The sequence below is a fragment of the Neovison vison genome, chromosome X (assembly GCF_020171115.1).
Source record: "Neovison vison isolate M4711 chromosome X, ASM_NN_V1, whole genome shotgun sequence".
Classification (NCBI taxonomy): Eukaryota; Metazoa; Chordata; class Mammalia; order Carnivora; family Mustelidae; genus Neogale; species Neogale vison.
In genome coordinates, this window is record NC_058105.1 from 76,036,916 (window position 1) to 76,181,094 (window position 144,179).

The 144,179-nt window shown below is 39.3% G+C and overlaps 1 protein-coding gene across 1 annotated transcript; it reads left to right on the top strand.

Annotated features, from left to right (window-relative positions):
* The first annotated feature begins 25,329 nt into the window (after nt 1-25,329).
* VSIG4 (V-set and immunoglobulin domain containing 4) lies at nt 25,330-78,575 on the top strand. The gene is made up of 8 exons (XM_044235523.1): nt 25,330-25,533; nt 30,586-30,942; nt 31,698-31,979; nt 70,125-70,187; nt 70,720-70,797; nt 75,218-75,322; nt 77,479-77,500; nt 77,838-78,575. The coding sequence occupies exons 1-8, from the start codon at nt 25,479-25,481 to the stop codon at nt 78,073-78,075; spliced, it is 1,200 nt and encodes a 399-aa protein (XP_044091458.1). The 5' UTR covers nt 25,330-25,478; the 3' UTR covers nt 78,076-78,575.
* Nucleotides 78,576-144,179: the final 65,604 nt, after the last annotated feature.

The window sequence follows — 144,179 nt, forward strand, 5'->3', positions numbered from 1 at the left end:
TTCAACATTTCCGTAGCAATTCGGGGTCTCTTCTGATTCCATACAACTTTAGGATTATATGCTCCAGCTCTTTGAAGAATATCGGAGGAACTTTGATCGGAATGGTATTAAAAGTATAGATTGCTCTAAGCAGTATAGACATTATAACAATGTTTATTCTTCTGATCCAAGAGCATGGAATGGTCTTCCATCTATTTGTGTCTTCTTCAATTGCTTTCATGAGTGTTCTGTAGTTCCTCGAATACAGATCCTTTACCTCTTTGGTTAGGTTTATTCCCAGGTATCTTATGGTTCTTAGTGCTATAGTAAATGGAATCGATTATCTGATTTCCCTTTCTATATTTTCATTGTTAGTGTATAAGAAAGCCACTGATTTCTGTACATTGACTTTGTATCCTGCCACGTTGCTGAATTGCTGTATGAGTTCTAGTAGTTTGGGGGTGGAGTCTTTTGGGTTTTCCATATAAAGAATCATGTCATCTGCGAAGAGAGAGAGTTTGACTTCTTCATTACCAATTTGGATACCTTTTATTTCTCGTTGTTGTCTGATTGCTGTTGCTAGGACTTCTAATAATATGCTGAACAAGAGTGGTAAGAGTGGGCATCCTTGTCTTGTTCCTGATCTCAACGGGACGGCTTCAAGCTTTTTCCCATTGAGGATGATATTTGCTGTGGGTCTTTCATAGATAGATTTGATGAGTTTCAGGAATGTTCCCTCTATCCCTATACTTTGAAGCGTTTTAATCAGGAACGGATGCTGGATTTTCTCAAATGCTTTTTCTGCATCAATTGAGAGGACCATGTAGTTTTTCTCTCTTCTCATATTAATTTGTTGTATCACATTGATTGATTTGCGAATGTTGAACCATCTTTGTAGCCCAGGGATGAATCCCACCTGGACATGGTGGATAATCTTTTTCATGTTCTGTTGGATCCTGTTGGCTAGGATCTTGTTGAGAATCTTAGCATCCATATTCATCAGTGATATTGGTCTGAAATTCTCCTTTTGGTAGGGTCTTTGCCAGGTTTGGGGATCAGGGTAATGCTGGCTTCTTAGAAAGAGTCTGGAAGTTTTCCTTCTGCTTCAATTTTTTGAAACAGCTTCAGGAGAACAGGTGTTATTTCTTCTTTGAAGGTTTGGTAGAATTCCCCAGGGAATCCGTCAGGTCCTAGCCTCTTGTTTTTTGAGAGTTTTTTGATCACCACTTCAATCTCATTATTAGATATTGGTCTATTCAGGTTGTCGATTTCTTCCTGGTTCAATGTTGTTAGTTTATATTTTTCCAGGAATGCATCCATTTCATCTCGTTTGTTTAACTTATTGGCATATAAATGTTGATAATAACTTTTGATGATTGTTTCTACTTCCTTGGTGTTAGTTGTGATCTCTCCCGTTCATTCATAATTTTATGAATTTGGGTTTTTTCTCTTTTCTTTTGGATTAATGTGGCCAATGTTTTATCGATCTTATTGATTCTTTCCAAAAACAAGCTTCTAGCTTCATTGATACGTTCTACTGTATCTCTGGTTTCTACCTCATTGATCTCAGCTCTAATCCTGATGATTTCCCTTCTCATGTGTGGAGTTGGTTTGATTTGTTGTTGATCCTCCAGTTCTTTACGGTGTAGAGACAGCTGGTTTGTTCTTTATTTTTCAATTTTTTTGAGGGAGGATTGGATGGCTATGTATTTTCCCCCTAGGACCGCCTTTGCTGTATCCCATAGGTTTAGGACTGAAGTTTCTTCATTCTGATTGGTTTCCATGCATTGTTTCAGTTCTTCTTTGATCTCCTGGTTGATGCAAGCATTCTTAAACAAGGTGGTCTTTAGCTTCCTGGTGTTTGAGTTCCTTCTGAGCTTTTCCTCGTGATTGAACTCCAGTTTCAAAGCATTGTGATCTGAGAATTTGCAGGGAATCATCTCAGTCTTTTGGTAATCGTTGAGTCCTGATTTGTGACCCAGTATGTTGTCTATTCTGGAGAAGGTTCAGTTGCACTTGAGAAGAATGAGTATTCTCTTGTTTTAGGGTGGAATGTTCTGTATATATCTATGAGGTCCATCTGGTCCAGTGTGTCATTCAATGCTCTTGTTTCTTTATTGATTTTCTGCTTCGATGATCTGTCTAATTCTGAAAGAGGCGTCTTAAGATGTCCTAAGGTTATTGTATTCATATCAATATGACTCTTTATCTTGATTAACAGTTTTCTTAAGTAATTGGCTGCTCCCATATTGGGAGCATAGATATTTACAATTGTTAGATCATCTTGGTGGATAGTCCCTTTAAGGATTATGTAGTGTCCTTCTGGATCTCTGACTACAGTCTTTAGTTTGAAGTCTAATTTATCTGATATGAGAATCGCTACCCCAGCCTTCTTTTGAGGCCCGTTGGCATGAAATATGCTTCTCCATCCCTTCACTTTCAGTCTGCGTGTATCTTTAGGTTCAAAATGGGTCTCTTGTAGACAACATATGGATGGGTCCTGTCGTTTTATCCAATCTGCAACCCTGTGCCGTTTTATGGGTGCATTTAGGCCATTCACATTGAGAGTGATTATTGATAGATACGTTTTTACTGACATCAAATTACCTTTGAAGTCTTTCTTTCTGTAGACTGTCTCTATATTTCTATTCAATGCTATTCTTGGGATTTTTCCTCTTTTATAGAACCCCCCCTTAATATTTCCTGCAGTGTCCCCTTGGTGGTTGCGTAGTCTTTTAAGCCTTGCGGTCTTGGAAACTCTTTATCTCTCCATCCATTTTTTTTAAGATTTTTATGTATTTATTTGACAGAGAGAGATCACAAGTAGGCAGAGAGGCAAACAGAGAGAGAGGAGGAAGCAGACTTCCCGCTGAGCAGAGAGCCCGATGCGGGACTCGATCCAAGGACCCTGAGACCATGACCTGAGCTGATGGCAGCGGCTTAACCAACTGAGCCACCCAGGCCCCCCTCTTCATCCTTTTTGAATGTCAGTCTTGCTGGATAAAGTATTCTTGGCTGCATGTTCTTCTCATTTAGTGCCCTGAATATATCTTGCCAGCCTCTTCTGGCTTGCCATGTCTCTGTGGACAGGTCTGACGTTATTCTGATGGGCTTCCTTCTGTAAGTAAGGAGCCTCTTTGCCCTGGCAGTTTTCAAGAGATTATACCTACAATTATAATTCCTTAATTTGACTATCAGGTGTCATGATGATTTTTGGAATGTATATTCTTGGGTGGAGACCGTTCAGCCTCTAATACATGAACACTGGTTTCATTCGTGAGACTGGGAAAATTTTCATAAAGGACTTGTTCCACTATATCTTCTAGACTTCTTTCTTTCTCCTCCCCTTCAGGGATTCCAATACTTCTGACGTTGGAAGGCTTCATGGCATCATTCATTTCCCTGATTCTGTTTTCATGGTTTCTAAGCTGTTTGTTCCAGGCTTCCTCCTGATCCTTTCTCTCTATCTGTTTGTCTTCTAGATCACTAATTCTATCTTCTGTCTCAGTTACCCTAGCTTTGAGAGAGTTTAGATTAGATTGGAACTCATTGAGAGCATTGTGGACCTCCTCCCTGGTAGCTTTAAGCTCTGCCCTAACATTGTGAACATCTGTCTGGTCGCTTTCATTTTGGCCCTAATCAATTCTGTTTGGTATTCCATGGCTTTCTCCAACCTAGCTATTGCCTGGATAATTGTTAGCCTGAATTCTCTTTCCGACATATTGTCTATGTTGATAGCCATTAGCTCTGTTGCAGAAGGTCCATCCTCTGTATTTTTCTTCTGTTGGGCATTCCTTCTCCTAGTCATTTTGGTGGGAGATGAATGAACAGATGTAGCTGGATGTATCAACTGTGGTGCAGTCAAGATGCACCCTGGAACACTTCTGAGCAATCAGGATTCCCCACCCAAACGAGAGACAAAAGAAAAGAAAAAGAAAAAGAAAAAAAAAAGAAAAGAAGAAAAAAAAGAGAGAGAGAGAGGAAGAAAGGGAAGTTGAAAAAGAAGGCTCAGCCCAGATAGGCCCCAAGGTAAGATTTATGAAGTAGACAAACAAAAAGTGATAAAAAGACTGATACAAGTATATGACAAGAGAAAAAAAAAAAATATATATATATATATATGCAAATAAAGAAAGAACCTCATCAAAAAGAACCAGAAGTGTAAAATTTATATGCTATCAGGACAAACTCAAAAAACACAGAAACACTGGTGGAAGAAGATGGGAGATTTCTTGTAAATTCTCAGTGTGTGTGAGGAAGGTTGTTTTGATTCTTCCTGGATGTATCTTGATATCTTTGTTAAAGGACTCAACTTTCCTAAGATAAAGGGGATTAAAAATTGGTTTACCTATAGGGGTAGTATTGATTGGGGAAAGGGATTACTTTGAAGTTTAACTCTATATGAATATTAGAAGGTAAAAATAAAAAGGAATAAACTAGACTAAACTAAACTAAAATTTAAAAAAAGGAAATTCAAAAAATAAAAATGCAAAAGAAAAACATAGGTGTATGTATCAAAAAATTCAGGTTAGAAAGGTGTTATGGAATTTGATGTACTGTACAACTCGCTGTGATGGTAAATAGGTTAAAAAAATTACCTATGTGTAAAAAAAACAAATGAACCGGAATAGTGGGAACGAGTGAACAATACAAGTTTTCCTATGAAGTAGTGGTTGTTCTCTTGTAGTCTTTTTTTTTTTTTTTCTTTCTTGGTTTGTTTTCTGGGGGAAGGGCCTGCCACGTGGGTTGTCAGTCAATGATGTTTCCCGAGTTAAGTCCTCCCGCCTCCCTCAAGGGGGTGGGCTCTGAGGAAACTGTTTTTTTTTCAGGCTTTTGTTCTCTGGCGGTTTTTATGCTTATTCACTTTTTTTTTTCTCTCACCTTGACCGCCTTTGATGGTTTTTGTATTTTTAGAGGAAAACAAACCGCACCCTGATCTCCCTCTCAGAGAGAAGCCTCCGTCTTGGTGCAGAGCCTAAATAAGTTCCCCCTTGGCCGCTGGCAGAGCAGGTTCCAAGTTGCAGACCCTGGGGGCGCAGGATCTTTTGCTTGTACCCAAAGCCAAGGCAGTGGCAGCTGTCTGGGAGCTCCCGACCGCCACAGAGGTTCCAAGCAGCAATCGCACACTGCGATTTTGCCGCTGGCCAGGGCTGGGAGTGCCTGGCTTGCGCACACCTCTTTTCAGTGGCGGCTAGGTGTGGGGCGCGTGTCTCAGGCACTGAGAACGGGGCGCTGGTCCGTAAGCACCAGGCTGGGCTTTTGCGCACCTCTGTCACGGGAGAGTTTGGGGCGTGTGGCTTAGGCTTTGAAACAATGGCGCTGGTCAAAGAGCGATGGCTGGGCCTTTGTAACTCAGGGGAGTATGAGGGACGTGCACGCATATCTCAAGCTTTGTGGTAGGGCTTGCGCATTTTGCCGACCGACCGGCGTGGCTTTCATCCCCTCACAGGAACTAGAACCCACGCATTTTTGGGCGAGCTGGCAGCTTAGGGACCAAGAGCTGGTTTCTCCACCGCACTCTCTCTGCCTCAGCACCAGGGAGGCTGTCCTGGAACCAGGGACTTAAGCCCCTGTCCCTAGCCACCCTGATTCCTACAATTCCCCCCCCCCCCCGCGATCCTTTGCTCTTTTGGAGTGCTTTCAACCAGTCTCCAAGTTAATGCTGGTCCCCAGACGCAGGGCACTCTCGCTCGGATTGGGGTATTACTTTCCAACCGGTCGCCTCTGGTGGCTCCCTCCCCCTTTTGTTTATCTTCCGATATCAGTCCGCTGTTCCCATTCCACTTTACCTGCCCACTGGCATCTTCTGCCCTTGTAGAGATCCAGAAGTGTATAATTCTAATCTCAGGCTGATTTCATGGGTAATCGGAGTTCTTTGGTAGGTAATCAGCTCACTATGGGGTACTGGCTGAAAAGGCGCCTCCTCTTTCTCCCCTGCCATCTTGTCCCCCCCTTCTGTAAATTTTTTGATATGATTATCTGTTTTGTGTGTGTTGAGTTTGAGGAGTTCTTTATAGATCCTGGATATCAACCTTTTTTCTGTACTGTCTTTTGCAACAATATTCTCCCATTCCTTGGGTTGCCTCTTTGTTTTCTTGACTCTTTCCTTGGCTGTTCAGAAGCTTTTGATTTTGATAAAGTCCCAAAAGTTTGTCTTCGCTTTTGTTTCCTTTGCCTTTGGAGACATATCTTGAAAGAATTTGCTGTGGCTGATATCGAAGAGATTACTGCCTGTGTTCTCCTCTAGGATTCTGATGGATTCCTGTCTCACACTGAGGTCTTTTATCCATTTTGAGTTTATCTTTGTGTACGGTGTCAGAAAATGGTCAAGTTTCATTCTTCCACATATAGCTGTCCAGTTTTCCCAGCACCATTTTTTGAGGAGACTGTCTTTTTTCCACTGTTTATTTTTTCATGTTTTGTCAAAGATGATTTGACCATAGAGTTGAGGGTCCATGTCTGGGCTCTCTACTCTGTTCCACTGGTCTATGTGTCTGTTTATATGCCAGTACCATGCTGTCTTGGTGATCACAGCTTTGTAATAAAGTTTGAAATCAGGTAACATGATGCCCCCAGCTTTATTTTTGTTTTTCAACATTTCCTTAGTGATTCAGGGTCTCTTCTGATTCCATACAAATTTTATGATTATTTGCTCCAGCTCTTTGAAAAATACCAGTGGAATTTTGATTGGAATGGCACTGAAAGTATAGATTGCTCTAGGCAGTATAGACATTTTAACAATGTTTATTATACCAATCCATGAGCATGGAATGGTCTTCCATCTTTTTGTATGTTCTTCAATTTCTCTCATGAGTGTTCTGTAGTTTCTTGAGTACAGATTCTTTACCTCTTTGGTTAGGTTTATTCCCAGGTATCTTATGGTTCTTGGTGCTATAGTAAATGGAATCGATTCTCTAATTTCCTTTTCTGTATTTTCATTGTTAGTGTGTAAGAAAGCCACTTATTTCTGTACATTGACTTTGTATCCTGCCACGTTACTGAATTGCTGTATGAGTTCTACTAGAACTCATACAGCAATCCAGGGATTTTTTAATTGCCTCTGTACTCCCATTTGCAAATGATATTGTTATTCCCTTGTTCCTTAGTATGCGAGATCTGTTACTGTTAGTGTGCTTTTAAACAACCCTGTCTGTCTTTTTATATATATTTGGTTTAATATTGTTATGTGTGTATCTGTATGTTTACATGATTATTTATATGCTTAATATGTGTGCGCTTTCTGATTATGCACTGCTTTGGTATATAGATTGGTGCTTCAATGCTTTTTGGGTGTCTGTGCATGGCTGTGTATATTTGGTCTGTGCTACTATTTTATGTGTTTGTGTTCTACATATCTCTGCATGTATATTTTGTGTAACTAAAGAGTACCAGAAGAAGAATTGTACACAGCTGCACTGGATGGAAAAATGACTGAGACACAATAGCAGTGAGTAGGCAACACATAGAACACTCTCCTGAAGAGCCAGGTTCTGGTGAACTAGGGACTTAGCACACAAGGATACTCCAGGATCTCTTCTTCATAAAATCACTACTTTCAAGAGAAGACATAGTTGACTTTCTTAACACAGATAAACACAGACAAGCAGAAAAAATGAGGAGAAAGAGAAATTTATTCCAAATTAAAGAGCAGGAAAAGGCTGTGGCCAAACATCTAAGTAAAACAGCTATAACTAACGTGCCTCATGGAAAATTTAGAGCAATAATCATAAAGATACTCACTGGACTTGAGAAAAAAGTGCAAAACATAAATGAGACCTTTAACACAGAGATAAGGAATAATAGAGCAGAGATAAAGTGTTAAATAAATGAAATGTACAAAGCAAGTAATGAAATGAACAGCAGTAAAGAAGACAAAGTAATGGAAATTAATTGATCTGAACAAAAGAGAGAAAAGGGAATTACTCAAAATGAAAAGAGACTTAGGGAATTCAGTGACACCATCAAACATAATAACATTCATATTATAGGAGTTCCAGAAGAAGAAAAGGGGACAGAAAATTTATTTGAACTAAAAATAGATGATAACTTCCCTATGTGGGGAAGGAAACAGATATCCAGATCGAGAAGGCCCAGAGAACCTCTATCAAAATCAACAAAAGCAGATCCACAACAAGACATACTGTAATTAAATTGTCAAATTACAGTGACCAAAAAAAAAGAAAAAAATTGAATAGTGGTTAAAAAAAAATAAGAAGACAGTAACTTACAAGGAAAAACCCATAAGGCCAGCAGGGGACTTTTCAGTAGAAGTTTGAAAACTAGAAGGGAGTGGCATGATATAGTAGAAGTGCTGAATGGGAAAAATTTGCAGCCAAGAATAGTCTATCCAACATGAATATCATTCAGTATAAGAAAGATAAAGCGTTTCCCAGACAAACAAAAACTAATGGAGTTCATTAGTAATAAACCAGCTCTGTAAGAAATAGTAAAAGAGACTTTTTGAGTGTAGGTGAGAGACCAAAAGTGACAGTATAAAGGTAAGAAACACAAAAGCAGTAAAAGTGAATTTGTCAATAAAAGATCAGCCAAGGAATTTACACAGAAAGGGTATAAAATATTATAATATATACTTAAAATGTGGGAGGAAAGGGAAAATGAATGGCTCAAACTTTAACCATAAATTTAATATAGACTGCTCTTTGCAGGAAAGGTTATATACAAACTAATGGTAATAATAGATTAAAAAACAATAATAAATACGCAAAGAATAAAGAGAAAGTAAAATACTTCACAAAAGAGGAGGCTTCTGGGAAGATGGCAGAGTAGGAGGACCCTGGACTCACCTCTTTCCACGTGGCTGCCTAGAGAACACCCACATTGGCATAGATAACCCAGAAAGCAACTGGGAAGCTAGGAGAATAGATCCTCTGCAGCCCAACACAGACAAGAGGCCACAGTGAGGCAGATCCACTCCCTCTAACTGCTCTTGGCAAGATCCCATCAAAGTGGTGCCACAAGTCTGTCAGTGTGCAAGCAGCCTAGACAAGGGCCAACACCAGTCCAAAGTAAGTCCTGCTACAGGGAAAGGAAAAGATAACCACACAACAGTATGACCATGATCGCAGCAGTGGTCTTTAGGCAGGCAGCTTGTCTGACTGCAGGTTCCAGCCACCAGAAAAGCTTCTCAGGAAAAATACAGGGAAAGTGCCTTCAGTCTGATGCTACGTCATTTCTGACAAGTGTCTGCTCTCACGTAACTCAAGCCCAAGGCAGCACCTGAATGGCTCACTAACACCACAGGAACCAGACTCTGCCCACAACAGGCTGAGAACCATCACAGACTGGACTGAAGACAAACACAGCTCTGCCACAATGGTAGAACACCCCTGTAGCAACACACAGAGGAGACACCCCAAAATGCCATTTTCTGGTGAAAAGGATACATTGCACTTTCAAGTATGGGAGACATAGCTGACTTTCCTAACACAGAGAAACAGACACAGAAATATACAGAAGAAGGAGACAGAAGAATATGTCCCAAATGAAAGAACAGAACAAAATCACAATACCTAGTCACAAAATCACAGAACAAAATCACATTTTACCTAAGTGAAATGGAGATAAGAATATATACATCTGATACTGAATTTAAAGGAATGCTCCTAAAGATCCTCATTAAACTTGAGAAGAGTGTAGGACCTACTTGAGACCCTCCACAAAGAATTAGGAAATGTAAAATATAAAAAAAAAAAATAGAGATGCAGGACTCACTAAATGGAAATAAAATTAAAAATAGACCATCTGGAATGAATAGCAAACAAAAGGAAGTAAAACAACAGATCAGCCACCTTTAGGACAGAGTAATGGAAAGCAATCACACTGAGCGGATGGGGGGGTGGATGAGAATAGACCCAGGGAACTCAGCAACACTGTAAAGCATAACATTCACATAATAGGGATCCCAGAAAAAGAAAAGCAAGAAAAGGGGGTAGAAGAATTGTCTGAAGAAATAAAAGCTGGCAACTTCCTCAATCTGGTGGAGTAAAGAGAAATTCAGATCCAGGAGGCACAGAGAGGCCAACCCAAAGAGGTCTGCATCAAGACGCAAAGTAGTAAGATGTCTCAAAGTAGTAATAAAGAGGGAATTGTAAAAGCTACAAAAGAAAGGAAAGTGGTGACATACCGAGGAAACCTCATATGGCAAAAAGTAGGTTTGCAGAAACTCTGCAGATCAGAAGAGAGTGGCATGGTAAATTCAAAATGGCCACAGTCGCCAAACTATGGAAAGAACCAAGATGCCCTTCAATGGATGAATTGATAAGGAAGATGTGGTCCATATACACTATGGAGTATTATGCCTCCATCAGAAAGGATGAATCCCCAACTTTTGTAGCAACATGGACGGGACTGGAAGAGATTATGCTGAGTGAAATAAGTCAAGCAGAGAGAGTCAATTATCATATGGTTTCACTTATTTGTGGAGCATAACAAATAGCATGGAGGACAAGGGGCGTTAGAGAGGAGTAGGGAATTTGGGTAAATTGGAAGGGGAGGTGAACCATGAGAGACTATGGACTCTGAAAAGCAATCTGAGGGGTTTGAAGTGGCGGGGGGGGTGGGAGGTTGGGGTACCAGGTGGTGGGTATTATAGAGGGCACGGCTTGCATGGAGCACTGGGTGTGGTGAAAAAATAATGAATACTGTTTTTCTGAAAATAAATAAATTGGAAAAAAATGCTAAAAGGAAAAAAAAAAAGATCTACTGCAAGACTACTCTATCCAACAAGACTTTCATTTAGAATAGAAGGAGAGACGGCTTTTCCCAGAAAAAAATAAATAAATAAAAGCAAAACCAGCCACATCCCTGTCACACATGATGCCATTGGCCTGCGGGTCCCAAATTCACAGTCCAGCCACCCCCTTGCCTGACTCAGCATGCACAGGTGGCACCTGTTTAATACCAAGTCAACACAGATTCACCTCAGATTGCCAAGGGCTCAAACTGATACTCTTTCCCTCAAATTCCAGCTTCTGTGTTCAAATTTGTGCACAAAAGTGGTCATAATTATAACAGCAGACTGAACTCAAACAGTGATACTAATTCTGTGGAATATATAATGAATAAAAGGATTGTGCTAGGCTGAGAACACCTCCAACAAGCACATCAAAAAATAATACATACAGCATTATTCTGGCTAGTAAAAGAAACAAATCCTGGAAAAATAAAACATGATAAAATAAGAGAGAGAGAGACAAACCATACGAGACTCTTAAGCATAGGAAACAAACTGAGGGTTGCTGGAGAGAGGAGGGTGTGGGGATGGGGAAACTGGGTGATGGGTATTAAGGGGGACACTTGATGGAATGAGCACTGGGTGTTCTATGCAACTGATGAATCACTTAACTCTACCTCTGAAACTAATAATAAACTATATGTTAATTAACTTAAATAAAAAAGGAACCCCCCAAAATACATCACTAAAGAAAATCAGCAAAATGCAAAAAAGAGAAAGAAAAGAAAGGACGAGAGAAAATTTCCGCAAACAATGACAAAACAATTAAGAAAATGACAATAAATACATATCCACTTAGTAATTACTTTAAATTTAAATGGACTAAATGCTCCAATCAAAAAATATAGGGTATCAATAAAAATCAATATAATCAGGTCAACAGCAAGACATAGCAAATTACATAGCAAATTATATTTGCTAAATACAGTGATAAAGAAAAAAAGTCTTAAAAGCAGCAAACCATTTTATATATGGACCACATCCTCTTTATCAATTTGTCTGTTGAAGAGCATCTTGGCTCTTTTCAGTTTGGTGATTGTGAACATTGCTGCTATGAACATTGGGGTACATATGGCCCTTCTTTTCACACAGCCATAGGAAAGGATGAATACCCAACTTTTGTATCAACATAGATGGGACTGGAGGAGATTATGCTGAGTGAAAGCAGTCAAGCAGAGAAGGTCAATTATCATATAGTTTTACTTACTTGTGGAGCATAAGGAATAACATGGAGGACATTAGGAGAGGAAAGGAAAAATGAATTGATGTAAATCAGAGGGGAATGTGAAAGATGAGAGACTGTAGACTCTAAGAAACAAACTGAGAGCTATGGAGGTGAAGGAGGTGGGTGGATGTGTGAGCCTGGTGATGGGTATTAAGGAGGGCACATATTGCATGGAGCACTGAATCTTGGAATATGAAAAGAAAATGAAATTAAGATGTTAAAACAAATTTTAAAATGGGGGAAAAAAGCAGCAAGCCAAAGTAAATATCTGACTTACAAGGGAAGACCCATAAATATAGCTGCAGATCTTTCAGCAGAAACTTGGCAAACTAGAAGAGAATGGCATAATATATTCAAACTGCTGAGTGGGATAAATCTGGAGCCAAGAATAGTCTATCCAGGAAGGCTATCATCATTCAGAATTGAAGGAGAAATTAAGAGTTTCCCAGACAAAGAAAAACTAAAGGACTTCATGGCCACTAAACCAGACCTGTAATAAATAGTAAATGGGATAGTTTGAGTGAAAAGGAAAGACCAAAAGTGACAAAAAAGGAAACAATAAAATAAAATTCCCAGAATGATAAACAAGTAATAAAATGGTAGTAAGTACGTATCTATTATCTATCAATAATTACTTTTAATATACATGAATTAAACACTCCAATCAAAATATAGGGTGTCAGAATTGATAAAACAAAAAAAAAGATTCATCTATATACTGCCTACAAGAGATTCATTTTAGACCTAAAGACACCTGTTGATTATAAGTGAGGGGATGGAGAAACACTTATGCAAATGGATGTCAAAAGAAAGCCAAAGCAGCAATAATTATACTGAACAAACTAGGCTTTAAAACAAAGACTGTTTCTAATGTCCATATAATGAATTTGTTTCTGTGCCACCAAAACATGATTTACTGAACAAATAAAATAAAATAAGACTGTAACAAGAGACAAATGAGGACAGTATAGAATCATTAAGGGGACAATCAAACAAGATCTAACAATTATAAATATTTTTGTATCAAACATGAGAGCACACAAGTATATAAAACAATTAATACCAAATGTAAAGGAACTAAATAAAAATGAAACATTAAGAACAGGGGACTTTAACAACCCACTTATGTCAGTGGACAGATCATCTAAAGAAAAAATCAACAAGGAAAACAGTGGCTTTGAATGACCCCTTGTATCAAATGGACTTAACAGATATACCCAGATCATTCCATCCTAAAGCAGCAGAATACACATTATTTTCTAGTGCACATGGGATGTTCTCCAGGATAGATCACATATTGGTCACAAATCAGGACTCAACAAATAGAATAAGACCGAAGTCAGACCATGCACCTTTTTTGCACAACACTATGAAACTAGAAGCCAGCCACAAGGAAAAATTCTGGAAAGAACACAAATACATGGTAACTAAACAACATGCCACTAAATAATGAATGGGTAAACTAGGGAAACAAGAAAAAATGAGAAAATATTTAGAAACAAAAGAAAATGAAAACACATGTTTCAAAACCTTTGGGATGCAACAAAAGTGGTCCTAACATGCCTAACAAGCCTACCTCAAGAAGCAAGAGAAGTTTCAAATAAACAACCTAACTTTCCACCTAAAGGAGCTAGGAAAAGAACAACATGAAGAACAATGAAGTCTAAAGTCAGGAGAAAGAAGGAAATAATAAAAATTAAAACAGAAATAAATGATACAGAAACTAAAAATAAAAACAAAAAAACAGTGGCACCTGGGTGGCTCAGTGGGTTGGGTCTTTGCCTTCAGCTTGGGTCACGGTTTCAGGGTCCTGGGATCGAGACTCACGTTGGGATCTCTGTTTGGCAGAGACCCTGCTTCCCCACCTCCTCTACCGCCTACTGCTCTGCATGCTTGTGATCTCTCTCTCTGTCAAATAAATAAAATAAATAAAATCTTAAAAAACATAAAACAAAGAACCATAGAACAGATCAATGAAACCAGGAGTTAGTCATTTGAAAAGTTAATAAAATTGATGAACCTCTAGCCAGACCTATCAAAAAGAAAATATAAAGGACTCAAATAAACAAAATCACAAATAAGAGAGGAGAAATAACAACCAAAACCACTGAAGTACAAACATTAATAAGAGAAAATTATGAAAAAAAGTCAATAAATTGGGCAAAATAAAAGAAATGGATAAATTCCTAGAAACATATAAACTATCAAAAATGAAATGGAAAGAAATATACAACTTGACCATACCGATAACTAGCAAAAAAAAAAAAAATAAGTCACTAGTTAAAATAAATAAAATAAGTAAAATAAAATAAAATAAATTAAATAAAGCAGAAGTCCAAGACACATGGCTTCACAGGTGAATTTTACCAAAATTTTTAAGAAGAGTTAATACCTATTCATCTCAAACTATTAAAAAAAAAAAAAAACAGAAAAGAAAAGAAAACTTCGAATTTCATTCTAAGAGGTCAGCATTACCCTGATACCAAAACCAGATAAAGACTCCATTAAAAAAAAGAGCACTGGGTGTGGTGCATATACAGTGAATTCTGGAACACTGAAAAGAAATTAAAAAAAAATAAATAAGCTCTTGGAGACAAGATGGTGGGGAAGTAGAAGGAGGCTCCGTTTCAACCTGTATCCTAAAGTGAACTGATTACCTACCAAAGAACTCCGATCACCCATGTAATCAGCCTGAGATCAGAATTATACAGTCTGCATCTCTACAAGTGCAGAAGATGCCAGTGGGCAGGTAAAGTGAAGTAGGGACATTGGGCTGATATTGGAAGATAAACAAAAGCGAGAGGGAGCCACCAGAGGTGACCGACTGGAAAGTAATACCCCTAATACAAGAATGCCCTGCATCTGGGGACCAGCATTAACATGGAGTTTGAAACATGAAAGCACTCAAAAAGAGCAAAGGATCGCGGGGTGGGGGGGGGGGATTGTGGGAATTGGGGTGGCTAGGGACAGGGGCTTAAGTCCCCCGACCCAGGACAGCCTCCCCTGGCGCTGAGTCAGAGAGAGTGCGGCAGAGAAACCAGGTCTTGATTCCTGGGCCTCCAGCGGGCCTGAGAACGCATGGGGTCTGGCTCCTCTGAGGTGCTGGGAGCCTTGTCAGACAGCAGGACGCTGAGCAGTGCTAACAGAGTCTGAGATGTGCGCGCCCCTCTCTCTCCCCTGAGAGAGGTGAGCGAAGGCCCAGTCCGGCGCTCTTAGACCCGCGCCATTGTATCAGAGCCTGAGATGCACACGTGCCCCAAAACCTCCCCTGAGAGAAGTGCAAGAAGGCCCAGCCTGGTGCTCTTGGACCCGCGCCCTGCTATCAGAGCCTGAGATGCATGCACGACCCACAGCCTCCCCTGAGAGAGGTGCACGCAAGCCCAGCGTTCTTAGACCCAGAAAGACCAGTCACTCCCAGCCTGGGAAAGTGAGAAAATCTCAGTGTGCAATTGCTGCTTGGAACCTCTCTAGTGGTCTGGAGCTGCCCAGACAACCACGCTGCCATGGTTTGGGGTACAAGCAAAAGATCCTGCATCTCCAGGGACCATGACTCAGAGCCTGCTCTGCCAGTCGCCAAGGGGGAAATTTATATAGGATCTGCAGCACCTACAGGGGACAAGACTGAAGCTTCTCTCTGAAAGGGAGGTCAGGGTGCAGTTTGCTTTCCTCTAAACTTACAAAAACCATCAAAAGTGGTCAAGGCGAGACAAAAAAAAAGAAGTGAACAAACATAAAAACCTCCAGAGAACAAAAGCCTTAAAAATATAATGGTTTCCTCAGAGCCCACTCCCTTGAGGGGGGTGGCAGGACTTAACTCAGGGAACATCACTGACTGAAAACCCACATGGCAGGCCCCTCCCCAAGAAAACCAACCAGGAAAGAAAAAGAAAAAAAAAAAAAAAAAGAAAGAAAGACTACAAGAAAGCAACCACCACTACTTCATAGGACAACATTTATTTTTAACTCATTCCCACTATTCTGGTTCATTTTTTTAAATATATATAGATAAATTTTTATCCTACTTACCATCACAGTGAGATGTCCAGTACATCAAATTCCATAATAAACTTCTAACCTGAACTTTTTGATACATGCACCTGTGTTTTTCTCTTTTTTTAATTTTTTTAAATTTTAGTTTCGTTTAGTCTAGTTTATTCCTTTTTATTTTTATTTTATAATATTCATATAGAGTTAAACTTCAAGGTAATCCCCTTTCCCCAATCAATGGTACCCCTATAGGTAAACAAATTTTTAATTTCCCTTTATCTTAGGAAAGTTGAGTTCTTTAACAAAGATATCAAGATACATCCAGGAAGAATCAAAACAAACTTCCTCACCCACACAGAGAATTTATAACCACTCTCCCATCTTCTTATTGCACCAGTGTTTCTGTGATTTTGTGTTTGTCCTGATAGTATATAAATCTTATACTTGGGGTTCTTTTTTACAAGGTTCTTCCTTTATTTCTTATATATATATTTTTTTTTCTCTTGTCATATACTTTTATCAATCTTTTTGTTTGTTTTTGTCTGTTTTTGATTTACTTCATAAATCTTATCTTGGGGCTCATTTGGACTGAACCTTCTCTTTTATATTCCCTCCTTTTCCTGTCTCTCTCTCTCTCTCTCTCTCTCTCTCTCTTTTCTTTTTCTTGTATTTTTTCTCTCATTTGGGTAAGGAATCCTGATTGCTCAGAAGCATTCCAGGGTACACCTTGACTGCACCACGGTCGATACATCCAGCTACATCTGTTCAGTCATCGTTCACCAAAATGACTAGGAGAAAGAATGCCCAGCAGAAGAAAAATACAGAGGATGAGCCTTCTGCAACAGAGCTAATGGCTATCAACATAGACAATATGTCAGAAAGAGAATTCAGGCTAACAATTATCCAGACAATAGCTAGGTTGGAGAAACTCATGGATGAACAAGCAGAATTGATTAGGGCAGAACTGAAAAAGAACAGGGATGATGTTCACAATGTTAGGGCAGAACAGAAAGCTACCAGGGATGAGGTTCACAATGCTCTCAATGAGTTCCAATCTAATCTAATTTCTCTCAAAGCTAGGGTAACTGAGACAGAAGATAGAATTAGTGATCTAGAAGACAAACAGATAGAGAGAAAGGATCAGGAGGAAGCAGAACAAACAGCTTAGAAACCACGAGGACAGAATCAGGGAAATAAATGATGTCACAAAATGTTCAAACGTCAGAATTATTGGAATCCCTGAAGGGGAGGAGAAAGAAAGAACTCTAGAAGATATAGTGGAATAAGTTCTTCATGAAAATTTTCCCAATCTCTAGAATGGAACCAACATTCATGTACTAGAGGCCAAACAATCTCCACCCAAGATTATACATTCCAGAAAAACAACAAGGCACCTGATAGTCAAATTGAGAAATCATAATTGTAGATATAATCTCTTGAAAGCTGCAAGGACAAAGAGGCTCTTAACTTACAGAGGAAAGCCCATCAGAATAACATCAGACCTGTCCACAGAGACCTGGCAAGCCAGAAAGGGCTGGCAAGATATATTCAGGGCAATAAATGAGAAGAACATGCAACCAAGATACTTTATCCAGCAAGACTGACATTCAAAATGGATGGAGAAATAAAGAGTTTCCAGGACCAGCAAGGCTTAAAAGACTATGCAACCACCAAGCGGATACTGCAGGAAATAGTAAGGGGGGGTTCTATAAAAGAGGAAAAATCCTAATAATAGCATTGTACAGAAATAAAGAGACAATCTACAAAAAGAAAGACTTCAAAGGTAACATGATGTCAAAAAAATGTATCTATCAATAATCACTCTCAATGTGAATGACCTAAATGCGCCCATAAAACAACACAGGGTTGCAGATTGGATAAAATGACAGGACCCATCCACATGTTGTCTACAAGAGACCCATTTTGAACCTAAAGATACACACAGACTGAAAGTGAAGGGATGGAGAAGCATCTTTCATGCCAACAGGCGTCAAAAGAAGGCTGGGGTAGCGATTCTCATATCAGATAAATTAGATTTTAAACTAAAGACTGTAGTCAGAGATACAGAGGACACTAAATAACTCTTAAAGGGACTATCCACCAAGGTTATCTAACAATTGTAAATATCTACACCCCCAATATGGGAGCAGCCAATTACATAAGAAAGCCATTAATCAAATAAAGAGTCATATTGATATGAATGCATTAATAGTAGGAGATCTTAACACACCTCTCTCAGTGATAGACAGATAATCAAAGCAGAAAATCAATAAAGAAACAAGAGCATTGAATGGCACATTGGACCAGATGGACCTCAAATATATATACAGAACATTCCACCATAAAACAAGATTACCCATTCTTCTCAAGTGCACATAGAACCTTCTCCAGAATAGACCAAATACTGGGTCACAAATCATGACTCAACCAATACGAAAAGACTGACAGTATTCCCTACATATTCTTAGATCACATGCTTTGAAACTGGAGCTCAGTCACAAGGAAAAGTTTGGAAGGAACTCAAACACCTAGAAGCTAAAGACCACCTTGCTTAAGAATGCTTGGATCAACCAGGAGATCAAAGAAAAACGTAAACAATTCATGGAAACAAATGAGTATGAAGACACTTTGGTCCAAAACCTATGGGATACAGCAAAGGTGGTCCTAAGGGGGAAATACATAGTCATTCAAGCATCCCTCAAAAAAAAAAAAAATAGACTACAGAAAGAACCAATATGCCCTTCAACGGATGATTGGATAAGGAAGATGTGGTCCATATACACTATGGAGTATTATGCCTCCATCAGAAAGGATGAATCCCCAACTTTTGTAGCAACATGGACGGGACTGGAAGAGATTATGCTGAGTGAAATAAGTCAAGCAGAGAGAGTCAATTATCATATGGTTTCACTTATTTGTGGAGCATAACAAATAGCATGGAGGACAAGGGGCGTTAGAGAGGAGTAGGGAATTTGGGTAAATTGGAAGGGGAGGTGAACCATGAGAGACTATGGACTCTGAAAAGCAATCTGAGGGGTTTGAAGTGGCGGGGGGGGGTGGGAGGTTGGGGTACCAGGTGGTGGGTATTATAGAGGGCACGGCTTGCATGGAGCACTGGGTGTGGTGAAAAAATAATGAATAATGTCTTTCTGAAAATAAATAAATAAATAAATAAATAAGAGGAAAAAAAAAGAAAAGAAAGTATTAGGTCAAAGTTTAAAAAAAATCGAAAAATCCATAATACACCAGCTGTCTCTACACCTTAAAGAACTGGAGAATCAACAACAAATCAAACCAACTCCACACATAAGAAGGGAAATAATCAAGATTAGAGCAGAGATCAATGAGGTAGAAACCAGAGATAAGTAAAACATATCAATGAAACTAGAAGCTGTTTTTTTTTAAATCAATAAGATTGATAAACCATTGGCCACACTAATTCAAAAGAAAAGAGAGAAAGCTCAAATTAATAAAATCATGAATGAAAAGGGAGAGATCACGGTAACACCAAGGAAATACAAACAATCATCAGAAGTTATTATCAACAGTTATATGCCAATAAGCTAAACAACCTAGATGAAATGGATGCATTCCTGGAAAACTCTAAACTCCCAAAATTGAACCAGGAAGAAATTGACAACCTGAATAGACATATATCTAGTAATGGGATTGAAGTAGTGATCAAAAATCCTCCAAAAAACAGGAGTCCAGGACCTGAGGCATACCCTGGGGAATTCTACCATTTTTCAAAGAAGAAATAACACCTATTCTCCTGAACCTGTTTCAAAAAATTGAAGAGGTTGGGGGAACCATGTGGTGGTTATTATAGAGAGCACAGATTGCGTGGAGCACTGGGTGTGGTGAAAAAATAACAAATACTGTTATGCTGAAAATAAAGAAAAAATAGATTAAAAAAAAAAAAAACTGAAGCAGAAGGGATATTTCCAGACTCTTTCTATGAAGCCAGCATTACCCTGACCCGAAACCAGGCAAAGACCCTTCCAAAAAGGAGAATTTCAGACCAATATCACTGATGAATATGAATGCTAAGATTCTCAAACAAGATCCTAGTAAACAGGATTCAACAGAATATTAAAAAGATTATCCAACATGACCAGGTAGGATTCATCCCTGGGCTACAAGGATGGTTCAACATTCACAAATCAATCAATGTGATACAACAAATTAATAAGAGAAGAGAGAAGAACCACATGGTCCTCTCAATTGATGCAGAAAAAGCATTTGAGAAAATCCAGCATCAGTTCCTGATTAAAACGCTTCAAAGTATAGGGATAGAGGGAACATTCCTCAACTTCATAAAATCTATCTCTGAAAGTCCCACATCAAATATCATCCTCAATGGGAAAAAAGCTTGCAGCCTTACCGTTGAGTTCAGGAACATGACAAGAATGGCCACTCTCACCACTGTTGTTCAACATAGTATTAGAAGTCCTAGCAACAGCAAGCAGACAACAAATAGAAATAAAAGGTATCCAAATTGGCAATGAAGAAGTCAAACTCTCTCTCTTCGCAGATGACATGATTCTTTATATGGAAAACCCAAAAGACTCCACCCCAAAACTACTAGAACTCATACAACAATTCAGAAACATGGCAGGATACAAAGTCAATGTGCAGAAACCAGTGGCTTTCTTATACACTAACAATGAAAATACAGAAAGGGAAATTAGAGAATTGGTTCCATTTACTATAGCACCAAGAACCGTAAGATACCTGGGAATAAACCTAACCAAAGAGGTAAAGGATCTGTAATTGAGGAACTACAGAACACTCATGAAAGAAATTGAAGAAGACACAAATATATGGAAGACCATTCCATGCTCTTGGATCGGAAGAATAAACATTGTTAAAATGTCTATACTGCCTAGAGCAATCTATACTTTTAATGTCATTCCGATCAAAATTCCACTGGCATTCTTCAAAGAGCTGGAGCAAATAATCCTAAAATTTGTATGGAATCAGAAGAGACCCCGAATCGCTAAGGAAATGTTGAAAAACAAAAATAAAGCTGGCAGCATCACCTTACCTGATTTCAAGCTTTATTACAAAGCTGTGATCACCAAGACAGCATGGTACTGGCATATAAACAGACACATAGACCAGTGGAACAGAGTAGAGAGCCCAGATATGGACCCTCAACTCTATGGCCAAATGATTTTCGACAAAACAGGAAAAAAATATACAGTGGAAAAAAGACAGTCTCTTCAATAAATGGTGCTGGGAAAACTGGACTGCTATATGTAGAAGAATGAAACTTGACCATTCTCTGACACTATACACAAAGATAAACTCAAAATGGATTAAAAAAAAACCTCTTTGTTTTTTTGACTGTTTCCTTTGCTGTGCAGAAGCTTTTGATTTTGATGAAGTCCCAGAAGTTTATTTTCGCTTTAGTTCCTTTGCCTTTGGGGACGTATCTTGAAAGAAGTTGCTGTGGCTGATATCGAAGAGATTACTGCCTATGTTCTCCTCTAAGATTCTGATAGATTCCTGTCTCACGTTGAGGTCTTTTATCCATTTTGAGTTGACCTTTGTGTATGGTGTAAGAGAATGGTCGAGTTTCATTCTTCTACATATAGCTGTCCAGTTTTCCCAGCACCATTTATTGAAGAAACTGTCTTTTTTCACTGTATATTTTTTCCTGTTTTGTCGAAGATTAATTGACCATAGAGTTGAGGGTCCATATCAGGGCTCTCTACTCTGTTCCACTGGTCTATGTGTCTGTTTTTATGCCAGTACCATGCTGTCTTGCTGATCACAGCTTTGTAATAAAGCTTGAAATCAGGTAAGGTGATGCCGCCATTGTTTTTCAACATTTCCTTAGCGATTCGGGGTCTCTTCTGATTCCATACTTCTCAGGAACTACAGTGACTGTATCCACCCTGATCTCAAGACTCAGATTAAAACAAGATCCTCCAGGGGCACCTGGCTGGCTCAGTCAGTATAGCACATGACTCTTGATCTCAAGGTTAGGAGTTCAAGCCCCATGCTGGGCATGGAGCCTACTTTAAAACAAAAAGAAAGAAAAAGAATGTCCTCCATAAAATAAGGTTGGAGATCACCCTAATAGAGGATTTGGATGAGACCAAAAAAAAAAAAAAAAAAAAAAAACCTCAACGTGAGACAGGAACCCATCAGAATCCCAGAGGAGAACACAGGCAGTAATCTCTTCGATATCAGCCACAGCAACTTCTTTCAACATATGTCTCCAAAGCCAAAGGAAACAAAAGCGAAAATAAACTTCTGGGACTTCATCAAAATCAAAAGCTTCTGTACAGCAAATGAAACAGTCAAGAAAACAAAAAGGCAACCCACAGAATGGGAGAAGATATTTGCAAATGACAGTACAGACAAAAGGTTGATATCTAGGATCTATAAAGAACTCCTGAAATTCAACACACACAAAACAGATAATCATATCAAAAATGGGCAGAAGATATGAACAGACACTTCTCCAATCAAGACATACAAATGGCTATCAGACACATGAAAAAATGTTCATCATCACTAGCCATCAAGGAGATTCAAGTTAAAACCACATTGAGATATCACCTTACACCAGTTAGAATGGCCAAAATTAACAAAACAGGAAACAACATGTGTTGGAGAGGATGTGGAGAAAGGGGAACCCTCTTCCACTGTTGGTGGGAATGCAAGTTGGTGCAGCCTCTTTGGAGAACAGTGTGGAGATTCCTCAAGAAATTAAAAATAGAGCTTCCCTATTACCCTGCAATTGCACTGCTGGGTATTTACCCCAAAGATACAGATGTAGTGAAGAGAAGAGCCATCTGTACCCCAATGTTCATAGCAGCAATGGCTATGGTTGACAAACTGTGGAAAGAACCAAGATGCCCTTCAACATATGAATGGATAAGGAAGATGTGGTCCATATACACTATGGAGTATTATGCCTCCATCAGAAAGGATGAATACCCAACTTTTGTAGCAACATGGATGGGACTGGAAGAGATTATGCTGAGTGAAATCAGTCAAGCAGAGAGAGTCAATTATCATATGGTTTCACTTATTTGCGAAGCATAATATATAGCATGGAGGACAAGGGGAGATGGAGAGAAGGGAGTTTAGGGTAATTGGAAGGGGAGGACAACCATGATAGACTATGGACTCTACAAAACAACCTGACGGTTTTGAAGGGGTGGGGAGTGTGAGGTTGGGGGAACCAGGTGGTGGGTGTTAGAGAGAGCAAGTATTGCATGGAGCACTTGTTGTGGTGCAGAAACAATGAATACTGTTACACTGAATAGAAATTAAAAAAAAAGAAATGTTAGTCAGAGAAAGACAAATACAATAAGATATCACTTGTATGTGGAATTTAAGAAACAAAACACATGATCAAAGGGAAGGAGAGACAGTGAGGGAGACAGAAAAGTCAAAATCAGACTCTTAATTATAGTGAACAAACTTGTTGGTTACTAGAGTGGAGTTTGGTAGGGCAAGGTTAAATAGGTGATGAAGGTTAAGGAATGTGCTTGCTGTGATGAGCTCAAGGTTTTTATGGAGGTGTTTAATGGCTGTATTATGTACCTTAAGCTAATATAACACTATATGCTAACTAACTGTAATTAAAATAAAAACTGCAGAAAAGGGAAGAGTTCAAAATTTGCCATGAAAGATTGTAAGTACCAAATGAATTAATCCATGAAAACTGTTAGTACAGTGCATGGAAGAGTAAAAGATGAAGAGATAGCAGCTGTCATTTTTATTGTTGTTATTGTATGTATAGAGTTGTTTGATTTTTAAAAATCTTAAATGATGTAAACATCAAATCTAACAGTGCTCATGTTACAATTGAGGAAGCTGAAGTTCATATTTAACTTGTTCAAATTCTCAGAATAAAATAGATGCAGAGCCAGGCTCTTCTCTATCTTTCCTGACTTCCTCTCCAATGTTCTTCTCAAGGCTATTGATCCCACTGTAGGACTGCAATTCTTCCTCAGAAAAACGTTGTTCATATTTTCTGGAACATTTATGTTCACATTTAGAGGGTCTTAACAAGAGGTCAGAGGCAGTTCCAAAATACAGCCACCATGCCAGACAGAAATTGACACTAGTCCAATGAGGCATGGTTTTTCAGCTCTTCATTAGTAAATGCCATAAAGGGGAGGTGTGTGTGTGTGTATGTTAGGGTGTCAGTTGTAAAATACAAAAAAAGGCTCTCCTAAGCTCAGGGTTCTCTGAGGAGGAACCCAATGGAAAACAATGACTAGAATTTCAAATGACATAGACGGAATGAAATAACCAAATATCAAGGGACACCCAGACAAGAGGGGCTGAATCTGGGAGACAGAGGTGTTAACAGAATTCTATGTAACAATGTTGGGGCCTGAACCTTTTCCAGTCCCAAATCATCTGTATATAACTATCCCTTGGCAAGCATGTGGAGGAGATACTGTCTGTTGTCAAGGTCTCACTACCCCTTTCTGCAAAGCTCACCCCTCCCCTGGCCAAGCCCTCTCTTAGCCCTCCAATTAAAAAAGAATAAGCCAAGCTTAGACTTTATTTATAGTTTGGTATGAATTTGTTGGATGTATTCTCCTTTTGGAGGTGTTCATATTTTCAATATTTAATAGGCTTTGAGCAGTGCCAAACCTAGGAGTAGACTGTTGGTGAAATTACACTCTGGGGCTTGTGAAGAGAAGAAATTAAGCTTCTTAGTAAGTCTAATGCCTATCTCTTGTTGATCACAGATACGTACCAATTAAAAGTCATTGAAAAATTAATCTAATAGAGCATACCACTACCAGGTCAATGGGTAAGCACATTGTATGTTAAACTTAACTTTCCCTTTAAGAAATAAATAATAGAACCCAAATTAGCACTGATTAGAACACTTACCACCAAAGAGGTGGAGCTATTGGAGAAAGTGATTCAAAGAGCTTCCTGTATATGAGATACGGGAGTATATATCCCCATAACAACTTTTTCCATGGGCTTGAGAAATATTTAAGCTTTGATTTGTAGAAAGTTCTTTCAAACACGTAATCTCTTATACTCTGAAGCCCACAGGCACCCACGCCCAACACTCTGTTCATTTGCATAGATGTATTTTGCACAGGTCAGCAATGTTGATCTCTCCTCCCCAGGACCACTGGAAAGGAAAATACCCCCATACTGGAAGGATAAAATTCATCCCAAATGTTACTCCCCCAACCTCTGATTTTTGTGGAAGAAACTGAAAATAAGCACAGCCTGGGAGATCAAAGACCAGAGAACATTACTGACTCCATGGAAAGTCAAGTCAATACCCTAGCAAGGAGAGGAACTTCTTCATTCACACTAAACCTCCAATCCCAAGCAGGGGTGGGAGGGTTACTCACATGATTTAGGCTGAAATAGGGAAGGAAGGAGAATGTGAGATGGGGCTGGGAGTCCAAGTGAGAGATATAGAGAAGGAAGGGAAGTGAGCAGGCACAGACGCTGGCAGCCATCAGAGGTTCATGCCTTTTTGACAGCAGGAGGCTAGAAGAAAGGATAAGAGTGGCTCTGGCTGTGATGGGGCTCTTATTGGGCCTCCTGCTTCTGGACTACCTAACAGTGGTCACCTATGGTAAGGAAGCAAATGGGGACCTGGTTACCACTGCTTGCACCAGCAACAAGCTGGGAGTTTGGGATTGAATGGCTACTGGGGAAAACTTATTCCTGTTGAATAGTTAAATGTTCTCAGACAGTGCTGCAGACTCTCAGCTTTGTGTAGTTGAAGCCTGCTGAAGAAGCCAGGAGGTAAGTTTCCATAGAAATTGAAAAAGATATTTTCTTGAAAAACAATCACATGATTTTTCTAGTACTTGTCATATCTCAGGGACATTAAGAAGGTTGCCAGTGACACCCAAATCTTTCCTCCATCTTATTTCACCTGAAATTCTACCATTTTACCTTAACCCTTCTGTCTCCAGGTCTTGATCCCTGTTAATATATATAACCTTCAAAGAAAGAATGTTGTCTAAGAGCAAGATTGGACCTTAAAAGTAACCTAGACCTGATGCTTTCCTGTTATGAACTTTGCTCAAAATATCTGTTCATATACTTCCAGTGACTGAGAGTTGATGATTTTTGCAGACTATCTAATCTATCCAGTCTAGTCCAGGGCAGTTACAAATGTTAAGATGCTCTTCCTTGAGTTGAACTATATGCACTTCCTTGTGGCTTCCATCCTAAGGCCCCAGCTCTCTTTCTTAGAGATACATAGAACATATCTACTCCCTCGATGCTGCGACAGCCCTTTAGAGTTCTAATGGCAGACGTCGTGTCCTCTTGTCATCTCCTCTTCAAGATAAACTACCCCTAACTCCTTCAACTTGTCTTCACAGGATTTGCTTCTTACCATCTCCTTGGGTAACTCATTTCCCTGTGAATATAGCCCAGTTCATCCAGGCTGCTTCTGAGAAATTAATGCTGGAGATTACAAATCTACATACATAGATAGATGATTATATATAGATAGATAGAGACAGAGATAGATATCTCCAAAAAGAGGTCTTACTATCCCTATCCCATAGAAGCATTATTTCTTCAGGTATTTCTCCATCCTCTTTTATATCCCTGAGAATTGAAATAGACTTTTTGGTAACTAAGTCTAAGTAATTGCTAAGTGAGATCCAAGATACAGCAAATGGGTTTTTCTGCATATCTACTTGTTTCATATCTTTACAGGGAGAGGCCAGATATATGTTAGCTTGGTGTCCCTTATGTGGTCAGAAAGAACATCTTTTCATAGCTGACTCAAATTATGCTAACTCTATCCTGGGGCTCTGTGACCAATCAAATTCTAGAGCTTCAAAGCTAAAAAGGATACTAAACAAGTCACCTGAGAGGGAGAAGAATGTCCTCCAGCCACAGAGCATTAGTGGCAGAGTTAATACTATTAAATAATACAGGTTATTTTGCAAATACAATATTTTCATTCTCTAACATGTTTTAGAGGGTCCCTTTCTACCTTCTCCAAATCTGTTGGTTTGAGCTTATACTTACAGAGGCAGGACTAGGGCTCAGGGGAACATGATATACATGTGAAAGTTAAATCATGTGTGTGTACATGTGAGTGCTCTCATGTATATCATTCCATCCTCAGCCTGTGAGAGCCTCTAGCCCTGGAAACAGGTCTTTCTTTTATGTGGAGTGTTTAACACTATAGACCTGAAGCTCAGAACATACTGAATGGCCAATAACACATTCCCACTCCCTGGATCTCAGTGTCTCCATTCTATTTTTACAGTGAGGGAATCAATTTGCTGGCCTCAAACAGCTGTGCCAGCTGAACATCTCTGTATGACTGTAGCTTTACTTTTAAAAGTGAAGGGGGTAGAAACAGCTAGTCTGTCAAAGCACATGTTGAAATAATCATAGTAAAATAAATCCCAAACATTTTTATTTTATAAACATTACAAATATTTCATAAAGCTAATCTATCCAGCACCTACTGAATACCGGCCATTATTCTAGGTGTTTTCACACCTATAATCTCATTTGCTCTTCAACATAACCCTCCATGGAAGGTATATTATTAGCATCCATTTTATTGATAATGACATGAAGCTCAGACAGGTTTAGCAATTTACTCAGGGTCACATGGAGACATGGGGACATGGGTCACATGTTAAGACAGACCTTGGACTACTACACCATGTGCTCCTTCACTATTCTGACCTCACTAGGTGCTTCTATTCAGTGTTTCTCTAGGATTTCTGAGAACCAAAGGATAGTAGAAAGGTGTAAGTCAATTCTATTGAGGTTACCTTCACTTTGGAGATCAGAGGACATGATGTACAATGTCTTTTTTTTAATGTGTGTGAAGCCCTGTGCCTACCATATACTGTCCCTGTGATACTAATGAAGCAGGAGGATAAAGAGGAGACAATAAAAGAAGGAAGAAGTATAGAAGCCAGATTGAAAGATGAGTTGAAGGAAGGAAAGGCAAAGGAAGGAGGGGAGAAGTAAACAGAGCAAAAACATGTAATCCTTAGAAGTCTGGTTAACTCTGCTCCATGACCCTATTCTGCAATGTAGGAGTCAAGCCTGACCTACTTTTAGAAGTGAATTTCAAGATTGAGAAATTGAGACTGGCTGTTCTTATTGACAGACCAGAGTGGGCTATGTGAGAGTCCCCAGGAAGTTCCCAGAGAGGGTAATGCAAACCAAGCCTTGCATTCCCTCCAAGTTCAGAGGAAAGACATACATACACATAGACAAAGTCATTTTCAGCTGTTCCAGATGTCCCAAGAGCAGAATGCTGCTTTGTTGTCAGAAAAAGTGAAAGAATGCTTTTCAGAGGAGGAGTAGAAGATTTGTGATAGCTGGAAAAAAATAATGGTAAAGATTGCATTAAACTGAAAGACTCACATGGTTTTCATGGGGCTTAAGGCTGATTCATGTGTGCTTTAAGTGAAACGTGCATGTTCATGATGATTATAAGCTGCATCTGCATGCATATGGAGGCCTGAAATAGCAATAGCACAGTGAAACACCACCATCTGGTGAAAGTTCACCACCAGATAGAAAATGTAATTATTTAACTTTCATTTCCATTATACCCTATTAGTATTGAACAATCTAGGATTGAAGGGACCTTAAAGAGTAATGTTGTCCAAGACCCAAACAAAGATCAGAACTTCTCCCAGACTGCTTAGTTCATGAATAAAAAACTCTGAGGACAAGGGGAGTCAGAGAGTAGAAGGGAGTTGAGGGAAATTAGAAGGGGAGGTGAACCATGAGAGACTATGGACTCTGAAAAACAATATGAAGGTTTTGAAGGGGCGGGGGATGGGTGGTTGGGGGAACCAGGTGGTGGGTATTGGAGAGGGCACAGATTGCATGGAGCACTGGGTGTGGTGCAAAAACAATGAATACTGTTACGCTGAAAATAAATAAAAAAAAAACTCTGATTAATTACAAAGTTCACGGTTAGGACAAACCAAAATCAGACCTATTGCACTCCCATTCATGGGTCTGAGTTCTGCTCCCTGCCCAATCTGAAACCCTCCAGAGACTATGTGGTTGATTTAGCAACATGAACTCATGTTTATTTATTATTTTCTATTCAAGGCTTTTATCTTGGTCAAAATATACTAGTGATGTTGTAAGAATCTCTCGTGAGCAAAGGCTAGAGGCCTGGTACTTGGTACATGGCAATAAATTCTGGTAGATAGAAGGCATGCCTCTACCCTACCATCTGTTTGACTGAAGCCTGAGAATCTTGGGCTACATAACAGGCATTTATTCAGTAATATTTTACATTTTTTAAAGATTTTATTTATTTATTCGATAGAGAGGGAGAGATCACAAGTAGGCAGAGAGGCAGGCAGAGAGACAGGGGAAAGCAGGCTCCCCGTTGAGTAAAGAGCCCAATGCAGGGCTTGATCCCCGGACCTTGAGATCATGACCTGAGCCGAAGGCAAAGGCTTAACCCACTGAGCCACCCAGGTGCCCCAATATTTCACATTTTGAACCTCCTTCTTCTAGGACAGAGATAAATTAATTGTCTACATATAATACCTCACTCCTGGTTGGAGTTAAATAAAACACAAAATCCTCAAAATAAGAGCTTATGAATGAAAATTTCTTTTTTTTTACTTTTTTTTCAAAGATAGAAAGAGAGAGCATGAGCAGGGAGAGGAGCAGAGGGAGAGGGAGAAGAACACTCCTCATGAGCAGGGACCCGATGCAGGGCTCAATCCTAGGACCCCAGGATCATGACCTGAGATGAAGGTCCCCCACACACCAAGGAAGAATCTCCTTTTGGTCCTACTACCATTTCTACCACAGCCAGCTTTAGGATTTATTCAGACCCTTTTCTTTCCTGACATTTCCCTCTCTGTTCCTCCTCAAGATAGAATTTTCCAGTGTACCTTTGGTGAAATCTGAGAGAAACCAAAAGGGAAATAAAGAGAAATTGGAGGGGGGGGGAAGGTTAGGCTTACAAAGTGAGGATTTCAAACTTAAAAATAACTAATGATTTTATAAAACACAAGTACATTTCACACAAGTTTCCACCCTCAGAATTGCCCTGTATGGGTCCAGCCTCCCTTCCAGAGAAAAGCTTAGGATCAGGGACCCAAATACTGAGTTTTTCTGAGGAACAATGGGGAATAAGCAGGGAATATGGCCCTTTCTTTTCTAGCCCTGCAGCACAAACATTTCTCCAGGTATATAATTACATAATAAAATGGACCAGACACGACTGTTCAGCATTTGTTCCTACACTTCTTTTGGAAAATATTGAAATAGGTTCTTTTTCATAGACTTACAGAGCTTCAGAGCTTAAAGAATCCTTAGACATCATTCCATTCAAACTCTCTACATTATATATGAAGAACATGGGTCCTTGTGGTACAAAGTGGCTTATCCAGGGTCATCTCACAGCAAGGCAGTGACAGGAAAGGAACTTGAAACTGACAAGAGCCAAACAGTGTTAAGAGTTTTCCTTCTGAGGATGTGTTTCTGATTTATGGGAAGGCAGGCAGAGAACAGAAGAGCACATGGAATCTGAAAGTAGGATGGAAGGAAATTTTAGAGGTGTTTTTCAGAAGTCTTTTGAGATCTGCCACTGCCATCCTAGCTCCCAGATGGGTGTGCCATCTACGTTCATTTTCTTCTTCCTCTTCAGGCCACCCTATCCTGGAAGCACCTGAGAGTGTGACAGGACCTTGGAAAGGGGATGTGAATATTCCCTGCACCTATGGTCCTTTGCAAGGCTACACTCAAGTCTTGGTAAAGTGGCTGGTACATCGTGGCTTGGATCCAGTCACCATCTTCCTACATGATTCCTCTGGAGACCATATCCAGCAAGCAAAATACCGGGGCCGCCTGCAAGTGAACCACAAGATTCCAGGAGATGTATCCCTCCAGCTGAATACCCTGGAGATGGATGACCGGAGCCACTACACATGTGAAGTCACTTGGCAGACCCCTAATGGCAACCAAGTGGTGAGAGATAAGATCATTGAGCTCCGTGTCCAGAAATGTGAGTGACTGTGATGATGGGAAAGCACTGATATACAAAGACCAAATAGAGGTCTATAATACTAGAAAAGCTTTAGAAACCCAGAGAATTTTGTTTCCTTGTACACAGTCTTTCTTCAGTTGTATGTGCTAATCAGAGAAAGTGGACAGGCAGAGGATCCTCAGGGTCATCACTCTCATAGTATAATTTAAGAAGTGTTGGGAAGGATTTCTGGCCTTCAAATCTCTACGCCTTCAAGCATCCCAGAAATTCTAGCATCCACACCCTGGTTGCCCTCCTTGGGCTCTGGATTTTAAAACTCATAAAAGTAAGTCTATCTATCTAATCAGGATATTGGAGAGTAAATAGATGCTGAGATAGAAGCTCTGGGGAGAGGGTTACTGGGGTTAGCCAAGATGCATTTTGCTGACTTAACAATTTTATGAAAACCTGGCCCTAGTAATCCAAAACTGCAGATAATCCAAAAACTCTATCTACTAAAGCCTAAAAAATCCCTCTATATTAAAAAAAAAATCAGTAGATTTTTAATTCCAAATAGTTCAAAACCATATATAACACAAAACAATACCTAATATTCCAAACAAAACTATTTTTATTTACATTATCCTATTTCTTACCCCGTTCCAAGTTAGGATCTCCTTTTAGTTCACTTTGCAGATATATAGTTACCCCTATACCCAGCAAGGTTGACTCACCCTTGTCTTCACGTATCCTTATAACTTTCCAGAGCCTCCTTTCTTGTTTTTCCTTTGCAGTCTCTGTTTCCAAGCCCACAGTGACGACTGGCAGTGGCTATGGCTTCACAGTGCCCAAGGGAATGAGGATTAGCCTTCAATGCCAGGCTTGGGGCTCTCCTCCCATCAATTATGCTTGGTACAAGGAACAGACCAACAATCAAGACCCCATCAAAGTAGCAGTCTTGAGTACCTTACTCTTCAAGACTGCCATGGTGGCTGACTCAGGCTCCTATTTCTGTACTGCCAAGGCCCGGGTAGGCTCTGAGCAGCGCAGCAACACTGTGAAGTTTGTGGTCGAAGGTAAGCAACCCTTTCTTTTGGTGATCCTAGCAATGGACTACATTGCACTGGAGATACCTCAGTAGTGCCTTTATTCCAGAGAACAGAGTTTGTGTGTGTGGAGAGAAAGAGTGTTCTGGGTTGTACAATTGCAAAGAAAAATTCTGGACTGATGATAATAAGGCTGGAGACAATGCCTGTCTTCTTACAGGAATCTAAAAAATGGTAAAGGGGAAAGTGACATTCTCTAAGCCAATCATATTTGCCAGATACAATTCACAAGAACTCAACACACATTCTATAATTGAATCCCATGTCTATCTCATGAGATAGCTATCACTATTCTCATTTTACAGAAGGAGAAACTGAAAATCAGAAGGTTTGTTTTTCTTTCTATCTTTCTTTCTCTTTTTTTTTTCCAGGAGTTCACAGTTAGGAAGTTCAAGTTGGAACCTGCACACAGATCAATTACTCTTTCCATTATGTCTGATTATCTCTTACGGTTGAATATTAGCTCCTGGTCACCCTTTGGAAACTTTTTATTTGTTCTTTTTTTTTTTTCAGTATAGCTGACACATGATGTTACATTAGTTTCAGGTACATCACATAGTGATTTGACAAGTTTATAGATTATGTTATGTTCACCACATGTGTAGCTACCATTATATCATTATTGTAATACCATTGACTATATTCTTTTTGCTTTGTCTTTTTTCCTCTTTTATTCTCTAAGTGGAAGCCTGTATCTCTCACATCTCCTCACATACTTTGCCCATCGCCCCACTCTCCTCCCCATCAGTTTGTTCTTTGCATTTATAGGTCTGTTTCTACTTTTTATTTATTCATTTTTTAGGCCCCACATATGAGTGCAATCACATGGTGTTTGTCTTTATCATTTATTTTCTTGTTTGTTCATTTATTTACTTATTTATGAAAGAGTGACAGAGAAAGCACAAGCAGTGGAGGGGCAAGGACAGAGGCAGAGGCAGAGGGACAAGCGGACTCCCAGTGAAGTAGGGAGCCTGACCTGGGGCTTGATCCCAGGACCTTGAGACCATGAACTGAGCCAAAGTCAGACACTCAACCAACTGAGTCACTCAGGTGGCCTAGTATTTCTTTCTTGGTCTGACATATTTCACTTAACATAATGCCCTCTAGGTCCATCCATGAATCAAATGGCATGATTTTATCCTCTATTATGGCTGTGTAATATTCCATTGTATGTATACACTACACATTCCTTATCCATTTGTCTATTGACATCTAGGTTGTTTCCATATTTTGACTTCTGTAAATAATGTTGCAATAAACACAGAGGTGCATATATCTTTTCAAATTAGTGTTTTTATTTTCTGTGAGTAAATTCCAAATAAAAGAATTATTGAATCATATAGTATTTCTATTTTTTAAAAAAAAAACCTCCATACTATTTTCCACAGTGGCTCTACCAGTTTACATTCTCACCAATAGTCTATGAGGGTTCGTTTTCACCACAACACTTGTTACGTCTTGTCTTTTTTATTTTAGCCATTTTGACATGTGTAAGATGATATCTTTTTTTTATTTTATTTTATTTGACAGAGAGAGATCACAGGTAGGCAGAGAGGCAGGCAGACAGAGAGGGGTTCGATTCCAGGATCCTGACATCATGATATGAGCCAAAGGCAGAGACTTAACCCACTGAGCCACCCAGGCGACCCAAGATTATACATTTTTTTCCAATTTATTTATTTTCAGAAAAACATTATTCATTATTTTTTCACCACACCCAGTGCTCCATGCAAGCCGTGCCCTCTATAATACCCACCACCTGGTTCCCCAGCTTCCCACCCCCCCGCAACTTCAAACCCCTCAGACTGTTTTTCAGAGTCCATAGTCTCTCATGGTTCACCTCCCCTTCCAATTTACCAAAATTCCCTACTCCTCTCTAACGCCCCTTGTCCTCCATGCTATTTGTTATGCTCCACAAATAAGTGAAACCATATGATAATTGACTCTCTCTGCTTGACTTATTTCACTCAGCATAATCTCTTCCACTCCCGTGCATGTTGCTACAAAAGTTGGGTATTCATCCTTTCTGATGGAGGCAATATACTCCATAGTGTATATGGACCACATCTTCTTTATCCATTCATCTGTTGAAGGGCATCTTGGTTCTTTCCATAGTTTGGCGACTGTGGCCATTGCTGCTATAAACGTTGGGGTACAGATGGCCCTTCTTTTCACGACATCTGTGTCTTTGGGGTAAATACCCAAGAGCAATTGCAAGGTCATAGGGAAGCTCTATTTTTAATTTCTTGAGGAATCTCCACACTGTTCTCCAAAGAGGCTGCACCAACTTGCATTCCCACCAACAGTGGAAGAGGGTTCCCCTTTCTCCACATCCTCTCCAACACATGTTGTTTCCTGTTTTGTTAATTTTGGCCATTCTAACTGGTGTAAGGTGATATCTCAATGTGGTTTTAATTTGAATCTCCCTGAGGGCTAATGATGATGAACATTTTTTCATGTGTCTGATAGCCATTTGTATGTCTTGATTGGAGAAGTGTCTGTTCATATCTTCTGCCCATTTTTTGATGTGTTTGTCTGTTTCATGTGGGTTGAGTTTGAGGAGTTCATTATGGATCCTGGATATGAAACTTTTGTCTGTACTGTCATTTGCAAATATCTTCTCCCATTCCGTGGGTTGCCTCTTTTTTTTTTTTTTTTTTTTGCCTGTTTCCTTTGCTGTGCAGAAGCTTTTGATTTTGATGAAGTCCCAGAAGTTTATTTTCACTTTTGTTTCCTTTGCCTTTGGAGACGTATCTTGAAAGAAGTTGCTGTGGCTGATATCAAAGAGATTACTGCCTATGTTCTCCTCTAAGATTCTGATAGATTCCTGTCTCACGTTGAGGTCGTTTATCCATTTTGAGTTGATCTTTGTGTACGGTGTAAGAGAATGGCCGAGTTTCATTCTTCTACATATAGCAGTCCAGTTTTCCCAGCACCATTTATTGAAGAGACTGTCTTTTTACCACTGTATATTTTTTCCTGTTCTGTCAAAGATTAATTGACCGTAGAGTTGAGGGTCTATATCTGGGCTTTCTACTCTGTTCCACTGGTCTATGTGTTTGTTTTTATGCCAGTACCATGCTGTCTTGGTGATCACAGCTTTGTAATAAAGCTTGAAATCAGGTAAGGTGATGCTGCCAGCTTTATTTTTGTTTTTCAACATTTCCTTAGCGATTCGGGGTCTCTTCTGATTCCATACAAATTTTAGGATTATTTGCTCCAGCTCTTTGAAGAATGCCAGTGGAATTTTGATCGGAATGACATTAAAAGTATAGATTGCTCTAGGCAGTATAGACATTTTAACAATGTTTATTCTTCCGATCCAAGAGCATGGAATGGTCTTCCATATATTTGTGTCTTCTTCAATTTCTTTCATGAGTGTTCTGTAGTTCCTCAAGTACAGATCCTTTACCTCTTTGGTTAGGTTTATTCCCAGGTATCTTATGGTTCTTGGTGCTATAGTAAATGGAATCGATTCTCTAATTTCCCTTTCTGTATTTTCATTGTTAGTGTATAAGAAAGCCACTGATTTCTGCACATTGACTTTGTATTCTGCCACGTTGCTGAATTGCTGTATGAGTTCTAGTAGTTTGGGGGTGGAGTCTTTTGGGTTTTCCATATAAAGAATCATGTCATCTGCGAAGAGAGAGAGTTTGACTTCTTCATTACCAATTTGGATACCTTTTATTTCTCTCTGTTTTCTGATTGCTGTTGCTAGGACTTCTAATACTATGTTGAACAAGAGTGGTGAAAGTGGGCATCCTTGTCTTGTTCCTGATCTCAATGGGAAGCCTTCAAGCTTTTTCCCATTGAGGATGATATTTGCTGTGGGTCTTTCATAGATAGATTTGATGAGGTTCAGGAATTTCCCACTATCCCTATACCTTGAAGCGTTTTAATCAGGAATGGATGTTGGATTTTGTCAAGTGCTTTTTCGGCATCAATTGAGAGGACCATGTGGTTCTTCTCTCTTCTCATATTAATTTGTTGTATCACATTGATTGATTTGCGAATGTTGAACCATCCTTGTATCCCAGGGATGAATCCCACCTGATCATGGTGGATAATCTTTTTCATGTGCTGTTGGATCCTGTTGGCTAGGATCTTGTTGAGAATCTTAGCATCCATATTCATCAGTGATATTGGTCTGAAATTCTCCTTTTTGGTAGGGTCCTTGTCTGGTTTGGGGATCAGGGTAATGCTGGCTTCATAGAAAGAGTCTGAAAGTTTTCCTTCTGCTTCAATTTTTTGAAACAGCTTCAGGAGGATAGGTGTTATTTCTTCTTTGAAGGTTTGGTAGAATTCCCCAGGGAATCCGTCAGGTCCTGGGCTCTTGTTTTTTGGAGGTTTTTGATCACTGATTCAATCTCGTTATTAGATATCGGTCTATTCAGGTTGTCGATTTCTTCTTGGCTCATTGTTGGTAGTTTATATTTTTCCAGGAATGCATCCATTGCATCTAGGTTGCTAAGCTTATTGGCATATAACTGTTTGTAATAATTTCTGATGATTGTTTCCACTTCCTTGGTGTTAGTTGTGATCTCTCCCTTTTCAGTCATAATTTTATGAATTTGGGCTTTCTCTCTTTTCTTTTGGATTAGTGTAGCCAGTGGTTTATCGATCCTACTGACTCTTTCCAAAAACCTGCTTCTAGTTTCATTGATACGTTCTAATGTATCTCTGGTTTCTCCCTCATTGATCTCAGCTCTAATCGTGATGATTTCCCTTCTTATGTGTGGAGTTGGTTTGATTTGTTGTTGATCCTCCAGTTCTTTAAGGTGTAGAGACAGCTGGTGTGTTCTGGATTTTTCAATTTTTTTGATCGAGGCTGGATGGCTATATATTTTCCTCTTAGGACAGCCTTTGCTGTATCCCATAGGTTTTGAACCGAAGTGTCTTCATTCTCATTGGTTACCATGAATTGTTTCAGTTCTTCTTTGATCTCCTGGTTGTTCCAAGCATTCTTAAGCAAGGTGGTCTTTAGCTTCCAGGTGTTTGAGTTCCTTCGGAACTTTTCCTTGTGATTGAGCTCCAGTTTCAAAGCATTGTGATCTGAGAATATGCAGGGAATAATCTCGGTCTTTTGGTATCGCTTGAGTCCTGATTTGTGACCCAATATGTGGTCTATTCTGGAGAAGGTTCCGGGTGCACTTGAGAAGAATGAGTATTCTCTTGTTTTAGGGTGGAATGTTCTGTATATATCTATGAGGTCCATCTGGTCCAATGTGTCATTCAATGCTCTTGTTTCTTTATTGATTTTCTGCTTCGATGATCTGTCTAATTCTGAAAGAGGCATGTTAAGATCTCCTACGATTAGTGTATTCATATCAATATGACTCTTTATCTTGATTAACAGTTTTCTTAAGTAATTGGCTGCTCCCATATTGGGAGCATAGATATTTACAATTGTTAGATCATCTAGGTGGATAGTCCCTTTAAGGATTATGTAGTCTCCTTCTGTATCTCTGACTACAGTCTTTAGTTTGAAGTCTAATTTGTCTGATATGAGAATCGCTACCCCAGCCTTCTTTTGAGTCCCATTGGCATGAAAGATGCTTCTCCACCCCTTCACTTTCAGTCTGCGTGTATCTTTAGGTTCAAAATGGGTCTCTTGTGGACAGCATATGAATGGGTCCTGTCGTTTTATCCAATCTGCAACCCTATGCCGTTTTATGGGTGCATTTAGGCCATTCACATTGAAAGTGATTATTGATAGATACGTTTTTATTGGCATCGAGTTACCTTTGAAGTCTTTCTTTCTGTAGACTGTCTCTATATTTCAGTTCAATGCTATTCTTGGGATTTTTCCTCTTTTATAGAACCCCCCTTAATATTTCCTGCAGTGTCATCTTGGTGGTTGCATAGTCTTTTAAACCTTGCCGGTCTTGGAAACTCTTTCTCTCTCCATCCATTTTGAATGTCAGTCTTGCTGGATAAAGTATTCTTGGCTGCATATTCTTCTCATTTAGTGCCTTGAATATATCTTTCCAGCCTCTTCTGGCTTGCCAGCTCTCTGTGGACAGGTCTGACGTTTTTCTGATGGGCTTCCCTCTGTAAGTAAGGAGCTCTTTGCCCTGGAGGCTTTCAAGAGATTATACCTACAATTATAATTCCTCAATTTGATTATCAGATGTCGTGATGTTTTTTTGGAGTGTATAATCTTGGGTGGAGACCGTTCAGCCTCTAGTACATGAACGCTGGGTTCATTCGCGAGATTCGGAAAGTTTTCATGAAGTACTTGTTCCACGATATCTTCTAGACTTCTTTCTTTCTCCTCCCCTTCAGGAATTCCAATAATTCTGACATTGGAGTGCTTCATGGCATCATTTATTTCCCTGATTCTACTTTCTTGGGATCTAAGCTTTTTGTTCCAGGCTTCCTCCTGATCCTTTCTCTCTATCTGTTTGTCTTCCAGATCACTAATTCTATCTTCTGTCTCAGTTACCCTAGCTTTGAGAGAGTTTAGATTAGATTGGAACTCATTGAGAGCATTGTGGACCTCCTCCCTGGTACCTTTCAGCTCCGCCCTAACATTGTGAACATCCTGTCTGGTCGCTTTCAGTTCGGCCCTAATCAATTCTGTTTGGTCATCCATGGCTTTCTCCAACCTAGCTATTGCCTGGATAATTGTTAGCCTGAATTCTCTTTCCGACATATTGTCTATGTTGATAGCCGTTAGCTCTGTTGCAGAAGGTCCATCCTCTGTATTTTTCTTCTGTTGGGCATTCCTCCTCCTAGTCATTTTGGTGGGAGAAGACTGAACAGATGTAGCTGGATGTATCCACTCTGGTTCAGTCAAGGTGCACCCTGGAACACTTCTGAGCAATCAGGATTCCCCACCCAAACGAGCGACAAAAGAAAAGAAAAAGAAAAAGAAAAAAAGGAGAAGAAGAAAAAGAAAAAGAGAGAGAGAGAGAGAGAGAGAGAGGAAAGAAAGGGAAGATGAAAGAGAAGGTTCAGCCCAGATGGGCCCCAAGGTAAGATTTATGAAGTAGACAAACAAAAAGAGATAAAAAGACTGATACAATTATATGGCAAGAGAAAGAATAATATATATATATATGCGAATAAAGAAAGAACCTCGTCAAAAAGAACCACAAGTGTGGTTTATGGGTGCATAAACACTGTTGGAAGAAGTTGGGAGAGTTCTTATAAATTCTCAGTGTGTGCGAGGAAGGTTGTTTTTATTCTTCCTGAATGTATCTTGATATCTTTGTTAAAGGACTCAACTTTCCTAAGATAAAGGGGATTAAAAATTGGTTTACCTATAGGGGTAGTATTGATTGGGGAAAGGGGATTACTTTGAAGTTAACTCTATATGAATATTAGAGGATAAAAATAAAAAGGAATATACTAGACTAAACTTAACTAAATTTTTTAAAAAAGGAATTAAAAAAATAAAAATGCAAAAGAAAAACATAGGTGTATGTATCAAAAAGTTCAGGTTATAAAGGTATTATGGAATTTGATGTACTGTACAGCTCGCTGTGATGGTAAATAGGTTAAAAATTTACCTATGTGTAAAAAAAAAATATATGAATCGGAATAGTGGAAACGAGTGAACAATACAAGTTTTCCTATTAAGTAGTGGTGGTTCTCTTGTAGTCCTTTTTTTTTTCTTTCTTGGTTTGTTTTCTGGGGGAGGGGCCTGCACGTGGGTTGTCAGTCAATGATGTTTCCTGAGTTGAGTCCCCCCGCCCCCCTCAAGGGGGTGGGCTCTGGGGAAACTGGTTTTTTTTCAGGCTTTTTTTCTCTGGCGGTTTTTTTGCTTGTTCACTTTTTTCCCTCTCACCTTGACCGCCTTTGATGTTTTTTGTAGTATTAGAAGAAATCAAACTGCACCCTGATCTCTGTCTCAGAGAGAAGCCTCAGTCTGGGTGCAGAAGCTGAATAAATTCCCCCTTGGCCGCTGGCAGCGCAGGTTCCAAGTTGCAGACCCTGGGGGCGCAGGATCTGTTGCTCGTCCCCAAAGCCAAGGCAGTGGCGGCTGTCTGGAAGCTCCCGACTGCCAGAGAGTTTCCAAGCAGCGATCGCACACTGAGATTTTGCCCCCGACCTGGGCTGGGAGTGCCCAGCTTGCGTGCACCTCTTTTCAGAGGCGGCTGTGGGTCGGGCGCGCGTCTGGGGCACTGAGAATGGGGCGCTGGTTCGTAAGCCCCAGGCTGGGCTTTTGCGCACCTCCCTCCGGGGAAGAGTTTCACGCGCACGCGGTTTAGGTTTTGAAACAATGGCGCGGGTCAAAGAGCGCCGGCCGGGCCTCAGTAACCCAGGGGAGCTTGAGGGACGAGCGCGCGCATCTCAAGCTTTGTGGTAGGGCTAGTGCGCGTTCTGCAGACCAGCGCGGCTCCCATCCCCTCACAGGAGCCAGAAACCACGCGCTCTGGGTCGCACTGGCGGCTTAGGGACCAGGAGCTGGTTTCTCGCCGCACTCTCTCTGCCTCTGCGCCGGGGAGGCTGTCTGGGACCGGGGACTTAAGCCCCTGTCCCTAGCCGCCCCAATTCCCACAATTTCCCCCCGCGATCCTTTGCTCTTTTGGAGTGCTTTCAACCAGTCTCCAAGTTAATGCTGGTCCCCAGACGCAGGGCACTCTCGCTCGTATTGGGGTATTACTTTCCCACCGGTCGCCTCTGGTGACTCCCTCCCCCTTTTGTTTATCTTCTGATATCAGTCCGCTGTTCCCATTCCGCTTTACCTGCTCACTGGCATCTTCTGCCCCTGTAGAGATCCAGACGTGTATAATTCTGATCTCAGGCTGATTTCATGGGTGATCGGAGTTCTTTGGTAGGTAATCAGCTCACTTTGGGGTACCAGCTGAAAAGATGCCTCTTCCTACTACCCCGCCATCTTGTCCCCCCAAGGTGATATCTTATTGCTCTTTTTGTTTGTTTTGTTCAGTGAGGATTTTTATTGTTATTTTATTGTTTGTGTTTGAATTTGTTTCATGAAATAAAGCCCAGATATCTACATAGATTTTTAAGGACCACCCCCCCAATCTTCTTCCTAAAGTCAAATGCAAGTTCTGGTTGAGGTCTCAATGAAGATTGACTCTGGTTAATGAAGGTCTGGCTGTTTCTTACAGCATTATCTTGGAAGCATTACAAACCATGTACATAAATATTGCAGGTTGGGGTTTAAATGAACAGCCCAGCAGTGATATGTCTAAATGAATCTTGTTGCCTTCCAAGAGATCACCTTGGAAGGGAAGTAACTTATTTCAACAAGATTGCCATTTCCCAAAACTGCTTTTGGGGACTTATCCTCAGAGCCACCTGAAAATTACTATCCTTACAAAATAGCACTGTATAAGGAAGATAAGCAAACTGGCTCTAACTATTTGATTTAGGAGACTAATGTTAGTTTGAGACTCCTGTATTTGCCTGGAAGCATTTGTTTCCCAAACCTGAGTTGTAATGAGTATGTGCATGCTGTAGATTCTGGTCTACCAGTTGTTGGGGGAACAAGGGCAATCTCATTGGTAGAGAATTATATGGCCCAGTTCTCTGAGAGTTGACAATATGGGCAAGCAGAGAGGACATAGCATGGCCAGAGTATCCAAGAATGTATACTTCATAAAGACCTAAATTGAGCATTCTCACCTTTCTGTGAGTTAGTTCCTAGCCCATCTGGGAAGGACATTGCTTAGAACATATCAACCCCTCTGTATTTCCTTTTTTTAAAAATATTAATTTATTTCTTTTCAGCATAACAGTATTCATTATTTTTTTAACACACCCAGTGCTCCATGAAATCAATTCCCTCTATAATACCAACCACCTGGACCCCAACCTCCCACCCCCCACCACTTCAAACCTCTCATATTGTTTTTCAGAGTCCATAGTCTCTCATGATTCACCTCCCCTTCCAATTTACCCCAACTCCCTTCTCCTCTCTAACTCTCCATGTCCTCCATGCTGTTTGTTATGCTCCACAAATAAGTGAAACCATATGATAATTGACTCTCTCTGCTTGACCGATTTCATTCAGCATAATCTCTTCCAGTCCCGTCCATGTTGCTACAAAAGTTGGGTATTCATCCTTTCTGATGGAGGCATAATACTCCATAGTGTATATGGACCACACTTCCTTATCCATTCATCCGTTGAAGGGCATCTTGGCTCTTTCTATAGTTTGGAGACTGTGGCCATTGCTGCTATAAACATTGGGGTACAGATGGCCCTTCTTTTCACGACATCTGTATCTTTGGGGTAAATACCCAGGAGTACAATTGCAGGGTCATAGGGAAGTTCTATTTTTAATTTCTTGAGGAATCTCCACACTGTTCTCCAAAGAGGCTGCACCAACCTGCATTTCCAACAACAGTGTAAGAGGGTTCCCCTTTCTTCACATCCCCTCCAACACATGCTGTTTCCTGTCTTGTTAATTTTGGCCATTCTAACTGCTGTAAGGTGATATCTCAATGTAGTTTTAATTTGAATCTCCCTGAGGGCTAGTGATGATGAACATTTTTTCATGTGTCTGATAGCCATTTGTAAGTCTTCATTATTTTTGATGCCAATATAATAGAATTGTTTTCTAAACTTCATTTTTCTGGATAGTTTGTTGCTTGAGTACAGAAATACAACAATAAATGGTGCTGGGAAAACTGGGAAGCTATATGTAGAAGAATGAAACTTGACCATTCTCTTATAACGTACAAAAAGATAATCTCAAAATGGATAAAAGACCTCACCATGAGACAGGTATCCATCAGAATCCTAGAGGAGAACATAGGCAGTAATCTCTTCGATATCAGCCACAGCAACTTCTTTCAAGATACGTCTCCAAAGGCAAAGGAAACAAAAGCGAAAATAAACTTCTGGGACTTCATCAAAATCAAAAGCTTCTGCACAGCAAAGGAAACAGGCAAAAAAAAAAAAAAAAAAAAACAACAATGAGGCAATCCACGGAATGGGAGAAGATATTTGCAAATGACAGTACAGACAAAAGGTTGATATCCAGGATCTATAATGAACTCCTCAAACTCAACACACACAAAACAGGAAATAATATCAAAAAATGGGCAGAAGATATGAGCAGAGACTTCTCCAATGAAGACATACAAATGGCTATCAGACACATGAAAAAATGTTCGTCATCACTAGCCCTCAAGGAGATTCAAATTAAAACCAAATTCAGATATCACCTTACACCAGGTAGAATGGCCAAAATTAATAAGACAGGAAACAACATGTGTTGGAGGGGATGTGGAGAAAGGGGAACCCTCTTACACTGTGGTTGGAAATGCAGGTTGGTGCAGCCTCTTTGGAGAACAGTATGGAGATTCCTCAAGAAATTAAAAATAGAACTTCTGTATGACCCTGCCATTGCACTGCTGGGTATTTACCCCAAAGATACAGATGTCATTAAAAGAAGGACCATCTCTACCCCAATGTTTATAGCAGCAATGGCCATCATCGCCAAACTGTGGAAAGAACCAAGATGCCCATCAACAGACAAATGGATAAGGAAGATGTGGTCTATATACACTATGGAGTATTAATTAAGATTAACAGTCAGAGAAAACTTTAGGTCAGATTATGCTGAGTGAAATCAGTCAAGCAGAGAGAGTCAATTATCATATGGTTTCACTCATTTGTGGAGCATAACCAATAGCATGGAGGACAAGGGGCGTTAGAGAGTAGTAGGGAATTTGGGTAAATTGGAAGGGGAGGTGAACCATGAGAGACTATGGACTCTGAAAAACAGTCTGAGGGGTTTGAAGTGGCGGGGGGGTGGGAGGTTGGGGTACCAGGTGGTGGGTATTATAGAGGGCACAGCTTGCATGGAGCACTGGGTGTGGTGAAAAAATAATGAATACTGTTTTTCTGAAAATAAATAAATTGGGAAAAAAAAATGTTAAGCATTGCTGCTATAAACATTTGGGTGCACGTGCCCCTTCGGATCACTACATTTGTATCTTTAGGGTAAATACCCAGTAGTGCAATTGCTGGGTCATAGGGCAGTTCTATTTTCAACATTTTGAGGAACCTCCATGCTGTTTTCCAGAGTGGTTGGACCAACTTGCATTCCCACCAACAGTGTAGGAGGGTTCCCCTTTCTCCGCATCCTCGCCAGCATCTGTCATTTCCTGACTTGTTGATTTTAGCCATTCTGAATGGTGTGAGGTGATATCTCATTGTGGTTTTGATTTGTATTTCCCTGATACCAAGTGATATGGAGCACTTTTTCATGTGTATGTTGGCCATCTGGATGTCTTCTTTGCAGAAATGTCTGTTCATGTCCTCTGCCCATGTCTTGATTGGATTATTTGTTCTTTGGGTGTTGAGTTTGCTAAGTTCTTTATAGATTTTGGACACTAGTCCTTTATCTGATATGTCATTTGCAAATATCTTCTCCCATTCTGTCAGTTGTCTTTTGATTTTGTTGTTTCCTTTGCTGTGCAAAAGCTTTTGATCTTGATGAAATCCCAATAGTTCATTTTTGCCCTTGCTTCCCTTGCCTTTGGCAATGTTCCTAGGAAGATGTTGCTGCGGCTGAGGTCGAAGAGGTTGCTGCCTGTGTTCTCCTCAAGGATTTTGATGGATTCCTTTCTCACATTGAGGTCCTTCATCCATTTTGAGTCTATTTTTGTGTGTGGTGTAAGGAAATGTTCCAATCTCATTTTTCTGCATGTGGCTGTCCAATTTTCCCAAGACAATTTATTGAGGAGGCTGTCTTTTTTCCATTGGACATTCTTTCCTGCTTTGTCGAAGATTAGTTGACCATAGAGTTGAGGGTCTATTTCTGGGCTCTCTATTCTGTTCCATTGATCTATGTGTCTGTTTTTTGTGCCAATACCATGCTGTCTTGATGATGACAGCTTTGTAATAGAGCTTGAAGTCCGGAATTGTGATGCCACCAACTTTGGCTTTGTTTTTCAATATCCCTTTGGCTATTCGAGGTCTTTTCTGGTTCCATATAAATTTTAGGATTATTTGTTCCATTTCTTTGAAAAAGATGGATGGTACTTTGATAAGAATTGCATTAAATGTGTAGATTGCTTTAGGTAGCATAGACATTTTCACAATATTTATTCTTCCAATCCAGGAGCATGGAACATTTTTCCATTTCTTTGTGTATTCCTCAATTTCTTTCATGAGTAGTTTATAGTTTTCTGAGTATAGATTCTTAGCCTCTTTTGTTAGGTTTATTTCTAGGTATCTTATGGTTTGGGGTGCAATTGTAAATGGGATTGACTCCTTAATTTCTCTTTCTTCTGTCTTGTTGTTGGTGTAAAGAAATGCAACCGATTTCTGTGCATTGATTTTATATCCTGACACTTTACTGAATTCCTGTACAAGTTCTAGCAGTTTTAGAGTGGAGTCCTTTGGGTTTTCCACATAAAGTATCATATCATCTGCGAAGAGTGATAGTTTGACTTCTTCTTTGCTGATTTGGATGCCTTTAATTTCCTTTTGTTGTCTGATTGCTGAGGCTAGGACTTCTAGTACTGTGTTGAATAGCAGTGGTGATAATGGACATCCCTGCCGTGTTCCTGACCTTAGCGGAAAAGCTTTCAGTTTTTCTCCATTGAGAATGATATTTGCGGTGGGTTTTTCATAGATGGCTTTGATGATATTGAGGTATGTGCCCTCTATCCCTACACTTTGAAGAGTTTTGATCAGGAAGGGATGCTGTACTTTGTCAAATGCTTTTTCAGCATCTATTGAGAGTATCATATGGTTCTTGTTCTTTCTTTTATTGATGTGTTGTATCACATTGACTGATTTGCGGATGTTGAACCAACCTTGAAGCCCTGGAATAAATCCCACTTGGTCGTGGTGAATAATCCTTTTAATGTACTGTTGAATCCTGTTGGTTAGTATTTTGGTGAGAATTTTCGCATCTGTGTTCATCAAGGATATTGGTCTATAGCTCTCGTTTTTGATGGGATCCTTGTCTGGTTTTGGGATCAAGGTGATGCTGGCCTCATAAAATGAGTTTGGAAGTTTTCCTTCCATTTCTATTTTTTCAACAGTTTCAGGAGAATAGGAATTAGTTCTTCTTTAAATGTTTGGTAGAAATCCCCCGGGAAGTCGTCTGGCCCTGGGCTTTTGTTTGTTTGGAGATTTTTAATGACTGTTTCAATCTCCTTACTGGTTATGGGTCTGTTCAGGCTTTCTATTTCTTCCTGGTTCAGTCGTGGTAGTTTATATGTTTCTAGGAATGCATCCAGTTCTTCCAGATTGTCAAATTTGTTGGCGTAGAGTTGCTCATAGTATGTTCTTATAATAGTTTGTATTTCTTTGGTGTTAGTTGTGATCTCGCCTCTTTCATTCGTGATTTTATTTATTTGGGTCCTTTCTCTTTTCTTTTTGATAAGTCTGGCTAGGGGTTTATCAATTTTATTAATTTTTTCAAAGAACCAGCTCTAGTTTCGTTGATTTGTTCTATTGTTTTTTTGGTTTCTATTTCATTGATTTCTGCTCTGATTTCTTTTCCTGCTGGGCTTAGGGTTTATTTCTTGTTCTTTCTCCAACTCCTTTAGGTGTAGGGTTAGGTTGTGTACCTGAGACCTTTCTTGTTTCTTGAGAAAAGCTTGTACCGCTATATATTTTCCTCTCAGGACTGCCTTTGTTGTGTCCCACAGATTTTGAACCGTTGTGTTTTCATTATCATTTGTTTCCATGATTTTTTTCAATTCTTCTTTAATTTCCCTTTTGACCCATTCATTCTTTAGAAGGATGCTGTTTAGTCTCCACGTATTTGGGTTCTTTCCAAACTTCCTCTTGTGGTTGAGTTCTACCTTCAGAGCCATGTGGTCTGAAAATATGCAGGGAATGATCCCAATCTTTTGATACTGGTTGAGTCCTGATTTAGGACCAAGGATGTGATCTATTCCGGACAATGTTCCATGTGCACTTGAGAAGAATGTATATTCTGTTGCTTTGGGATGAAATGTTCTGAATATATCTGTGATGTTCATCTGGTCCAGTGTGTCGTTTAATGCCTTTATTTCCTTGCTGAACTTTTGCTTGGATGATCTGTCCATTTCAGTGAGGGGAGTGTTAAAGTCCCCTACTATTATTGTATTATTGTTGATGTGTTTCTTTGATTTTGTTATTAATTGGTTTATATAGTTGGCTGCTCTCACCTTGGGGGCATAGATAGTTAAAATTGTTAGATCTTCTTGTTGGACAGACCCTTTGAGTATGATATAGTGTCCTTCCTCATCTCTTATTATAGTCTTTGGCTTAAAATCTAATTGATCTGATATAAGGATTGCCACTCCTGCTTTCTTCTGATGTCCATTAGCATGGTAAATTCTTTTCCACCCCCTCACGTTAAATCTGGAGGTGTCTTTGGGCTTAAAATGAGTTTCTTGGAGGCAACATATAGATGGGTTTTGTTTTTTTATTCATTCTGATACCCTGTGTCATTTGATTGGGGCATTTAGCCCATTAACATTCAGGGTAACTATTGAGAGATATGAATTTAGTGTCATTGTATTGCCTGATAGGAGACTGTTACTGTATATTATTTCTGTTCCTTTCTGATCTACCACTTGTAGGCTCTCTCTTTGCTTAGAGGACCCCTTTCAATATTTTCTGTAGAGCTGGTTTGGTGTTTGCAAATTCTTTCAGTTTTTGTTTGTCCTGGAAGCTTTTAATCTGTCCTTCTATTTTCAATGATAGCCTAGCTGGATATAGTATTCTTGGCTGCATGTTTTTCTCTTAGTGCTCTGAAAATATCATGCCAGCTCTTTCTGGCCTGCCAGGTCTCTGTGGATAAGTCAGCTGCCAATCTAATATTTTTACCATTGTATGTTACAAGACTTCTTTTCCCGGGCTGCTTTCAGGATTTTCTCTTTGTCACTAAGACTTGTAAATTTTAGTATTGGTGATGTCGTGTGGGCCTATTCTTATTGATTTTGAGGGGTGTTCTCTGAACCTCCTGAATTTTGATGCTCGTTCCCTTTGCCATATTGGGGAAATTCTCCCCAATAATTCTCTCCAGTATACCTTATGCTCCCCTCTTTCTTCTTCTTCTGGAATCCCAATTATTCTAATGTTGTTTCATCTTATGGTGTCACTTATCTCTCGAATTCTCCCCTCATGGTCCAGTAGCTGTTTGTCCCTCTTTTGCTCAGCTTCTTTATTCTCTGTCATTTGGTCTTCTATATTACTAATTCTTCCTTCTGCCTCATTTATCCTAGCAGTGAGAGCCTCCATTTTTTATTGCACCTCATTAATAGCTTTTTTGATTTCAACTTGGTTATATTTTAGTTCTTTTATTTCTTCAGAAAGGGCTTTTATATCTCCCGAGAGGGTTTCTCTAATATTTTCCATGCCTTTTTGGAGCCTGGCTAGAACCTTGAGAATTGTCATTCTGAATTCTAGATCTGACATATTACCAATGTCTGTATTGATTAGGTCCCTAACCTTTGGTACTGCCTCTTGTTCTTTTTTTTGTGGTGAATTTTTCCGCCTTGTCATTTTGTCCAGATAAGAGTATATGAAGGAGCAAGTAAAATACTAAAAGGGTGGCAACAACCCCAGGAAAATATGCTTTAACCAAATCAGAAGAGATCCCAAATTGTGAGGGGGGAGAAAGGGGATAAAAAGAGGTTCAAAAAAAAAGGATTTAAAAAAAGAAAATGAATAAAGAAAAGTATGAAAAAGGAAAAAATATATATATAGTAGATAATCTAGTTTTAAAAAAACGTTAAAAATGAAAAGGGTAAAAGTTTAAAAAAGTTTAATTTTTTTTTAATTTTCTAAATTTTTTAAAAAAATTTTTTAAATTTTTAAAAAATTAAAAAATTTAGCAAAAGAAGAGAAAAAAATGAAAAAGAAAAAAATTACTTTAACTGCAAGACTAAAAATTCACAGGGATAAAGCCATAAGTTCCGTGCTTTTCTTTCTCCTCCTCTGGAATTCTGCTGCTCTCCTTGGTATTGAAACCGCACTCCTTGGTAGGTGAACTTGGTCTTGGCTGGATTTCTTGTTGATCTTCTGGGGGAGGGGCCTGGTGTAGTGATTCTCAAGTGTCTTTGCCCCAGGCGGAATTGCACCGCCCTTACCAGGGGCCAGGCTGAGTAATCCGCTCGGGTTTGCTTTCAGGAGCTTTTGTTCCCTGAGCGCTTTCCGTAGAGTTCCAGAGGATGGGCATACAAATGGCGGCCTCCTGGTCTCCGGCCTGGAGGAGCCGAGAGCCCAGGGCCCCACTCCCCAGTGCGCCCTCAGAGAACAGCACCCAGTAACCCCTGTCTGCCTGACCTCCGGCCGTGCTCCGAGCTCACCGAGCCTGCGGCTGGTTCAAGGTAACCCCGAGCTGTGATCTTACTGTCGTCTCTGTCTCTGTAGCTGGCTTTCCCGTTCTACTTCCCGGAAGCTCTGCGACACTCAGACACCCCCGATCCTTCTGTGACCCTGCGGGACCTGAGGCCACGCTGCCCCCGCGTGGGCTTCGCCCCGGTTTAGCCTCTGGAGTGATGTCCCTCAGCGGAACAGACTTTTAAAAGTCCTGATTTTGTGCTCCATTGCTCCGCCGCTTGCCAGGAGCAGGCCCCTCCCCCCGGGGTCTATCTTTCCGTCGCTTTGGATTCACTTCTCCGCCAGTCCTACCTTTCAGAAAGTGGTTGTTTTTCTGTTTCTAGAATTGCTGTTCTTCTTCGCTTTGATCTGCCGATGGATTTGCAGGTGTTTTCACTCTTTAGATAAGCTATCTAGCTGATCTCCTGCTAGCTGAAGTAGTCTCAGCCTGCTACTTCTCCGCCATCTTGACTCCTCCCAGCCTAAATGTGCTTTTTTTAATTTAAATTCAATTAGCCAACATGGAGTACATCATTATTTTCAGATGTAGTGTTCAATGTTTCATCAGTTGCCTATAACACCCCAGTGCTCATCAAGTCATGTGCCCTCCTTAGTGCCCAACACCCAGTTACCCCATTGTCCCATCCACCTCCCCTTCCACAACCCTCAGTTTGTTTCCCAGAGCCAAGAGTCTCTAATGGTTTGTCCCCCTTCTGATTTCTTCCCATTAAAATTTTCCTCCCTTCCTCTATGATCCCCTGGGCTATTTTATTGTATTTCTCATATGAGTAAAACCCTATGATGAGTGTCTTTCTCTGCCTCACTTATTTCATTCATTTAGCATAATAGCCTCCCCTATCCATGTCAATGTAAATGTTAGATATTCATCATTATTTTAAAGTAACTTCAGCTTTATTATTTTTATTTCCTTTTTTTAATTTTTATTTTATTTTTTCAGTGTTCCCAGATTTATTGTTTATGCACAACACCCAGCACTCCATGCAATATGTGCCATCCTTAACACCCACCACCAGGCTTACCTAACCCCCCACCTCCCTCCCCTTCAAAACCCTCAGTTTGTTTCTCAGAGTCCACAGTCTCTCATGCTTTGTCTCCCCTTTCAATTTCCCCCAATTCACTTTTCCTTTCCTTCTCTTAATGTCATTCATGTTATTCCTTATGCTCCAAAAGTAAGTTAAACCATATGATAATTGACTCCCTCTGCTTGACTAATTTCACTCAGCATAGTCTCCTCCAGTCCCATCCATGTTGATTCGAATGTTGGGCATTCATCCTTTCTGATGGAAGCATAATATTCCAATACATATACGCACCATATCTTCTTGATCCATTCATCTGTTGAAGGGCATCTTGGCTCTTTCCACAGTTTGGCAACTGTAACCATTGCTGCTCAGAACATTGGGGTACAGATGGCCCTTCTTTTCATTACATCAGTATGTTTGGGGTAAATACCCAGTAGTGCAATTGTAAGGTCATAGGGTAGCTCTATTTTTAACTTCTTAAGGAATCTCCACACTGTTTTCCAAAGTGGCTGCACCAACTTGCATTCCCACTAACAGTGTAAGATGGTTCCCCTTTCTCCACATCCTCTCTAACACATGTTGGTTACTGCCTTGTTAATGTTGGCCATTCTCACTGGTGTAAGGTGGTATCTCAATGTGGTTTTGATTTGAATCTCCATAATGGCTAATGATGCTGAACATTTTTTCATGTGTCTATTGGCCATGTCTATGTCCTCTTTGGAGAAGTGTCTGTTCATGTCTTCTGCCCATTTTTTGATGTGATTATTTGTTTTTTGTGTGTTCAGTTTGAGTTCTTTATATATCTTGGATATCAGCCCTTTGTCTGTAGTGTCATTTGCAAATATCTCTCCCATTCTGTGGATTTACTCTTTTTTTGTTGACTGTTTCCTTCGCTGTGCAGAAGCTTTTGATCTTGAGGAAGGTAAAAAGGAAGCTTTTCAATTTTTTATTTAAATTATAGTTAGTTAACATATATGGTAAAATTCATTTGGTTTCAGGTATAGAATTTAGTGATTCATCACATCTATCTAACACTCAATATTCAGTGCAACAATTGCCCTCCTTAATATCCATTACCTGTTTAGTCAATCCCCTTCAAAAGTCCCTCCATCAACTCTGTTCTTGATAGCTAAGATCCTTTTATGGTTTGCTTCCCTCCCTCTTCTTGGCCTTCCCATATGTTCCCATATGTTCATTTGTATTGTTTCTTAAATTCTGGATATGAATGAAATCATATGGTATCTGTTTTCCTATGACTGGCATTTCACTTTGCATAATACACTATTGCTCCATCCATGTTATTGAAAATGGCAATATTTCATTCTTTTAATGGTTAAGTAATATTCCATTGTGATATATACATCATCTATTCTTTTTTTTTTTTTTTTGTATAGCTTAGGATTTTTTTGTGGTAGCTCTTTAGAGTGTTTAGAATTTAAAATTTTATTTTAATTTTTATTTTTTTATTTTTATTTTTTTCAATTTATTTATTTTCAGAAAAACATTATTCATTATTTTTTCAACACACCCAGTGCTCCATGCAAGCCGTGCCCTCTATAATACCCACCACCTGGTACCCCAACCTCCCACCCCCCGCCACTTCAAACCCCTCAGATTGTTTTTCAGAGTCCATAGTCTCTCATGGTTCACCTCCCCTTCTTTATCCATTCATCAGTCAATGGACACTCAGGCTCTTTCCATGGTTTACCTTTAGTTGATATGTTTCTATAAAAAATGGATGAATGTACCCTTTCAAATCTATATTTTAGTATTCTTTGAGTAAATACCTAGTAATACAATTGCTAGATCATAGGTTTCTTAAATTCTTAACTTATACAAGAAGCTCCATACTCCTTTCCAGAGTGGCTTCACCAGTTTGCATTCCCATCACTAGTGTAGCAGGTTTCCCCTTTCCCTCACCCTTTCCAGTATCTGTTGTTTCTTGTATTGTTGTTTTTTTAGCCATTCTGAAAGGTGTGGGGTGATGTCTCCATGTAGTTTTAATTTGTATTTCCCTCCTGATGAGTCATGTTGAGTAACTTTTCATGTTTGTCAGACATCTGGATATCTTCTTTGGAAAAATGTCAGCTAATGTTTTCTGCCCATTTCTTAACTGGATTATTTGGGTGGTGAGTGAAATATGTTATTTGTACACCACTTTGAAAAACAGTGTGGAGGTTCCTCAGAAAGTTAAAAATAGAACTACACTATAACCAAGAAATTGTACTACTGGTTATTTACCCCCAAAGACACAGATGTAGTGAAAAGAAGGGGCACCTGCACCCCAATGATCATAGCAACAATGTCCACAATACCCAGCTGTTAAATGCGCCAAGATGCCCTTCAACAGATGAATGGATAAAGAAGATGTGGTACTTATATACAATAGAATATTACCCAGCCATCAGAAAGCATGAATACCCAATATTTGCATCAACAGGGATGGAACTGAAGGAGATTATGTTAAGTGAAACAGCTCAAGCAGAGCAAGACAGTTATTACATAGTTAAACTCATATGTGAAACATAAGGAATAGCATGGAGGACATTAGTAGAGGAAAGGGAAAAATGAAGTGGGGAAAATCAGAGGGAAGATGAACCATGAGAGACTATGGACTCCAGAAATCAAACTAAGGGTTTTAGAGGGGAGGAGATTGGGGTGATGGGTGAGCCCAGTGATAGATATTAGGGAGGACACATATTACTGTGAGCACTGGGTGTTATATGCAAACAATGAAACATGGGACACTACATCAAAAATTAATCTATCGTATGGTGACTAACATAAGATAATAAAAAATTCAACTAAAGTAAAATATAAGGAAAAAAAAAAGAAAAACCCAAGCAAAATGAACCGCAAGAATAAGATTTATATAGTAAAATACAAAAACAAATACACAGGAATACTAGCAGAAGAATAAGAGGGAAAGGTGCTCATAAACACTCAATGTGGGTGAGGAAAGTCATTTTGGTTCTTCCTCGGTGAATTAAAAACTCTTCTGAATTTCAAAAAGAAAGAAATATGTTACTTATAGATTTTGAATACTACCTCTTTATCTGATATGTCATTGGCAAATGTCATCTCCTGTTCCAAAGGCTGTATTTTAGTTTGGCAGATTGTTTCCTTTGCTGTGAAAAAGCATTTTATCTTTTTTTCCCAATTTATTTATTTTCAGAAAAACAGTATTCATTATTTTTTCACCACACCCAGTGCTCCATTCAAACCGTGCCCTCTATAATACCCAACACCTGGTACCCCACTTCCCACTTACCCCGCCACTTCAAACCCCACAGATTGTTTTTCAGAGTCCATAGTCTCTCATGATTCACCTCCCCTTCCAATTTACCCCAACTCCCTTCTCCTCTCTAACACCCCTTGTCCTCCATGCTATTTGTTATGCTCCACAAATGAGTGAAACCATATGATAATTGACTCTCTCTGCTTGACTTATTTCACTCAGCATAATCTCTTCCAGTCCCGTCCATGTTGCTACAAAAGTTGGGTATTCATCCTTTCTGATGGAGGCATAATACTCCATAGTGTATATGGACCACACTTCCTTATCCATTCATCCGTTGAAGGGCATCTTGGTTCTTTCCATAGTTTGGCGACCGTGGCCATTGCTGCTATAACATTGAGATACAGATGGCCATTCTTTTCACAACATCTGTGTATTTGGGGTAAACACACAGGAGTGCAATTGGAGGGTCATAGGGAAGCTCTATTTTTAATTTCTTGAGGAATCTTCACACTGTTCTCCAAAGAGGCTGCACCAACTTGCATTCCCACCAACAGTGGAAGAGGGTTCCCCTTTCTCCACATCCTCTCCAACACATGTTGTTTCCTGTTTTGTTAATTTTGGCCATTCTAACTGGTGTAAGGTGATATCTCAATGTGTTTTTTTTTTCCAATTTATTTATTTTCAGAAAAACATTAATCATTATTTTTTCACCACACCCAGTGCTGCATGCAAGCCGTGCCCTCTATAATACCCAACACCTGGTACCCCAACCTCCCACCCCCCCCCAGCCACTTCAAACCCCTCAGGTTGTTTTTCAGAGTCCATAGTCTCTCATGGTTCACGTCCCCTTCCAATTTACTCAATGTGGTTTTAATTTGAATCTCCCTGAGGGCTAATGATGATGAACATTTTTTCATGTGTCTGATAGCCATTTGTATGTCTTCATTGGAGAAGTCTCTGTTCATATCTTCTGCCTATTTTTTGATGTGTTTGCCTGTTTCGTGTGTGTTGAGTTTGAGGCGTTCATTATAGATCCTGGATATCAACCTTTTGTCTGTACTGTCATTTGCAAATATCTTCTCCCATTCCGTGGGTTGCCTCTTTGGTTTTTTGACTTTGTTCCTTTGCTGTGCTGAAGCTTTTGATTTTGATGAAGTCCCAAAAGTTTATTTTATCTTTTGTTTCCTTTGCCTTTGGAGACATATCTTCAAAGAAGTTGCTGTGGCTGATATTGAAGAGATTACTGCCTATGTTCTCCTCTAGGATTCTGATGGATTCCTGTCTCACGTTGAGGTCTTTTACCATTTTGAGTTTATCTTTGTGTACGGTGTAAGAGAATGGTCGAGTTTCATTCTTCTACATATAGCTGTCCAGTTTTCCCAGCACCATTTATTGAAGAGACTGTCTTTTTTCCACTGTATATTTTTTCCTGTTTTGTCCCCACAGCAAATATCATCCTCAATGGGAAAAAGCATGCAGCCTTCCCATTGAGATCAGGAACAAGACAAGGATTCCCACTTTCACCACTCTTGTTCAGCATAGTATTAGAAGTCCTAGCAACAGCAATCAGACAACAAAAAGAAATAAAAGGTATCCAAACTGGTAATGAAGAAGTCAAACTCTCTCTCTTCACAGATGACATGATTCTTTATATGGAAAACCCAAAAGACTCCACCCCCAAACTACTAGAACTCATACAACAATTCAGAAACATGGCAGGATACAAAGTCAATGTGCAGAAACCAGTGGCTTTCTTATACACTAACAATGAAAATACAGAAAGGGAAATTAGAGAATTGGTTCCATTTACTATAGCACCAAGAACCGTAAGATACCTGGGAATAAACCCAACCAAAGAGGTAAAGGATCTGTACTTGAGGAACTACAGAACACTCATGAAAGAAATTGAAGAAGACACAAATAGATGGAAGACCATTCCATGCTCTTGGATTGGAAGAATAAGCATTGTTAAAATGTCTATACTGTTCAATGCTCTTGTTTCTTTTTTGATTTTCTGCTTCGATGATCTGTCTAATTCTAAAAGAGGCGTGTTAAGATCTCCTACGATTAGTGTATTCATATCAATATGACTCTTTATCTTGAGTAACAGTTTTCTTAAGTAATTGGCTGCTCCCATATTGGGAGCATAGATATTTACAATTGTTAGATCATCTTGGTGGATAGTCCCTTTAAGGATTATGTAGTGTCCTTCTGTATCTCTGACTACAGTCTTTAGTTTGAAGTCTAATTTATCTGATATGAGAATCGCTACCCCAGCCTTCTTTTGAGTCCCATTGGCATGTAAGATGCTTCTCCACCCCTTCACTTTCAGTCTGCGTGTATCTTTAGGTTAAAAATGGGTCTCTTGTAGACAGCATATGGATGGATCCTGTCGTTTTATCCAATCTGCAACCCTGTGCCGTTTTATGGGTGCATTTAGGTCATTCACATTGAGAGTGATTATTGATAGATACGTTTTTATTGACATGGAGTTACCTTTGAAGTCTTTCTTTCTGTAGACTGTCTCTATATTTCTGTTCAATGCTATTCTTGGGATTTTTCCTCTTTTATAGAACCCCCCTTAATACTTCCTGCAGTGTCAGCTTGGTGGTTGCATAGTCTTTTAAGCCTTGCCGGTCTTGGAAACTCTTTATCTCTCCATCCATTTTGAATGTCAGTTTTGCTGGATAAAGTATTCTTGGCTGCATGTTCTTCTCATTTAGTGCCCTGAATATATCTTGCCAGCCTCTTCTGGCTTGCCAGGTCTCTGTGGACAGGTCTGACGTTATTCTGATGGAATAAAGACCTCAACGTGAGACAGGAATCCATCAGAATCTTAGAGGAGAACATAGGCAGTAATCTCTTTGATATCAGCCACAGCAACTTCTTTCAAGATACGTCTCCAAAGGCAAAGGAAACAAAAGCGAAAATAAACTTCTGGGACTTCATCAAAATCAAAAGCTTCTGCACAGCAAAGGAAACAGGCAAAAAAAAAAAAAAAAACAATGAGGCAATCCACGGAATGGGAGAAGATATTTGCAAATGACAGTACAGACAAAAGGTTGATATCCAGGATCTATAATGAACTCCTCAAACTCAACCCACACGAAACAGACAAACACATCAAAAAATGGTCAGAAGATATGAACAGACACTTCTCCAATCAAGACATACAAATGGCCATCAGACACATGAAAAAATGCTCATCATCATTAGCCCTCAGGGAGATTCAAATTAAAACCACATTGAGATATCACCTTACACCAGTTAGAATGGCCCAAATTAACAAAACAGGAAACAACATGTGTTGGAGAGGATGTGGTGAAAGGGGATCCCTCTTCCACTGTTGGTGGGAATGCAAGTTGGTGCAGCCTCTTTGGAGAACAGTGTGGAGATTCCTCAAGAAATTAAAAATAGAGCTTCCCTATGACCCTGCAATTGCACTCCTGGGTATTTACCCCAAAGATACAGATGTCGTGAAACGAAGGGCCATCTGTACCCCAATGTTTATAGCAGCAATGGCCACGTTTCACCAAACTATGGAAAGAACCAAGATGCCCTTCAACGGATGAAAGGATAAAGAAGATGTGGTCCATATACACTATGCAGTATTATGCCTCCATCAGAAAGGATGAATCCCCAACTTTTGTAGCAACATGGACGGGACTGGAAGAGATTATGCTGAGTGAAATCAGTCAAGCAGAGAGAGTCAACTATCATATGGTTTCACTTATTTGTGGAGCATAGCAAATAGCATGGAGGACAAGGGGTGTTAGAGAGGAGTAGTACAGGAATTTAAAAAATGCTTGTTCTTTCAATCCATAACATGGAATGTTTTCCCATTTCTTAGTGTCCTATTCAATTTCTTTGTGTCCTATTCAATTTCTTTCATAAGTCTCAAAGTGAAGTCTCAAAGTGCACATCTTTTACCTCTTTGGGTAGGTTTATTCCTAAGTATCTTATGGGTTTTGGTGCAAAGATTAGTGGGATCAATTTTTGATTTTTCTTTCTGCTGGTTCATTATTGGTGTATAGAAATGCAACAGGTTTATGTATGTTGATTTTATATCCTATGACTGTTAAATTCATGCATTAGTTCTAGCATTTTTTTGTGTGTGTGTTTTTCAGGTTTTCTACCTAGAGCATCATGTCATCTACAAACAGTTAATGTTTGACTTCTTCCTTGACATTTTGGATGCCTCTTTTTTGTTGTTGCCTATTTGGTGAGCCTAGGTCTTCCAGTACTATGTTAAATAATAATTGTGAGAGGGGACATACCCATCTTCTTTCTGATCATAGAGGAAATATATATATATATATATATATATATATAATCTTTTATGATGTTGCAATTTATTCCCTCTATCCTTACTTTGTTGAGGGTTTTTATCTAAAAATGGATGGCATGTTTTATGAAATGCTTTTTCTGTATCTATTGAGTGGATACTATAGTTCATATCTTTTCTTTTATTATTGTAGTATATCACAGTAATTAATTTGTGAATATCGAGTCACCCCTATAGGCCAAGGAATAAATCCCACTTGACTGGGCTGAATAATTCTTTTAATGTACATTTCAATTCCATTTGCTAGCATCTTGTTGAGAATTTTTGCATCCATTTTTTGCATCAGTGATATTGATTTGTGATTCTTGTTTTTAGTGGAGTCTTTGGTTTTGGAATCAAGTTTGATTACTGATTCAATTTCTTTGCTGACTATGGGACTGTTCAAATTTTCTATTTCTTCCAGTTTTAGTTTTGGTAGTTTGTAAGTTTCTAGTAATTTTGCATTTCTTCCAGATTGCTCAGCTGTTTTGAAATATGATTTTTCATAGTATTCTCTTGTGATAGTTTTTATTTCTGTTTTGGCTGTGACCTCTCCTCTCTCATTCATTATTTTTACTTATTTGTTCCCTTTCTCTCTCTCTCTCTCTCTCTCTCTCTCTCTCTTTTGATAAGGCTGGCTAGACTTTATAGACTTTATAGATTTTTATAAAATTTATCGATTTTATCATTTTTTTCAAGGAAGTACCTTCTCATTTGGTTGATCTATTCTACAGTTTTTTGTTTGTTTCTATATTTCTTGTTGTTCTAGTCTTTATTATTTCCCATATTCTCTTGACTTTAGGCTTTACTTTCTATTATTTTTCTAGCTCCTTTAGGTGTAAGGTTATATTTTGTATCTGATACTTTTCTTGCTTCATGTGCTGCTATATACTTCCCTCCTAGGACTGCCTTTGTTGCATCCAAAATGTTTTGGACTGTCCTGTTTTCATCTTCATTTGCTTCCATGTACTTTTTTTAATTTCTTCTTTAGTTTTATAGTTAAACCATTCATCTTTTACTAGAATGTTCTTTAACCTCCATGTATTTGTGGTCTTTACAAATTTTTTTCTTATAGTTGACTTCAAGTTTTATAGCATTGTGGTCTGAAAATATGCATGGTATGATCTCAGTCTTTTTGTATTTTTTGAGGCCTGGTTTATGACCCAGTATGTGATGTATTTTGGATAATGCTCCATGTGTACTTGGAAATAATATATATTCTGTTTAAGGATTAAATATTCTGAATTTATCTGTTATGTCCATCTTGTCCAGTGTGTCATTAAAGTCCATTATTCCCTTGTTGATTTTATGCTTAGATGATCTGTCCATTGCTGTAAATAAAATGTTAAGTTCCCCTACTATCATTGTATTATCATCAGTGAGTTTCCTTAGGGTTGTTATTAATTGATTTTATATTTGAGTGCTTCCAAGTTTGGGGCATAAATATTTGAAATTGTTATATTCTCTTGATTGATAAACTTCTTAATTAAGATATAGTACCCTTCTTCATTTATTACTAGTGGGTTTTTTTGAAGTCTAGTTTGTCTGATATAAGTATGGTTACTCTAGCTTTTCCTTGATGTCCATTAGAATAATAGATTATTCTCCATCCCCTTCCTTTCAACCTGCAAGTGTCTTAGGTTTAAAATGAGTCTCTTGTGGCCAGCATATAAATTGGTCTTGTTTGTTTGTTTGTTTTCCCATTCTGATATCTTATGTCTTTTGTTCGGAAGATTTAGTCCATTTAAATTTGGGGTGATCATAGATAGATATGAATTTAGCTCAATTATGTTAGTAAAATTGGTATTTCTGTTGATGTTCCCTGTTCCTTTCTAATCTTTGTTGTTTTTGGTCTATTTTTTCCACTCACAGAGTCCTGTTTAATATTTTTTGGAGAGCTGGTTTAGTGGTTATGAACTCCTTTACATTTTGTTTTTCTGAGAAACTTTATCTCTCCTTGTATTTTGAATGACAGATTTGCTGGATAAAGTATTTTTTATTGCATTTTTCCCCTAATTCAGAACATTTAATATATCATGTTACATTTTTTCTTCTCTGCCATTTTTCAGTAGAGAGATTTGCTGTGACCCTGATTTGCCTTAGGTTAAAGGTCTTTTTTTTTTCTTTTTCCCCCTTGCACCTTTCAGGATTTGTTCCTTGTCTGTGTATTTTGTGAATTTTTTTATGATATGTCTTGGTGTTGGCTGGCTTTTTATTGATTTTGATAGGAGTTCTCTGTGTGTTTTGGATTTTGATGTCTTTTTCCTTCCCCAGTTTGGGGACATTTTCAGCTATAATTTGCACAAATAAACCATCTTTCCCTTTTCTCCTCTCTTCTTTTGGGAATCCTATGACAAATGTGATTATGCTTTATGGAGTCACTGAGTTCCCTAAGTCTACATTCATTATCAAATATTTTTCCCTCTCCTTTTCTGCTTCATTATTTTCCATAAATTTATCTTCTATATCACTGATTTGTTCTTTTCCTTTATCCATAGTGGTGTACCACATGGATTTGTGGATGGTGAATCACCCTTGAAGCCCAGTAATAAATCCCATTTGGTCATGGTGAATAGTCCTTTTAATGTACTGTTGAATCCTATTAGCTAGTATCTTGTTAAGAATTCTTGCATCCTTGTTCATCAGGGATATTAGTCTGTGATTCTCCTTTTTGGTAAGGTATTTTTCTGGTTTGTGGGTCAAAGTAATTCTAACCTCATAGGAGTCTGGAAGTTTTCTTTCCCTTTCTATTTTTTGAAACAATTTTAGAATAATAGTTATTAACTCTTATTTAAATGGTTGGTTGAATTTCCCTGGGAGACCATAAGATGCTGGACTCCTGTTTGTTGGGAGATTATTGATTACTCATTTGATTGTTTTGCTAGTTATGGGTCTGTTTAGGTTTTCACTCTCTTCCTCTTTCAGTTTTTGTAGTTTATATATTTCTAGGAATGCATCCATATCTTCCAGATTGCCTAATTTGTTGTCATATAATTTCTCATACTATTCTCCTGTATTTGTTTGTATTTCTTCAATGTTGACTGTGATCTGTCCTCTTTCATTCGTGATTTTATTTATTTGATCTTATTTATTCCTTTCTCTTTTCTTGTTGATAAGTCTGGCTAGGGGTTTATTGATCTAAATAATTCTTTCAAGGCCCAGCTCCTAGCTTTATTGATCTAGTCTACTATTTTTTTTTAATTTCTATAACATTGAGCTCTGATATAGTCTAAGGACTATATTTCTCTTCTTCTGCTGGATTTAGGCTTTATTTACTTTTCTTTTACCAGTTCCTTTTAGTGTAAGGTTATATTGTATATTTGAGGCTTTTCTTGTTTCTTGAAAAAGTCCTGTATTGCTATATAGTTCCTTCATAGACCATCTTTGCTTCATCCCAAAGATTTGAAAAGTCATGTTTTTTCATTTCCTTTCATGTATTTTTTTATCCTTCTTTAATTTCTTGGTTTACCCATTTGTTCTTTATTAGGATGCTCTTTAACTTCCTTGTGTTTTTGTTCCTTTCAAATTTGTCTTGTCTTTGACTTCAAGTTTCAAAACATTGTGGTCTGAAAATATGCATGGTATAATCTCAGTCTTTTGCTACCAGTTGGGACCTGATTTGTGACCAAGTATGTGATTATTTTTTTGGAGAGTGTTCCATATGCACTTGAAAAGAATATGTATTCTGCTGCTTTAGGATGAAATGCTCTGAAAATATCTGTTAAGTCCATCTTGTCTACTATGTTATTCAAAGCTCTTGTTTTTGATGATCTGCTTAGATTATCTGTCTATTGCAGTAAATGAGGTATTAACATCCCCTACTCTTATTGTATTATTATCAATGGGTTTATTTAGTTTTGCTCTTAATTTATTTATATATTTTGCTGCTTCCAGTTTAGGGCAAAAGTATTTACAATTGTTAGATCTTCTTGTTGGATAGGCCCTTTCCTTATGATATAGTGTCCTTCATGTCTTATTATGCCTTTGGTTTAAAAATCTAGTTCTTTTGATTTACAGATTGCTACTGTAGCTTTTTTTTTAATGCCCATTAGCATGGTAAATGGTTCTTCACCCCCTCATTTTCAATCTTGAGATTTCTTTGGGTCTAAAATGAGTCTTTTGTAGTCAGTATATTGGTGGGCCTTCTTTTTTGTTAATCCAATCTGATACCATATGTCTTTTGATTAAAGTATCAAAAAGTATTTGAGTCAATAGCATTTGAGTCAATAGTATTTGAGCCTTCTTTTTGTTAATCCAATCTGATACCATATGTCTTTTGATTAAAGTATCAAAAGTATTTGAGTCAATTTACATTCAGAGTAATTATTGAAAAATATGAAATTAGTGTCATTGTATTTCCTATAAAGTTGCTGTTTCTGTAGATTCTCTCTGTTCCTTTCTGACCTTTGTTACTTTTTGGCTCTATCTTCACTCAAAGTAACCCCTTTAATATTTCTTGTAAGCCTGCTTAAGTATTCATAAATTCCTTTAGTTTCTGTTGTCCTAGAAACTTTTGACCTCTTCTTCTATTCTAAATGAGAGCCTTGATGGATAAAGTATTTTTGGCTCCATATTTTTCCTATTTAGCACTTTGAATATATCATGCCATTCCTTTCTGGCCTGCCAGGTCTCTGTGGATAGGTCTGCTGTCAGCCTTATGTTTCTACCCTTGTAGGTTAAGGACCTCTTGTCCCAAGCTATTTTCAGGATTTTCTCTTTATCTTTGAAATTTGCAAGCATCTTTATCTTATGTCAAGGTATTGACTTATTTTTATTAATTTTGAGTGGGGTACTCTGTGCCTCCTGGACTTGAATGCCTGTTTCCTTCCCCAAATTAGGGCAGTTTACAACTACAAATTGTCAAAATGAACCTTCTGCCCATCTCTCTCTCTTCATCTTCTGGCACCTCTATTATCTGGGTAGTAGTTTGCTTTATGGAATCACTGAGTTCTCTAAGTCTCCCTTTGTAATACAATACTTGTCTTTCCCCTTCTTTTCAGCCTCCTCATTTCCCATCATTTTACCTTCTATATAACTGACTCTCTCTTCTGCCTCATTTATATTCACTGTTAAAACCTTCATTTGTAACTGCATCTTGGTAATAATATTTTAAATTTTGGCCTGAATAGATTTTAGTTCTTTTATTTCTACTCTAAGGGATTTTCTAGTATTCTCCATGTTTTTTTCCAAGCCCAACTAGTATCCTTATAATCATTGTTTTAAATTCTAGTTCAGATATCTCTCTTGTATATGTATTGATTAAATCCCTGGCAGTCAGTTCTACTTTTTGTTCTTTCTTTTGGGTTCAATTTCTCCATCTTGTCATTTTATCAAGAAAACAAATAAAAGAAAAAGGAAATACAGTAATAACAAGAACAACAGGGGGAAAAACAGGAACTAAAAACAACAAAACAAAATAAGAATGAATCAAATAAGAAACAAAACAGAAGTATACAAAACACACACACACACACACAAAAACCCTAGATCCTTAGTGTGTTTTAGTCTGCTTGTTAAAAGAAATGAGATCTTAACTACTTAGACAAGATCCCAAAATAGGATCCAGGATTTCATATATATATATATATATATATATATATATATATATATATATGAGACACATATATAAAATAAAAATTTTAAAAAGAGTAAAAAAGAATTGAAAAATAAGAAAAAATAATACTAAAAGACTAAAGAATTTAAAGAAACCCATAAATGCTATATTTTGTTTTCCTCAAGAGCTGAAGATTTTCAGTTCTCTATTACCTGTAAACTTTGTGATAGCCAGTTTTTCCTGGTGGTCTTCTGCAGGAGGTGTCTGTTGAGATGATTCTCAGGTGCTTTTGAAGTTGCAGAAATGTGCCTTCCCTGCTACGGGACCAGGCTCAGTGTAAGTGGTTTCAGAATCCACTATATTGTGTTGTTTTGCTCTCTGAAGGATTTCAGGACTGATGGGAGGAATGAAAATGGCAGCACTCCACCCTCTACTTCTTAGGCTTAAGGTTTGTGTCCCACCACTCTTCAGTGAGCCTTTACAGAGAAGCAGTCAATCACTTTTATCTCCCTGATTTCTGTCTGAACTCTGTGTCCACCCAGCCTGTGATCTGTGATTGAGCATTTTCATCTGACACATGCAACTGAGTTTCAAGACTACAATTTTTGTAAACTCCTGAAGCACAGACCATGCTATTCCTCCCAGTGGAAGGGGTGGATCTTGCCATAACTCTGCCTTTTGTTGGGCCTCTGCCAGGATACTGGAGGCATGACCATGCAACAGTTTGCAGTTTATAGCAACATAGTGAAGAAAGGCAGCACCTAAACTTTTTGCAGCTGGCTTCTCCCTTCTTATGTCTGGGAACTCTGCCTAACTCAGGCACCCTTGTTCTTATGACTCTGAGATTCCTGAGACCATGCTGTCCCACCTGGGATTCTACTCTGCTTTGCCACCTGAACACCTGTAAGCAAAGAATGCCCCCTACCTCAGAAGACCTATAAAGGTTCTTATTTTGTGCTCTGCTGCTTGTCACTTTTTTTGTGGTAGCCTCCTTAAGCAGCACCCTCCCCTCTGACATATCCCCCAATACATCAGCCTGGATTCAAGTCTCTGCACCTCCTATTTTCCAAAAAAATGGTCATTCTACCATTAGTAGAATTGCAACATTTCTTTTCTCAGATCTCTGATTGATTTTTGGGTGTTCAGAATGCTTTGATAACTATCTAACTGAATTCCAGTGTCCAGACAAATTTAGGGTCCCCTACTCCTCCACTATCTTAATGTTTCCCCCTGGCCAACTTAGGTTTGTTCTGATTAGATCCCTGGCCATGATCTCTTGCAGTTCTTCCTTTTGGAATGAATTCATCCATCTTGGCATTTTGTTTAGACCTCTGTTTACTCTGTGTTAGGAAAAGCCATTATGTTTCCTGCTCTTGAAAGTAATGGTTATACTAAGAAGATATCATATACTGTGCAGAGCATGGAGCTTTAAGAAGGTTTTTTTGCTGTATGCTGTGTGCTATCCACTATTGTGTTTTGGCTCTTCTTTCCTTATGATCAGTCCTCTGCAGAATTGGGTGTTTGGACCTGGTCCAGCGTGTGCCAGCTTTTAACTAGGTGCATTTTGGTGTGCTTGTTAGAAAAAGCTAGATCCTATTCCCCCAGGAACTGAAGCTTTGCAGCAGTATATGACCAGTAGACTTTACACATGCAGGAAGGGGTATTGTGCTAGTCTTCCAGGGCAAAGGTGTGCTGTGTTGGTTCTCAGGCTACTTGTCCTTGTATAGATGTACCTGCAGGGTGTAGTAGTATGGGGTTTGAGGTAAGCTGCTCCAGCCTCCACTGGGAGCATTGTGTTGCTCACTGAATTCAGTCCCTTCTGATGGGCAGGGCTAAAATAGTGTCACCCCACTCTCTCATCCCCAGAAGGGGAAGTTTTCACCTGTTGATGTTTAGAAAGCCCTCACAGAAGAGTGAACAATCTACCCTCTTGCGTTCCTTCTTGTGCCTTCACTCTGTATGAGTCTTCTGTTTACCTGGTGGCACTTTACTCCTGTGTCTATCTCAGGCATGTGTCTGGGTTTCAAAGCTCCAAATTTCAAGGACCTGGCACAGGGCCTATCTGCACTGATCCTCTGGGGGATGGTCTCACCATGCTATGACTGCTGCTGCTGCTGCTGCTGCTGCTGCTGTTGTTGTTGTTGTTTTCCCTAGAAATGTAGTCATATAACAATGTGGAGCGAGGAGCTTACAGTAAAACAGAGCCAAATGCTGGCTTCCAGGTTAGCTGTCCTCAGCAATGTTAGTTAATGGGACCACCCAATAGCACCCATATGCTCTTTTGTACCCTGAGAGACAGTGCCACCTCTCCCAAATGCACTCCAAGAGAGGGAACTGTTTCTCCCCGTGCAACCTAGGGAATCCTCAGACCACGCGATCTGTTCCTGGCCTCTGCCTTCCTTCCCCACAGGAACAATGCTAAGCCCACTAGGCGTAACCATGTTAATGCTGCAGACTGCTAAAACTTCAAACTTTGAGTTCCCCTGCTTATAAAAACTCATGATAGTCAGTCCCTCTCTTTTTCCCAGTCAGTGGTTTTGGGGAAGAGTTTCTTTCTCTTTATTTCTTTCTCTTGCACACTGCTTTCACTCTTTCTTTCTCTCTCTCTCTTTTTCTCTCACTTCTCTCTCTGTGATCAGGGGTCTCTTGCCTCTGCAGCCCCTGCAATTCTTTCCTCCCTCAAATCAACTTTCCACATCTCCTACCTTCCATAGTGTGGCCATTTTTCTGCCTCTAGATGTGCAATTTGCTCTCTCAGTCCTCAGATTGATTTCTTGGGTGTTCAGAATGATTTGTCATTTATCTGGCTGTGTTTGAGGGACAAGACAAGCAAGCATAGGGTCCACCTACTAATCGGCCATCTGGATACTGTGTAGTTGTCTTTTAAAATCAGATAGAAGAAAAGTAGTTACAAAAAATAACATTTATACTCTTTATATTTACTTATGCAGTTGCTTTATATTTACTTATACAGATGCTTTATTTCTTCATGTTGATTCAAGTTACTACCTAGTGTCCTTTTATTTGAGTTTGAGGAATTCTTTTTAGGATTCCTCATAGGACAAGTCTGCTGGTGACAAAATTTCCCAGTTATTTTTTTATCTTAGAATGCTTTAATTTCTCCTATGTTCTTGCTAAATATAGACAGTTTTGCTAAATATAGAATTCTTGATTGATGGGATGTTTGTTTTAGAACTTCGAATGTTATCTCAGTGTATCATGTCTTCCCTTGTTTCCAGTAAGGAATCAGCAATAAATATTTTTTCTTTAAAGATTAAAGATTTTATTTAAATTCAAGTTAGTTCACATATAACGTAATATTAGTTTCAGGGGTAGAGTTTAGTGACTCATCAGTTGCATATAACACCCGGTGTTCATTGCATGAACTGTCCTCCCTAATGCCCAATTACCCTATCTCCTCCAGCAACCCTCAGTTTGTTCCCTATAGTTAAGACTCTTTTATGCTTTGTCTCACTCACTATCTTTATCTTATCTTGCTTGTCTTCCCCTTCCCCTATATTTCTCTGTTTTGTTTCTTAAATTCCATATATGAGTGAAATCATATGGTATTTGTCTTTCTCTGACTGACTTATTTTCCTTAGCATAATACCCTCTAGTTACATCCACATCATCACAAATGACAAAATCTGATTCTTTTTGATAGCTGAGTTTCATATATACATATATATATATATACATAAAAATGGATAAAGAAGATGTTATATATATATTCTTTATCCATTCACATATATATATATATATATATATATATATATATATATATATATATATAAAACATCTTCTTTATCCATTCATCAGTTGATGAAAATTTGGGTTCTTTCCATGTTTCCATGTTTCCCCCTACTACTCAGCCATTTGGAGACTGTGTAGTTGTCTTTTAAAATCAGATAGAAGAAAAGTAGTTACCAAAAAAAAACCCATTTACACTCTTTAATATAACAAAATATGGTTATATACACTGCTATAAACACTCAGGTGCATGTGCCTCTTCAAATCACTATTTTCTTGTTAAGGGCCTAGTAGTGCAAATGCTGGGTTATAAGGTAGTTCTATTTTTAACTTTTTGATGAACCCCTATTCGGTTTTCCATAGGGAGAAATCAGTCATAAATCTTTTTTTTTTAATCAGTCATAAATCTTATTGTGAATCTCTTATACATGACGACTTGACTCTCTCTTGCTGCTTTCATTATTGTTTCGTGGCTTTGGCTTTTAATTATGTGTCTAGGTGTAGATTTTTTTTTTTTTTTAATTTTACTACTTGGAGTTCTTTGGGCTTCTCGTATTTGCAGAATACTGTTTTTCATCGAATTGGGGCTTTTTGACATTATTCACAAATAATATTCTGTCATTTTTCTCCTGTATTTCTAGAACATTTATTATGTGTACATTGGCACACTTGATGACGTCCCACAGGTCTCTGAGGTACTGCTCATTTTTCCTCATTCTCTTTTTTTTCCCCCAATTTATTTATTTTCAGAAAAACAGTATTCATTATTTTTTCACCACACCCAGTGCTCCATGCAAGCTGTGCCCTCTATAATACCCAGCACCTGGTACCCCAACCTCCCACCCCCCCGCCACTTCAAACCCCTCAGACTGTTTTTCAGAGTCCATAGTCTCTCATGGTTCACCTCCCCTTCCAATTTACCCAAATTCCCTACTCCTCTCTAACGCCCCTTGTCCTCCATGCTATTGGTTATGCTCCACAAATGAGTGAAACCATATGATAATTGACTCTCTCTGCTTGACTGATTTCACTCAGCATAATCTCTTCCAGTCCCGTCCATGTTGCTACAAAAGTTGGATATTCGTCCTTTCTGATGGAGGCATAATACTCCATAGTGTATATGGACCACATCTTCCTTATCCATTCATCCATTGAAGGGCATCTTGGTTCTTTCTTTATTATGTGTACATTGGCACACTTGATGACGTCCCACAGGTCTCTGAGGTACTGCTCATTTTTCCTCATTCTCTTTTTTTTTCTGTTTTTGTGGCTTATTTCAATTTTCATCTTTTCAGATTTATGGATTCTTTCTTTTGCCACTTTGACAAGCTCTATTAAAATTTTCTGCCCTTCATGACTTTTTTGTGATTTACCTTTCAACTCCAGTTATTTCCTCTTTTATAATGTATGTTTCTTTATTGCTTTTCTCTATTTGGTTTGAATCAGTTTCATATTTTCACTTCTTTAGGCATGATTTCCTTTATTTTTTAACATAGTCTCAAATAATTTATTCAAAATCTTTGGTTAGCAAATCTAATACATTTGCTTCCTCAGAAACAATTTCCATTTATTAATTTTTTTACCTGTCTATGAGCTTTCTAGTTTTTTTTCTTAATACCTCATATTTTTGTTGAAAACTGGAGTTTTTAAGTAATATAATGTGACAATTATGGAAGTCTGATTCTTACTCTTCCTCCAGGGCTTCTTGTTGACATTGTTCATTGTGCTAATCATTGTTTATTTGTTTAGTGACTTTTCTGAATTAATCCAATATAGTTTTTGTATTATTTGTCACAGATGTCCGGTGAAGTCTCTACTATATTAGCTTAGTAGTCAGCTAATGATTAAATTGAGATATCTTTATATACCTAAAACCAATAAATTCCCCAGTCTTTTCTAAAGGGCTCAGCTTCCTGTTGAAATATGTCTTAAGCACTCACCAAGGTAGTTTATACTGGTGCCATAACCTTTACTTCTTGCTTACATGGAGTCTCAAGTTTATGACTTTCTCATGTCTTTCCTGAGCATGCACACAGCACTATGCTTGGCAGTGAACTTCCAGATTCTTAAGAATGTGTCAGAGATTTTCAAAGCTCCAGTTGACATTTCATTCTTCAGTTTTCCTTTCTAAGTGTTTTGGTCAGTCTCTTGTTTCACTCAACTGTTATCCATTGTCTCAGGCAGTTGTGTGACACCTATACCCCTTTCCCAAGGGAGAGTTTTAGCACTGGATAACCAAAAGATAAGACTTTGAGTCAGGAAACCACTGCACAAGTGGTTTGGAAATTAATCTGTTCAGCTCACTCAAACCTACTATTGTCCTGGGGAGGAGTAAAGGGGTTAAGGGAAGTTTAAATGGCACAAAACTGCTGTTATTAATAAGGAAGCATTTTGTTTTGTTTTGTTTTGTTTTGTTTTAAAAAAATGTTCCCTGGATTGATGCAAACCTTTGACTATTTTTTTTTTAATTTTGGAAAAAATACTGATTTTTTAAAATGTTGTTAATTATTGTATTTCTTTTGTGAAGAAACAAGTGTCCAGAGGTCATAACTCTACCAATCCCATTGACATCAACCATAGCCAACTTCCTTGTAATACCTTCTAAGTCCCTCTCAAGAAAACTAATAGCTAAATTTCAGAAGTTAGTAAAAACAAAGTGTCTTTCCATTTCATATAGAAAGACACTCTGGACTCTAGTTACACATTCCTTGGGGGTCTATGAACTCTGGTTTAATAATTATACCTTAAAATGATGTGAAGTATGAACAGGTAACACCCACCTTTCCAGCATCATGAGAAAAGTGTTGAGAGAGGTCCAGGTATAGACCTGACTGGCCTCTACTTACTTCCTCTTAGTTGGCTTTCTTACTTACTGATTTCCCCCAGGGAATGCAACTGTTCACTTTAGGGTGCCAACACCCTTGACTCAGCTCCCTTTTCCTTGCAGACACCTCAAAGTCAATCAAGACTAAGACTGAAACACCTACAACCATGAAATATCCCTTGGAAGGTGAGTTTCACTATGGTTCAGGTGTAATAGAGTCCTGAAATGATGCCATAGAAGCTAAAGGAGCCATTATATGGCTCTTTATTATTATTATGGCTCTTATTACCATAAGAGGTCACTGGGTTCCTCAGAGGACACATGGAAATAACAGAATGGAAATAAAAGAAAGGTAGCAATGATTAAAAAGTTGTGAAAAAGTAGAATCATAAATATATATACACTTTGTGAAGACTTCTGAGTCAAAAGTAAGAGAGACTTGGGATGCACATATGGGAAAAGAGAAAGTTCTGTTTTGCTCATCTTTCTACGGAACTTTTGATATGTTGTACTGCCCTCTCCATGGGCCTCTTTCTACCACTAACAATAAGAAACTAAGATACCTCATCTCATAGTAATAATGATCAATACATGACCAGAAATTCTAGCAAGCTCAGCATTGATGCCCAGTGAAGGCACCCAAACTTTACAGTCACCCTCTACCTCATTGTTCTTGGCTGGAAGAGAGCCCTCTGAGCCAAACACTTTGTTCTCATAGCAACATCTACAATGAACCTGATTTGGAACTGGACCACTGAAGTGGATGGCTATCTTGGGAAGACCAATGCTGAGCCAGGTAAGGAAAATTGAGGATTTCCATCCTTCCTTTTTGGATCTGAACTTTGCAAATAAAACTTCCAAAAATACACACTGTTCTGTGGAATTTAATTCTTCAAAACATTGCCACACAATGGTCAAAGGCCCTGAAGATGAGAAGGGTGGGTGATATGGAGAGGGAGAGATGCAAAGTTAAAGTGCGGTTAAGTGGTAGATGTGTTCTTAGCTGGTCCTCTGTTGTCATAGTAATACACCTCCCAAACACTCTAAGCAGGAATAGGAATGGGACCATGACCTCAGCCAACCTTCCTTGGGAGATGGAGATTGGAGTACCTAAGGTAATTTCAGGGTTTCATTACTTGAGCTCTTACCCAGGGCTCACCAAACAGCTTGCAGCTGATTTATGATTTCTCCAAAGTTTCAAGAATCCTTAAGTTATGATCTCAAAGATACAAACCCCAAAGAGAAGTTTTTTTTGTGTTTCACCTGAAGCTTATAGTCAGCTTGTATGCACTAATATGACTGCATTGATTGTTTAAAAGTGAAAAAAAAAGTTACAGTAGTTGATAATTAGATGCTTTCCTTAATCACTGAGCAACCTATTATCACCTGAGCTGCTCTACCTTATCCCTTAGGACTCCCCATACCACACATGGTCTTACAACAAAAGTTGTTGATGTCTAGTATAACAGGGGACTTATGAGAATTCAGGTTTACAGTAAGCATCTGTTTCAATTAGTTGATGCTAAATAGTAATGACTATCATGACTGGTTTCATCCTCTGTGTATCATTAATTGTGGATTTTTTAACTGTTTTTTTTTTATTTTTTGTGGGGGAGAGGACTTTTTAACTTATTATGTTCAATAATTGGGCATTCCTTAATACCCGTGTAAATTCTCCCCTTCTGGTTGCACAGGTATTTTTTTGCCTATTTATAGCCATCTTCCAAACTTGTTTTATGGGATATTTTTGCATTGCCACCTTTGGCTTAAAGGCTTCCATAATTCCATGCTTCTTGCAGAGTAACATCCAATAACACAAGGGAATTAGAAGATAATTTTTGGAGATTTGGTTTCAGAAAATGGGAAGATAACCCAGGAGGAATGGGAATTCTCAGATATTGGGTGTGTGCCCTATATCCTCCATCAGTTTTTGTTTTGTTTTGTTTACTCCTTGACTCCTTCTAAGGAGGATCCTTCCTTTAATTTCCATCAGTTTATAGCTTTGGCTTTCTCATTCAACCCCAAAGCAGCAGAATACACATTATTTTTATGTGCACATGGGACACTTTCCAGAATAGATCACAAACTAGGTCACAAATAAGGCCAGTGCAAAAAGATTGAAATCATAGCAGGCATATTTTCTGACCACACACTATGAAACGTGAAGTCAAGCACACGAAAAGAAAAATTAGAAAAACCACAAATACATTGATGTGAAAGAATATGCTACTAAACAATGAATAGGTCAACCAGAAAATCAAAGAAATGTAGCTTGAGTTTTCTCAGCTCCAACCACAGTTCTGAGGACCACAAATATCAGATTTTTTTTAATTTTTTTAATTCAAGTATAATTAACACAGTACTATATTCATTTCAGGTAAATAATTTAATTATTCAACAATTCTATACATTGACAGTGCTCATCATGATAATTATACTCTTAATCCCCTTCACCTAAATATTCCGTGGTGGCAATCACCAGTTTGTTCTCTATATTTAAATCTGTTTTGTTGTTGTTTGTTTCTTTTCTTCTTTGTTCTTTTGCTTTGTTTCTAAAATTCCACATGAGTAAAGTCATAAGGTATTTGTCTTTCTCTGACTGAATTATTTCACTTAGCATGATGTCTTGATATCTTTTAGATTCACCCATGTTTTTGCAAATGACAAAATTGTATTCTTTTTTATGACTGAGTAATATTCCAGATTTCTAAGACAAAGTATTTTAGAGATTGGTAAAAATAAAGCCAGTTGCAACAAAAAATCCTAAGGACAATGGAATTCCTACCCCTCTTTATCCCCTAATCTTATCGACTAGATTCAGAATATTGTAGCTACAGTATATTAGACATTATACAATATTTTCATTGAACTTATGGGGAAAAAAATACTACACCTGAGTCATCACAGTATTTATTTTTTCTCTAACAGCTATAACAATTAGTGCCTCAAACTTAGTGCCTTAAAATAATGCAAATGTATTATCATGCACTGCTGATGATCAGACATCTGACACATTGAGCTCAGATCAAGTTATTAGCAGGGATGTGTTTTTTTTGTTTTTTGGTTTTTGGTTTTTTTTTCTGGAGGCTCTGGGTAAGAATCAGTTTCTTTGTTTTTTCCAGCTTCTAGAAGCTACTCACATTCCTTGGCTCTTGGCTGCCTTCCACCATTTTCAAAGCTGACAATGTATCATCCTCAAGTCTCTCTCTAACTCCGATCTCTTTTGTTTCCCTCTTCCACTTTCAAATGACACTGTTGATTACATTGAGCCTGCCCTGATAATCAAGCTAATCTCCCCAACTCACTGTCAGCTAACTAGCAACCTTAAATACACCTGCAACCTTAATTTCTTCTTATAATTTAAACTTAAATACTCACATATCCTGGGGATTTGGATATGAACATCTTTGGATAACCATTATTCTGCCTACCACAGTCATACAAGAAGTAAAATACAGATCCAGGACTGGAAGCCCAGACCAGTGGTTTCCTTAAGTTTGTAGGCACAGTTGGGATAGCTATTTAGGAGACTCTTTTGAAATATGTTTTGAAGAAGGAGAAACCTGAATACATGCCCAAAGAGTGTGAATAAAAGAATTATTTAATTTTATTTTTAATTTAGTGTTTGCTTCAGCAGCATATATACTAAAATTGGAATGATAATTTTTTTTAATTTAAATTCAATTTAGTTAACATATAGTGTATTATTAGTTTCATGGGTAGGATTTAGTGATTCATCAGTTTACAAAACACTCAGTGCTCATTACAGAAAGTGTCCTCCTTAATGTTTATCACCCAGTTACCCCACCCCCCACCCACCTCACCTCCAGCAATGCTCAGTTTGTTTCCCAGAGTTAAGAGTCTCTTATGGTTGGCCTCCATGTCTGTTTTCATCTTTTCTTTTTTTTAACTAAGAAGTATTATATTTTTATTTTATTTTAATTTTTTTCAGCGTAACAGTATTCATTATTTTTGCACCACACCCAGTGCTCCATGCAATCTGTGCCCTCCCCAATACCCACCACCTGGTACCCCAACCTCCCAACCCCCGCCCCTTCAAAACCCTCAGATTGTTTTTCAGAGTCCATAGTCTCTCATGGCTCAGTGGGCGAAAGTCTCTTATTTTTTATTACCTTCTCCTATGTTCATTTTTTTAAAAGATTTTATTTATTTATTTTTCAGAGAAAGAGAGCACAAACAGGGGGAGTGGCAGGCAGAGAAGGCATAGGGAGAAACAGGCTCCCCACTGAGAAGGAGTCAAATGTGGAAGTCCATTCCAGGATCCTGGGATCATGACCTGAGACAAAAGCAGATGCTTAACCGATTGAGCCACCCAGGCATCACGATGCTCATCTTTTTTGTTTCTTAAATTACACATATGAATGAAATCATATGCTATTTGTCTCTCTATGACTGACTTATTTTGCTTAGCATAATACCTTCTAGTTCCACCCACATCATTGCAGATGGCAAGATTTCAATTCCTTTCAATGGCTGGGAGACATATATCTCATATATATGATTATATATATATATATATGTATATATATATATATCACATCTTCTTTATCCATTCGTCTGTGAATGGATGTCTGAGCTCTTTCCACATTTTAGTTATTGTGGACATTGCTGCTATAAACATTAGGTAGGGTGCATGTACCCCTTTGAATCATTATGATTGTAACCTCTGGATACATACCTAGAAGTGCAATTACTGGGTTGTAGGATGGTTCTGTCTTTAAATTTTTGAGGAAATTCCATGATGTTTTCCAGAGTGGTTGCACCAGTTTGCATTCTCACTTTTTCAAGTGGTTCCCCAAGGGTGGAAAAAATTTGGCTAGAAGTAATTGACCAGAATATCAATAACGAAGTTTTTTTTTGTAAAGTGGGGAGTCAGATACTACTTTCTTTTAAGAGTAGGTGAAAACTCCTAGTCTTGGTTCCATGGAAAGCATGGAGAACTAATTTAAATGCCCAGGCCAATCAGTCATCAATTAGTGGGTTTGGAAGAATGTGTTTACACATGGAGTTTCTAGCCTCTTTCCAGCCTTTCTCATAGGTCTTGGGTCTTGTTTGTCTCTCTGGCTATCTAATAAAGCTAGGAGAAAATTAAAAATGGGTAAAAAAGGGTTATGGGCTGGTCTGGGCTGATCCTTGGAATCTATTTCTGAACTCATTTTCAACAGCACACCTCTTTGTCTTGTTTTGCCTTCTAGGAAAGGACCTGTCTATCTTCTCCATTGTTCTCATCATTTCCCTGTGCTGTATCGTGGTCTTCATCATGGCTTATGTTATGCTTTGCCGGAAGACATCCCAACAAGGTGAGTGATGACTATGACTGAGTGACTTTGCTCATCAATTCATTCTGAGAGCACAGTTAAGCATAAATTGCATCAGCCACTGTGCTAGGCACTTCAAAAGGCTCTCAGCATACTTTGGGATTGAAGTTTAGGGTTTTTGGAGACAGACATGCAAGCCAACAATAATGTACCAAAATCTTTGGTACAAAGCCTAGTACAAGCCTTCACTGTAATGGATGGTCTTAACGAGGGTGCAAGAGAAACAGAAGTCACAATCCTTGGCCTCAAGTTGCTTAGAATTTATTTAGAAGATTCAAAGTAGAAACATGAAGTTTATCAATATACATACATAGCAATAAAGGCTATAGACTCAAAGCCTGGAGAAAACAATCAATACTAAAGTTTTCCGGAGAAGAGAGTCAGAGCCTAAGTGATTAACAAGAGCTCTTAGAAGGAGACAGAACTTAGACCAGGCCTTGGATGATGAAAACAAATTAGAAGGCAGCATTCTAGGAAGGAGAAACTACAAAAGTAAGGTGCAAATGCTTAAAAGGTGACTGTGAGTGAGGTCATTAGTGTAGAAAATACATGAGTAAATGCAGGGGGAAAGGGAAGTTTACTTCTGATTATAGAGTGTTTTAAATAGCAGGCTAAGGAACTTGGAATTTTTTCTCTAGGTCTTCCAAAGGAACTAGAAGTCATAATTTTTTTAAGCAAAGGAGTGACATTATGAAGGTGCACTTTTCAGGGATATTTAACAACTGTGAGCAAACAGAGCAGGAAAAGAGTTTGGACATTCATTTCTAAGTAAAACCTAGCTACGCTTCAATACCTGCTGCACTCACCATTTTGCTTAACATTAGTGTCTTTTTTTTTTCTGTAGCAGCTCCTATTCCCAAGTAGCCTGGTTTCCACCATGACTTCCTCCAGCCAAAAGGGAGAAAGGAGCCTTAAGAATTTCCTTCTCCTGGGTCTGAAGTATAAGCTCTGGTCTTGGCCAGTTAGCATGGCTATGACTCATGAGGTTGAACTTGAAAGTAGAGATGTCCCAGGTAGCCACAAATCCCAGCAATACTAAAAACCATTAATCATGGTCTCAATGAAACTAGGAATATACTATAACCATATTTTATTGTCTCTCTCTCAAAAAACTTCCAAGGCTTCTCATGTCTTAGGGGATAGAAGTCAAAATGACTCATGCTATTTAAGGCCCTCTCTGATATAGCCTATCTTCTTTACCCCCACCACTCCTTATTTTCATTTCAAATCACTGAAGTCCAACAGGCAAATAGCCCACACACCTCATGGCCTTATGGTTTTCCCTTCTGGATTGTCTTCCCAAAATTTCTATTATTTACTTCTCTGTAAGAGAGAGATAGCCTCGGGCCATCAATTCAATTTAACATGTAGTTACTGATTGCCCACTATCAGCCAGGCAGGGACCATATAAAATGAAAAAGACAACACCTGTGTTATGGAAGCTACCAGCCCAGTGGGAGAAGTAAGACATGGAAACATATGGCTGTATCACAAAGTAGATGGTATAGGGCATGCTCTGTTTGCTTTGTTGTGGCTTAAATCATGCATTCCCAGTTGTATTCCTGTAAGATTATAAACTCCTGGAGGCAGTGTCAAGAGACATCCATATTTGTACCAGGTTATAGAACATTTAAGCCTGCGCAGAATATAGATAGTTCTTCTCCATAGACACTAGGGGGCAATGGTGATCTACTTAAAGATTTTTTCTGGGTGCCCAGTGGAGATGAGTACATTTGGGAATGGCTTTGGTCGTGGTCCCTGACAGATTAATTCAACCCCTTCTGCCCGGGCTCTGGCCTGGCCAGCTAGTTTCCACAAAAACTCCCTGGGATCTTTGGCAAGATTCCCTGGTGGCGAGTGTGTCCAGTTCCAGTGTCCCTTCCCCTACCACAACAGGCAACTCTTCCAGCCCAATGTTCTGAGTCAGAGTATGCCAAAGAAAATCATAACCAAATGTGATTCCTCAACTTTTCTCTGAGAAATTTGTATCCCTGTGCTTCAGTTTACCTTCCCAGTACCTCCCAATTCCCCCTTTCTGTCTCCCCTTCCCTTACCCTTTGACTGGTAACCAGTGTCCATATTTGGCCCTTGTCCACTCCCCATGGAGACTTCTGACTTGATGCCTCCTTCTTTTCTAGAGCATGTTTATGAAGTGGCCAGGTAAGACTGCCTCTGCTTTTCCATCTTCTGATCCCTCCCCTGCCCTCATTCTGTTAATCACTGGCATGAAGGAAAGGGAGCTTGGCACAAACCCAATTCTAAGCCCAAAGGCCTTCAGGATCAGAGCACTGCTTTCTTTCCTCTCTGAAGAACCTCCTGAAGTTCTTTCTTGGCTCACTGATCACACAGGATAATCCAGATCCATCAGCCTTCTGTTCCTAGAATGCCTTGATAAAAAGAACCTAAGGGTTAGTTGGCAAATTTAGGACAGAAGTATGGGAAACTAGAGTTCCAGGCTCAAGTCCCTCTTTATGAGTGGTGGGATCTTGGGCCACAGGACACATGCCAGAGAGGCCAGCAATTCTGGTGAAGCTTGGAGAGTGGCAATTTTCACAAGTGGTTGCTCCAGCAAAGAGCCATCTTCCCAGACTCCAGGCAATGACTACTCTGAGGATCCCTGCCTGGGCCAGGAGAACCAGACCATCGCCTGGATCAACAGTGACTATGCTCACCTGCTTCACACAGTTCCTACAGATTATGAGCTTTTGGCCACCAAGGACACTGGCGTCTGCTAAAAATGTCCTGCTAAGCCAGGGCCTACTGACATAATTTCCTATTCAGCCTTCTTCCCTATTACCTCTCTTCCTGGACGACCGAACGTGTCTTCCCTGCCCAACACTGAGGTTCCTAAGAGTGACTGGTTTTGCCTAAGAAGTTACCATATGCACATCAGCAAGCCTGATGCTGGATCAGGCCTTAGACCATTCTATTTTGTCTTCTTCTACTGCTTCTCTTTGAACACCAGAGGGAAGTTCTCATAGCATTAAGACTTGGTCATCCTGCCTCCAGACACTGCTCAACTTTGGCCTCTTGCCACCAGAAGACCAGAGGGAAACTCAGCTTTGCCAGCTCAGAGAACCAGTTGTATTCAGGACCATTTCCCTTTTTTTAGGGTCAGATAGCTTTTAATTAAGATTTGTATGCAATAGACCAGGATTCAGTTTTGCTCCTGAACTGTGACTCTAGTGCTCTGGTGTTCTTTTGATGCTCAATAAATATCTAATCATGATAGCAACCTTGGTTGTATTGGTCTTCTCTCAAATACCTACCAAGTGATTAAGGTGAGACTAGTTGAGATGTTTGGGGACTTGGAATTATAAATAGCACCTTTTCTTTTTTGGTCTTTCTCTTTCTCACCAGACCACCTTTACCTTACTTCAGAGGTGGGTCCTCCATCTGGGACACAATGAATTTTTGGCAACTGCCAAAAAGGCAACTGCCTTCCATTCCTTTCTCTGTCACCCTGCCATCTCCACCTGGATGACTCTCATAAGTTAGTTGGACAAATGAAAATGAAGGATCTTAAGTTAGTTGGACAAATGAAAATGAAGGATCCCTTTTTCTGTTTCAGGGGACTGTAGATGCAGAGATAAAGGACTACCTTTCTTTCCAAAGTATGAATACGTCACCCTCGAAAATTTCTACCTCCTGGAATCCTAAATTCTTTGCAGTAGTTGTATTCATCATAGGTCATTTCTATCCCCTGGCCTCTTCTTACAATGTAGAGTGAGGGTCAAAGTAAGGAAGTCTTCTTCATCAAGCATAAATGGGAAATAGGAATGTAAGGGTGTGTGTGTGTGTGTGTGTGTGTGTCCATTTGCATATGTGCACACATGCATACAGCTTTATTTCAGTCTCCGCCCTGAAGACCTATTCTAGGCTGACTCAACACTGCTTCCTTTCCCTCAGATAATTCATGTTAAATCAACTTCTTTGCTCTTCATAGAAGCTGTTTTTGCCACTTTTGATTCCAGTGCAGTCCCAAGGTCAGCTCAGGTTTTACCAAGTGCTTCTCTCCTTTGGGATGACTACAGAAGTTAAAATAGTACAAAGAAATGAACAAGAAGGAATCTACTGCTTCATCACCATCAACCCACCAAGTCCATGGTCAAAACTTCAGTGTTTCCCCCCATATGTCAGATAAAGATAGCTGCTGAAAGGAGCAACTTACTCTTCCCCATCATGCTTACAAGCCTTTAAATCAGGGATCCACCCAATGGAAACCTCAGCTTCCTTCACAAAACAGCTGTGTCCATTGAAGGGCATCTTGGTTCTTTCCACAGTTTGGCGACCGTGGCCATTGCTGCTATAAACTTTGGGTTACAGATGGCCCTTCTTTTCACTATATCTGTATCTTTGGGGTAAATACCCAGGAGTGCAATGGCAGGGTCATAGGGAAGTTCTATTTTTAATTTCTTGAGGAATCTCCAAGATGCCCTTCAACGGACGAATGGATAAGGAAGATGTGGTCCATATACACTGTGGAGTATTATGTCTCCATCAGAAAGGACGAATACCCAACTTTTGTAGCAACATGGATGGGACTGGAAGAGATTATGCTGAGTGAAATCAGTCAAGCAGAGAGAGTCAATTATCATATGGTTTCACTTATTTGTGGAGCATAACAAAAAGCATGGAGGACATGGGGAGTTAGAGAGAAGGGGGTTGGGGTAAATTGGAAGGGGAGGTGAATCATGAGAGACTATGGACTCTGAAAAACAATCTGAGGATGAATACCCAACTTTTGTAGCAACATGGACGGGACTGGAAGAGATTATACTGAGTGAAATAAGTCAAGCAGAGAGAGTCAATTATCATATGGTTTCACTTATTTGTGGAGCATAACAAATAGCATGGAGGACAAGGGGCGTTAGAGAGGAGTAGGGAATTTGGATAAATTGGAAGGGGACGTGAACCATGAGAGACTATGGACTCTGAAAAACAATCTGAGGGGTTTGAAGTGGTGGGGGGGTGGGAGGTTGGGGTACTAGGTGGTGGGTATTATAGAGGGCACGGCTTGCATGGAGCACTGAGTGTGGTGAAAAAATAATGAATAATGTTTCTCTGAAAATAAATAAATTGGAAAAAAATAAAAAAAACACAATCTGAGGGCTTTGAAGTGGCGGGGGTGGGTGGGAGGTCAGGGTACCAGGTGGTGGGTATTATAGAGGGCATGGATTGCATGGAGCACTGGGTGTGGTGAAAAAATAATGATACTGTTATGCTGAAAATAAATAAATGAAAAAAAAATTTAATAAAAAGCAGCTGTGTACAGTCCCCACAGTCTCAGAAGAAAAAAAACAACAGCACATTATTCCTACTACCCTTAGAGAAGAGGATGACTAGGGTTAAGAAGAGAATCTTAATCATATGTCCATTAATAAAAGGAACCCCAGGGGCACCTGGGTGGTTCAGTGGGTTAAAGCCTCTGCCTTCAGCTCAGGTCATGATCCCAGGGTCCTGGGATCGAGCCCCACATCAGGCTCTCTGCTTGGCAGGGAGCCTGCTTCCTCCTCTCTCTCTGCCTGCCTCTCTGTCTACTTGTGACCTCTGTGAAATAAATAAATAAAATCTTTTAAAATATACAAGGAACCCCAAATCCAGGGACACTCCCCTGTTATCCCCATAGAAGCTATGGACTCCCAGGGATATTTCAGAGTCTCTTGTCTTAAAAAGCTTAGGAATCATTGATTTTAATTCTCCTTTATTATAAATAAGGAAATAAAACCACAGAGGAACAGTAACAGTCTAAATTCACATATCATGACAGAACAGAGACCAGAAAGCAGGTCTATGAACTCCTAGGAGCATAGTCATTGCAGCAGAAAACTTCTGGGTATCATCTTTGCCCCAAAACTAATACTTTCTTTCCATACAAGACAAGCCAGTAAGAGCGTCTTAGGTATAAGGCTAGCCCAAAGCTGCAGGATAGGCTTAAAAAAAAACATGGGATGATAATATATAATTGTTTTAGGTGGATGACTAGTCAGGGGAAGTTTAAAGGAGACTCCCAAGAGAAGAAGAAGATATGAGGTCCCTCTAGGGCAGTTTTTCAAGTTTTGGCCAAGAGATGGCCTACAGAAAAAAATTCCACAATTGGATAAGCATGAGAAACGTTTCATTCTATAGCTCTCTACTGGAAATTTCCAATGCATCATTAGACTATTAAAGGCTCTGAAAATCCTGTAATAAAGCACCTGTATAATTTTGAGTTACCAAATAATTCTAAAACATATTAGCCCTCTGAGGGCTACATATGAGCCTACTTCTTTTTTTCCTTTCTCCTCCAACCCCGACTATGTTTCTTAGGAGGAAAAACCCTCACAAACCCTACAGCATTATGATGACAACAGTTTAGTTTAGTTTTTTGTTTTTGTTTTTGTTTTCACAAAAATCATAGATGGCACTTTGACTCAAAACCAAGGATAATGGTTTAATAGAGAGTCAATCATTTAGTAAACATTTATTTTTTTCTGTAACCAAAGTACTGAGCTACATACTGGGGTAAGGATGGAAAGGGGAGACAGCAATCAAGGAAACACTGTGTTGTCCTCACAACTTAGTGGGGAATTAAAAAATATCACCTGGAAAAGTTTACTAATAGTTCAAGAGGTGCTATTAGGCAATAGGAGAAGAAAGGGGTACATGTAAGGACCAAGACAAGGAGTGTTTGAATAAAGAAGAAAAGATGTGTAGGTTAACTTTCAAAAGTCCTTGGAGAGCTTGGACTTTGTCTGGGCCAGAAGTATGAGAAATAATTGAATAGGCAGAAAAAAATGGAGAAAGTATTACCAGAAGGAAAAAAAGACACGGGGAAGAGGAAAAAGATTGATGAGGTCAAAATGTGTTTTTATTTATTTATTTTTTTATTTTCAGCATAACAGTATTCATTATTTTTTCACCACACCCAGTGCTCCATGCAATCCATGCCCTCTATAATACCCACCACCGGGTGCCCCAACCTCCCACCCCCCCGCCACTTCAAACCCCTCAGATTGTTTTTCAGAGTCCATAGTCTCTCATGGTTCACCTCCCCTTCCAATTTCCCCCAACTCCCTTCTCCTCTCTAACTCCCCATGTCCTCCATGCTATTTGTTAGGCTCCACAAATAAGTGAAACCATATGATAATTGACTCTCTCTGCTTGACTTATTCCACTCAGCATAATCTCTTCCAGTTTTTTTTCTTTTTTTAAAAAAAAAAGTATGTTATGTTAGTCACCACACAGCTCATCATAGTTTTTTTTTAAAGATTTTATTTATTTATTTGACACAGAGAGAGAGAGAGAGTTCGCAAGCAGGCAGACAGGCAAGCAGTGGTGGGGGGAAGCAGGCTCCCTGCTGAGCAGAGAGCCCAATGCGGGGCTGGTTCCCAGGAACCTGAGATCATGACCTGGGCCAAAGGCAGAGGCTTAACCCACTGAGCCACCCAGGTGCCCTCATCATTAGTTTTTGATGTAGTGTTCCATAGTTCATTGTTCGCATATAACACCTACTATATGCAATACATGCCCTCTTTAATATCCATCACTGGGCCAACCCATCTCCCCACCCCCACCCCTCTGAAACCCTCAGTCCATAGTCTCTCATGGTTCATCTCCCCCTTTGATTTTTACCCTTCATTTTCCCCTTCCTTCTCCTAATGTCCCCCATTTTATTTCTTATGTTCCACATATAAGTGAAACCATATGATCAAACTGTGGAAGGAGTCGAGATGCCCTTCAACACATGAATAGATAAAGAGGATGTGGTTCATATATACAATGGAATATACAATGCAATATTACTCAGCCATCAGAAAGGATGAATACCCACCATTTGCATTGACGTGGATGGAACTGGAGGGGATTATGCTAAACAAAATGTGTGAGAGAGTCAATTATCATATGGTTTCACTTATTTGTGGAGCATAACAAATAGCATGGAGGACATGGGGAGTTAGAGAGAGAAGGGAGTTGGGGGAAATTGGAAGGGGAGGTGAACCATGAGAGACTATGGACTCTGAAAAACAATCTGAGGGGTTTGAAGTGGCGGGGAGGGTGTGAGGTTGGGGTACCAGGTGGTGGGTATTATAGAGTGCACGGATTGCATGGAGCACTGGGTGTGGTGAAAAAATCATGAATACTGTTTTTCTGAAAATAAATAAATTGGAAAAAAAAGACCTAAAAAAAAAAAAAAAGCTGAGAATTAGGAAAGTGGGTTTCTAAGCCCTGTCATGAAGCTTGTGTGAAAATTCTGGTATCCTTACTGGGAGATTCTGTAGAGTAATGTGAAGAAAGGAAATATGAATCAAAGAGCACTTCCATCCCTGGGCCCTATGTACTTTTCCAAGACCATTATCCCTCCCTCAGGTTCTGACAATATAGAAACAGTATAGGCTGGAGCTTCAAGAATCACCTCACTTTCCCCCTGGCAACCTCAGATACAATGCTTCAGTCCCTTCAAAGTCACTGAAAATAACTTGTGAGAGCTTAGTTTTTGTTTGGCAAGTGATCTTGTATCCAGCAGCAGTTTATTTGTTATATCCCAACTACCCTGGCCTGGAGCTGTTAGGCATGTGCCGCACTTGGGGTATTTGACAAACTGACACTCTGCCACATGGAGTGTCCAACTCAGTTTGTCAAATACACGGAGCATGACACTGCAGGAGGCCAGACCAGGGGCTTCAGTAAGGAGGCAAAATCTTCCTGGGAGATGTGACCCTGTAGGGAAAGAAAGAAAAAGGAGTCACACCCTGAGCCCCAGAGAAACTGCAGAGTATAAGGACTAGCTGAAACATCAGAATATGGAAGTGAGCAAAATAGACATAAGGATTCCAATCAGAAGATGGATCCTATGGGAAGGCTAAGTTGAGATCACAGAGAGGCCCGAGGGCTCAAGTTGGTGTCCTCAGGCCTATGTACTATAGCTATGGCATTTCATGGTGTTTCAAGCTTCATTGGGGCTCCTGTGTGCAGTAGGGAGGGAATTTGGTCATTGTCCTGCCTTTCTGGCCTCAGGAAGGAATTAGATCCCAGAGTCAGTGTCCATACCCCCTTCTCAACCCTCCCACAGTCTTGTGGTTGTGAACATAGACTTTGAGGTTAAACAAGTGCTTGAATTTTGGCTCTGTCATTAAGCAGCTAGGAAACCTCAGATAAATTATTTCATCTCTCTGAGCTTGTTTCCTACATGCACAAAATGGGTATGAGTACTTACCTAATAAGTTATTGTAAAAATGACATGAAATAATGTATATAAAACCTTTAATTCAGTATTTGATATATAAAAAATGTTCAAAAATGGTGGTTGTGCTACCATAAGGAAAGCAAGGGCCATTGATAATTGATTTAACAGGGTCAGGACAGATGAAACAGGAATGCTTTATGGTCTCAGGTTTGCTTAACATGGCCCCACTTACCCCATCAGGACTCAAGAATGGCAGCTATAAAATGACCATCATCTAATCTTACCCACTCATATTATAAATAAGGAAACTAAGGTTCATACTGAGGAAGAGAGTTGCTAAGATTATACAAGTGGTTCACAGTTTAGGCTGTGCCCTATATCACCCCATTGTGCCTCTCAGATTTCCTCATTGATTCTGTTACCTCCCTGTTATGTATATCTCTCTGGGAAAAGGGAGACACATGCACAAGGATGGCAAAGACAAGGAGCAAACATGGCAATGAGGCACACAGATCTTTCCACCCACAGCCATTAGGGAAATGAGGAAGCTGCCAGCAACATGGTCAGGTCTGGAACTTCTAGGGAAGTTCCCTTGGTAGCACACAGATCCTGTTGATAAAAAATTCCAGGTTGTCTATGTCAAATGTCTCACCCTCCCTACTGTGGCAATTGATCTGTGAGATAGTAGCTGGCCTATATTAAATACTGGGATGAAAAGTGGCAAACATTGCAAGATTTTCAGGAATAGAAAACTGCCCCATGAGATCAGAATGACCTCTCCCAGTTAAGACAAGGCAGAGGGACTTGTCTTTCAGGAACAACAACAACAATAGTGGCAGCAGCAACAACAACATTGTTGTTTTAAAAGCAAAACAAACAAAAAACTCAACTCTTTTGGTTTAATGTATGTTGGTGAGAGGGTGACATGCTTCTCAAATTTGAGATCTAGGAGTGATTTAAAATATAAGACTACAAAGAGTTTTTCCCATCCCCTCACTTCCGTTCCTAGTCAATCCACCTCAAGCCACCCAGAAGTGTGTGTCTTTCAGCCAAAGCAACAATCTTGGTCACCATATATGGTATAGTGTGAAGAATAATACAAACTTGGATTCTAATGCCTTGGGTACCAACTAGCCAATCACAGCATCGGGCAAGTCTTTCTTTGAGCTTCAGATGTCTTCTCTGGAAATGGGGACAAGAAGACTTACCTGGCAGAATTGTTAGGAAAGGGTTTGTTGAGCTTTCCAGAGCTTCCCATATAGGTGGTCTCAGGCACTTTGTCTCAGACCCTGTGGGTGTGCCTAGCCAAGAAATCTGATTAATGGAGTTTGAGTTCAGGATGGCAAGACAGAGAACTGGACTGGTGCCTTTTTCTCTCATTACCCTCATTGGTTACCACCTCCTATGAAAAGACTTGGATAAACTGGAGGTGTCAGTATCCTTCTGAAAGCCCTTTCTGACTTCATAAAAGAGAGAGAGAGAGAGAGAGAGAGAGAGAGAGAGAGAGAGAGAGAGAGAGAGATGAAGTGGCTAAAGATTTCTTCTTAGTACACTCAAAGAGTATTAAGAGGCTTAGAGACCATGTTACCCTAGTATTAATGGAAGGAGTCAGTGGCTGAGCTGAAACTAGGTAGGTTTTATTTCCACTCTTGATGTTCTAGTCCCTGACTCTCCACAATAGTATACATAAGAAAATCAGGTTCAGTTGAGAAAGGCTGGTCAGACCCATAGGAAGAAGACACAAATACTGCATAATAATATTAAGGAACTCTGAAAGCTCTTCTCTTGGTCTAAAATACTACATAAAACAACATCCTTTGTCCCTTGACCTACCCTGGCAAGGTTAACACAACAAACAACAGGACTTGCACTGCACCTCATCCAGTTGGGCCTCCTCATATATACTGGAGGCAGTATGGATTTTTTTAGGCATGGTTCATCACCCCATTCAGCCCCACCCAGAAATATTTACTCAGCATCACTCATGTCCTTTCTCAACAGAGAGTTGACAACCATCAAATAAGGGTTATAAAAAATAAAAGCATATCTAGGTAAATGGCAAAATCAGGGCTACTACTCAAATTTCCTTATCCCTGAGTCCAGAAAATATTCCACTTCCATGAGGCTATCTCTTTAAAAGCATCTTTGAAGAAGAAATGTCATCCTCCCTTCTCACTATTAGAATTTTTATGATAGAAGACCACTGGGAACCTTCCTCTCACCCACTCTTGACCCAGAATCTCTGAAGAGAGTATAAGGAAAGTGTGATAGTCAGGTCCAAGCCATATTTGGTAGCCACGGACACTACCTCAACCTGGGAATTCAAGCAGAGAGAACAAACAGATATTAAGTCAGGTCCAAGCCATATTTGGTAGCCACGGACACTACCTCAACCTGGGAATTCAAGCAGAGAGAACAAACAGATATTATACCTGTTACTGGAGTGATGCCTTGTTCTCAGAGGAGGCAAAGGTTCCCTGGTGATGAGACAAACTGCAGAGGCCAGATGTAATTGAGCTTTTTGCCTGGAGTAGGAAGGCCGTGTGTTTTGAAGGGCCTTTGGTGTCTTCAAGAGGAAACAGAAATGAGGAAGATAAGGCTGAGGTTAGCCAACGGAAATCTGGGTGCAAAATGACAAAACAGTGCTGTTGTGAAAGGGTTCACTACTGCAGCAACAGTTCCCACTGCCACAAACCACCCTCACCCCCCACCCCCACCCACTCAAAGCTGACCTCTAACAAATACTGGTTCTCCAAGCTACAATAAGGGAGCTCCAAGCTGCATTAATGCTTTTCCCAATGTTAATGAGAGAATACTGGGATGTCACAGCTGAGACATTATCAAATGAAAATCCATATTGTCAAAATAGAGAAACAGACCATCTGAGAGATGAAAGAAAATGCCTGATATCAAAAAGCAAATTAGTGGCATAGTTGGAATTTAAACCCACTTCTATCAACTCCAAAACAAGGGTTCTTTCACTGTTAGAATGCCTCCTTATCCCGATATACCCTTTTTACTTTCCTGTGGCATGGCTTCTCACCTACACATGGCTTCTCAGCTACACAATTTGCAGGACCTAGTGTAAAATGTAATGAGGGGCCTGCTATTAAAAAAAATAAGAAGAAGAATTTCAGGATGGTAACAGCAGAACATTAACCCTTGTTTGTGTGGGGTCTTCTAAGCATGGCACCTGGGAAATTTTACAGGTCACATGCCTACGAAGCTAGCCCTTGCTGGCACATCTCTGACTATGAATAATATTTTGGCATCCAGCTACTTTGAAGGAAATTCACATCTATTAATAATAAGATTATGTGCTTTACATGTGTTATCTCATTTAATCGTCAACTTTCTGTTATGATATCATCATCCCTATGAGAGGATGAAGAAACTGAGGCACATAGAAGAGAAATGGCTTGCCTACAAACACAAAATTAAGAATTAATGGAGAAGACAGAATTCCTATTCAGATCTTTTTTATTCCAAATGTTAAGCATTTTCTACTCTCTCACAATGGCTACAAGGAGAGAATAAAGTAGCTGACCTTGAGAAGGAAAATATGGTAAAAGACCCTTAGGTTCAACTGTGTCTTTCAGGCTTCATGAAAAGTATGAGAAGAAAGTGAGTGACTTCCTAGCACCTTGTGTTTGCAATCCTTGGGCAGTCCCCATTCACAGTCTAGAAGACGTTGGATTCCCATTATTCAGTGCTCTACATCATGAATCCTGATAACATGGCAGAAGGGAGAGACAATTTTTTCAATGGTTTTAGGGTATACCTGTGATTGCTTTCAATGATTGCAGTGCTCAAGTCCCAGACCTTAATCTACATAACAGAAGTAGGACCCTGAGCAGTGCTCAAGCCCCGGTGAATAATCTATCCAAGCTATATACAGTCTTTTAAATTAAGGTTCAAGAGAAAAGCCTATATGCTTGAGTCAGGAAGGAGCCTTGTGCCCCAGTCCCAGATCTGTTAGCTCTGTTTCCTCCCTTAGCTTTGGTTTTTCACTATTCAGTAGAAGCTTGACTAGATGTTCTTAGTGACCTCTCCAACTCAAATATTCCCTGGTTTCTTTCTTTTTTTTTTTTTTAGACCAAAAAGCTGCATTTACTTGAGTTAATTATTCAGATAAAATAAAAGAACCAAAGAAAGTCATCACTAGATAGTTTTGGAGAAAAGCTGTTTGCCCTTTGCAGAACTTCCACAAAAGTCAATGGCTCAATCAGATGCTTGATGAGCTCCAGATAACATCTCAACTCCAGGACCTTATCTAAAGAGCCTTTTTATTAAAAAAAATTGTCATTTGTCTACCAAGTAGTAGCAATTGAACTTGAGTCAACTGAAGAGATACAAAAGTAAATCATTTATAAGTGATTTGGCGCTCTGGGAACAGAGAACCAAATAAAATAAATATTGTTTTATTGTCTCCAGCTCTGACTTGAGGTTTAAAGCAGTGGTTTTCAAACCTGAATGTGCTGAAGAGTCTCCAGGATGCCTGCAGACTTCCTTGGGAGATTTCCTCTTAGTAGATCTGCACAGCTGTTATAGAATTTTGACTTTTAAAAAACATCTGAGATGATTCTGATCCTTATGGTTTAACGTTCTGTTTTTAAAAGATGTATTTATTTGAGAGAGAGAGAGAAAGAGAGAGGGAGGGAGAAAGCACATGGCAGGGAGGTGGGGCCAGAGGGAGAGGGAGAGAAGCTCAAGCTGACTTCCAATTAATTGTATAGCCTGATACAGGGTTCCATCCCAGGACCCTGAGATCATGACCTGAGCTGAATTAAGGAGCCTGTCGCTCAGCCTCTTTTTTTTTTTTTTCTTAAGATTTTATTTATTTGACAGAGAGAAATCACAAGCAGGCAAAGAGGGAGGAGCAGAGAGAGGGGGAGGCAGGCTCCCCTCCGAGCAGAGAGCCCAATGCAGGGCACCATCCCAGGACCCTGGGATCACGGCCTGAGCCAAAGGCAGAGGCTTTAACCCACTGAGCCACCCAGGCACCCTCTGCCACTCAACTTCTTGAGCCACCCAGGCAACCCTAAAGATCTTACTTTGGGAAACACTGACATATTTTCAGTTGTTTGCTACATTTGCCATTCTTCATTGCCTCTATTTAAGCCCTAAACAGCCTAAGACAAACATGACCTGTGTGTAGGATGTGGGGTCAGAACACATTGTATTTCATTCTAATCTGTCCTATTTCATTCAATTCCATTAATTTTAGCAAATACTCATTAGTGGGGAGAGACTAAGTACTTGAACAAAAGAAAATGCATTTTGCTATTAAGGAACTTGTAAATCTTACAATATCTGTATAATAAGGTAAAATAAAGGGAATTTATTTTGTTCTTTAATGTGTTGCAGGCATTAAGCATAAAGTCTGTCACTTCATGCATGCTCAATAAATATTTGCTGAATGTTTAATGAGTGAATAACAAAGCAAGTGAACTTAGGTGATGTAAATTTATAAGCAACATTCTGGTGGTATATGGAGCAGGGTAGGAAGTTAGTGGTGGGGTTGTTAATATTTCTAAAATAGTTCCATTTCTATAATTTGCTTCCCTCCAAACACTACCCCTCAAGCCTCTCATGTTACTCATCTGATATGATCATTTTACCAGCACATAGAATCTTTAGTGAGAGTTTTCTGGTCTAGGTGTCTAAATGGACACTGTAGAAAAATGGATTGACCATTAAAAAGGCTATGGCCTGGGGGCACCTGGAAGGGCAATCTGGGGGTTTTGAGGGGGTGGGGGTTGGGAGGTTGGGGGAGCCAGGTGGTGGGTGTTGGAGGGGGCGCCGATTGCATGGAGCACTGGGTGTGGTGCAAAAACAAAGAATACTGTTATGCTGAAAATAAAAAAAAATAAATTAAAAAAATAAAGTAGAAAATGAAGATAAAAAAATGTAAACATGTAAGTAAAATAACCTGTTGAAATATAATTACTCATGAAAATTTTCATATAACTGGTTTGCTTTTTAACACTAGATAAAAATATTACTTCAATATAATGGGCTATCAGAGTTAAAGAGTATGGAATTTGGAAGTTAATCCCCAGAAAAAGAATGTAACATAAAGGGAAGTTCTTAAGTAGCTAGAGATTATCATGGAAGGAATTAAGTGACAGGGTCCCCTGGGCAAAATTTTGTGTAAAGTCTGCTCTAAGGAAGTCCTAATTTTATATCTCTCAACTGTTAAAGTACTTTGCTAGTTATGTTTTCAACAATCAACTACCATTTCTGTGAATCAGGGAGATTGTATCATCCCTTCCAATCCACCAAAACATGGTAGATTTGAGATCAGGCCACAGCTTTTTTTTTTTTTTTTTTTTTTTTTTTTAATTTACTTGACAGGCAGAAATCGCAAGCAGGAAGAGAGGCAGTGGAGAGAGAAGGCGGGGGAGGTAGGTTCCCTGCTGAGTGGAAAGCACGATTTGGGGTTTGATCCCAGGACCCTGGGATCATGACCTGGGCTGAAGGCAGAGGCTTTAACCCTAGTTTCTTTATAAACCTCTCTATCCCTGCCCCTCCCTCACTGTGGGCTTTAGCTTAGGAGAGATTCCCACTTGCTGTTACACTACTTTGCAGAAATCTCCTTCTACCAGAATGATTTATTGGCTATGGCCTTGAGAACAGTTTCCCCAGATATGGCTTCTGGAAAGATTCAGTTCCTTTTTATTTTTGTTTCTGACTAAAAGCTTGGGGTAGAGTCAGGATTGTCCTGTGGACACTTTCTTAGGGAGGGGCTCCCTCCTTTCTACTCACTGCACAGATATTGAGTAATTTCAGCTTTCCACTCCTTTTTTTTTTCCCTGACACATCAGTTAAAATAATCTACTAGCTTTTTAACAGGGACATTTTGGAGACGTTTTTACCGAAAATAGTAATTAATAGTGATCACTTTGAACCACACAGTACGTCCATGAAAGAGTGCATTAGGAGCCAGAAGGACCTGCAAATCATGCCATCTATGCAGAAGACCTGAATTAGAGCAAATATATTGGGATCATTGAAGTTCCTCTTTACCTCACAAGCACAAAGCATGTTGAGAAGGGCCAACTTTGCACAAAGGGAACTTTTCCTCTAGGTCTCTTGTCCACCAAAAAGATACACAATTCTCTCATTTTGGATGCCTTTTGACTTGGTTAGGGGGTGGTGACTGGGTTAGCCCATTTAGGATGAGGGAGAAGAGAGTTGGATGGAGAGAGCTGTTAGGCAGTTCTGGAGTCCCACACTGTAGACGCATCAATTTATTCACTCAGTACCAGAATGGCAAGAACAACTGAATTTTGAGTCAGAGTCATTGTGTCTTCCACTGTAGGTTTTAGCTCCTGAGTTATAGACCCACCTCTGTAACTCATTAACTATATGCCCTTGAAAAATCATGCACAGCCTATCTGAGCCTCAGCTCATATTGAGGGATTCTTGGGCAGGCATGCACCCAAAGAACTATGTCTTTGAGATAAGTAATTTGACAAAAGTACAATGTGCTGTCAGAAGAGTGTGATTATTCTAGGGCAGGGGGCAAAGAGATGGTTCTTGGGAAAGTAGATTTTAGCTAGATCTTAAAAGATGGAGAGAGAAAATAATGATATTCATCGTCTCTGAAAAGTCTTCTCTGACCACCCTTCTCTCACTGAAAATGATTGTTCCCTGTTATGGTTGCCTTTAGTGTCTAAAGCCTGTTCATACCACACTTGTGTATCTGTCCCTCCCAAGAACTGCCCAGAGTCAGAATCATGTCTGATCCCTTTTCTTCACAGGCCAAACATGAAATGGTTACCCCAGAACTGCAAGTTCTCCACCCTAACCCCAGTGATTGCTGTGTATATGATGGCACTGGGGTTTCCTCTGTAAAGAAACCAAAGGTTGATGTATTCTAGAGGGCACCTCCAGGCCAGGATGGGAAAACTTCATGTATACCTGAGCCTGGGGATGGAAGATTTACTATGATGTTCCCCACAAGCCCAGTGATAATGACAAGAGAGGTGGCAGCAATTACCCTACCAACTACAACTCAACTTTTTTCAATAGGCTGTGCTGAGCATTTACTGGATGCAAAGCTCTACGCTTGGTACCAAGGGGGAAAATATACAATAGACCAGTAAAGTATATCCAATAGAATATAATATGAGTTATAAATTTTCTAATAGCTACATTACAATTTGAAAAATGAATAAGTGAAAGTAATTTTGATAATATATTTTATTTAACCCAATGCACGCAAAATGTTATCTTAACCTATAAGCAATTTAAAAAAAATTATTAATGAGATATTTTACATTCTTTGCAATGTAATGTGTGTTTTGCATATGCAGTACATCGCAATTTGGACTAGCTATGTTTCCAGTTCAATAGCCGCATGTAGCTAGTAGCTAATTGGACAGCACATGCATAAAATGTAGATCCTTCTCTCAGAAACAAGACAGAGGATCATAGGGGAAGGGAGGGAAAAATGAAACAAGACAAAACCACAGAGGGAGACAAACCATAAGAGACTCTTAATCTCAGGAAACAAACTGAGGATTGCTAGAGGGGTGGGGGTAGTAGGAGGGATGGGGAGGCTGGGTGATGGACATTGGGGAGGGTATATGCTATGGTGATTTCTGTGAGCTGTGTAAGACTGATGAGTCACTGATTTTTACCCTTGAAACAAATAATACATTGTATGTTAATAAAAAATAGTTGATAAAAATAAAGTTCTATATCAGTGCCTCTGAAAAATATAAAAGATATGGTCCCTTCCCCCAAGGAATTCACATAAGTATGCACAAGTAACAAGTACTATAGTGGAGGTGCATGTCTAGAAAAGAGAATTTCACCAGAAGTTAGGAGTCCTGGGCTGCAGTCTTTTCCTAGCCATTGCTTCTCTGTGCAGCCATGAGTAAATCCCTCTCTCTCTATGGGCCTCCATATTTCCATCTCTACAATGAGGCTGGACTAGATTTTTTTCATTCCATAAATATATATTAAATGTTTTGTATGTATCAGGCATGGTTCAAGGCACTCAGGATACAGAGATGAACAAGACACAATGTTTGCTTCCTTGAAACATGTAGTGTGGTGGAAAGTAGTTATCAAACAAACAATTTTGGGTAAACACAATAAGAAAGGGGGGAAGCACAGAGGGCTGAAAGAACACATAACAAGGGAAATATAATCCACCAGGCTTGGATAGATCAAGGAAACCTCTCAAAAGAAGTAATATTTGAAGGCAGTCTGCAGAATAAGAAGACGTGAACCAAGTGAATAATTGGTGAAATGCCATTCTAAGTAGAAGAAACAGCATGTGTAAAGGCTCCATGATGGCAGAGAATGTGTTATATTCCAGGAAGATAAGGAGACTCATCTGGCTTAGAATTGGGTGAGCAAAGGAAAGAATAACTAAAAAATGTAGAGGTAAGCAGGAGTCCAAAGTGGGAAAGGTCTTACATACTATCTTGAGGGTTTGAGATTTATCCAATGAGTCACAAATGGCCAGAGAAGGTACAAATGACATAGTGCCCTTTCATCTCCAGGACAAGAAATTTTGAAATTTAGGCCATGGAAAGAAAAGTTAATTCCAACAAGTTGTACAAGAAACTTCATGGAAGAGGCAGTGTTGCAAAAGGCTCTTTTTTATTTTATTTTATTTTTGCAAAAGACTCTTTTTTAAAAATGTTTCATTATGCTCAGTTACCCAACATAAAATATAATAAGATCAGTAGTCAGAGAAGTCTTCCAGGCAAAGTAGAAAACATTAAGTATAAATGTGCAGATATGGGAAAGAACATGGCGAGCTTGGTGAATGGAGGGACCAATTATGTAACAAAGTAAATATTAGCCTAAGAATATCTCCCCTCTGAGAGTATCTATAGATGTACTAGAGTAATGGAATACCAAAGTCCTATCCAACACATTAGATGTGTTCTGATAGAAACCAGACAAACATCTTGGACATACAAACATCTTGGGCCTATACAAAGATATAATTTTGTATAATCCTCATCATCAATACAGAATGAACTTACTAAGTAACAATCACTATCTCAAGGCCTTTACATGTGTTAGTTTATGTAATTTCATCACAATTAATTTATGACAGATGAGAAGCTGTTACTTGCCTAATTTAAACAGCTAGTAAATGGCAGAGGCAGGATTGAAATATCAGGCAACAATTTATGAAAGGTAGAGATTTTGAAGCAATCTAAAAATATATGTATAATATTGTTCTGGCTAACAAATATGAAATTCAGGCCAGCTATCATCATATTCTTTTTTATTTAGTTTAATTTTATTTGGTTTTCAGTGTTCCAAAATTCATTGTTTATGCACCACACCCAGAACTCAAATACAATACGTGCCCTCCATAATACCCATCACCAGGCTCACCAAACCCCCATAACTTAGTATTTTATTTGCCCCAAATTCTGCACTGACCCTGGTCAACAAATTACCATGAACTCCTAATCAGCAAAATCAAATACCTCTCTAGTATCCCTCATCTCCCTCAAGGTCTCTGCAACAGATAACTCTGTTGGCCATTACTTCTTTCCTAAAGCCCTGTCATCAACTGGTTTGGAGAATATCCTCCCTATTGAGACTAAATTATATCATCAGAAGCCACACAAGCATGGTTCAGATGATATGTAAAGATCAGCTTCCTGCCAAAGGATCATAGCTCGTAGCAATGACTGCTTCTTCGTTTGCTTCCAAGGTGCCTAACTCAACACCTGGTCCAGGATAGTGTTTAGTGATAATTGTTAAATGTGTTTACCTACATTCTTCTGACTTGCATATCTTCCTAATCACTCTTCTTGGTTTTCTTCATGGACTTCTCTTTTTTATTCTTGCTCCTTATTATATGTCAGTGTTTCCCAGAACTCTGTTTTTCTTTGTGTGTACATATGTGTGTCTGCATGCTTATTCACTGTCTATCTTCCCCACATCTGGAACAGTAGATCAAATTGATATTGAACATATCTTCTGGATGTCTAAGTCCTCATGACTTCAACCTTAAACCTCAAACAAACTTGCCCATCATCCTTGAGGGAATCCATATCTCCATGGAAGGAATCCAAGATAGAAAAATAAGTTGTTTTTGGCCACCACTATATATTTTCATTAATACTTTAGTTATAACACTTACTACTTTTTAATTTTTTTTTTATTTTTTATAAACATATAATGTATTTTTATCCCCAGGGGTAAAGGTCTGTGAATCACCAGGTTTACACACTTCACAGCACTCACCATAGCACATACCCTTCCCAATGTCCATAATCCCACCACAGTCTCCCGACCCCCCTCCCCCCAGCAACCCTCAGTTTGTTTTGTGAGATTAAGAGTCTCTTATGGTTTGTCTCCCTCCTGTTCCCATCTTGTTTCATTTATCCCTTACCTACCCCCTAATAGCAGCAATGTCCACAATAGCCAAACCATGGAAAGAACCTAGATGACCATCAACAGATGAATGGATAAAGAAGATGTGGTATGTAATACTATGCATCCATCAAAAGAAATGAAATCTTGCCATTTTTGATGATGTGGATGGAGCTAAAGAGTATTATGCTGAGTGAAATAAGTCAATCAGAGAAAGACAATTATATGATTTCACTTACTACTTTTTTTTAATCTATATCTATTTCTTCAGTGTTCCAGAATTCATTGTTTATGCACCACACCCAGGGCTCCATGCAATACCTGCCCTCCATAATACCCACTACCTTTTAACATGATATTTTATGACTTGCATTTCTATCATTATATTCAGGGGTTCCCTCGAAGACAAGGGTCTCTGGATAAATTTATGCAACCCCAGTTTTTGGCACAGAGTAAGTTACACTTTAAGAAATGTTAGCTGAATGAAAAGCAATGAGGTCAGCTCCAAGAGTGCCTATATTAAGAGAGACAATGATCTTGTTCCTAATGATTAAGAAGAAAATGAAAATATATATATATATATAAACATAATCCTCATTCTCAGTCAATAACATCTTTCTCCTTTAAGTTTGGTATTTATTGCCAAGATGATATTTTAACAATACAGTTCTGATGGTGTTATTCCACTGCTTAAAAAAATGATCAAAGCCTTCCCATTGCTTGAAGTTAAAAGTTCAAAATTCCTCAGTCAGGTGGTTAAGACCCTTCACAACCTGCCCATAACCTAAATTTTCATCATTCTCCACCTATCCTATATTCCAGATACAACACCTGTACCCTTCCTGCATACTACACTACCTCCAAATGACTACCAACCCTCTGGATGTTGGATGCCTTCACTGCCTTTTTTTTTTTTTTTAATCTCCAAGCCTTTTTAAAAAATTATTTAAAATTCTAGCATAGCTAACATACAGTGTTATATTAGTTTCAGGTATACAATATAGTGATTCAACAATTCCATGGATCACCCAGTGCTCATTACTACAGGTGCACTCCTTAATCCACATCTCCTATTTCACCCATCCCCCACCCTACTTCCAAGCCTTTGAACTTCCCTACAACTTATGACTGGCTCCTACTCATCCCGCAGATCTTACCTTAAAATATTCTCTTCATGAAATGGCTTCCCTTTCAACCCTAGCTAAATAAAGTAGCTCTCCTTACCCATTTTCCCTCACACACTTAGAACATTACAGATTATTTGCAGCCTACTTTGTACCATTTTGGGTAATTTATATTTTGGTCAATTTAAATGTTTGTTGCTAATTACTTCCCCAGTTCTGGACACCACATTTGGTGATTGGGAACTCTGTAAGATAAACAAGAATTGTGTTTCATTCATACCCTAGCATAGTACCCGGCATATGCTATAAGATATTAAATAATATTTAGGTAGTAAATGACTAAGTGTGCCCCCTGACACACTAAAAGTCAAGATGAGAGGAGATGGTGTTACTGGCATCAGTTTTATGATTGGGCTGAAACAGAGAAGCTGAAGTCATGGAAAAGCCAAATAACTGTTAAGTTGGATGGACTTAAAGCCCTAGTAACAGCAAGAACTCATGTTCTGACCATGAAAGGACAATTAAGTAAGAACAGTTGTTCAATAGAGTAGGGAAAGAGGTTACCTCTTGGCCCACATCTCTAGGCCTTGACATCCTCAAGTGTAAAACAGAGTTCATAATCTTTGGCCTTCACGAATTACACAGTTATTGTCAGCTTTTCTAATGTAATAATAAATGTACAGGAAGAAAGTGGGATGGGGAGGGAACTCATGAGTGGGTGGCTTATCTCCCACCAGCCCTAGCCCAGGCTTGGCCTAAGGTAGCCTATGTAACCACCTCCTTAGCCTCTAGATTGCAGAGTCATTGTGAAAAGGAAGTCGCAGCAGCAACAGTCTGGACTTCTAGCCCATACCTCCACAGTTGCTCAAGAATGACAGTTGGCTTTTGCATCAGTCCCTCTGTACCATTCTGCCCCCAACCCTACACCCCATACTGCCTCCCAAAACCCTGTGTGGCAATTTCCAACATGGCATTTCCTCACCACTGTGGCAATGTTCTGATCTCCCAAAGTCTCAGGAACTCTGAAGGGGTTAAGTGGGTGGGAGGAACTAAGTTTTCTGGACTCCTCAACATAAAACCTGATCTATCTGGGAACATGTCTATCAAACCATCCTATACTCTCTTCAGCTACTTGCACTTTGGGGGTTTAGATGAGATCGGGCGCATTCAGGGTGGTATGGCCGTAGACACTTTGGGGGTTTAGGTTAATTTGATAACCTGCATTGATTTTTTAGGGCCCAGCATTAGAAATGCAGCTTAGGTAAGAACAGATCCCATAACTGGTAAAACAAGTTAGAAGCCTAGGCTGAGTTGTACCTAGAGTTGTACCTAGCTCTACCTCACTCACATCTTATCATCTTAATCACAGAAATCATGTTGATCATGCTAGAGGATGGGGAGGGGAAGGCACTCATCCTTAGCAGTATCCTTTTCAAATTCTTTCATTTATTCAATTAACAAACACATGAGTACTTACTCTAAGCTAGGTCCCTGTCTAGTGTGGAAGACAGCCAAATAAACAGACTTCCAATTAGCTCAGTGGGCTCATCACTATGATATGTTCAAGGATAATATGTAATACATTATGTTTGAGCTACAAAGGCAAAACAGGAATGATCAAATTTCTGGGGAGGATGGGAACAGTTTCACAAAGAATATTTGAACTGAGACTTGAAGGATAATGAATCTTGGAACACTGTAAAAATAAAATCAAAATTAAAAAAAAATAAAAAGATAAATAAGAAGATAGCAAGTAGTTTACAGATAGGGCTGGGGTAAAAAAGCCTAATATGCACCCTAGAAAAGTATCCTATTACAGCATGTATAAATATGTAGTTATATAAAACAGGTGAGTTTTGGTGACTAAAATTCTATATACTTTGAATGAAAGATTTATGTTGAGGAGTAACAGGAGATAAAACTGAATAGATGCGTAGGTATACATTGTTGAAGACATTGAATGTCATGATGAATTTAGAATTTGTCTTCAAATTAATGGAAAGTAATTGAAGAGAATGGTAAAATCCATTTAGCATCTACCCAAAGTATATTTTCTGAATCCAGATTTGAACAAGCAGTCTGAAAATTGTGCATGTTGTTATGGGAGCAACAGGACAAAATTTTTGGACCTGAAGCTATTCTGGGAAATCCAAAATCTATGTGCACCATATTTATGATAAACACTGCCTGAAGACAGAAATGTCCATTTCCATTTCTGAACTATCTATAAATATAGACCAAATTCTTATTTGGCTTATTTCTAGAAAGGAAGTCAAGTGCCCAATTTTTCTCAAGTTGTCAAATATTGGCCAAAATTGAGAAAAGAAACAGTTTCTCAGAAAGAAACAAGATTCTGCTAGTAAGAGAACTATTGGTGGTTGTCAAGAATCCCTGAGATTCTAAGGGAAACAGTGGTAGATAGTAATTGCAATTAAGATCCTTGATCCTGTACACCCCATATCGGTTATCTCATATCTTATTTTTTTTTCTTTTCTTTATTATGTTCAATAGTCAACATATAGTACATCATTAGTTTTTGATGTAGAATTCAATGATTCATTAGTTGTGTATAATACTCAGTTCTCATCACATCACATGTCCTCCTTAACACCCACCACCTGTTACCCCATCCTCCCAACTCCTCCCTTCTATCACCCTCAGAGTGTTTCCTGGAGCCCAGAGTCTCTCATGGTTTGTCATCCTCACTGATTTCCTACCATTCAGTTTTCCCTCCCTTCCATTATGGTCCTCTGTGCTATTTTTTATATTCCACATATGGTTGAAACCATATGATAATTGTCTTTCTCTGCTTGACATTTTTCACTAAACATAAGCCCCTCCAGTTCCATCCATGTCGATGAAAATGGTAGATATCCATCCTTTCTGATGGCTGAGTAATATTCTATTGTATATATGAGCCACATATTCTTTTATCCAATCATCTGTTGAAGGACATTTTGGCTCCTTCCACAGTTTGGCTATTGTAGGCATTGTTGTTATGAACATCAGATGCAAGTGACCCTTTTGACTACATCTATATCTTTGGGGTAAATAGTGAGTAGTGCAATTGCTGGGTTGTAGGGTAGCTCTATTTTTAACTTCCTGAGGAAACTCCATACTGTTATCCAGAGTGTCTATACCAGCTTGCATTCCCACCAACAGTGCAAGAGGACTCCCCTTTCTCCACATACTGACCAATATTTGTTATTCACTGTCTTGTTAATTTCTAACTGGTGTAAGGTAGTATCTCAATGTGGTTTTGATTTCTATTTCCCTGATGTCTAGTGATGTGTAGCATTTTTTTGATGTCTGTTAGCCATTGGTATGTCTTCTTTGGAGAAGTGTCTGTTCATGTCTTCTGCTCATTTATTGACAGGATTGTTCGATTTTTGGGTGTTGAGTTTGAGAAGTTCTTTATACATCTTGGATACCAGCCTTTTATCAAATAGGTCATTTGCAAATATATTTTCCCATTCCATGGGTTGCCTCTTAGCTTTATTGACTGTTACCTTTGCTGTGCAAAAGCTTTTTATCTTGATGAAGTCCCAAAAGTTCATTTTTGCTCATTCCTCTTACCTTTGGGGACATGTCTTGCAAGAAGTTACTGTGACTAATGTTGAAGAGGTTGCTGCTTGTATCTCCTCTAGAATTTTGACGGATTCTTCCAATATTGAGGTCTTTCATCCATTTTAAGTTTATTTTTGTGTATGGTGTAAGAGAATGGTCCAGTTTCAGTCTTCTGTATATAGCTGTCCAATTTTCCCAACATCATTTGACGAGACTGTCTTTTTTCCATTGGATATTCTTACTGCTTTGTCAAAGTTTAGTTGGCCATAGAGTTGAAAGTCCGTTTCTGGGGTCTCTATTCTGTTCCATTGGTCTATGTGTCTGTTTTGGTGCCAGTACCATTCTGTCTTGATGATTACAGCTTTGAAATATAACTTGAAGTCAGGCAACATGATGATCCAAGTCTAGTTTATATTTTTCAACATTGCCCTGGCAATTCAAGGTCTTTCCTGGCTCCATACAAACTTTAGGATATATATTCCATCTCTGTGAAAAATGTTAAGCTTATGTTTTTATCCATTTTAATGCATCTGTTCTTTATATCTTTAAACCTATATGGTGGACTAGTTTCAGCCCAGCCTCTAAGGAACAGAGTACAAATGTTATGGGCTGAGTTTTGTCTCCCCACCAAAATTCCTATACTGATGTCTCCAGAATCTCAGTATGTGATTATTTTAGGAGATAGGGCCTTTAAAGAGTTGATTTAATGTAGGATATGACCATTAAGTTGGGCCATATTCCAGAATGGCTAGTATCACTTTAAGTAGAGGAAATCAGGACACAAAAGAGACACCTGGGATACGTGTCTACAGAGGAAAGACCATGTGAAGATACGATGAGAAGGTGACCATCTACAAGTCAGGAAAGAGACCTTAGAAGAAACAAAACCTAACAACTTAATCTTGGAGTTCAAACCTCCAGAACTATGAGAAAATAAATTTCTGTCTTTTTAAAGCTATTCAGTCTGTGGCCTTTTGTTATGGTGGCCTTAGAAAACTAATGCAGGCAGGAATCATTTTTTTTAGTCTGCTTTCCACTGATATACTTCTCAAGGCATCAAGAATGCCTGGCAAAGGGAAGCTTTCTTAATGATCCGGTGAGGTCTCTCTCCTCCTCTTTCACCAGTATGACCAGGACACCTCATGGGCAGAAGAGCCTAAGCACTAAGGCCAGTTTCTTGCATCTTTTATATCAGGTCTGAACAAGTTATAAGTGTTTTTGTCACTGGAATATTTTGTTCTCACCGTGAGGTCCCCAGAAGTGGTCAGAGACAGAAAAGTCCTGGAAGAAGGAACATAGGTGGGACATCCCACCAACTTTTAGGTAAGACCAAATGGAAAGGCATAAAGGTCTTGGATATGAATCAAGAAAAGTTGTGTGTACTATAAATTGGTTAATTGAATTTAAAATTTAAAAAGAAAGAAAGAAATCTTCTGTGATCAGTTCTGCTCTTAAATAGTTGGTTGATATCCAGGATCTATAATGAACTCCTCAAACTCAACACACACAAGACAGGCAATCATATAAAAAAAATGGGCAGAAGATATGAACAGAGACTTCTCCAATCAAGACATACAAATGGCTATCAGACACATGAAAAAATGTTCATCATCACTAGCCCTCAGGGAGATTCAAATTAAAACGACATTGAGATATCACCTTACACCAGTTAGAATGGACAAAATTAACAGAAAAGGAAACAACATGTGTTGGAGAGGATGTGGAGAAAGGGGAACCCTCTTACACTGTTGTTGGGAATGCAAGTTGGTGCAGCCTCTTTGGAGAACAGTGTGGAGATTCCTCAAGAAATTAAAAATAGAGCTTCCCTATGACCCTGCCATTGCACTTCTGGGTATTTACCCCAAAGACACAGATGTTGTGAAAAGAAGGGCCATCTGTACCCCAATGTTTATAGCAGCAATGGCCATAGTCGCCAAACTATGGAAAGAACCAAGATGCCCTTCAACAGATGAATGGATAAGGAAAATGTGGTCCATATACACTATGCAGTATTATGCCTCCATCAGAAAGGATGAATACCCAACTTTTATAGCAACATGGACGGGACTGGAAGAGATTATGCTGAGTGAAATCAGTCAAGCAGAGAGAGTCAATTATCATATGGTTTCACTTATTTGTGAAGCCTAACAAATAGCATGGAGGACATGGGGAGTTAGAGAGGAGAAGGGAGTTGGGGGAAATTGGAAGGGGAAGTGAATCATGAGAGACTATGGACTCTGAAAAACAATCTGAGGGGTTTGACGTGGTGGGGGGGTGGGAGGTTGGGGTACCAGGTGGTGGGTATTATAGAGGGCACAGATTGCATGGAGCACTGGGTGTGGTGAAAAAGTAATGAATAATGTTATGCTGAAAATAAATAAATTTAATTTTAAAAAAATAGTTGTATAACTCTAAAGGATTAGTGTCTCTAAATCCTGGCTTTCTCATAAAAAAGAGGTGATAATGTGTATCTTAGGGGTCTCTTACAGTGGCTAAATGAAATGTTATGTAATGATTGGAGCACTGGGAGTGGTGCAGAAACAATGAATTCTGGAACACTTAAAATAAATTAAAAAAATAAAATTTAAAAAATAAAATAAATGAAGATAAAATTGCCTCCCCCAAAAAAGATCTGAGTATTATAAATTCTGGAGGAGTTGTATCTTGGATAGTTACTATGAATGCATGCATAATCCCACAAGGGGCACACCCTTCATCCAATCCCAACACCTCTACTTACTCACGAAGAGGCAAAGTTAGACCAGTTTTGATATTTTTTGGAAACTGGACAAAACAGAGTCAACAAGAAGCATATGAGCTGAACACTTTGCAGAAAGAAGTGAGCCTGTAAAAAGAATTTATACCCATATTACTAATACAATGGGAACTGAATGTAATCAATAGTAATAGTACATAGGAATGTAATCCTAGTCTACATCAGGGGACATAAGTTGAATCTTTTTTTTTAAAAAGATTTTATTTATTTATTTGACAGAGAGAAATCACAAGTAGACGGAGAGGCAGGCAGAGAGAGAGAGGAAGGGAAGCAGGCTCCCTGATGAGCAGAGAGCCCGATGCGGGACTCGATCCCAGGACCCTGAGATCATGACCTGAGCTGAAGGCAGTGGCCTAACCCACTGAGCCACCCAGGCGCCCCATAAGTTGAATCTTTAGGAAGTTCCATTCCAGGAATGGAATTCGATATACAGAAAACAGTAACCTACTCAATTGTGTTGTAACTTAGCTGAAGTTACTGTTGTGTTGTCAGAAAGGACATTGGTGGAGAGAGGGTATCCCAGAGGTTAGAGAAAAAGGAGACAAAAACAGAATGTGTCAATGTGGCAGTGATACTATCCAAGGAGAAAGTCCACTGAGTCTATGGATCAACCTGTGCCACAGAAACAGAAATCTCCAAAAGGCTGGAGAGACCAATTCATACAGTTACCCAGGCTCTAGGTAAATATCCCAGAAGATGTCTAAGCCCTTTTGCCTTATTCCTCTATTCTTCAAACTCTCTTTTGCACTCAAGCCTGCTCTTCTGAGTGGTCAGTACTTGTATGAACAGCAGATCTGGTTAATTCAACTTTGTTTATGGAGAATAGGAATTAATGCCTCTGTGCCAGATCAACTATGGGTGAGATTTCTGGCCTCACCATACTAAATTCAGACCTTGAACCTATGGTGATCCCTTTCTGAGGCCCACTCTCTGCCAGTGGTCATATCTTTGTAATAACACTTAAAAAATTGGTGGGGGGGTTTGGATCAGAAGTTATTACCCAGTTCTGAATTCTTCCTGGTCTTCTTTGTCTCGTCTCCTCAAACTTCCTTAATGCACACATGCACCTGCATGCACACACACACACACACACACACACACACACAATGGAGGAGATATGGCCTAGAAATGGCCTAGAAGCAGCATGTGTAATCCAGTTTAGGGATTTTGGTAGATAGTTAACTCAATATGTGTCAGTTGTGAGATTTGGTGTCCAAAAGATAACACCATCTTTGACTGCATTGATAAAAACGCAGTTGCAGTGTCCAGAACTAGGAAGGGGACAGTCTTGTTCTACTTAGCACTGGTCAGACCACAGAATATTTTCTCTTATGGGCACCACACCCTGAGAGGAACATTGACAAATGGGATAGCCTCAGCCCCCAAGTTTCCCTAGATATGGTTGTGGGTTCTCACTTCCCCCAGAGCAACCTTATCCTGCAAGATCACCACAAACCAGCCTTGCTTGCAACCTAGCCTCAAGCCATATCAGGAATCTCTGATCAGCCAGAGAGCCATGAGTCCTGAAGAATTCGAGGTCTTATATTTTTCTGCCTCTCAGGGGTTAAGGACGTAAAATAATTAGTCAATTCGAGTAAAAGACATTCTATTTTTTATAAAGCATCATAAGTAGTAGCCATTCTGGCCACTGTCACCTACCATAGGTAAAACTATTTTTTGTTTTAGGAAGACTTTCTTAGGTTCCAAGATTATGAAGGTATCTCACAGTCAAGCATGAAAAAAGTGGAAATGTGGGTGCACAGTACAGACGAAATGGACCGTTTTCCCCAAATTATTTGGACTTGCAAATATAAACAGTTTGGAGCAGTCCTTACTTAGTATTGTGATTTTCCTAATGGTGGGTGGTGTCTATACAGTGGATCACTGGAGTTTGATGGATCACTCGGGGGCCACACTTTGCTATGCATTTCATAGCTTTTGAAGCTGGAGGTGGTTTCTCACTGCAGAGCATGGCAGCACTTACAAGCCTGTTTGAGTGTGGTGTGACTGTTTTCTTGATAGATAGGTTAAAAAAAAGTCTGAATTGTCCTTATCATCCTCTGTCTTACATCACCTGCTGATGTGGTTTATATTCTTGCCCTAGTTGATGTTGTTGCTCTTGTTCTTATAGATCTTTATATTCATACTATTGCTCTGAGTTTTCATGTTGCTAATATCCTTACTTCTAATGCTATCAATAGTGCTATAAATCCACACACAGTCCTGCTAGATTTCCCCAAGTCACAGGTTACCCAGTTTTTTCAGAAGGTACTTAGTCTATCCATTGCATGCTTTTATTGGCTTCCCTAGAAAGGTCCAGTGGATTTGTTCTGGGGATACAGGATAGTCTCTGAATCATTTATGGACAAAGATTAATAAAGAAGCACTAGATCACACATTCAACCAGTGTTTTTACATCCAACTTTATTTCCTTTTTTTGGTTTTATATCAAGCTTTAGTGTTTTTTTAATGTATTTTCATTTTATTTTATTTTTTATGTGTTCTTTTTTTTCTATTTATTCTCAGAAAAACATTATTCATTATTTTTTCACTATAATGTATTATTTGTTTCAAGGGTACAGGTCTGTGATTCATCAGTTTTACACAATTCATAGCACTCCCCGTAACACATACCTTCCCCAATGTCCATCAACCAGCCACCCCATCCTTCCCACCCCCCTTCCCTTCAGCAACCATCAGTTTGTTTCCTGAGATTAAGAGTCTCTTATGATTTCTCTCCTTCTCTGGTTTCATCTTCTTTCATTTTCCACTCCCTTCCCCTATGGTCCTCTGTTTTGTTTCTCAAATTCCTCATACCAGTAAGATAATATGATAATTGTCTTTCTCTGATTCACTAGTTTTGTTTAGCATAATACCCTCTAGTTCCATCCATATCATTGAAAATAGCAAGATTTTGGGGGTTTTAGTGGGTACATAATATTACAGTGTGTGTGTGTGTGTGTGTGTGTGTGTGTATCACATTTTCTTTATCCATTTATCTGTTGATGGACATCTGGGCTCTTTCCATGGTTTGGCTATTGTGGACATTGCTGCTATAAGCATTAGGGTTCACATGTCCCTTCAGATCACTACTTTTGTGTCTTTAGGGTAAATACCAGTAGTGCAATTGCTGGGATGTAGGGTAGCTCTATTTTCAACTTTCTGAGGAATTTCCATACTGTTTTCTAGAATGATTGCACCAGCTTGCATTCCCACCAACAGTGTAGGAGGATTTCCCTTTCTCTGCATCCTCGCCAACACCTGTAATTTTCTGACTGGTCAATTTTAGCCATTCTGTCTGGTGTGAGGTGGTATCTCACTGTGGCATTGATTTGTATTTCCTTGATGCTGAGTGATGTTGAGCACTTTTCATGTATCTATTGGTTATTTGAATGTCTTCTTTGCAGAGATATCTGTTCAAGTCTTCTTTGCACTAACATCTGTTCATGTCTTCCCGTTGATCAGATTATTTGTACCTTGGTTGCTGAGTTTGATAAGATCTTTATAGATTTTGGATACTAGCCCTTTATCTGATATGTCACTTGGGAATATCTTCTCCCATTCTGCTGCCTGTATTTTAGTTTTGTTAACTGTTTCCTTTGCTGTGCAAAAGCTTTTGATCTTGATGAAGTCCCATTTGTTCATTTTTTTTTCAGAAAAACAGTATTTATTATTTTTTCACCACACCCAGTGCTCCATGCAAGCTGTGCCCTCTATAATACCCACCACCTGGTACCCCAACCTCCCACCCCCCCGCCACTTCAAACCCCTCAGACTGTTTTTCAGAGTCCATAGTCTCTCATGGTTCACCTCCCCTTCCAATTTACCCAAATTCCATTTGTTCATTTTTGCCCTCGCTTCCCTTGCCTTTGATGATGTTTCTAGGAAGAAGTTGCTGTGGCTGGGGTCAAAGAGGAGGCTGAAATCCTCATGGATTTCAATGGATTCCTGTTTCACATTGAGTTCTTTCATCCATTTTGAGTCTATTTTTGTGTATTGTATAAGGAAATGGTCCAGTTTTATTTTTCTGTATGTGGCTTTCCAATTTTCCCAACACCATTTGTTGAAGAGACTGTCTTTTATCTATCGGATATTCTTTCCTGCTTTGTAGAAGATTAGTTGACCATAGAGTTGAGGGTCAATTTCTGGGCCTTCTATTCTCTTCCATTGATCTATGTGTTTTTGCCAGTACCATATCATCTTGATGGTTACAGCTTTGTAATAGAGCTTAAAGTCTGGAATTGTGATGCTGCCAACTTTGGTTTTCTTTTTCAACATTCCTCTGGATATTCAGGGTCTTTTCTAGTTCCTTATAAACTTTAGGATTATTTGTTTTATTTATTTGAAAAAGTTAATGTTATTTTAATAGAGATTGCAGTAAATGCGTAGACTGGTCTAGGTAGCATAGTCATTTTCATAGTATTTGTTCTTCCAATCCATGAACATAGAAAGTTTTTCCATTTCTTTCTGTCTTCCTTTATTTCCTTCATGAGTACTCTATAGTTACCTGAGTACAGATTATTTGCTTCTTTGGTTATCTTAGATACCTTATGACTCTTTAGGTATCTTATGGTTTGCGGTGCAATTGTAAATGGGATTAACTCCTTAATTTCTCTTTCTTCTGTCTTGCTGTTGATGTATAGACATGCAAATGATTTTTGTTCATTGATTTTATATCCTGACACTTTACTGAATTCCTGTATGAGTTTTAGTAGTTTTGGAGTGGAGTCTTTTGGGTTTTCCACATAAAGTACCATATCATCTGCAAAGAGTGAGAGTTTGACTTCTTCTTTGATGATTTGGATGACTTTTATTTACTTTTGTTTTCTGACTCCTGAAACTAGGATATCTAGTACTATGTTGAATAGAAGTGGTGATAGTGGACAGCCCTGTCAATTCCTGACCTTGGGGAAAAATCTCTCAGTTTTTCCCCACTGAGAATTATATTGCTGTGGATTTTTCATAGAGGGCTTTTATGATATTGAGGTCTATACCTACCTTGTGAAGAGTTTTGTTCAAGAAAGGGTGCTGTACTTTGTCAAATGCTTTTTCAGGAACTATTGAGAGTATCATGTGCTTTTTGTTGTTTCTTTTATTAATATATTGTATCACATTGATTGATTTGTGGGTGTTGAATCAACCTTTCACTCCAGAAATAAATCCAACCTTGTTCTGGTGAAAAATCCTTTCCATGTACAGCTGGATCCTATTGGCTAATATTTTAGTGAAAATTTTTGCATCTGTGTTCATCAGGGATATGGGTCTGTAGTTCTTCTTTTGGATGATGTCTTTGAATGATTTTGGTAACTTCCTGACAAAAAGAAAATTTGTCATATTTCCTGGTGTATATTTGCTCATAATATGTTTTTATAATTGTATTTCCTTGGTGTTGGTTGTAATCTCTCCTCTTTCATTCACAATTTTAATTTGGGTCCTTTCTCTTTTCTTTTTGATAAGTCTGGCCAGGGGTTTATCAATCTTATTAATTCTTTCAAAGAACCAGATCCTAGTTTCCTTGATCTGTTCTACTCTTCTTTTGGTTTCTATTTCATTGTTTTCTGCTCTGATCTTTATTATTTCTCTTCTCTTTCAGGGTTTAGGCTTTCTTTGTTGTTCTTTCTCCAGCTCCTTTAGGTGTAGCATTAGGTTGTGTACTTGAGACCTTTACTTATTTTTTGAGAAAGATTTGTATTGCTATATACATTCTTCTCAGGCCTGCCTTTGCTGTGTCTCACGGATTTTGAACAGTTTTCTTTTCATTATCACTTGTTTCCATGAAATTTTTTTCAATTCTTCTTCCATTTCCTGGTTGACCCATTCATTCTTTAGTAGGATACTCTTTAGCCTCCATATATTTGAATTATTTCCAAATTTCCTCTTGTGGTTGAGTACTATTTTCAGAGCCTTGTGGTCTGAAAATATGCAGGGAATGATCCCAATCTTTTGGTACCAGCTGAGATCCAATTTGTGACCCAGGATATGATTTTTTATGGAGAATGTTGCATGTGCACTATAGAAGAATGTGTATTCTGTTGCTTTGGGATGGAATGTTCTGAAAGTACCTGTGATGTACATCTGGTCCAGTGTGTCATTTAAGGCCTTTATTTCCTTGTTGATCTTTTGATTGGATGATCTGCTCATTTCAGGGAGAATGGTGCTAAAGTCCCCTACTATTATTTTATCATTATATTTTTTCCCAATTTATTTATTTTCAAAAACAGTATTCATTATTTTTTCACCACACCCAGTGCTCCATGCAAGCTGTGCCCTCTATAATACCCACCACCTAGTACCCCAACCTCCCACTCCCCCGCCACTTCAAACCCCTCAGACTGTTTTTCAGAGTCCATAGTCTCTCATGGTTCACCTCCCCTTCCAATTTACCCAAATTCCCTACTCCTCTCTAACGCCCCTTGTCCTCCATGCTATTGGTTATGCTCCACAAATGAGTGAAACCATATGATAATTGACTCTCTCTGCTTGACTGATTTCACTCAGCATAATCTCTTCCAGTCCCGTCCATGTTGCTACAAAAGTTGGATATTCGTCCTTTCTGATGGAGGCATAATACTCCATAGTGTATATGGACCACATCTTCCTTATCCATTCATCCATTGAAGGGCATCTTGGTTCTTTCCATAGTTTGGCGACTGTGGCCATTGCTTCTATAAACATTGGGGTACAGATGGCCCTTCTTTTCACGACATCTGTGTCTGTGGGGTAAATACCCAGGAGTGCAATTGCAGGGTCATAGGGAAGTTCTATTTTTAATTTCTTGAGGAATCTCCACACTGTTCTCCAAAGAGGCTGCACCAACTTGCATTCCCACCAACAGTGGAAGAGGGTACACCTTTCTCCACATCCTATCCAACACATGTTGTTTCCTGTTTTGTTAATTTTGGCCATTCTAACTGGTGTAAGGTGATATCTCAATGTGGTTTTAATTTGAATCTCCCTGAGGGCTAATGATGATGAACATTTTTTCATGTGTCTGATAGCCATTTGTACGTCTTGATTGGAGAAGTGTCTGTTCATATCTTCTGCCCATTTTTTGATGTGTTTGTCTGTTTCATGTGGGTTGAGTTTGAGGAGTTCATTATAGATCCTGGATATCAACCTTTTGTCTGTACTGTCATTTGCAAATATCTTCTCCCATTCCGTGGATTGCCTCTTTGTTTTGTTGACTGTTTCCTTTGCTGTGCAGAAGCTTTTGATTTTGATGAAGTCCCAGAAGTTTATTTTCGCTTTTGTTTCCTTTGCCTTTGGAGACGTATCTTGAAAGAAGTTGCTGTGGCTGATATCGAAGAGATTACTGCCTATGTTCTCCTCTAAGATTCTGATAGATTCCTGTCTCACGTTGAGGTCTTTTATCCATTTTGAGTTCATCTTTGTGTACGGTGTAAGAGAATGGTCAAGTTTCATTCTTCTACATATAGCTGTCCAGTTTTCCCAGCACCATTTATTGAAGAGACTGTCTTTTTTCCACTGTATATTTTTTCCTGCTTTGTCAAAGATTAATTGACCATAGAGTTGAGGGTCCATATCTGGGCTCTCTACTCTGTTCCCCTGGTCTATGTGTCTGTTTTTATGCCAGTACCATGCTGTCTTGGTGATCACAGCTTTGTAATAAAGCTTGAAATCGGGTAAGGTGATGCCACCAGCTTTATTTTTATTTTTCAACATTTCCTTAGCGATTCGGGGTCTCTTCTGATTCCAAAGAAATTTTAGGATTATTTGCTCCAGCTCTTTGAAGAATGCCGTTGGAATTTTGATCGGAATGGCATTAAAAGTATAGATTGCTCTAGGCAGTATAGACATTTTAACGATGTTTATTCTTCCGATCCAAGAGCATGGAATGGTCTTCCATCTTTTTGTGTCTTCTTCAATTTCTTTCATGAGTGTTCTATAGTTCCTCAAGTATAGATCCTTTACCTCTTTAGTTAGGTTTATTACCAGGTATCTTATGGTTCTTGGTGCTATAGTAAATGGAATCGATTCTCTAATTTCCCTTTCTGTATTTTCATTGTTAGTGTATAAGAAAGCCACTGATTTCTGCACATTGACTTTGTATCCTGCCACGTTGCTGAATTGCTGTATGAGTTCTAGTAGTTTGGGGGTGGAGTCTTTTGGGTTTTCCATATAAAGAATCATGTCATCTGCGAAGAGAGAGAGTTTGACTTCTTCATTACCAATTTGGATACCTTTTATTTCTCTCTGTTGTCTGATTGCTGTTGCTAGGACTTCTAATACTATGTTGAACAAGAGTGGTGAAAGTGGGCATCCTTGTTGTGTTCCTGATCTCAATGGAAAGGTGCCAAGCTTTTTCCCATTGAGGATGATATTTGCTGTGGTTCTTTCATAGATAGATTTGATGAGTTTCAGGAATGTTCCCTCTATCCCTATACTTTGAAGCGTTTTAATCAGGAACAGATGTTGGATTTTGTCAAATGCTTTTTCTGCATCAATTGAGAGGACCATGTGGTTCTTCTCTCTTCTCATATTAATTTGTGTATCACATTGATTGATTTACGAATGTTGAACCATCCTTGTAGCCCAGGGATGAATCCCACCTGATCATGGTGGATAATCTATTTAATGTGCTGTTGGATCCTGTTGGCTAGGATCTTGTTGAGAATCTTAGTATCCATATTCATCAGTGATATTCGTCTAAAATTCTCCTTTTTGGTAGGGTCCTTGCCTGGTTTGGGGATCAGGGTAATGCTGGCTTCATAGAAAGAGTCTGGAAGTTTTCCATTTGCTTCAATTTTTTGAAACAGCTTCAGGAGAATAGGTGTTATTTCTTCTTGGAAGGTTTGGTAGAATTCCCCAGGGAATCCGTCCGGTCCTGGGCTCTTGTTTTTTGGGAGATTTTTGATCACTGCTTCAATCTCGTTATTAGATATCGGTCTATTCAGGTTGTCGATTTCTTCCTAGTTCAATTTTGTTAGTTTATATTTTTCCAGGAATGCATCCATTTCATCTAGGTTACTAAGCTTATTGGCATATAACTGTTCGTAATAACTTCTGATGATTGTTTCTACTTCCTTGGCGTTAGTTGTGATCTCTCCCTTTTCATTCATAATTTTATGAATTTGGGATTTCTCTCTTTTCTTTCGGATTAGTGTAGCCAGTGGTTTATCGATCTTATTGATTCTTTCAAAAAACCAGCTTCTAGTTTCATTGATACGTTCTACTGTATCTCTGTTTTCTCCCTCATTGATCTCAGCTCTAATCTTGATGATTTCCCTTCTTATGTGTGGAGTTGGTTTGATTTGTTGTTGATCCTCCAGTTCTTTAAGGTGTAGAGACAGCTGGTGTGTTCTGGATTTTTCAATTTTTTGAGCAAGGCTTGGATGGCTATATATTTTCCCCTTAGGACCGCCTTTGCTGTACCCCATAGGTTTTGGACCGAAGTGTCTTCATTCTCATTGGTTTCCATGAATTGTTTCAGTTCTTCTTTGATCTCCTGGTTGATCCAAGCATTCTTAAGCAAGGTGGTCTCTGCTTCTAGGTGTTTGAGTTCCTTTGGAACTTTTCCTTGTGATTGAGCTCCAGTTTCAAAGCATTGTGTTCTGAGAATATGCAGGGAATAATCTCAGTCTTTTGGTATCGCTTGATTCCTTATTTGTGACCCAGTATGTGGTCTATTCTGGAGAAGGTTCCGTGTGCACTTGAGAAGAATGAGTATTCTGCTGTTTTAGGGTGGAATGTTCTTAATATATCTATGAGGTCCATCTGGTCCAATGTGTCATTCAATGCTCTTGTTTCTTTATTGATTTTCTGCTTCGATGATCTGTCTAATTCTGAAAGAGGCGTGTTAAGATCTCCTACGATTAGTGTATTCATATCAAAATGACTCTTTATCTTGATTAACAGTTTTCTTAAGTAATTGGCTGCTCCCATATTGGGAGCATAGATATTTACAATTGTTAGATCATCTTGGTGGATAGTCCCTTTAAGGATTATGTAGTGTCCTTCTGTATCTCTGACTACAGTCTTTAGTTTGAAGCCTAATTTATCTGATATGAGAATTGCTACCCCAGCCTTCTTTTGAGTCTCATTGGCATGAAAGATGCTTCTCCACCCCTTCACTTTCAGTCTGGGTGTATCTTTAGGTTCAAAATGGGTCTCTTGTAGACAGCATATGGATGGGTCCTGTCGTTTTATCCAGTCTGCAACCCTGTGCCGTTTTATGGGTGCATTTAGGCCATTCACATTGAGAGTGATTATTGATAGATACGTTTTTATTGACATCGAGTTACCTTTGAAGTCTTTCTTTCTATAGAATGTCTCTATATTTCTGTTCAATGCTATTCTTGGGATTTTTCCTCTTTTATAGAACCCCCCTTAATATTTCCTGCAGTGTCGGCTTGGTGGTTGCATAGTCTTTTAAGCCTTGCCGGTCTTGGAAACTCTTTATCTCTCCATCCATTTTGAATGTCAGTCTTGCTGGATAAAGTATTCTTGGCTGCATGTTCTTCTCATTTAGTGACCTGAATATATCTTGCCAGCCTCTTCTGGCTTGCCAGGTCTCTGTGGATAGGTCTGACGTTATTCTGATGGGCTTCCCTCTGTAAGTAAGGAGCCTCTTTGCCCTCGCAGCTTTCAAGAGATTATACCTACAATTATAATTTCTCAATTTGACTATCAGGTGTTGTGATGTTTTTTTGGAGTGTATAATCTTGGGTGGAGACCTTTCAGCCTCTAGTACATGAACGCTGGTTTCATTCGCGAGATTGGGAAAATATTCATGAAGGACTTGTTCCACGATATCTTCTAGACTTCTTTCTTTCTCCTCCCCTTCAGGAATTCCAGTAATTCTGACGTTGGAACGCTTCATGGCATCATTTATTTCCCTGATTCTGCTTTTGTGGGATCTAAGCTGTTTGTTCCAGGCTTCCTCCTGATCCTTTCTCTCTATCTGTTTGTCTTCCAGATCACTAATTCTATCTTCTGTCTCAGTTACCCTAGCTTTGAGAGAGTTTTGATTAGATTGGAACTCATTGAGAGCATTGTGGACCTCCTCCCTGGTAGCTTTAAGCTCCTCCCTAACATTGTGAACATCCTGTCTGGTCGCTTTTAGTTCGGCCCTAATCAATTCTCTTTGGTCATCCATGGCTTTCTCCAACCTAGCTATTGCCTGGATAATTGTTAGCCTGAATTCTCTTTCCGACATATTGTCTATGTTGATAGTCATTAGCTCTGTTGCAGAAGGTCCATCCTCTGTATTTTTCTTCTGTTGGGCATTCCTCCTCCTAGTCATTTTGGTGGGAGAAGACTGAACAGATGTAGCTGGATGTATCCACTCTGGTGCAGTCAAGGTGCACCCTGGAACACTTCCTGATCTCCGTCTCAGAGAGAAGTCTCAGTCTGGGTGCAGAAGCTGAATAAATTCCCCCTTGGACGCTGGCAGTGCAGTTTCCAAGTTAAAGACCCTGGGGGCGCAGGATCTTTTGCTCGTCCCCAAAGCCAAGGCAGTGGCGGCTGTCTGGGAGCTCCTGACCGCCAGAGAGGTTCCAAGCAGCGATCGCACACTGAGATTTTTCCGCCGGCCCAGGCTGGGAGTGCCGGGCTTTCACGCACCTTTTCAGAGGCGGCTATGGGTCGGGCGTGCGTCTGGGGCACTGAGAACGGGGCGCTTTTCCGTAAGCCGCAGGCTGGGCTTTTGCGCGCCTCTGTCCGGGGAAGAGTTTCGCGTGCGCGCGGCTTAGACTTTGAAACAATGGCGCGGGTCAAGAAGCGCCCCCGGGCCTTAGAAACCCAGGAGAGCTGGAGGGACGTGCGCGCGCATCTCAAGCTTTGTGGTAGGGCTAGGGCACGTTCTGCAGACCGGCGCAGCTCCCATCCCCTCACAGGAGCCGGAACCCACGTGCTCTGGGGCGCGCTGGCAGCTTAGGGACCAGGAGCTGGTTTCTCCGCCGCACTCTCTCGGCCTCCGCGGTGGGGAGGCCGTCTGGGACCGGGGACTTAAGCCCCTGTCCCTAGCCGCCCCGATTCCCACAATTTGCCCCCGCGATCCTTTTCTCTTTTGGAGTGCTTTCAACCAGTCTCCAAGTGAATGCTGGTCCCCAGACGCAGGGCACTCTCGCTCGTATCGGGGTATTACTTTCCCACGGGTCGCCTCTGGTGGCTCCCTCCCCCTTTTGTTTATCTTCCGATATCAGTCCGCTGTTCCCATTCCGCTTTACCTGCTCACTGGCGTCTTCTGCCCCTGTAGAGATCCAGACGTGTATCATTCTGAAATTCTGATCTCTGGCTGATTTCATGGGTGATCGGAGTTCTTTGGTAGGTAATCAGCTCACTTTGGGGTACCAGCTGAAAAGACGCTTCTTCCTAGTACCCCGCCATCTTGTCCCCCTCTCTATTTTATCATTATTGATATGTTTCTTTGGTTTTGTTATTAAATGGTTTATGTAGTTGGCTGCTCCCATGTTAGGGGCATATATATTTAAAATTGTTAGATATTCTTGTGGGACACATCCTTTAAGAATGATATAGTGCCTTTTCTCATCTCTTGTTATACACTTTGGTTTAAAATCTAATTTGTCTGATATAAGGATTGCCACCCCAGTTTTCTTCTGATGTCCATTGGAGGGTAAATTGTTTTCCACTACCTCACTTTAAATATGGAGGTGACTTTAGGTCTCTTGTAGACAGCATATTGATGGGTCTTATTGTTTTATCCATTCTAATACCCTGTATCTTTTGATTGGGGCATTTAGCTCATTTACATTCAGGGTAACTATTGAAAGATATGAATTTAATGTCATTGTATTGCCTGTAAGTAACTCTTATGATATATTGTCTTTGTTCTTTTCTGGACTTATGCTTTTAGGGTCTCTTTTTGCTTAGAGGACCCCTTTCAATATCTCCTCTAGGGCCAGTTTGGTGTTTGCAAATTCTTAGTTTTCATTTGTCCTGGAAGCCTTTTATGACTCCCTCTATTTTCTTTTTTTTTTAATTTATTTATTTTCAGCATAACAGTATCATTATTTTTTTCACCACACCCAGTGCTCCATGCAAAACGTGCCCTCTATAATACCCACCACCTGGTACACTGACCTCCCACCCCCCCGCCACTTCAAACCCCTCAGATTGTTTTTCAGAGTCCATAGTCTCTCATGAGTCACCTCCCCTTTCAATTTACCCCCAACCCCCTCTCTCTAACTCCCCATGTCCTCCATGCTTTTTGTTATGCTCCACAAATAAGTGAAACCATATGATAATTGATTCTCTCTGCTTGACATATTTCACTCAGCATAATAACTTTCAGTCCTGTCCATGTTGGTAGAAAAGTTGGGTATTCATCCTTTCTGATGGAGGCATAATACTCCATAGTGTATATAGACCACATCTTCCTTACCCATTCATCCGTTGAAGGGCATCTTGTTTCGTTCCACAGTTTGGCGACCGTGGCCATTGTTGCTATAAACATTAGGGTACAGGTGGCCCCTTCTTTTCACTACATCTGTATCTTTGGGGTAAATACCCAGGAGTGCAATGGCAGGGTCGTAGGGAAGCTCTATTTTTAATTTCTTGAGGAATCTCCACACTGTTCTCCAAAGAGGCTGCACCAACTTGCATTCCCACCAACAGTGGAAGAGGGTTCCCCTTTCTCCACATCCTCTCCAACACCTGTTGTTTCTTATCTTGCTAATTTTGGCCTTTCTAACTGGTGTAAGATGATATCTCAATGTGGTTTTAATTTGAATCTCCCTGATGGCTAGTGATGATGAACATTTTTTTCATGTGTCTGATAGCCATTTGCATGTCTTTATTGGAGAAGTGTCTGTTCATATCTTCTGCCCATTTTTTTATATGATTGTCTGTTTTGTGTGTGTTGAGTTTGAGGAGTTCATTATAGATCCTGGATATCAACCTTTTGTTTGTACTGTCATTTGCAAATATCTTCTCCCATTCTATGGGTTGCCTCTTTGTTTTGTTGACTGTTTCCTTTGCTGTGCAGAAGCTTTTGATTTTGATGAAGTCCCAAAAGTTCCTTTTCCCTTTTGTTTCCTTTGCCTTTGGAGACATATCTTGAAAGAAGTTGCTGTGGCTGATATCGAAGAGATTACTGCCTAAGTTCTCCTCTAGGATTCTGATGGATTTCTGTCTCACATTGAGGTCTTTTATCCATTTTGAGTTTATCTTTGTGTACGGTGTAAGAGAATGGTCGAGTTTCATTCTTCTACATAAGCTGCCCAGTTTTCCCAGCAGCATTTATTGAAGAGACTGTCTTTTTTCCATTGTATATTTTTTCCTGTTTTGTCGAAGATTATTTGACCATAGAGTTGAGGGTCCATATCTGGGCTATCTACTCTGTTCCACTGGTCTATGTGTCTGTTTTTATGCCAGTACCATGCTGTCTTGGTGACCACAGCTTTGTAGTAAAGCTTGAAATCAGGTAACGTGATGCCCCCTGTTTTTATTTTTGTTTTTCAACATTTCCTTAGCAATTCAGGGTCTCTTCTGATTCCATACAAATTTTAGGATTATTTGATCCAGCTCTTCGAAGAATACCGGTGGAATTTTGATTGGAATAGCATTAAAAGTATGGATTGCTCTAGGCAGTATAGACATTTTAACAATGTTTATTCTTCTGATCCAAGAGCATGGAATGGTCTTCCATCTTTTTGTGTCTTCTTCAATTTCTTTTTTTATTTCCAATTTATTTATTTTCAGAAAAACACTATTCATTATTTTTTCACCACACCCAGTGTGCTCCATGCAAGCCGTGCCCTCTATAATACCCACCACCTGGTACCCCAACCTCCCACCCCCCCCCGCCACTTCAAACCCCTCAGACTGTTTTTCAGAGTCCATAGTCTCTCATGGTTCACCTCCCCTTCCAATTTACCCAAATTCCCTACTCCTCTCTAACGCCCCTTGTCCTCCATGCTATTGGTTATGTTCCACAAATAAGTGAAACCATATGATAATTGACTCTCTCTGCTTGACCTATTTCACCCAGCATAATCTCTTCCAGTCCCATCCATGTTGCTACAAAAGTTGGGTATTCATCCTTTCTGATGGAGGCATAATACTCCATAGTGTATATGGACCACATCTTCCTTATCCATTCATCCGTTGAAGGGCATCTTGGTTCTTTCCATAGTTTGGCGACTGTGGCCATTGCTGCTATAAACATTGGGGTACAGATGGCCCTTCTTTTCGTGAGACAGGAATCCATCAGAATCTTAGAGGAGAACATAGGCAGTAATCTCTTCGATATCAGCCACAGCAACTTCTTTCAAGATACGTCTCCAAAGGCAAAGGAAACAAAAGCGAAAATAAACTTCTGGGACTTCATCAAAATCAAAAGCTTCTGCACAGCAAAGGAAACAGTCAACAAAACAAAGAGGCAATCCACGGAATGGGAGAAGATATTTGCAAATGACAGTACAGACAAAAGGTTGATATCCAGGATCTATAATGAACTCCTCAAACTCAACCCACACGAAAAAGACAAACACATCAAAAAATGGGCAGAAGATATGAACAGACACTTCTCCAATCAAGACATACAAATGGCTATCAGACACATGAAAAAATGCTCATCATCATTAGCCCTCAGGGAGATTCAAATTAAAACCACATTGAGATATCACCTTCCACCAGTTAGAATGGCCCAAATTAACAAAACAGGAAACAACATGTGTTGGAGAGGATGTGGAGAAAGGGGAACCCTCTTCCACTGTTGGTGGGAATGCAAGTTGGTGCAGCCTCTTTGGAGAACAGTGTGGAGATTCCTCAAGAAATTAAAAATAGAGCTTCCCTATGACCCTGCAATTGCACTCCTGGGTATTTACCCCAAAGATACAGATGTCGTGAAAAGAACGACTCCCTCTATTTTCAATGACAGCCTAGATGAATAAAGTATCCTTGGCTGCATATTTTTCTCTTTAATTCTCTAACTATATTATGACAGTCCTTTCTGTCCTAACAGGTCCCTGTGGATAGGTCTGCTTCCAATCTAATATTTCTATCACTGTAGGTTACAGACCTCTTGTTTCAAGGAGCTTTCAGGATTTTCTCTTTGTCACTGGCACTTGTAAGTTTTACCATTACATGACAGGATGTTGACCTATTTTTATTGATTTTGAGGGAGGCTCGCTCTGCCTCCTGGATTTTCATGATTGTTTTCTTCCCCAAATTAGGGAAGTTCTTTGCTATAATGTACCTTCAATATACCTTCTGCCCCTCTCTCTCTTTCTTCTTCTTCTGGGATACCATTATTTTAATACCGTTTCATCTTATGGTGTCACCTATTTTTCAGATTTTCCCCTCATGATCCAGTAGTTGTTTATCTCCCTTTTTCTCAGCTTCTTTATTCTCCATCATTTGGTCTTCTCTATCACTAATTCTCTCTTCTGCTTCACTTATCATAACAGAAAGAGCCTCCATTTTTTATTGTGCTTCATTAATAGTTTTTTTTTTTAATTTCAGCTTTGTTAGATTTAATTCTTTATTTCTCTAGAAGGGGTGTATATTTCTCCCGAAAGGAATTATCTAATACCTTCTATGCTTTTTTTTCAAGCCCAGCTAACATCTTTATAATCATCATTCAGAACTCTACTGCTGACATATTATTAATGCCTATATTGATTAGGTCCCTAACAGTAGCTACCACCTCATGTTCTTGTGTGTGTGTGTGTGTGTGTGTGTGTGTGTTGACTTATTCTGCCTTGTCATCTTGTCCAGAGAAGAATAGATGAATGATAGAACAAAATGATGAAAGGGTAACAATGACCCCAGAAAAATATACACGTCCAGAAATTGTTCACTTTTCTGTTTATAGAATTGCTGCTATTTTTCAATCTCCTGTTGAATTTGTAGGTGTTCAGAATGGTTTGATAAATGGCTAAATGAATTCCTGGGACCAAAAAAAATTTAGGTCTCCTACCCTCTGTCATCTTGCTCCTCCTCCTCCACAGCCACTAACTCTATTTCACAAAGCAGTACCTTCCAAGCAGATTGTGACACTAAAGCTAATGAGAAACAGCCTTAGAGGGTAAATGTATTCAGGAGATGAGATATTATTTCCTATTGGTTCTGGCTCTTTTAATGGGAGCAACTGCTACTCACCCTTTTCTATCCCAGCCTACCCAATGGTCCACCAGCCTGACTACCTCAAGCCTTTCAGTCAAGGTAGTTTTATTTAACATAATTATTTGTAATTATAATTATTAGTAAATATATATTTATATGTGTGGCTATTTAATTAATGTCAATCTCTCCCACTTGGCCAATAATAATTTTTATAAGGGTAGGAATTCTCTGAAGTGTAGAAAATAACAAATGGTCAACTATTAAAAAAATGAAAGAATCAACAGATGCTAAGAAAAGTCCACTTGCCTCTCAACATTCAAAATGCTAAACACAAGCTAACATTTTATATATTTATTATGTGTTCTTTCATGCATAAACATATAATTTGTTTCATAAAAAGACAAACCAAAATGGAAAAATCGCAAAGAATTTGAACAGGAATTTCACAGAAGAGGAAAAACAAATAGTTATTAAGTATATGAAAAGATGAACAGTTTCACTACTAATTAGGCTACTGCCAGTTAAAACAATAATACAATGTTCTTCCTGATTAGCAAATTTTTAAAGTTTGATAATTTCAAATTTGGCAAAGGTATTGAAAATAGGTAAGCTCAAACACTGTTGGTGGGGCAATGAATTAGTGTAGACATCTTAGAGACAATTTTTCAGTATAAACTGAATTTCAAAATAAGTTTCCAGATGATACTATTTGCTTTAAAATAATCCAGTGTGTATGGGGGGGTGGAATTTAGATGAAACAAGGTTAGCCATGTGTTGATAAATGTTGAAGCTAAGTGTTATGCATCTTACGACCTTATTTCTCTCCTGGTATCTCTCTTATAGGAACATTCCTACACATATGCACAAGGAGAAAAATAAAAGATATTTATCTCATTGTTGATAATAGTGAAAAATTAGAAACAATTTAAAACTACCTCAGTAGTGATGTAGTCAAATAAGTGATGGTGTATCTATACCACACAATACCATATATCAATTAAATACAATGGAATGCATATAGATATCCAAGTCATGCTTTTCAGTGAGAAAAGTAAATTTCAAACTGATATGTTCAAGATGATACCATTTATATTGAAAAAAAAACACCATGAGTACTACTCAAGATAATGTCATATATATGTCATTAAGTCATACACACACACACAAATACAGGGAGAGAGACACACACACACACACACAGAGATGATAGAGACATATATACATAGATGATAGATGGAGATTTTTAGACAGCCAGTTATAAGAATACACACCAATGATAATAGTAGTTATTTCTGAGAAATGGAGAAGAGGACAAGGACTAGTACAGAGGTGAGACTAGTGGTTAAAGAGAGCATTGATTTTTCTTTTATCTTCTTAGTACATTTTATATATTTCTTTTTTTTTCCAATTTATTTATTTTCAGAAAAACAGTATTCATTATTTTTTCACCACACCCAGTGCTCCATGCAAGCTGTGCCCTCTATAATACCCACCACCTGGTACCCCAACCTCCCACCCCCCCGCCACTTCAAACCCCTCAGATTGTTTTTCAGAGTCCATATTTTTACAAAGAGACTACGTTAAAATGTTGAGTATCTTAAAGTAATTTTGGGGGGAGCCTGGGTGGCTCAGTGTATTAAAACATCTCCTTTGGCTCAGGTCATGATCCCACAGTCCAGGTTTTGAGCCCAGCAAGAGCATCTCTGCTCAGCAGGGAGCCTGCTTCCCTTCCTCTCTCTTTGCCTGCCTCTCTGCCTACTTGTGATCTCTGTCTGTCACATAAATAAATAAATAAATAAAATAACTTTTCCAAGTCCCAAAATATTTTTTTATTTTTTTTTATTTCTTTTCAGTGTACTGGAATGCATTCTTTATGCACCACACCCACTGCTCCATGCAAGAAGGACACATATTGCCCTCCATAATACAGCACATATTGCCCTCCATAATACCCACCACCCAGCACCTTCCCACCCCCTGCCCCTTCAAAAACTTCAGATTGTTTTTCAGAGTACATAGTCTCTCATGGTTCATCTCCACTGTCAATTTCCCTCAACTGCCTTCTCCTCTCCATCTCCCCATGTCGTCCATGTTATTTCTTATGCTCCACAAATAAGTGAAACCACATGATCATTGACTCTCTCCACCTGACTTATTTCACTCAGCATATTCTCTTCCAGTCCCATCCATGTTGCTACAAAAGTTGGGTATTCATCCTTTCTGATGGAGGCATAATACTTCATAGTGTATATGGACCACATCTTCCTTATCCATTCATCAATTGAAGGGCATCTTGGTTATTTCCACAGTTTGGTGACCGAGGCCATTGCTGCTATGAACATTGGGGTCCAGATGGCCCTTCTTTTCACTACATCTGTATCTTTGGGGTAAATACCCAGTAGTGTAATTGCAGGGTCATAGGGAAACTCTATTTATAATTTCTTAAGGAATCTCCACAGTTTTTTTCCAAAGTGGCTGCACCAACTTGCATTCCTACCAACAGTGTAAGAGGGTTCCCTTTTTCCACATCCTCTCCAGCACAGGTTGTTTACTGTCTCTTTAATTTTGGCGATTCTAACTTGTGTAAGGTGGTATCTCAATGTGGTTTTGATATAAATCTCCCTGTTGTTTAGTGATGATGAACATTTTTTTCATGTGTCTGATAGCCATTTTTATGTCTTCATTAGAGAAGTGTCCGTTCATGTCTCCTGCCCATTCTTTGACATGATTATCTGTTTTCTGTGTCTTGAGCTTGAGAAGTTCTTTATAGATCCTGGATATCAGCATTTTGTCTTTACTGTCATTTGCAAATATCTTCTCCCATTCTGTGGGTTGCCTTTTTGTTTTCTTGACTGTTTCCTTTGCTGTACAGAAGCTTTTGATTTTGATGAAGTCCCAAAAGTTCATTTTTTCTTTTGTTTCTTTTGACTTTGGAGACATATCTTGAAAGAATTTGCTGTGGCTGATATCGAAGAGGTTACTGCCTATGCTCTCCTCTAGGATTTGATGGATTCCTGCCTCATGTTGAGGCATTTATAAGTTTCGAATATACTTTGTGTATCGTGTAAGAGAATGGTCAAGTTTCATTCTTCTACATATAGCTGTCCAATTTTCCCAGCACCATTTATTGAAGAGACTTTTTTCCACTGTATATTTTTTCCTGCTTTGTCAAAGATTATTTGACCATAGAGTTGAGGGTCCATATCTGGGCTCTCCACTCTGTTCCACTGGCCTATGCATCTGTTTTTATGCCAGTACCATGGTTTCTTGGTGATCACAGCTTTGTAGTAAAGCTTGAAATCAGGCAACATGATGCCCGCAGTTTTTTTTTTTCTTTTTCAACATTTTCTTGGCAATTCGGGGTCTCTTCTGATTCCATACAAATTTAAGGATTGTTTATTCCAGCTCTGTGAAAAGTCCTGGTGGAATTTTTATCAGAATGGCATTGAAAATATAGATCACTCTAGGCAGTATAGACATTTTAACAATGTTTATTCTTCCAATCCAAGAGCATGGAATGGTCTTCCATCTTTTTGTGTCTTCTTCAATTTCTTTCATGAGTGTTCTGCAGTTCCTCGAGTACAGATCCTTTACCTCTTTGGTTAGGTTTATTCCCAGGTATCTTATGGTTCTTGCTGCTCTAGGAAATGGAATCAATTCTCTAATTCCCTTTCTGTATTTTCCTTGTTAGTGTATAAGAAAGCCACTAATTTCTGTACATTGACTGTATCCTGCCACTTTGCTGAATTGCTGTCTAAGTTCTAGTAGTTTAGGGGTGGAGTCTTTTGGGTTTCCCCTATAAAGAATCATGTCATCTGCGAAGAGAGAGAGTTTGACTTCTTCATTGCCATTTGGATACATTTTTTTTCTCTTTGTTGTCTGATTGCTGTTGCTAGGACTTCTAATACTACGTTGAACAAGAGTGGTGAAAATGGGTATCCTTGTCGTGTTCCTGATCTCAGCGGGAAGGTTGTGAGCCTTTTCCCATTGAGGATGATATTTGCTGTGGGTCTTTCATAGATAGCTTTGAGGAAGTTCAGGAATGTTCCCTCTATCCCTATACTTTGAAGCGTTTTAATCAGGAACGGATGCTGGATTTTGTCAAATTCTTTTTCTGCATCTATTGAGAGGACCAGGTGGTTCTTCTCTCTTCTCTTATTAATTTGTTCTATCACATTGATTGATTTGCGAATGTTGAACCATCCTCGTGCCCAGGAATGAATCCCACCTGGTTACGGTAGATAATCTTTTTAATGTGCTGTTGTATCCTGTTTGCTAAGATCTTGTTGAGAATCTTAGCATCCATATTCATCAGTGATATTGGTCTGAAATTCTCCTTTTTGGTAGGGTCTTTGCCTGGTTTGGGGATCAGGGTAATGCTGGCTTCAAAGAAAGAGTCTGGAAATTTTCCTTATGCTTCAATTTTTTGAAACAACTTCAGGAGAATAGGTGTTATTTCTTCTTTGAAAGTTTGGTAGAATTCCCCAGGGAATCCGTCAGGTCCTGGGCTCTTGTTTTTTGGGAGGTTTTTGATCACTGCTTCAATATTGTTACTAGATATCAGTCTATTCAGGTTGTTAATTTCTTCCTGGTTCAATTTTGGGAGTTTATAGTTTTCCAGGAATGTATCCATTTCATCTAGGTTGCTTAACTTATTGGCGTATAACTGTTGATAGTAACTTCTGATGATTGTTTCTACTTCCTTGGTGTTCGTTGTGATCTCTCCCTTTTCATTCATAATTTTATGAATTTGGGCTTTCTCTCTTTTCTTTTGGATTAGCGTGGCCAAAGGTTTATTGATCTTATTGATTCTTTCAAAAAACGAGCTTCTAGGGCCATTGATATGTTCTACTGTATCTCTGGTATCTACCTTATTGATCTCAGCTCTAATCTTGATGATTTCCCTTCTTATGTGTGGAGTTGGTTTGATTTTTTGTTGATTCTCCATTTTTTAAGGTGTAGAGACAGCTGGTGTGTTCTGGATTTTTCAGTTTTGGGGGGGGGCTTGGATAACTATGTATTTCTCCCTTAGGACCGCCTTTGCTGTATCCAATACGTTTTGGACTGAAGTGTCTTCATTCTCATTGGTTTCCATGAATTGTTCAAGTTCTTCTTTGATCTCCTGGTTGATCCAAGCATTCTTAAGCAAGGTGGTCTTTAGCTTCCAGGTGTTTGAGTTCCTTCCAAACTTTTCCTTGTGATTGAGCTCCAGTTTAAAGCATTGTTATCTGAGAATATGCAGGGAATAATCTCAGTCTTTTCGTTTTGGTTGAGTCCTGATTTGTGACCCAGTATGTGGTCTATTCTTGAGAAGGTTCCATGTGCACTTGAGAAGAATGAGTATTCTCTTGTTTTAGGGTGGAATGTTCTGTATATATCTATGAGGTCCATCTGGTCCAATGTGTCATTCAATGCTCTCGTTTCTTTATTGATTTTCTGCTTCAATGATCTGTCTATTTCTGAGAGAGGTGTGTTAAGATCCTCTACTATTAATGTATTCATATCAATATGACTCTTCATCTTGATTAACAGTTTTCTTACGTAATTGGCTGCTCCCATATTGGGGGCGTAGATATTTACAATTGTTAGATCTTCAGGTGGATAGTCCCTTTATGAATTATATAGTGTACTTCTGGGGCACCTGGGTGGCTCAGTGGGTTAAGCCGCTGCCTTCGGCTCAGGTCATGATCTCGTGTCCTGGGATCGAGTCCCACATCGGGCTCTCTGCTCAGCAGGGAGCCTGCTTCCTCCCCTCTCTCTCTCTCTGCCTGCCTCTCTGCCTACTTGTGATCTCTCTCTGTCAAATAAATAAATAAAACCTTTAAAAAAAAAGAATTATATAGTGTCCTTCTGTATCTATGACTACAGTCTTTAGTTTAAAATATAATTTGTCTGATATGAGAATCGCTACCCCGGACTTCTTTTGAGGCCCATTGGCATGAAAGATCCCTACACTTTCAGTCTGGGTGTATCTTTAGGTTAAAAATGGGTTTCTTGTAGACAACATATGAATGGGCCCTGTCGTTTTATCCAATCTGCTACCCTGTGACGTTTTATAGGTGCATTTAGGCCATTCACATTGAGAGTGATTATTGATAGATACGTTTTTATTAACATCATGTTACCTTTGAAGTATTTCTTTCTGTAGATTGTCTCTATATTTCTGTTCAATGCTATTATTAGGATTCTTCCTCTTTTATAGAACCCCCATTAATATTGCCTGCAGTGTCACCTTGGTGGTTGCATAGTCTTTTAAGCCTTGCCAGTCTTGGAAAACCTTTATCTTTTCATCCATTTTGAATTTGGGTCCTGTCATTTTATCCAATCTGCAACGCTGTGTCCTTTTATGGGTACATTTAGGCCATTCACATTGACTATTGAGAGATACTATTGATATCTTGTTACCTGTGAAGTCTTTGTTTCTATAGATTATCTCCATATATTTCTGTTCAATGATATTATTTTTTTCTGCTTTTATAGCACCCTCCTTTATATTTCCTGCAGTGCCAGCTTGATGGTCACATACTCTTTTAAACCTTGCTGGTCTTGGAAGCTCCTTATCTCTCCAACCATTTTGAATGTCAGTCTTGCTGGATAAAGTATTCTTGGTTGCATTTCCTTCTCATTTATTGCCCTGAATATGTCTTGCTAGACTTTTCTGGCTTGCCAGGTTTCTGTAGACAGGTCTGACATTATTCTGATGGGCTTTCCTCTATATGTAAGGAATATCTTTGCCCTCGCTGCTTTTAAGAACTCCTGTCTACAATTATGATTCATCATTTTCACAATCAAGTGTCTGGAGGTCTTTCAAGATTCTATAATCATGGGGGAAGCCCTTTCTACCTCTAATACAGGAACGCTGGTTCTATTCACTAGATTGGGAAAATTTTCATGGAGAATCATTCAACTATATCTTCTAGTCATCTTTCTTTTTCCTGACCCTCAGGGATTTCAATAATTCTGATGTTGGAACTTTCCATGGCATCATTTATTTCCTTAATTCTGTTTTCATGGTTTCTGAGCTGTTTGTTCGAAGCATCCTCCTGATCCTTTTTCTCTATCTGTCCTCCAGATCACTAATTCTATCTTCTGCTTCAGTTACCCTAGCTTTTGGAGAATTTAGATTAGATTGGAACTCATTGAGAACATTGTTAACATCATCCCTGGTGGCTTTCACTTCTGCCCTAATCAATTCCATTTTGTCATCAAAGGCTTTCTCCAACCTAGCTATTGCCTGGATAATTATTAGCCTGAATTCCCTTTCTGACAAAATTCCCTTTCCCACCAAAAAGAAAGAAAAAAGAAAAAAAAAAAAAAAAGAGCGAGAGAGAGACAGGAAAAAAAAAAAAAAAAGAAAGAAAGATAAAAAAGAAGGACCAGCCAAAATGGGCTCCAAGGTAAGATTTATGAAGTAGACAAACAAAAACAGACAAACAAAAAGACCGACAAAAGTAGATGACAAGAGAAAAATAAATAAATAAATAAAAGAACTTCGTCAAACAGAACCCCAAGTATAAGATTTATATACTCAGGACAAAAACAAATACACAGAAACACTGTCAGAAGAGAAAGATGGGAGAGTGGTTATAAATTCTCAGTGTGGGCAAGGAAGGTTATTTTGATTCCTCCTGGGTGTATCTTGATATCTTTCTTAAAGGACTCAACTTTCCTGGGATAAAGGGGGATTAAAACTGGTTTTCCTTTAAGGATAGCATTGATTGGGGAAAGGAGATTATCCTGAAGCTTATCTCTATATGAATATTTAAAAAAATAATAAAATAAAATTAAAAAAATAGAAAAACATAAGTATATGTATTTTAAAAGTTCAGGTAAAAAGTTTATTATGGAATTTGGTGTACTGAACATCTCATTGTGATGGTAAATAGGTTCAAAAGTTGTATATTTTTTTAAAATGGTAAGAACCAGAATAGTGGGAGCGAATTAAAAATAAAAGTTGTATCTATGGCTGGGGGGGACAAGATGGCGGGGGAGTAGGAAGAGGCGCCTTTTCAGCCGTACCCAAAGTGAGCTGATTACCTACCAAAGAACTCCGATCACCCATGAAATCAGTCTGAGATCAGGATTATACACGTCTGGATCTCTACAGGGGCAGAAGACGCCAGTGGGCAGATAAAGCGGAATGGGAATGGCGGACTGATATAGGAAGATAAACAAAAGGGGGAGGGAGCCACCAGAGGCGACCGGTTGGAAAGTAATACCCCAATCCGAGCGAGAGTGCCCTGCGTCTGGGGACCAGCATTAACTTGAGACTAGTTGAAAGCACTCCAAAAGACCAAAGGATCGCGGGGGGAAATTGTGGGAATCGGGGCGGCTAGGGTCAGGGGCTTAAGTCCCCGGTCCCAGACAGCCTCCCCGGCGCTAGGCAGAGAGAGTGCGGTGGAGAAACCGCTCTCGGTCCCTAAGCCGCCAGCGCGCCTGAGAATGGGTGGGTTCTGGCTCCTGTGAGGGGATGGGAGCTGCGCCGGTCTGCAGAATGCACGCTAGCCCTACCACAAAGCTTGAGATACGCGCACATCCCTCATGGTCCCCTGAGTTACAAAGTCCGGGCCGGCGCTCTTTGACCCACGCCATTGTTTCAAAACCTAAGCCGCGCGCCCGAAAATCTTCCCCTGACAGAGGCATGCAGAAGCCCAGCCTGGGGCTTACGGACCAGCGCCCCATTCTCAGTGCCCCAGATGCGCGCCCGACCCATAGCTGCCTCTGAAAAGAGGTGCGCACAAGCCGGGCACTCCCAGCCCGGGCCGGCGACAAAATCTCAGTGTGCGACTGCTGCTTGGAACCTCTCTGGTGGTCAGGAGCTCCCAGACAGCCGCCACTGCCTTGGCTTTGGGTAAGAGCAAAAGATCCTGCACCCCCAGGGTCTGCAACTTGGAACCTGCTCTTCCAGCAGCCAAGGGGAAATTTATTTAGCTTCTGCACCCAGACTGAGGCTTCTCTCTGAGAGGGAGATCAGGGTGTGGTTTGATTTCTTCTAATACTACAAAAACCATCAAAGCTGTCAAGGTGAGAGGAAAAAAGTGAACAAGGAAAAAAACTGCCAGAGAACAAAAGCGTGAAAAAAACCAGATTACCCAGAGCCCACCCCCTTGAGGGGGGCGGGGGGACTCAACTCAGGAAACATCATTGACTGACAACCCACGTGGCAGGCCCCTCCCCCAGAAAACAAACCAAGAAAGAAAAAAAAAAGGACTACAGAGAAGTTTCCTTCATAGGAAAACTTGTACTGTTCACTCATTTCCACTATTCCGGTTCATTTTTTTTTTTTTACACATAGGTAATTTTTTAACTTATTTACCATCACAGCGAGCTGTACAGTACATAAAATTCCATAATACCTTTCTAACCTGAACTTTTTGATACATACACCTATGTTTTTCTTTTGCATTTTTATTTTTTGAATTCCTTTTTTAAAATTTTAGTTTAGTTTAGTCTAGTTTATTCCTTTTTATTTTTATCCTCTAATACTCATATAGAGTTAAACTACAAAGTAATCCCCTTTCCCCAATCAATACTACCCCTATAGATAAACCAATTTTTAATCCCCTTTATCTTAGGAAAGTTGAGTATTTTAACAAAGATATCAAAATACATCCAGGAAGAATAAAAACAACCTTCCTCGCACACACTGAGAATTTATAAGAACTCTCCCATCTTCTTCGACCAGTGTTTCTGTGTTTTTTGTGTTTGTCCTGATAGCATATAAATTTTACAGTTGTGGTTCTTTTTGATGAGGTTCTTTCTTTACTTGCATATATATATATTTTTTTCTCTTGCCATATACTTGTATCAGTCTTTTTATCTCTTTTTGTTTGTCTACTTCATAATTCTTACCTTGGGGCCCATCTGGGCTGAACCTTCTTTTTCATCTTCCCTTTCTTTCTTATCTCTCTCTCTCTCTCTCCCTTTTTTCTTTTTCTTCTTTTTCTTTTCTTTTTTCTTTTTCTTTTTCTTTTTCTTTTTCTTTTCTTTGGTCTCTCATTTGGGTGGGGAATGCTGAATGCTCAGAAGTGTTCCAGGGTGCACCTTGACTGCACCAGAGTTGATACATCCAGCTACATCTGTTCAGTCATCTCCCACCAAATGACTAGGAGGAGGAATGCCCAACAGAAGAAAAATACAGAGGATGGACCTTCTGCAACAGAGCTAATGGCTATCAACATAGACAATATGTGGTAAAGAGAATTCAGGCTAACAATTATCCAGGCAATAGCTAGTTTGGAGAAAGCCATGGATGACCAAACAGAATTGATTAGGGCCGAACTTAATGCGACCAGACAGGATGTTCACAATGTTAGGGCGGAGCTCAAAGCTACCAGGGAGGAGGTTCACAAAGCTCTCAATGAGTTCCAATCTAATCTAAACTCTCTAAAAGCTAGGGTAACTGAGACAGAAGATAGAATTAGTGATCTGGAAGAAAAACAGATAGAGAGAAAGGGATCAGGAGGAAGCCTGGAACAAAGAGCTTAGAAACTACGAAAACAGAATCAGGGAAATAAATGATGCCATGAAGCGTTCCAACATCAGAATTATTAGAAACCCTGAAGGGGAGGAGAAAGAAAGAAGTCTAAAAGATATAGTGGAACAAGTCCTTCATGAATATTTTCCCAATCTCGTGAATGGAACCAGCATTCATGTACTAGAGGCTGAAAGGACTCCACCTAAGATTATACATTCCAAAAAAACATCACGACACCTGATAGTCAAATTGAGGAATTAAAATTGTAGGTATAATCTCTTTAAAGCCTCCAGGGCAAAGAGGCTCCTTATTACAGAGGAAAGCCCATCAGAATAACGTGAGACCTGTCCACAGAGACCTGGAAAGCCAGAAGAGGCTGGCAAGATATATTCAAGGCACTAAATGAGAAGAACATGCAGCCAAGAATACTTTATCCAGCAAGACTGACATTCAAAATGGATGGAGAGATAAAGAGTTTCCAAGACCGGCAAGGCTTAAAAGACTATGCAACCAAAAAGGGGACACTGCAGGAAATATTAAGGGGGGTTCTATAAAAGAGGAAAAATCCCAAGAATAGCATTGAACAGAAATATAGAGACAGTCTACAGAAAGAAAGACTTCAAAGGTAACTCGATGTCAATAAAAACGTATCTATCAATAATCACTCTCAATGTGAATGGCCTAAATGCACCCATAAAATGGCACAGGGTTGCAGATTGGATAAAATGACAGGACCCATCCATATGTTGTCTACAAGAGACACATTTTGAACCTAAAGATACACCCAGACTGAAAGTGAAGGGGTGGAGAAGCATCTTTCATGCCAATGGGACTCAAAAGAAGGCCGGGGTAGTGATTCTCATATCAGATAAATTGGACTTTAAACTAAAGACTGTAGTCAGAGATCCAGAAAGACACTACATGATCCTTAAAGGGACTATCCACCAAGATGATCTAACAATTGTAGATATCTATGCTCCCAATATGGGAGCAGCCAATTACTTAAGAAAACTGTTAATCAAGATAAAGAGTCATATTGATATGAATACAGTAATCATAGGAGATCTTAACACGCCTCTTTCAGAATTAGACAGATCATCGAAGCAGAAAATCAATAAAGAAACAAGAGCATTGAATGACACATTGGACCAGATGGACCTCAAAGATATATACAGAACATTCCACCCTAAAATAACAGAATACTCATTCTTCTCCAGTGCACACGGAACCTTCTCCAGAATAGACCACATACTGGGTCACAAATCAGAACTCAACCGATACCAAAAGACTGAGATGATTCCCTGCATATTCTCAGATCACAATGCTTTGAATCTGGAGCTCAATCACAAGAAAAAGTTAGATAGGAACTCAAACACCTGGAAGCTAAAGACCACCTTGCTTAAGAATGCTTGGATCTCTTCCAGTCCCGTCCATGTTGCTACAAAAGTTGGGTATTCATCCTTTCTGATGGAGGCATAATACTCCATAGTGTATATGGACCACATCTTCCTTATCCATTCATCCGCGAAGGGTATCTTGGTTCTTTCAATAGTTTGGCGACCGTGGCCATTGCTGCTATAAACATTGGGGTACAGATGGCCCTTCTTTTAATGACATCTGTGTCTTTGGGGTAAATACCCAGAAGTGCAATGGCAGGGTCATAGGGAAGCTCTATTTTTAATTTCTTGAGGAATCTCCACACTGTTCTCCAAAGAGGCTGCACCAACTTGCATTCCCACCAACAGTGTAAGAGGGTTCCCCTTTCTCTACATCCTCTCCAACACATGTTGTTTCCTTTTCTGTTAATTTTGGCCATTCTAACTGCTGTAAGGTGACATCTCAATGTCGTTTTAATTTGAATCTCCCTGACGGCTAATGATGATGAACATTTTTTCATGTGTCTGATAGGGATTATGCTGAGTGAAATAAGTCAAGCAGAGAGAGTCAATTATCATATAGTTTCACTTATTTGTGGAGCATAACAAATAGCATGGAGGACAAGGGGCGTTAGAGAGGAGAAGGGAATTTGGGTAAATTGGAAGGGGAGGTGAACCATGAGAGACTATGGACTCTGAAAAACCGTCTGAGTGGTGTGAAGTGGCGGGGGAGTGGGAGGTTGGGGTACCAGGTGGTGGGTATTATAGAGGGCACGGCTTTCATGGAGCACTGGGTGTGATGAAAAAATAATGAATAATGTGTTTCTGAAAATAAATAAATTGAAAAAAAAAGTGGGCAAAAAAAAAAAAAGAATGATTGGATCAACCAGGAGATCAAAGAAGAACTGAAACAATTCATGGAAACACATGAGAATGAAGACACTTCGGTCCAAACGCTATGGGATACAGCAAAGGCGGTCCTAAGGGGAAAATACATAGCCATCCAAGCCTCCCCCCAAAAAATTGAAAAATCCAGAACACACCAGCTTTCTCTACACCTTAAAGAACTGGAGAATCAACAACAAATCAAACCATCTCCACACATAAGAAGGGAAATCATCAAGATTAGAGCTGAGATCGCCGAGGTGGAAACCAGAGATACAGTAGAACGTATCACTGAAACTAGAAGCTGGTTTTTTGAAAGAATCAATAAGATCGATAAGGCACTGGCCACACTAATCCAAAAGAAAAGAGAGAAAGCCCAAATTCATAAAATTATGAATGAAAAGGGAGAGATCACAATGAACACCAAGTAAGTAGAAACAATCATCAGAAGTTATTATCAACATTTATATGCCAATAACCTTAGCAACCTAGATGAAATGGATGCATTCCTGGAAAAATATAATCTAACAAAATTGAACCAGGAAGAAATTGACAACCTGGATAGACCGATATCTAATAACGAGATTGAAGCACTGATCAAAAACCTCCCAAAAAACAAGAGCCCAGGACCTAATGGATTCCCTGGGGAATTCTACCAAACCTTCAAAAAGAAATAACACCTATTCTCCTGAAGCTGTTTCAAAAAATTGAAGCAAAAGGAAAACTTCCAGACTCTTTCTATGAAGCCAGCATTACCCTGATCCCCAAACCAGGCAAGGACCCTACCAAAAAGGAGAATTTTAGACGAATATCACTGATGAATATGGATGCTAAGATTCTCAACAAGATCCTAGCCAACAGGATCCAACAGCACATTAAAAAGATTATTCACCATGATCAGGTGGGATTCATCCCTGGGCTACAAGGATGGTTCAACATTCGCAAATCAATCAATGCGATACAACAAATTAATATGAGAAGAGAGAAGAACCACGTGGTCCTCTCCATTGATGCAGAAAAAGCATTTGACAAAATCCAGCATCCGTTCCTGATTAAAACGCTTCAAAGTATAGGGATAGAGGGAACATTCCTGAACCTCATCAAAACTATCTATGAAAGACCCACAGCAAATATCATCCTCAATGGGAAAAAGCTTGCCACCTTCCCATTGAGATCAGGAACACAACAAGGATGCCCACTTTCACCACTCTTGTTCAACATAGTATTAGAAGTTCTAGCAACAGCAATCAGACAACAGAGAGAAATAAAAGGTATCCAAATTGGTAATGAAGAAGTCAAACTCTCTCTCTTCACAGATGACATGATTCTTTATATGGAAAACCCAAAAGACTCCACCCCCCAAACTACGAGAACTCATACAGCAATTCAGCAACGTGGCAGAATACAAAGTCAATGTGCAGAAATCAGTGGCTTTCTTATACACTTACAATGAAAATACAGAAAGGGAAATTAGAGAATCGATTCCATTTACTATAGCACCAAGAACCATAAGATACCTGGGAATAAACCTAACCAAAGAGGTAAAGGATCTGTACTTGAGGAACTACAGAACACTCATGAGAGAAATTGAAGAAGACACAAATAGATGGAAGACCATTCCATGCTCTTGGATCGGAATAATAAACATTGTTAAAATGTCTATACTGCCTAGAGCAATCTATACTTTTAATGCCATTCTGATCAAAATTTCACCGGCATTCTTCAAAGAGCTGGAGCAAATAATCCTAAAATTTGTATGGAATCAGAAGAGACCCCGAATCGCTAAGGAAATGTTGAAAAACAAAACTAAAGCTGGCGCCATCGCGTTACCTGATTTCAAGCTTTATTACAAAGCTGTGATCACCAAGACAGCATGGTACTGGCATAAAAGCAGACACATAGACCAGTGGAACAGAGTAGAGAGCCCAGATATGGACCCTCAACTCTATGGTCAATTAATCTTTGACAAAACAGGAAAAAATATACAGTGGAAAAAAGACAGTCTCTTCAATAAATGGTGCTGGCAAAACTGGACAGCTATATGTAGAAGAATGAAACTTGTCCATTCTCTTACACCGTACCCAAAGATAAACTCAAAATGGATAAAAGACCTCAACGTGAGACAGGAATCCATCAGAATCCTAGAGGAGAACATAGGCAGTAATCTCTTCGATATCAGCCACAGCAACTTCTTTCAAGATATGTCTCCAAAGGCAAAGGAAACAAAAGCGAAAATAAACTTTTGGGACTTCATCAAAATCAAAAGCTTCTGCACAGCAAAGGAAACAGTCAAGAAAACAAAGAGGCAACCCACGGAATGGGAGAAGATATTTGCAAATGACAGTACAGACAAAAGGTTGATATCCAGGATCTATAATGAACTCCTCAAACTCAACACACACAAAACAGGCAAACACATCAAAAAATGGGCAGAAGATATGAACAGACACTTCTCCAATCAAGACATACAAATAGCTATCAGACACATGAAAAAACGTTCATCATCATTAGCCCTCAGGGAGATTCAAATTAAAACCACATTGAGATATCACCTTACACCACTTAGAATGGCCAAAATTAACAAAACAGGAAACAACATGTGTTGGAGAGGATGTGGAGAAAGGGGAACCCTCTTCCACTGTTGGTGGGAATGCAAGTTGGTGCAACCACTTTGGAGAACAGTGTGGAGATTCCTCAAGAAATTAAAAATAGAGCTTCCCTATGACCCTGCAATTGCACTCCTGGGTATTTACCCCACAGACACAGATGTCGTTTAAAGAAGGGCCATCTGTACCCCAATGTTCATAGCAGCAATGGCCACAGTCGCCAAACTATGGAAAGAACCAAGATGCCCTTCAACGGATGAATGGATAAGGAAGATGTGGTCCATATACATTATGGAGTATTATGCCTCTATCAGAAAGGATGAATACCCAACTTTTGTAGCTACATGGACGGGCCTGGAAGAGATTATACTGAGTGAAATAAGTCAAGCAGAGCGAGTCAATTATCATATGGTTTTACTTATTTGTGGAGCATAACAAATAGCATGGAGGACATGGGGAGTTAGAGAGGAAGAGAGAATTTGGGTAAATTGGAAGGGGATTTGAACCATGAGAGACTATGGACTCTGAAAAACGATCTGAGGGGTTTGAAGTGGCGGCACAGTGTGGGAGGTTGGGTACCTTGTGGTGGGTATTATAGAGGGCACGGCTTGCATGGAGCACTGGGTGTGGTGAAAAAATAATGAATAATGATTTTCTGAAAATAAATAAATTTGGTAAAAAACTATATGTTATAAGAAAAAATATTACATTATATGTTAATAAAAAGATTTAAAAATTTTTATAAAAAAAAGCTGTATCTATGAAGTAGTGGTGGTTGTCCTCTTGTCTTTTTTTTTTTTTTTTTTTTGACCCGGCTTTCTGGCTGGAAGGGCCTGCCATTTGGTTTTTCAGGCCCTGTTGCCTGAGTTAAGTCCTCCTGTCCCTATCAAGGGACTGGGCTCTGGGAAAACCGGTTTTTCAGGCTTTTGTTCTCTGGAGTTTTTTTTGTTTGTTTGTTCATTTGTTTTATCTCCCCTTGGCGGCTTTTGGCAGTTTTTGGAGGTTGAGGAAAGCAAACTGCACCCAGACCTCCCTCTCACAGAGAAGCTTCCGTTTCTTCCCCTCTGGGTGCTCCAGAGCACATAAATTCCCTCTCTGCCACTGGCAGATCTCATTCCCAGTCATGGTCTCTGGGGTTCCAGGAACTCCCGCTTGTACCTAAAACCACGAGAAATACTAGCTGTGGCTATCTGGGCAGGATCCAGACCACCAGAGAGGTCCCAAGCAGAGATAGTGCACTGAGATTTTCATGCTGGCCCAGGTTGGGAGTCCTCCGACTCTCTGGGTGGGAGAGAGCACAGGCTGACTGGTGCCTGCACCCACCTCTCTCAGGGGAGGGTGCAGGGCGAGACTGACTCTGGTCATGCAGCGTGCATGCATGTGCAGAGTGCAAAAGCCTATGGTTCTGCTGGCTAGTGAGGCTCCCTCACCCTCACGGGTGCAGCCACCCAGATGCTGTCAGGCAGAATGGCAACTCAGAGACCACGACCTGGCCTCTTCACTTCACTCTCTCTGTCTCAGCACGAGAAGTGACTGTCCTGGGTCAGTGGTCTTAAGCCCCTGTCCCTAATTTCCCCCTACAACCCATTGCTCTTTTTGAGTGCTTTCAACCAGACTCCAAGTTAATGCTGGTCCCCAATCACAGGGCATTCTCATATCGGGGTATTACTTTTCAATGGGTCACTTCTGGTGGCTCCCTTTCTCTTTTGTTTATCTTCTGATATCAGTCCAATCAATGTTTCCACTCCGCTTTACCTGCCCACTGGTGTCTTCTGCCCCCGTAGAGATCCAGAAGTGTATAATTCTAATCTCGGGCTGATTTCATGAGTGATCAGAGTTTATTGGTAGATAATCAGCTCACTTTAGGGGACAGGTTGAAATGGCACCTCCTCCTACTTAGCTGGCATCTTATCCCACCCCCAAAATATAAATTTTTAATAACCCTGGAAAGATATGTATGATAAGTGGAAAAAGATAGTTTACAAAACAACATAATCACACTGCAAGAATAAATACACAGAAAAATGTCTCAATGGATGTGTAGCAAAATGTATATAGGTTTATCTTTAGGAGGTGGTAGTGGAATTTCAGGTAGTTTCATTCATTCATTCATTCATTCACTCACTCATTCATACTTTTATTTATGTTTTATTTGCAAACCTGCATTTTTACATTTTACAATAAGAAACATTTAATATTTGTATAAAAACAAAAAAACAAGCTAAAAATAAAATATGGTAATCATTGAGTTTGCTTATATGTGAAAACAGCCTTCGTTAAAAAAAAAAAAAAAACTAAAAAATAAAAAAAAAAAACCTGAAACAGAGGAAAAACTTAGAAAGGAACTTCTAGATAGAAAGGCCTCTATCCCTTTGCCACTCAATGTTCCCATCAACAAACACTGAAACACTGAGCAGTTTATTCTGTCAGGTCCTCTTTAGGGTACAGAGAGTGTGGCATGGGTGCGGGGGTGGAGGGAGTGTTAGGATGAAAACCAAATTTCTGTCCTATGGCTGAGTTTGAGCTTGAGGCTCTGTCACTATATTTCCCACTGCTACCACTTTGTTCAGGTACTCACCCTCTCTTTTCCAAAACTTACCATTACAGAGAATATAAACATGAAAAATTTGCATTCCATATACCCATTTTAGATTCTAAATTCCTTCTGAGAAGTAACAAAAGAGTTCCAACTCATAAATAGCTACTTTCAGCTTTCCATGGAATACTCTAACCTTGGTTGCATTACTTCTCTTCCATTCCCCAAGTGCCAAGAACCTTATCTCATCAGTGTTCTTCCATCCCTATTCCCAAATACACACACACAGTCCTTATTTTTTATAAAACATTTTTTCTTTTTTCTTTCTCTTATAAAAGTAAAAGATGCTGAATATAGAAAACTCTGAGAACAGAGAACAGGTTTTTTTGTTTGTTTTGTGTTGAGTTTTTACATATATTTTGAGTATTAAACCCTTATTGGATTAATCATTATAAATCTCTTCACCCATTCACAGGTTGCCTTTTTATTTTGATGATGGTTTCCTTCACTGTACAAAAGGCTTTTATTTTGATCTAGTACCAATAGTTCATTTTTTGTTTTTGTTCCCCTGCCTCAGGAGACATATCAAGAAAAATGTTGCTAGGGCCAATGTCAGATATATTACTGCTTGCATTCTCATCTAGGATTTTAATGGTTTCAGGTCTCACATTTAGGGGTTTTGTTTTGTGTTGTTTTTCATTTAAAGATTTAGTTTTTTAACAAAGAGAGAGAGATCACAAGGAGGCAGAGAGGCAGACAGAGAGAGGGGAAGCAAGCTCTCCACTGAGCAGAGAGCCCGATGCAGGGCTCAATCCCAGGACCCTGAGACCACAACAGAGCTGACCAATGGAGCCACACAGGTTCCCCTAGGTTTTTAATTTACGTTTTGTTTCTGTGTATGGTGTTAGAAAGTGATACAGGTTCATTTTATTGTAGTTAATCCAGTTTTCCCAACACCATTTATTTAAAAGATAGTTTTCTCCCTACTGTATTTTTGTCTCCTTTTCCATAAATTAATTGACCATGTAAATATGGCTTTGTTTCTGCACTCTGTATTGTTTCATTAATTTATGTGTCTATTTTCATGTCAGTACCATACTGTTCTGAGTACTACAGCTTTGAAGTAAACTTGATATCTTGGATTGTGATGCCTCTTGCTTTGTTTTGTTTTGTTTTCTCAAGATAGTTTTGGTTATTCAGGGTCTTTTGCACTTCAATACAAAGTTTGCTATTATGTAGTTTTGTTTTGTGAAAAATACTGCTGGTATTTCGATAGGGATTGCATTGACTCTGTTCATTGCTTTGGATAATGTGGACATTTCAACACTGTTAATTCTTCCAATCCATGAGCAAGGAATATCATTCCACTTTTTATGTCATTTTAAATTTCTTTCATGAGTGTTTTGTAGTTTTCAGAGTACAGATCTTTCATCTCTTTGGTTAAGTTTATTCCTAGGTATTTTACTATTATTGATGCACTTATATATGGAATTGTTTTCTTAATTTATGTTCCCACTGCTTAGTTAGTAGTGTACAGAAATGCCACTGATTTTTGGGTATTAATTTTTTATCCTACAACTTCATTAATTTCATTGTTACTTTTTTAAGGTATTTGCAGTTTATTTTATCTTATTATTATGTTCAGATAACTACTGTATAAGAAAACATTAGTTTTTCATGCAGTGTTCAATGATTCATCAGTTGCATATAATACCAAGTGCTCAGTACAACACATGCCGTCCTCACTACCCATCATGTGGCTACCCCATCACTCCATGCCCCTCCCCTCCGAAAACCTCAGTTTGTTTCCCAGGGTATGTAGTCTCTCATGGCTCAACTCCCTCTCTGATATCCCCCCTCCAGCTTTCTTTCATTTCTCCTGTGGTCCCCCACATTATTCCTTATGTTCCACATATGAGTAAAACTATACGATAATTGTCTTTCTCTGCTTGACTTATTTCACTTAGCATAATCCCCTCCAGTTCCATCCATGTTGATTAAAATGGTGGGAATTCATCCTTTCTAGTAGCTGAGTAACATTCCTTTGTACATATGAAACACATAATCTTTATGTGATCATTTGTTGAAGGACATTTTGGCTCCTTCCACAGTTTGGCTATTATGGACATTGCTGTCATAAACAACGAGTGAAGGTGCACCTTCTTTTCACTACATCTATATCTTTGGGGGTGTATATACATAGTAGTGCAGTTGCTGGGTTGTAGGGGAGTTCTATTTTTAACTTACTGAGGAAACTCTACACTGTTTTCCAGAGTGGCTATACCAGCTCGCATTCCCACCAACTGTGCAAGAGGGTTCCTCACCATTATTTGTTGTTCTCTGTCTTATTCATTTAACCATTCTCACTGGTATAAGATGGCATTTCAATGTGGTTTTGATTTGTATTTCCCTGATGGCTAGTGATGCAGAACATGTTTTTTATGTGTCTCTACCAACTGGTATGTCTTCTTTGAAGAAGTGGCTGTTCATGTCTTCTGCCAATTTCTTGACTGGATTTTTTTTGGGGGGGAGTGTTGAGTTTCTTTATACATCTTGGATACCAGCCCATTATCAAATAGGTCATTTGCAAATATATTTTCCTATTCAGTGGGTTACCTGTTAGTTTTCTTGACTGTTTCCATTCCAGAGCAGAAATTTTTATTTTTTTCCCTTCATTTATTTTCAGCATAACAGTATCATTATTTTTTCACCACACCCAGTGCTCCATGCAAGCCGTGCCCTCTATAATACCCACCACATGGTACCCCGACCTCCCACCCTCCGCCACTTCAAACCCCTCAGATTGTTTTTCAGAGTCCATAGTCTCTCATGATCACCTCCCCTTCCAATTTGCCCCAACTCCCTTCTCCTCTCTAACTCTCCATGTCCTCCATGCTTTTTGTTATGCTCCACGAATAAGTGAAACCATATGATAATTGACTCTCTCTGCTTGACTGATTTCACTCAGCATAATCTCTTCCAGTCCCGTCCATGTTGCTACAAAAGTTGGGTATTCGTCCTTTCTGATGGAGGCATAATACTCCATAGTGTATATGGACCACATCTTCCTTATGCATTCATCCGTTGAAGGGCATCTTGGTTCTTTCCACAGTTTGGCGACCATGGCCATTGCTGCTATAAACATTGAGGTACAGATGGCCCTTCTTTTAACGACATCTGTGTCTTTGGTGTAAATACCCAGGAGTGCAATGGCAGGGTCATAGGGAAGTTCTATTTTTAATTTCTTGAGGAATCTCCACACTGTTCTCCAAGAGGCTGCACCAACTTGTATTCCCACCAGCAGTGTAAGAGGGTTCCCCTTTCTCCACATTCTCTCCAACACTTGTTGTTTCCTGTCTTGCTAATTTTGGCCATTCTAACTTGTGTAAGGTGATACCTCAATGTAGGTTTAATTTGAATCTCCCTGATGGCTAGTGATGATGAACATTTTTTTCATGTGTCTGATAGCCATTTGTATGTCTTCATTAGAGAAGTGTCTGTCCATATCTTCTGCTCATTTTTTGATATGATTTTCTGTTTTGTGTGTGTTGAGTTTGAGGAGTTCATTATAGATCCTGGATATCAACGTTTTGTCTGTACTGTCATTTGTAAATATCTTCTCCCATTCCGTGGGTTGCCTCTTTGTTTTCTTGACTGTTTCCTTTGCCTTTGGAGACATATCTTGAAAGAAGTTGCTGTGGTTGATATCGAAGAGATTACTGCCTATGTTCTCCTCTAGGATTCTGATGGATTCCTGTCTCACGTTGAGGTCTTTTATCCATTTTGAGTTTATCTTTGGGTACGGTGTAAGAGAATGGACAAGTTTCATTCTTCTACATATAGCTGCCCAGTTTTCCCAGCAGCATTTATTGAAGAGACTGTCTTTTTTCCACTGTATATTTTTTCCTGTTTTGTCAAAGATTATTTGACCATAGAGTTGAGGGTCCATATCTGGGCTCTCTACTCTGTTCCACTGGTCTATGTGTCTGTTTTTATGCCAGTACCATGCTGTCTTAGTGATCACAGCTTTGTAATAAAGCTTGAAATCAGGTAACGTGATGCCCCCAGTTTTATTTTTGTTTTTCAAGATTTCCTTAGTGATTTGGGGTCTCTTCTGATTCCATACAAATTTTGGGATTATTTGCTCCAGCTCTTTGAAGAATGCCGGTGAAATTTTGATCGGAATGGCATTAAAAGTATAGATTGCTCTAGGCAGTATAGACATTTTAACAATGTTTATTATTCCGATCCATGAGCATGGAATTGTCTTCCATCTTTTTGTGTCTTCTTCAATTTCTTTTATGAGTGTTCTGTAGTTCCTCAAGTACAGATCCTTTACCTCTTTGGTTAGGTTTATTCCCAGGTATCTTATGGTTCTTGGTGCTATAGTAAATGGAATCGATTCTCTAATTTCCCTTTCTGTATTTTTATTGTTAGTGTGTAAGAAAGCCACTAATTTCTGTACATTGACTTTGTATCCTGCCACGTTGCTGAATTGCTGCATGAGTTCTAGTAGTTTGGGGGTGGAGTCTTTTGGGTTTTACATATAAAGAATCATGTCATCTGCAAAGAGAGAGAGTTTGACTTCTTCATTACCAATTTGGATACCTTTTATTTCCCTTTGTTGTCTGATTGCTGTTGCTAGGACTTCTAATACAATGTTGAACAAGAGTGGTGAGAGTGGGCATCCTTGTTGTGTTCCTGATCTCAGCGGGAAGGCTGCAAGCTTTTTCCCATTGAGGATGATATTTGCTTTGGGTATTTCATAGATAGATTTGATGAAGTTTAGGAATGCTCCCTCTATCCCTATACTTTGAAGCATTTTAATCAGGTATGGATGCTGGATTTTGTCAAATACTTTTTCTGCATCAATTGAGAGGACCATGTGGTTCTTCTCTCTTCTCTTATTAATTTGTTCTATCACATTGATTGATTTGCAAATGTTGAACCATCCTTGTAACCCAGGCATGAATCCCACCTGGTCATGATGCCATGAAACGTTCCAACGTCAGAATTATTGGAATCCCTGAAGGGGAGGAGAAAGAAAGAAGTCTAGAAGATATAGTGGAACAAGTTCTTCATGAAAATTTTCCAAATCTCGTGAATGGAATCAGCGTTTATGTACTAGAGGCGGAAAGGTTTTCCCCCAAGATTACAGATTCTCGAAAGTCCTCAAGACACCTAATAGTAAGAATGAAGAATTATGATTGTAGGCAGAACCTCTTGAAAGCAACTAGGACAAAGAAGATCCTTACGTACAGAGGAAAGCCCATCAGAATAACGTCAGACCTGTCCACAGAGACCTGGCAAGCCAGAAAGGGCTGGCAAGATTTATTCAGGGCACTGAATGAGAAGAACATGTAGCCAAGAATACTTTATCCAGCAAGACTGACATTCAAAATGGATGGAGAGATAAAGAGTTTCCAGGACTGGCAAGGCTTAAAAGACTACGCAACCACCAAGCCGATACTGCAGGAAATATTAAGGGGGCTCCTTTAAAGGATGAAAAAGCCCAAGAATAGCATTGAACAGAAATAAAGAGACAATCTACAGAAAGAAAGACTTCAAAGGTAACACGATGTCAATAAAAATGTATCTATCAATAATCACCCTCAATGTGAATGGCCTAAATGTGCCCATTAAATGGCACGGGGTTGCAGACTGGATAAAACGACAGGACCCATGCATATATTGTCTACAAGAGACACATTTTGAACCTAAAGATACACCCAGACTGAAAGTGAAGGGATGGAGAAGCATCTTTCATGCCAATGGGCCTCAAAAAAGGGCTGGGGTAGTGATTCTCATATCAGACAAATTAGATTTTAAACTAAAGACTGTAGTCAGAGATCCAGAAGGACACTACATCATTCTTAAAGGGACTACCCACCAAGATGATCTAACAATTGTAAA

What these genes read in the sequence shown, in the direction of transcription:
- VSIG4 (XM_044235523.1), top strand. Translation starts at nt 25,479, where the DNA reads ATGGGGCTCTTATTGGGCCTCCTGCTTCTGGACTACCTAACAGTGGTC. An exon ending in CCGGAAGACATCCCAACAAG is followed by an intron (nt 75,323 to 77,478) that starts GTGAGTGATGAC and finishes CTTCTTTTCTAG; the next exon opens with AGCATGTTTATGAAGTGGCC. An exon ending in CATGTTTATGAAGTGGCCAG is followed by an intron (nt 77,501 to 77,837) that starts GTAAGACTGCCT and finishes CTTGGGCCACAG; the next exon opens with GACACATGCCAGAGAGGCCA.